Here is a 144179-nt window from a genome sequence, read left to right as displayed (position 1 = left end):
CGGATACGGAGAGAGGTTAGTGAAGGTAAAGAGAAGTTTGAACTGGAAATGGTGGAAAACTGGTGGAGTTGCTGAAGGATGGGCTTGATATGGTGATATGAGAGGGTTGTAGAGCTCTGAATCAGTTGAAGCTGATGGAGGGACTTTGGAGCCAAAGAAGGGGAAATTTCTGTCATCGAAACAGGAAGTAAAAAGACTGAACGAGGAGAAAGGCAGGTTGCTGGGTGAGGGAAGGATGCAATGGTTTGATGTTGGAGAAAATTAGAATTAGAAGCGTGTTAGGATTCATTTAGGAACGAAATAGATTGATTACGATGTAATGGGGGGCCTGTACCCCTGTGGAGTCGTATTCCTCACTACGTCCCTGCTTAAGTACAAACAGAACTTGGGGAAAAATACATTTTCTTACAGTTATACTTGGAACAAATGACAACAGAACCTGAAGCTGTGCAACAAAAGCTTTTTAAGATATTCTAAGGACAATGCAGAACGCAACACTGGATGGCTGTTCCTCTTATTGTTTTGCCACTGTATTGTTTTGGTATGTATGCTGTCTATTAAAGTGTGATATGTAAAAAATACTTTAGTTTATTATTTGGCTCCTGGTGTCCAACTAGGGGACAAGTGTCTGATTGTGAACAACAGGGTTTGGAACAAAGTTTCTACCATAAAGTGATGTTAAAGGTCTCAGGACACAATACAGATGGCATTTTAGGGTTAAAATGAGACTTCATGTCTGAAATGAAGTCATTTCTCAGCTGTCTCATCTTTCTAAAGAATGAGGAAATGAATAATAATAATAAAAACATAATACAGCTTATTCTCTGCCATCTTGCAGTGACACAAATGGTGCATTTATGTAGGAACAGTTTAGGTGCAACATTTCCTGTTTCGTCCGAAGGCAATCATAGCTTTTGGTAAAGTACTGGATGAATAACTCTGAGTTACTTTGAACTAAGTAAAATAAAAAGGCAGATGCATTATTCATTGCAGCCACTCTCAGTCCCGTCTCCTGGAAGAGTCCAACCACCTCGTCCTGCAGCAGAATGAAATCAGCCCCAGCTGAGCAGTCAGTGCAACATTCCTGCTTCTATATCCAGCTCCAGCACAGAGCCCACCTTCTTCATCAGTTCATCCTGTTTCTTTCAGACTCTGACTCTGATTTTAATGCTCCGACTGGCTGAAGGAAATCTGCACTTTTCTCTCCAGGCTTTTGGTTCATGTTAAAATTAGCAGTCATCTCCTGTGTGAGAGGGTAGTTTAAGATATTTTACTGTGTAAGCATTACGTCACCGTTGGTTCTGATCATAGACTAAATGTTTTCTAACATGTTTTTATTGATAAAAGTTACTGTTGAAATTAATTTTTCTAAGCTTTCTGAACATCTCTTTGAAAATGTCTTAAAGATAAATTCTCTGTGGCTTTCTGGTTGCTTTCTTCACTCCAGTGTTGGAGCGATTATCTAATCACTTTCAGTGATCAAAGCCTTTTATGATTACTCCTTCAGGATGAGCGAAGAATTTTTCCATTTAATTTCAGATGTGATCCAGACCATAATTCTGTTTGCCTAAATGCTGGACAAGACACAAAAAAGAAAGAAAAAAATTTCCAATGTGTTGACATAATCTTTCGATATGAGGGTTTCCAGTTGAAGATGGCCAGAAAAAGGTTAATGAAGTGAAATATTTAATTTAATTTGTTTTACTTAAATTTTTTTTTATTCTTTGTTTTCATTTTATTTAATTTTTCATTGTTTTAATTTTTCATTTATTTATTATTTTAATTCATTTTTATTGTTATTTTTGTTCTATTTGATTTTTCTTTCTTTTTTATTTTGTTCAATTGTATTTTATTTTACAATATTTTTATTCTTCTTTTGTTCTATTTGATTCTTCATTTTGATTTTTTATTTTATTTGATTGTATTGTCTCCCATGATGTCAGCCCCTAAAACCAACCAAGAATTGGCTAAACTATTTTTTAATACTGTTATTGACTGAATAAGAAACCAACAATAGTCACATTTTCGTCCTGCAGTTAAAAAATGCTTCAAAAATGCTGGAGCTTTTAATTTTATGAAAACAATACATTATAAATAACTACGACCATTTCAGCCATCTGTTGGTGGATTTGAATTGTGTTGTCCTGAATTTTTCAATCCCACAATCCCGGTGGAATGCTCTGCACTGAAAGATGTTTTTGTTAGTACTTCACAGGTTTGCTCGGTCTATACAACAGTCTTTTTGAGACAAACGTATTGATCTGAACTGAGATTAAAGCTGGTGGGATGAATGATGGGCCTGATACCAACATGTATTTTTGAAAAATCTCCTTTTTTTAAGTCTTTTTTTTAAGCCTGTTTTTCTTTTTCAGGCAGGTCTTGCTAGTGAAACACATTTTAATCATCCAGGGGGGAAGAGTTGTTCAATAATATTTCCTTAAGTTGTTTTTTTTTCTAATTCCTTCTGAATATAAGTAGATTGGAAACAACAACAGAAGTTTTGAAAACTTAAAGATAAAGACAAGACTGTTCGTTTTTTGATGCTTAATTGTAAAATAAAAAGTCTTGTGCCGTGAGCTGATGTAAGTATTTAGCAATCTGTTACAAGAATCTGTTATTTTTTAAATTGTTTCTGGAAAGTAGTGTTTGGAGCTGACTGGAGGAAGTGTCTGCACCTCGCACATTTCTCCATGGAGCTCCAGCTCTTCTGCAGGCCGTATTTTTCAGTAGAAAATCACTGAACTGTTCAGAAAGCTGCGCAGGTCACAGAATTTGTCTGCCCAGTTAGGAGGAAAATGGCTTGAAGTGGTGCAGCCGTTTGTACCATGTTGAACTTAAGTGATCTGTTGACATAAATGAACAAAACAAGCTCAGAATAGTTGGTTTGTAGCAGCAGATGTCCCAGAAACCGAACGCTACTGCTGAGTGTTGTGTTTTTATTGCAGTATGGATGCAAGCTCGCTGCAATGAAACGTTTCAGCGCTCCTCAGCTTTTCTACCAGAAAAACAAAATATCGTCTCTACTTTGTCTCCCGTTGTGCTACGTAACCTGTCAGTATTCTTTGTAGAACTTTAACTGAGTTGTCAGAAATAACGTGAGATCAATCTGGTTGTCTTCTACGTTGCCCTGTTAGGTCAGTTCATCCACTAGTGGGCGGTGTTGAAACCAGTTGGTAGTTATAATGTATCAACCAAGCGGCAACCTATGGCGGTTAAAAGTTAAGGCTATACAGAAGTGCAAAAAACTGCAGTTCCCCCTTCATCCACTAGGGGCTGGCCCCAAAACAGAGCAAATCCCCATAGACTCCCATGTTAAAAAGGCCAACTTCACAGCAGAAATAAACATGTTTACAGCAGAAATAAACATGTTTACAGCCTGGTTTAAAAATCCATTTTTGGTTAATAGTTCAGGTTTACCTTCATGACAACTGTGGGGGGATTGAATTTTTTTCTAATAAAGCTCCATCTCTTTGCTCATATTTGTATTTTCTGGGCGAGACGACATGCATGACGCTGCCAAAATTGCCAAACTTCAATTCAGCTCTTCAGAAACCTATGGGTGACGTCACGGAGGCTCCGCCCATCTCTTAATATACAGTCTATGGTATCAACATTCGGTCGTTCGCAACCATTCAAAAACACCAGAAGAAGAAGAAAACCACAAGGTTTGTTTTTGTTTTTTTTTGTTTTTTGTTGCTTTCAATTTTTCTTTTTTTTTTCTTTATCGATCGAAGTCAAATACAAACAATATGGCAACACTTTTTTTTTTTTTTTTCCCCCCCAAGAAAACCATTTTTTGGAGCAACTGTGTACGGAACCAAATAAAAAGAAAATTTTTAGAGTATGCTGAACTAGTACTTATGGAAATACTTACATGTATAAATAATAATAATAATAATAATAATTTGTTAGGGTTCAAGTTGCAAATTATACATTGTAAATAACTTAACAAGTTGTATGGCATATTTACTTTTCAATAAATTCAAGGCTTTGATATGGGAAAGGAGCTCATTATGAAATATGTTAAATCTGGGTTTCACCTTAATAAATCTGCATTTGTGTACATAAAATTGAGCAAGAATTAGCACATTGTTTATTAAAAAGTCCCATTCCTTGTTGTCCATGACCAAACTGTAAGAAATGTCCGTTTGAGAGAACGGCTGGAGATGGATTTCAGTCTGCAGCCGGTCATGTATGTCAGTCCAAAGAGCCTCAGAGAAAATACAATGATAAAATAAATAAATGGTTGTTTCAGTGCCATCACAAAATACACATTTTATCGTTTCCAGGCCAATTCTTTGTCATAGAAATTCCCCCGATGGATACACTCCATTGAAGATGTTGGTTTCAACTTCTTCTGTCTTGCTTGGGTGTTTTTTATTGGTGGTTTCTGCGTTGTCTTCTTCCTGTTCCTCTCCTTCTTCTCCAGTTTGTCGCTGTGTGTTTCTTCTCTACAACTCAACACCGCCCCCATGATTTCTGGTGGTTTTTCTCCGTTTTCTGTGTCGAGTGACTGACTGCTAAGTTTCTTGATGACAACGGCAACGACGGATGAAACTGTCTGCGTATCCGCCTTCTGCATCGAGGATAAATGGGCTTTGAGTGCGATTCAGGGTGACGGGGATACTGGACTCTGTCTCAGCAGTTAGAAATGACATGAAAATGAAAAATACTTTATTAATCCCAAGAGGGAAATTCAATATTGTAGTAGATAATCATTAACTTGAGGAGGTCTTGTTCCGGAGGCTGATGGCTGCTGGCTGGACGGATCTTCTGTGTCTTTCAGTCTTACAGCGGCTCTGAAGAAGCCTCTCACTGAACAGGTGAGAAGCAGGATACACCTTGGCCACTAGTTATTTAACGCATTATGGCATGAACAAAAAAGTCTTTACTTATTATACAAATCAGAATTTGGCATATCTCAGTGAGATATGAAGCTGGCAGAAAACCACTTTATCCTCCTTGCTGATGAAGATTCTCAGACTTTTCATTGCATTTAGAGCGGTGGTCACCAGCTCCAGTCAACAAGATCAACCATTCAAGATTCCTTTATTTGTCCCACAGCGAGGAAGTTTACGGTGCAACAGCAGCATAAGAGAAAAAGGGCTAGGCATGGAATATAATAGACTTGATAATAAATATAGAATACAAAAAAATTAGATAAAGTCTAGATAATAGTTTCAGTTGTAAGTATACATGTACATAGTACAGAGAGGAGCTTACCTGAGAATATACATACCAGAAATATATAATATTCCAGGTATTAATAGTGCAGGACAGTGAATGACCTACAGAGAGTTATGATGTAATTCTGCAGGTTTTAGTGTTTATGATATAAAAGATGGCCGGTTTGATATATCACATACTTTTTTTTGATCTGTGGTTAAGTTACGAATCTGTTGTGATGGTTTAAGACTTCACCTTTAACTTCATAGTGAACATAACTGATTATGGTTATTAAGGGCGGCGTTTAATACTGCAATTGATTTTGAAATGAAGTAGTTGTAAAATTCACTATTTATGATTGGACAACCTGTAAGAATTCCTCATCAAGATTTAATTCCAGTTTTTCAGTTTTTCTTCAGCTGTTTTTAAAAGCATGAAGTCGGAGATGACTGACGTGAAGAGAGGCTGAAAAGATGCTGGTGGGCTGCAAAGCTGTCTTTGATATTTAATCAGATCATTTTGTTCACTTGTTTATTGCTGATTAAACATATGAATGCTGGGCCTGATACGGGAAATGCATAAAAGTGGAATAAGAATACAAGAAAAAGGAGACAGAAGTTAATAAAAAAAAACAAACTATAAAGTCAAACCCAAACAGAAGAACAGGGCAACCAGCTGCTAAATCTGTAAGAAAACACAGCAGACAATCATCAGGAGCACCTGTAGAAAGACACACTTTGTAAAACACAAACAACAATCACAACAAATAAGTATATTATTTGTACTGAGTCTGGTAAATACTGCAACGGAACTTTATTTATAATACACTTACAAAATATAAAATGAATAACTTGTTAATATCCATTTATACCCATTTATTTTAAAAGTAAAATACTGATAAATAAAATAATTAAAATCTAATTAACTTTGTTAATCAGATCAAAATATTGACCAGTTACTGTGTACAGAAGGCCGATTACAAAACCCGTTGAAAATATATAAAACCTAAGGTACAATATGATATCAACTGAAGAGAAAACAATTTAGATGATAAATGTCCCACAAAAACATTTTTAGTCTGATTAGATTCAGAGTTAAGCGATCAGTACGAGACAAGATCACATACTGATTCAGCACAACCACTTCCATTCATATCAAATCACAAAAAGCAGCTAAATATCATGTTATCTACTTTTTTCCAGAGGTTAATCAGACATTTAAAGACCAAATGATCTTTTATTGTCTAAGACTCTTCTGTATATTGAGCTTTAAAATTTCCCAATAAAAGAAAACAGAAAAAAGAAATCAATATTTGCAGACATTAAATGCAAACAGTGATCTTTGACATGTAGAGATAGGCTGATCTATATCGATACAAATGAAACCTCACACTGTTAGCATATTTCAGAACAAAAGGTTAAATTACCAGTGATTTTTGTTAAATCTCATTTAATAAGGAAAAAATTAAACAAGAGCTTTGAAAATAAGGCATCATGCACTAAAAATACCTCTTCATCAAACTCTTCTGTAGCTTTCAAGTCTTTGAGCAAGATGAGCCAAAATTAGCCAAGATCAATGACTGCTGATCGGGTGAAAGTCTTGATAGGTCGCAAATCATTTCAACGCTGAATTTGTGAAATGTTCAATCAAATATGTCACAGAAGCATTTTTAAAATGGTTTTATTCAGAAATGAAACATTAAAGTTGCACAAGCGCGAACTCAGGTCCATGTGAGAAGATTTGTTTAGTGTTGGACAGCGTCCTGCTGATGTGCACTGAACACAAAACCTCATGAGTAAGAAGGAGAAAGCCCGACTGGACAAAACATAACAAAAAGTAGTTTTACAGACTGAAAGCTGAAAGATAATATAAATATCATTTTAAAAATCCTCTTTATTGAAAAAGTTATGCGTTAGCCTTTAACAAAAAAAAAAAACTCCTGGAGTGAAAATTGGTCCCATTCCGGCCCTTGTTCTGCTGAATATCCAGCTAATATTTCAGTACGGAACCACTATACTGCAGATTCTTGACACCCATCTCGGGTGTAAATCATCATAATCCCCTCTGCAGTTGTGAGGGATTTACTGGCTTTAACTCGAGCCTGTAATCCAGCTTCAAGCTGAGGAGCGATGACATGCTTCCCCGTCTGAGTCGTTGCTCCATGAAGGTCTCATCACATACGGTGCGCTTTCCTACAGAGTCAGCATGGCCAGATTATTTCCTGAGCCCATGATGCCAAGTTCAGTCATTTTTGAGCTGTTTGATTTGCATTTGAGCTCATCCACCCCCAGATTTTACTCCCTCGCCTTTTCTCTCCGCTCATTATTCCATTCCCACACTCTTTCCTCCTCTTCCTCCCCAAGCTCAACTTCACTCTCTGAGAGGAAGAAAGAAATAAATAAGTAAAGGAATGTAGGGGGCAGGAGATCCGCTTTCGTCTCTCTTCATATACTGCAGAATCAATGAACCGTTACCATGGCAACAGGAAGGTTGGTACCAAAAATATATTCTGTACAACATCTATTATGTCTCCACTAACATTCATTTTGCAGACTGGTGCTTCTTTGCCGAAACAACGTTTACCAGGAGACAAAAACTCCGGAGATCGTAAAATCCTGGGCCAGATTTACTAAACGGAGAAATTCAGCATGAGGCCAGAGCTTCGCCATTAAACACACTCCTGCATGCATGTTTAGCATTACTGCTGTGAAAATGATTTATTATCGTAGTTATCCAGTGGTAAAAAAGCTCAAAGTGAACCTGTAGCAGAGGTTATGACATATTCTGGAGATACTTTGGTTTGTAAGGTTGGATGTAGGATAAACGTCCTGCTCCTGCAGATGCTGTTTAGCTAAAGCCGTCACTCGGGGCAGCAATATGGATAATTTGCTGCACCGCCTTTGCTGCAAAGTTGCTTTATAGTCAAAAAAATGTATAAAAGTAATTCTCCCAAATGAATTTAGACTTAAAAAACAGACTTCTTCAGAGACCTGCCAATAAGACGAGCTACGCTGTGAGGAGGGTAAAGCAGTGATGGATGTTCTAACTGAAGAGCTTAAAAAAAGAAGACTGAAAAAAATAAATTCCAAGATTTGTCAAGGTTTTCAGAACCAGAAGAACTGTAACATTAGACAAATTAGAGCAAAATGGGAGAAAGAACTGAATTAAATGTAAAAGGAGGGTTGATCAGCATGGAGTGCACACTGTTCATTGACAAACTTGAAGACTAGCTAACCGAGCTAACCCCAGGCTAATGGGAGCTAACCATCGAACTGCGATCGATATGCTAAAACTGCAGTTGTACTACCCTCTGCCTTCTTGCTGCTGGATATCAGATATCTGTCAATTAAATGGACACGCTGCTAATCACGCCAAATGAAATTATTCTAAATATCTAAATTGATGAATTAAAAAAAAAAAAAATCACTCTGCTTACAGTTGTCACGAACGTAAACCTGACCTATCAAACCTAAAATATATATTTTTTATTTTTGGTAGCAGTCTGTAAACATGTTTGTTTCTGCTGTGAATTTAGCCTGTTTAACATGGGAGTCTTAGTGGATAAATGGGGAACTTCATCCACTAGGGGACGATGGCTACTTAAAACAAAGGTTGCTGCTCCAGACAAGCTGGAGTCACCTGCACACGCTGTCAGCTTCACTCAGTGTAGATGTGAAAATATCTCCTAGTTTTGATTTAACTTTGATAGACCATGGAAAACCAGATTTATAACTCGCAGCTTAACCAGAGTTAAGTTTATTAACATCAGAAAATTCCCCAGCGCACCACTAGAGGGAGCACTTATGGCTAAACTGTGGCATGTTTTAGTCACCGTATGCAGTTAGCAGTAATTGATCAGAGATTCCTCTCTGATCTACACTTGCACACACACCAACACACTTCCTGTACCATGAAATCACCACATAATTCACAGTTTCATCTACATATGTTTGTGTGTACAGATCACGTACTGTGAGCAAGACTAATTAATTCCTGTGCTGACGGAGCTGAACTGTGCAGATCACTTGTAACTCACTTTGGATGAAAGCCCCCTGCTGAATCAGTGTTATGTAATAAACACACATACACAGCGACACACTTGTCTGTGTCGCTGCAACGCCACACATGCTGCACTGATAAACAGCTGATCTCAGTGAGGCTGTATGTATGAAATGGAAAACCAAGCAGCAGAAAGACATGCCCATTTGGACCATAGTGCACTTTATTGTGCCGTGTGACAGAAAAATCTCCATTTGTAAGCTTTTAAATTTTCCTTCTCTCTTTAGAAATGGGTTTTATACCACAGGTAAACCCTGGATCAGACTCCACCCCATATCAGATTAGCCCTGTTGTGGTCTTTGCAGGGCTAAGAGAGTCAAATAGCATCAATACATGTGTTATAAGAGGACAGAGGTTGACATCCCCGGTGGTAAGTTTTTCATATCTCCATGCGAGATACTGTTTCAAAGAACCACTGATATTTATTTAACAGTAGAATAACTTAAACATAAAAATAGGATCAAATGATTTTGTTAAGCAGCACTATGCTTAGCCTTGCATACATCCTGCTAACGCTCGGTGATGTCAGCTTGTTATCAGTATGGCAGGATTTTTAGAGAGCTGTTCTCCAAGAACCCTAAAGAACAACTCCCGTCTCTAAATCCTGACTAATCTGGTTCAGTCAGTGTTGAAAAGGGAGGGTTTTCAGACCAAATATGAACTTTAATGCTTTAATGCTTGAGTTCATTCATTCATTATCCTAACTGCTTGGTCCATTTAAGTGTCGTGGGGAAGCTGGAGCCTATCCCAGCAGTCTTTGGGTGAAAGGCAGGGTACACCCTGGACAGCTCGCCAGTCCATTGCAGGGCAGTTTACCAGCATCGTTTGTTATATCTTCATTTGTTTACATTTGTTTCAGTAAATCTTCAACCTTGTTTTCTGTTTTCCTGGTAATTTCTAGAGAAATCAGGGTTGGCTCAAGAGTTACAGGGTGAAAATATAAAGGCAGTTAAAAGAACAAATACATTGGGAAACATGAAAAATGGGAAACTGTCTGCAGTTTTCCATGGTGGTCTCACCTTTGTTTGCCCATTTTGCGGGTGATCCAACTTGGGACCCATTTAGCCAGTCCACATGGACTCCCCATGCCCCTTAGCTCACCTATATCCCTTATGTGGTTCATACAGCCCACATGTGACCCATGTAACCAAAAACACATGGGACCTGCAAAATTGGCCCAGTTCAAACCCATGTCTGTTCAGTGCCCACATAGCCCAAATCTAACCCTCACGGGCCATTTATGCTTCCTTATGTATGTAAAAGGTGAGGTCCATTTCAAACATCATACGTCGTCGATCTTCATACTTCCATGCATCTTTTATCTGTTCATCTGCTCGTGTGCCTGTAGAGGTAAATCCTAATAACCTGTTGTTGCATTCTTATGAGAAGCTTTTATTCTTGTTCTTTGTGCTTCAATTGGGTAAAATAGATCTAGGATTATATGTTTGATAATACTAGGAGTTCATAAGTAAGAGGAGCAGTGAGTGAAAAGCTGTTTGTAGGATGCAAGTTAATAAAACATCATGTGGTGTTTTGAAAGGTTTTGCTTTTCGGATTAAATAATGTCTCAATATTTCTTCAGCATTGCGTTGCGACGGTGTGTAATATTGCCTTTTTCATGATGGCATGTTTGCGCATGAACAGAAAAATAACATCCAACTTACTCATATACAGAAAGTTGATCATTTTCTGCACAGATGCTCTTTAAACCCACAAACACAAAGCTGTGAGGTGTAATCACTTCCACCTGTAGCCTTGGATGATCGACAATTTAAAACACTCCACTAAGTAGGCTTTGGTGACTCACTGCTGCAAAAGTTCAGAGGAATTAGTAGCTATGCAGCGGCTAATGTGTCATATTGCATGGTAAAGATGTACGTTTGCTGCCCTGAAACTGTGAGTCCTGCATTACAGGGTAAAAAAGTACAAAAACATGATGCTTAAAGGTAAATTCTGTGTTTTGATATGAACATTAGTTATATTCATTGTGCTGAATCTTTACTTTTATCTTCACACTGCACAGCTGCTAACAAGGATTCAGTTTATAAAAAGAAAAGCACAATTTGCAGATTAACAACCAGTGACGTGGAATGAAGCAAGAACTGCGATTTTTTTAAAGGTAAAACATGCACGAATTACAATGTTTGCAGCTGCGTTGGTGTCAGAGCTTTGCTGACTAAAAGAAACCCCCAAAAACTCACACATCATCAGGAACATGTAAGGACAAAGCTAACAGTGATAAATATTTAACTCTGAAGAGAAAAGAAATGCACAAGAACCTGATCTCCTAGGGAAGAGGAAGGACAGGGAGAGATGTCTGGTCAGGGAGATGGCACTTCGAGCTCCCAGGAGAACCGGTTTGGAACTGAACCAGTAAGCTGGTGAGTCCAGTGTAGACCAGTTTTAATGAACTGTCTGCATCTGGACCAAGCGGCAACCTCTGGCGGTTAAAAGTGAAGCCTATGTGGAAGTGACTAAAACTGCAGTCCCCCCTCTCATCCACTAGGGGCTCCAAAACAGAGCGAATCCCCATAGACTCCCATGCTAAAAAGACCAACTTTACAGTGTCACCGTGTAGCAGCTAGTTGTGGAGTGTTGTGTTCTTTCTGTTTGTGTAGCAGCTAATTGTGGAGTGTTGTGTTCTTTCTGTTTGTGTAGCAGCTAATTGTGGAGTGTTGTGTTCTTTATGTTTGTGTTGCAGCTAATTGTGGAGTGTTGTGGTATTTCTGTTTGTGTTGCAGCTAATTGTGGAATGTTGTGGCTAATTGTGTTGTGGCTAATTGTGCATTAGCTAATTGTGGAGTGTTGTGTTATATTTGTTTGTGTAGCGACTAAATGTGGAGTGTTGTGTTATTTCTGTTTGTGTTGCAGCTAATTGTGGAATGTTGTGGCTAGTTGTGTTGTGGCTAATTGTGTAGCAGCTAATTGTGGAGTGTTGTGTTATTTCTGTTTGTGTAGCGGCTAAATGTGGAATGTTGTGTTATTTCTGTTTCTGTAGTGGCTAAATGTGGAGTGTTGTATTATTTCTGTTTGTATAGCAGCTAATTGCAGGGTGTCGTGTTCTTTCTGTTTGTGTAGCAGCTAATTGCAGGGTGTCGTGTTCTTTCTGTTTGTGTTGCAGCTAATTGTGGAGTGTTGTGTTATTTCTGTTTGTGTAGCAGCTAAATGTGGAGTGTTGTGTTATTTCTGTTTGTGTTGCAACTAATTGTGGAATGTTGTGGCTAGTTGTGTTGTGGCTAATTGTGTAGCAGCTAATTGTGGAATGTTGCGTTATTTCTGTTTGTGTAGCAGCTAATTGTGGAGTGTTGTGTTATTTTTGTTTGTGTAGTGGCTAATTGTGGAATGTCGTGGCTAGTTGTGTTGTGGCTAATTGTGTAGCAGCTAATTGTGGAGTGTTGTGTTATTTCTGTTTGTGTAGCGGCTAAATGTGGAATGTTGTGTTATTTCTGTTTGTGTAGTGGCTAAATGTGGAGCGTTGTGTTATTTCTGTTTGTGTAGCGGCTAAATGTGGAATGTTGTGTTATTTCTGTTTGTGTAGTGGCTAAATGTGGAGTGTTGTGTTATTTCTGTTTGTTTAGCAGCTTATTGTGGAATGTTGTTGCTGGTTGTTGTGGCTAATTGTGTATTAGCTAATTGTGGAGTGTTGTGTTATATTTGTTTGTGTAGCAGCTAATTGTGGAGTGTTGTGTTATATTTGTTTGTGTAGCAGCTAATTGTGGAGTGTTGTGACTAATTGCAGAGTGTCGTGGCTAGTTGTGTTGTGGCTAATTGAAGAGTGTTGTGTTTTTTTGTCTTTGCGTTGTGGTTTTTGTTCAGCTGTAACACTTCAGGGCCACTGTACATCCTTACCACTAGATGTCAGTAAGGCCTGGATTATTTCTAGCGGCACCAATAATTTTATTAAATTTTTAAACCAATGATATTTTTCTTTTTTCATAAAGAAGACAAATAATCCAAGATACGCCTTGTGATTAATGGTTATAAATATGTTGCGCATAACAATCATGCTGGATTTATTGGCTCTATACTGGCATTAAATACAGTATGTACAGTATTGTCTGTGTTTTCAGGATATTTATTCTTCTTGCTGTGGGAGTCTGGCCAGTTGTACGTTAAAGCGTGTAGAAGCTGCCAGGTTCGTACTGTTAAGCTGACTGTGTCGCTTTGCATGAAATTGACTTATTTTACAGCCGTTTCTCATTAAAACAAACTCTGTGCAGGTTTTGCTGATGTAGAGCATCATGACCACCTGACTTCTTACCCACAATAACCCATCTCAGTTCCTGGTTGTCGTCAAACTTTCGTTCGCTGTTGTGTGTGTGTGTGTGTGCGTGTGTGTGTGTGTGTGTGTGTCACCCAGTGAGGTGTCCGTGCTGCAGAACCATCTGTCAAGCCTGTGGTTCCCACTTGGCTGGAAACCCCACAATGGGGCGGGGTGTGGGAGGTTTGCCGCAGTTGCCGATGCAGCGATGGGGAAACAATCCATGTCACAACACTGATAGTGTTTGCACAGACACACACACACACACACAGTCACAATGAGCAACTAGTCGGAGTTGTGCCAGAGAGCAGACAATAGTTTGATGTTGGCACTTTTCAGCTCAGGCGACATCGAGCTGAATCTTCACACATACTTTCATTTGCACTCATGCAGGAGGAAAAGGAAGAGAGCATGGAGGTAAGGAAGTATCTGTCTGGTTACAGTTTCCTGAATGTGTGAGCGACAGAGAGAGAAATGGTTGCGTGTGTGTCGGCATGGGCTTGTGTGTGTGTGTGTGTTTGCTGCCAGCTCCCTCTGCAATCTGCGCCGGTGAGGAAGTTGAAGTAAAACTGCAGCAAAGTCTCTTTCGGCGTTAGTTTCTTCATCTTTCTCGCAGACGATGCTGGAACAGAATAAGCTGAACTCCTCCTGCGTTGTGTATGTGTGGAAATATCATGGAAAATCCTCTTATCTGCTAGAATCTGCGTTAATTGCCCTAATTAATAAAAGGAATAAATAATTCTTTGGAGACACGTGATGTAAAACGGTTGGTGTTCAACTGCTGAAATAATTAGTTGTTTTGCTGAATTGTTAACTTATAACAGTCTCTTAAAGCAGAGATGATGTCCTGAATAGATTAAAATCATTGAGTATATTCCATTTCATCTCCAAATGGCAGGAAAATTAGCATTAATTTCTGCTTTTAGCCTGAGGGGACGTGTCAACCCATCACCTTGAATTAAACCCTTAAAACTTCAAGCCTTTAGGACAGCCTTCGCTGTTTTTTATGCTACTATTAACCTGCAATCCTCACAGAACCAATGCCGCTCTGCTGCTTTTAGGCGCCACTGTGCATGAAAACATCTTTTTTACTTTATTTCATCCATAGAGGATCATTATTTATCTTTTTTTTTTTTTCTTTTCCCAGAGACACAACTTTCTGATCACTTGTTGATCTTTGGCTGCTCCTGGTTGGACATTATCATCCATTTAAGCTCTCTGATTGGTGGAAAGTTTAACAGGAAGTGGCTTTATCATCATTTCCAGGTCAAAATAGAGGTTTTCAATCTTTTTGTAATGATAAAAATGCCATAAATAAATACATTTGTGATGGATCATTCATTGTGAATTTGCCATATTAGCTTTTTAATTTAAACACTATATTTTATCGCTGGATTATAAACCTCCTGAACTGTGTAAAGGGTCAGCTATCCATCGCAGTTCACCCTACAAAGTTCCTTAAAGATTGTTGTCAGCATAAGTGATATCAGTCGGGAACACCGGAGAGCTAGCAGCTTTAAGAGTTAACATTCGGTCCCTAAACATCCGTGATGCACTGCTGGCTCTGCTGGTGTCTTGCAAGGTCTGCTATAGTGACGCTTTCTAGCTCTTTGTCAAATCAATGCAGTGATTATTGTTCCGGCCAAAGTTCTGCACATTCTGCATTTCCAGGTCGAAGGTAGAACTGCTAGCTAGCTAGTTGCTAGTCCAAAGCAACAGAATGTTTATTATGTTGTAGCGTTCACAGTGGAGTTGCCTTACATCCTTGTTTCTCAATTCCAGTCCTCAGGTCCCCCCTGCCCTGCATGTTTTAGATATGATCCTTCTCCAAAGCGCCTGCGTTAGATTACTGAACTTCCTTATCAAGTTATTTGCAGCCTGTTACTGAGCCCTTTATCTTATTCAGGTGTGTTAAAGTAGGGTTGCCTTTAAAACGTGCAGGGGGGGCCTGAGGGTTGGCATTGACAAGCACTACCTTACATACACAATCCTCACAATTTAAATGAGTAGAACTTGTGTCCAAAATTACTGATCAACCAAATTAAAACAAGAAAACAACACATCTATGTGTAAAACTCAGACTTTTTGATCTTAAATTCTTTTTAATGTTCATTGGATTAAACTAAAAATATATAGAGGTACTAAAGTAATATTTACAGTGGAGTCTCATAAATAATCATGAAATATTTCCACAGTTTACCCAAAATCATCCTTTTCTGGACACATTGCAATACGATTTAAATGAGTAGAACTCGTTTAAATTGCGCAAGAAACTATATTTATTTGACTGGATTGTTTATCTGCAATAATAAAAAAAAATCCTTCATTCTCATCACCAATGAACATTAACGGTGTTTTCATGTTGCCTACACTGAAACTATCGCAAAAGGTGGATAAGAGGTCAGTCTGGTGACCTTTTCTTTTGTCTGTTTTGATGGAAACTGCTTTATGTGGTGAACGTCATCAAGGCTGATATAAGGTCTTTTTTTCCATTTATTCTTCTAAAGAATTTATCTCTCAACTTCTCATATTGGAAAAAAAACAACGGGAAAAAAATGACATGACGTGATAGTTTATCTCTACTTCTTTATCCTTAGAAACCAATTTCTGTCCTAAATTATTGATCAACCAAATTAAAACAAGAAAACAACACGTTTTTATGTAAAACTCTTTTGTTCTTAAATTCTTTTTAATGTTCATTGGATTAGACTATAGGGGTATTGAAGCATTATTTTCTACTCTTAAATAATGATTAAATATTCTGTTTTTGACTGTTTCTTTGGAGGAAACTATTAGGACTCAAATGACTACATTGGATTGGAAACACCACACAAATGTTTCATTAAATACCTAAATCATCCATTCCTGTACACATTGTGATGCTCACATCAGTGTCTCCTGACCTGATGGGGAGAAAAACATGACGTCTGTTTGGTGATTTAAAGGTATAACTCAAATATAAACCAAAATAAAGACAAATGGCAGCCGTTGACGCTGTTGCAGGTGCGGTTCGGTTAACAAAATTGACCACATCTTTCCGTTCCAATGTTTCACATATATTTTCATTTCAAGTATAAAATAAGGGACAACTGTTAATCCAGTTTCAGTCTGACACGGTTTCACCCTTTAAGCTAATCCTGTTTCTGCTGCTCCTGACCGAGTGCAGCCCTGCCTAACCTGAGCTTACTTTTAGCTACTTTGATGTTTTTTTCCCAAAGTGCCGTAAGAATGGATGTTAAGTTAAATATACTATTATCATATTAGCTATTTTTAATCAGCCTTTTTATGAACATGTTTATGTATATTATGCAGCATTACAGTTTTAGACAGGAAGGCCTGTAAGTCTAATTGTTTCCATTTGCACAGGGTAGGTTAATAGAGCAGAAAGTGGAAACCAGGAGGGGTTGTAATGTGATTAGAAACTTTAAATAAAACTGTTGTAGATACATTTGGTAATGAGTTTAAAGTAAATATTTTGTTCCACATATGCTGTATATTGATATTGATCCTATAATACAGTGATTTGAATTTTGTTTCCAGTGCAGAAGAAGCCCATATCATCATCCCTCCACCACTGTGCTTGACAGATGGTATGATGTGTTTGTGCCGATATGCTGTGATTGGGTTTCTGGATTCTTACATGTTCACTTTGGGCTGATCTGTCCAAAGGAAGTTGTTCCAGAAGTTTTTTGGTTTGTTCAGATGCAGCTTTGCGGACCTTAACTTCCCTTCCACACAAGTCGTTCTAGCTGGACTGTCGTGAAGTTCAACATTTAACGTTCAAACTGAGGCCTGGAGAGTGTGAGATTTAGTTTCTGTTTGCACTTTTAGATGGGATTAAAGCTTGTTACATACTCCATGTCTTGCTTCTCATGGAGTATGTAACAAGCTTAAGTGGTCTGACTTTGGACTGAGCGTCTCCACTCCCGGACACTGACAGCAGTGTTGAATGTTTTCCACTTTTTCAGAATTGCCTCCCCAAAACTCCGTTTCCACCAACGGGTATGCCAAACTAGTAAACCAAACCAGAATATCCAACTTTTTTGGGACTTATCCAGCCGATATGATGGCTACCAGGTAGCAGAACGGTTGGCTGTGGAACCACAACGGACATCAGGATTTACTGTCCCAAGCTGCGTCCCTTTGTGGTTTTTCATCATAGCTGATGTCTTTCCTTCTTGGCATTGTGTTTTAGACGCGTTCAGATTGCCGATGATCAGCTAATTAAGCTTATTTGATTGACATCACCTGGCTGCTTCTTCTTCTAACCCCTTACTACAAACAAGTGAGGGTGTGCTTACTTTTACACAGTGTTTCTGCATTTTGCTGTAGTTTATGTTGAATAAAGACATAAAGACTCTGTGTTAAGTCACATTCTGCCGTTCATCTCAAGTGTAAACTCTTAGTGTTGAAGAGAATTGCTGAAACTTGAGTCTTTTTGTAAATTTTAACTCTGTTTTTCTCCCAAGACCTTGTTTCCTTGATGAAATACTATAAAATGTAGGCGTGTCAGACATCAGCTGAATCAACAGAAGAGTTATGCTGTGAAGTTATCAAGAAACATCTTCAGTCATTCAGACTGAAAGAAAGTAAAAAGTTGGACAAGATAGAGGTCATTTATGTAATCCAACGTGGAGATTAAATACCATAAAAATACCACAGATATCCTATTCGATGTATTTCCCCAAAGCTACCGATCTCCCCCCCCCCCCCCCCCCCCCCCCTTCCCCAGGGAGATGAGGTATTAACCCAGCTCAGCTTTGCTGCAGTGGACGAGCCTTCCTAACTAGTGACAATGAGACATCCTGAGGAGAAAATCCAGGGTAACTGCTGCTCTTTTCTCCGTGCTGATCACAACAGGAGACTTGTGTCTCATGTTTCAGATACAAGGACACCTGAAACTAGAGCGTAATACTCCGGAATATGGAAAGGGGCTCAGCAAATAAAGACTGAGTCATTGTAAGAGAGTGGGTTAGGTTTGTCTGCATTTCCCACACAGCTTTCATTTGGCTGATTATTCAGTCTGTTGATGGAAAAACAGCAAACAAGGTTTGTGTGGATGGTGTTATGTACACAGAAGCCGATAAAGTAGTGACTCAGGCAGTCAGATTGTGTATAAATTCTACCAAATAGGTCCCAGTCTGTATTGTCAAGCACATCCCTCTGAGCTTTCCAGCGTTTTCATCCCAATCAGCTGAATGTTGTAGTTTTCCTGGCCAGACGGAGTTATTGTCTTCCCAGGAAATGTTATGATAACAAGTGAGAAGCGTGTTGACTCCACTTGTTTGTGTCCCACAGCCTCTTTTTGTCCGAGCCTATTCATGCTTTCTGTCTCTGGCTGCTTCCCCCTCTTCTCTCTTTCTTGCTCTGGCTCATCCTCTCATTTGCCAGAATGCAGTCATTGTTTGGAGGGAAAACCTTCCTCAATTATCCAGACTCGCTTTGCGGGATTTAACAGACAGAAAGAGAGAAAGCTAACAGAAGGGGACCATGAAGAGGGCATTACCCCAAACTTTTAGCTGCACGAGGTTGTTTATCTAGAGCTAAGAAACATAGAAAGTTTGCCTCTTTTATGTTACTTATTTGTGAATTAAATGTAGCCTATTTTATGCAACCCATAAGATTAAGAATATACATCTATATAGATGTATATTCTTGAACTAAGTATCAGGTATATGCTTGTTGTAGGAGGCATGTTTTAATCAAAAAGCCTGCTCTGTAGTTTAAAACTACCTTTAAATATGACTGAAGCTCATTAATAATTCCCACAGGGCTGTAAAATGTGTTATTTCTCCATCATATTTATGTTCCATCAGGATCAAACTAAGAAATTATGTGCATACCATAGATATATAGATATATAGAAAGATGTATGGAGCCTCTGTGGCGTCACTCGTAGGTTTCTGAAGAGCTGAATTGAAGCTTGGTGGGCGGTTCCTACCATCACCATCTTGGCAGGGTCATGCGTGTCGTCTCGCCCGGAAAATACAAATATGGGCAAAGAGGTGGAGCTGAGAGGGGGGCTGAGAGCGTCATGGTGGATAATTGACATCGACCATCGACATAACCAGCTAACGGAGGTAAGCGGGCTAAAGCTAAGTCACGCTGTTAACCAGCTAAAAACTGTGGTTGTTCTACAATCTTCTTACTTAAAGCGGGAGATCAGGTACCTGTCAATCAAAAGGACACGCCCCTAAATATGCCGAATTTCAAGATTAAATTACTTTTAAATGGGCTGGTTACAAAAAAAAATATTCACTCCCCCCACAGTTGTCATGAAGTTAAACCTGACCTATTAAACCTAAAATTGATTTTTGAACCAGGTTGTAAACATGTTTATTTCTGCTGTGAAGTTGGTCTTTTTAACATGGGAGTCTATGGAGATTTGCTCTGTTTTGCAGCCCCTAGTGGATAAAGGGAGAACTGCAGTTTAATGCACTTCCGCATGGGCTTCACTTTTAACGGCCGGAGGTTGCTGCTTGGCGCGTACATAGGAGGGTTAATCAGGACCTTATGTGGTCTTAAATAAGTACCAGATCTGGAATTTTACTGGATCTGCGACTGTGTTTGGGGTCATCATTCTGTTGCATGAACCAGTTTCAGCCAAGCTTGATGCTTGAGTTATCTGGTTTCCAGCTGAGTTCATGGTTCACTGAGAGACTGTCAGGCGTCCAGAGCCTGTGGCTGCAGAACCAGATCATGAGCCCTCCACCACCGTGCCTAACAGTTGGTACGAGTTGTTTGTGCTGATGTGCTGTGTTTGATTTTTATCTCGTTCTGGCCAGACGTGCATGCGGCTTTAACCTGTGCTGTGCTGCCATGTCATTGTGAGACAGAAGAAGCCTTCTCCTGCTGTCCTTCCTAACAAGCCACACTTGTCTTGCCTCTTTCTAACTTTTCTCTCTTGAACTTCAACATTTAACAAGCTAACGGAGGCCTGGCGAGTCTGAGATGTAGCTTTGTGTTTTCTTGACTATTGTGTTATTTTTATGGTCTAGTTGAACATCCTGTCACTGTGTCGTTCAGACATACTAAGCTTGATTTTATTTTTTTCTGCAGTTTGGATGTGAAGTGAAGAGACTAGATCATATCTTTCTGAAAAGATTTGATTGATCCCACATGGGGAAATTTACAGGCCACAGCAGCAAGAAAGAAGCAAGAACAGCAGCAGCAGCAATGAATATTTACATATTTCACCGTTATGTTCTCATATAGGATTATATAAAACTAATTTACAAGTATAGCACGAAACGTGGTGGGAAGTGATGGGGTGTGATGGGGAGAAAGCAACAGATTTGCACAAGAGGGTGTGATATTAATCAATCAATCAAAGTTTATTTTTATCACACTTCTCATACACAAATAGCACAAAGTGCTTTACACAATAAAGCAAATCTAAAACAAGGTTAAAAACACGCCTTCACATGCAAAAACATAATTTACTCGAAGTTGAACACAAACACTCACGTTTTCACACACATTCAGGTAAAACAGATAAAACACTCTCATCCAACCCGTCAGGCAAACATTAGACCCCATCACCAGGCTCAAAGGACTATGAGGAAGCGATATCTGAGGGATATGGAGATCTTACAGCAGATAATACCAGATAACAGCGTTTCTCCTGTTTCTTTACTGAAAGAGCTGCTGCTGCAGCTGGATGTATCAGATGGTCGGAGTAGTCTATGACGCTTGAATCCTTAATGTGCCGCCTCCTCGATGGAGTCCAGTGAGCCGCCCAGGCAGATCCAGCTCATACTGAGTGTAAGTCCTTCCTGTGTCTGTCGGTGTTGGTGGCATCGAAGACTTCAGAGGCAACTGCCGTGTCATAACATGTCCAGAGCAGAGCTACATGTATGGATGTGGCTCCTCCTGCACAGGAGTGTGTGTTTTCTGTGCAGTCCAGTATGGCATTGAGATGAACACCATATCTGAGCCCTGGAAGTTCACCTACAAGGTCTTACTGGTGCTTTGGTCGTAGCTTAGCAAAAGAAAGCCAGTTAAGAAAGAAAAAAGTAAGACTTCAAGCCTGGAAAAAAAGTAATATTCACCCTGTTGGTGGACCTTTCTTGCAGTATTTTTACCTCCGCCAAGGAGGTTACGTTTTTCGTCTTCGTGTTTGTTTGTCTGTTTGCAACATTACTCAAAACGTTATGGATGAATTTTGATGAAATCGTCGGGAAAGGTTGGAGGTATCTTGAGAAAAAAATGATGAAATTTTGGTGGAGATCCGGAAGAGTTCCTGGATTCTGGTTTTTAAATAAAGGGTACAAAGCAGATGCCATGCCACTGACGACCACGTCATCGTATGCAGTGGGCATGTGCGTAATGCGCGTAACTTTGGCTATGATCGGCCAATTGGTACAACCGACCCTTCTTACTAACTGTGTGATACGGTAAAATCACACTGATGTCATCATGTTTACTTAAATGTGACCAATCGCCACCAACAAAGCAGGAAATGTTTGTGACGCTGAATGACTGACACCTGTTGTCCAATCACACTGCTGTTACCGGGCAGAAAAGTGGGAAATTGTCCGCCTATCTGCTCCTGAAGCAGAGCGGGAAACGTAGTTGCTTTACTGAATGCAGTTTTATGTCGGTGGATTAAAGTTTCGGAGGCAAAACAGCAAAGGTAAGACAGAATATGTAATGATGTTGACTCTGGTTGAGTGAATCTTGGTCAAAGCGACATTAAACTGGTATGACTGGAATCTGTGGGATGTGTGCTTCCAGTAGAGGTGCTTTTTGTTCGTTTCCATGCCGCTGGGTGTTTTAATTACCTCCGCCAAGGAGGTAATGTTTTTGCCGGAGTTTTTTTGTTTGTTTGTTTGGTTGTCTGTTCGCAACATTACTCAAAAACGTATGGATGGATTTTGATTGAATTTTCAGGATATGTTGGGGGTCTCACAAGGAACAAATGATTACATTTTGGTGGAGATCTGGAGGAGATCCTGGATTCTGGATCACTTTGAAGTTATGTTGGGTGTTAATCACAATATGCTTGGCGGAGGTCTGCGTTCTCCGAGTGCTTTTCTAGTTATTAAAGTTTTTATCTTTATCCTGAAGAAAACTTGAGATACACAGTGAATTTGCACATTTTAATTTTATATTTCATTCGTGCACACCAGACAAATAAAAGACAAAGAATTGTACTTTTCCTAATCGAGATGACAACTCTAAAACTTGTTTGCTCTACAAGTCTGTTATTATGTTGTCATTTATAAACTAAATTATAAACGGCCTCTTTGCTGCATAAATGCTCCGATCTCAGATACACAAATAAATTAAAACAGTTGCTTTTATTTAGTTTTTTCCATCTATGACTTCTCATTTCCAAACATTTTTGTTTGTGAAAGAGTCAAAGGAGCAACGAACCAAATCCACTGAGACGGCAACTTATAGTAGTTTGATTATCCTGAACATTGGTCCATTTTCCCCTCATTTCCTGTGATTAGCATAATTTTGTAGCATGATTTGATTTATGTGAAAACTGTAAATAAGCACGCTGCTTTGTGTTGATATATCCTCCTGTTCACATTTTTTTGTTTAAATGAACATATTTGAGATTGGCTTATTATCCTGATGTGAGGGAGGAGTTTAGACTAAATATCCCATCAGAGGGACTTCAAGTCAGATTCCTTATGTTGTTCATCAGCTCAGAGGTTAAAAATAAGTAAAAGAGATGAAAATAGAAATAATGCAGGAACTCATCTCCTGTTACTTCAGCATTAGTATCTCTGTTAATTCCTTTTATCCTCAGTAAGGATTTATTAAAGTGAGCTAAAACCTGGCCTGTAATTACTTTTTTCTCTGTTTATCCTCAGTATTACAGTTCCATCTAGTGGTTCACTGTAATAATACTAAACTGTGCTGTTTGCTGACACAAACAACTATGTAAAAGTCCTTATTTTTTTCATTTTTGCTTCCAAGCAGCCGGACTTTCTTGTAATATTTCAAAGTTGCATTAATCAATTGTTCACCATGCTTTACAAAGGTGTTTTTTTCTTTGTTTTTGTTTTACCGGCTGCCTTTTCACTCATTTCCAGTCCAGCTTTAACAGACCGTCGTCAGATGATCAAAGTGCTGTAATGTACATCTATGAAGAACAAAATCATAAATAAAAATGACATTTAAAAAAAATAGCTCATTGAGCAGTTGTTCATAAAAACACAGCAATCACACCTCCACTGATCAACAGTAATATTATTTTTTATAACACCGCAGCCTCACAGCAAGAAGGCTGCTGGTTGACACAGACTACGAACAAAACTTTTATAAGGTTGATTTATATATCATGATTGAGTTGCATGCCAGGATTGATATGTTGATACTTACTGTTATGTAGCCCATATAATACATCACAAGCTTAATTTTTATCACGTTTTTTCGCAAAATAAAAGCAATATTGTAAGATTCGACAAACAACAATTGCTAATTGTATTTCCATTGAACAGTGTTTCGTGCATTAGCCTCCAGTCTTGTAAAATCTTGTGAGAGGAACTAGATTTTATGAATATTGTGGCTTATCCGAGGTGGGCTACGTAGTAGGGGTGGGAAAATTGAATTGAAAAAGCAAATATCTGGATTTTTTGCTTCACAATTTTAAAATAATTTTCTTTTGTTAAATCTTTTTTTCAAATAGATAAAAAAATAATTCTACTTTTTTTTTGTTTGTCATTTTTTATTGTTTTTATTGATCTTTTTACTTGTCCCCTTGGGCATTAAAGCAGCAGAATGATGGTCTGGCTACTGTGTTGTTTTTTTCTGAACTGAAATCCAGAAAAATGACAAGCAAAATAAAGTTTTGTACATTTTCTTTTGTTTTTAATCTACAAAAATCAGCAATATCAAAGAATTGTGAGAATCGCAATTTAAGTCAAATCGGCACCCAAAGAAATCACAATCAAATCGAATCAGGACAAAGGCCTTTCGTCACAGCCCTACGATGTAGCGTTATTTTGGGGTTTTCTTCTTGCTGTAGAGAATTTGCTTTTCGAAACTTTTCTCCCTCATTTTCTTTTTTCTAAAATTCGCCATCGTTTGTTCCACACAGCGGCATCTTTACCGGAAATTAACTGGTCACATGACCATGTCCAAGGACACGTTAAAAAGTATTTCCGTTACACTTTTTGTTTTTGTTTTTTACTAAAACATCTGGAAAATCCACCTCTTGAGAGCGCAAAAACTGTTTAGCGATACGTGAGACTTTTTTCTAAATGTGCTGTTTCCATTAGTGTTTTTTTTGTTTGTTTGTTTTTTTGCCATAAGGTGAAGAAGGAGCTGAGCCAGAAAGCTCGGCTCTCCATTTACCAGTCGATCTACGTTCCTACCCTCACCTATGGTCATGAGCTGTGGGTCGTGACTGAAAGAAGTTCCAGTGGAGGCAGCTTTGGATCTCATGCAGGGAGTCTGAACATGAAACACTAAACAGGAAACTGAATGTACTTCAGGAGTAACACATATGTGGCAACGCTGCAGCTTCGAATGAAGGTCAGCCTGGGGTTTATCAGCAGGCAAAGTGCACAAACGCTGATGCCTCTCAGCTGCGCGAGCTAACCACAGGACACGCCTCCTGTAGCCAAAGGGCAAAGAAAGCTCCATCCATGCCAGGGAAAGAGGAAGGAGGAGCACAAGGGGGAAAACATACACATCTACTATAAGTTACACATATATTAAACAAGCTTTTATAATTCGTTACTTAGAGAGATCTTTGTAGTGGTTGAAGACAGATTAAAAATAGGGTTGCAGTCGAACATCAGGAGTAAAAAAAAAAAAAAAAAAAAAAAAAAGACTTTCACTCAGCAAACTGCAAACATGACATATAAAACAGGAAGTGTGTGTATATGTGTGTGCAAAATGCAAATTGACACTAGTTGACAAGTGCTGTGGGGTTTTATTAGTAAGTTAATCCTCCTGCAGAATTAGATCTAGCACGAGGAGGGTGGTTAGGGCAATCAAGGCACACTTTAGAGAGAGAGAGCGAGCTCTTTCTGGCTGAGTGGTCGTGCTCTGCTGAAGCCTCTGCTCTTTGTGTTGATGCTTGGTGCTTCCTCAGCTGCTTCGACCAGTCTTTTCAACAGGAATGTCTCCAATAATCAAAAACCCAGAATGCACCCCGGTGCTGTGCCACTGCAAAGTTGCCTGCACCAACAGCTCACTGTCGTTGATGTTTGGATGCAAGGTAGGTCGCAGACCTGTTTCAGTTCCCTTTCAGCTCCTTGTCTGAAGCAGAAAAGGCTTTTCTAGCACTGGCTTTAAAGAACTAATCTGAAGGATTGTCGGTATTCTTGAAAAAAGGAAATCCTTGCATTGGACTGTTGCGTCCTTCTTGTAAGCTGACATCTAATGCAGCTGCTTCACTTTGCAGTCACAAAGCAGTGCCACCGTAGTTCTGTTTTTCCATCTGGAGCCCTCAAAGCTGTATTAATGCTCATTCAGGCTTAATGAGGGCATATTTTTAGCTTCTGTGATATTTCTGCATCACTGTACTGTCATTGTACGTTCATGAAAATGTCAGGTTCGAACTGCTTCTCTGCTTTTAATGCTCTATGATGCTACTTAAGTACTCGCGTTCTGTGGTTTTCTCCTTTTTTTTTTTTTTTTATTTGATGGATTTCGTCACCGTTGTTGCCTTTAACAATGCTGAAACCCTAAGATGTAATTCTGGAGCCAAGTCCAGGAGAAGGTGGTTTATTGGCCATAAACCTTATGTATTAAACACATCATCTTGTCAGATGTGTAAGTGATTACACACACAATCAGTGATTGCATGTAAGTGTGGAAGTACTTTAGGTCAGAGGTGATCCACCGGTATGGATAGATTTGTTGATTGTGTCACATGATTCTCGTCGAAACTACTTCGAAGTGTCAGACTTGATGAATCGCCTCTTTCTTTGTGGGTTTTTTTTGTTTTCCACCAGTTGACTTTTGAGTCACAGCTGATTAGACATCATACCCTGACTCATGGCGACATGGAAGTAAAGAACTGTTTGGTTCAACAGTGAGTCAGTGTGTATGTATACCAAAAAATCTGATCATTATCAGGAGTTACTATGGAAACCGCATCGCGGAGGTTATCTGATAAATCACATTATGTTGTCAACATGTCCTGATTTATCAGAATATGGAGTTTTGTTTTTTTTTTTATCAAAGAATAATAGTTTTACACACCTGGATTTATCTCCAAAGCTCGAACGTTTTCATTCACGTAGACCCTAAAGGAATGTTTTTAGTGGAAACAATATTTGAAATTCTTTAACTCTCCTTTACTCCCTTGATGGGTGACAGATGATGAAGGACAACATAAAAGGTATTAAAGTTGCAGATATAATATCAGTGTAACCCCCATCTGGCCATACCGTATGTAAAGCCACCAAGTTCTTTGTTCTTGGTCTGATATATTTTAGAGCATGTAAAGATGAAAAATACCTTCAGCTGAAGAATAAACCTTAAAAAAAAATTTTTTTAAAAAGCCCACCTTGTGTCATCTGCACTCACCTCAACACAAACTGAACCATAACAGCTGACCTTTATATCAGATTTATCCAGGTTCTTTTTTTAAAAAGAAAAAAAATAAATAAAAGACACAAAGCAAACCATCATAACACAAGCAGAATACAAGAAAAAGGAATGATGCAGGAGATTGGTTTGTTTCCTTCAGCATCGTGGACGGCAGCATTGTTTGTTGTGTACTGCCAGCACCACACAACCACTAGTTCTGCTTCTTTTTGTTGTTAAAAGATATTTTATCACAGTTTCTGCAGGTTTTTTGGGCAGAAACTTTGTCTCTGCCCGCTCTACAAGCACTAAAATGCATGGGCGTGTGCGAAGTCTGGCTGCACACTTGAAATAAGGCTCCCCAGAAAGTCCTGGTCAAGTTTAAACCCCGAAATGAAATATGTGCTGTCCATATGTGTTGTCTATTTTGCAACCACCAAAGCAGCTAACGCGAATATTGTGGCCACTGCCATGTTCAACAAAGACCCAACTATCTACATGCATACCCAGAAAAAAAAAAAAAAATTGATGAGAAAATGTTGGTCAGGGTCTTTAAACAACAGGTTATTAGAATTATATGATTACTCAGAGTTACTACATTTTGATGGGCATGTAAAGGGGGTCACTTCGCTGCATAAAGCATTTGTCAATAGCCAAGAAGACATTTCTACTGGCAATAGCAAAGGATTTCATTTGCTTGTTTATTGAGTGTACTCGTGTTTGCCATGGAACAAGTTCAGTGGGCTCAAGCGCTAGGAGATACTGGACAGCGGCTCTGAGTCAGCCTATGGCCATGCCACCCCACATTTCCATCTCATTGTGATTGTGCTGGTCAGGGCTTAACTGAACATCGAAGAGGAGCGATCCTTCCAGCGATGCATGAAAACCACACACGTGAGCATTTATATCTTGCACGCAGCTGAATTATACCGCAGCTACAGTACATTATAAGCCGTCATGTTGTGAGCCATCACATCTCCGGGGTGTGTGCAGTGATGATGCTCTGCTAACTCCCTCAAGTCAAGTTGGAAACAAAACATTAGGTTAGAAATGGTAACAACTGAACCAGTTGCTTCAGACTTCAGTTTGATACCCCGGCCTACCTGAGTTACATTTTATTTCATCAATCAGTTGAACCAAAATGAAAACAAATTAAAAATGAATGGGATAAAAGGAGTTATGAACGGTTCAGATTACGCAGCTAGTCATTCTGGTAATCTCTGTGATGTTTTTACCCCAGTGCCATTGTAGGTCTCTCACGCTGTACGTTGTAGGTCACTGGGCTTCTTTCAGCCTTGAGGCTAAATGAGCACAAGATAGTATAGCAACTCTCTTATAGAAGTTCCATTGTTATCACTGTGGTGTGTGTGGACTAATGACTCGAAAGACGACGCAAAAAACTCTGGGACTCCATGCAGCCTTCATTGTCTATACCAGTGGTTCCCAAACTGGTGGGCGGGCCCAGAGTTATCAGGGGGGGGGGGGGGGGGGGGGGTGCGCAGCAAGGCAAAATAAAACATGGAGTTTTGGCACCATAAACCATAAATTAAACGAGAGACTTCAAGTGTTTTAAAAAAGAGAAGAAAGTATGATGGAGCATAACTTACCCTGGGCTTGACCAGGTGGTCAAGTAATAGTAATCAATGGTAGGTAATGAAAAGAGACATCAAAATATTGTCAGATGTTTTGAAGCCAAACGAGTTACAACGCCACTTGGGGACTTTTCATCCGAACCACATGAAAAGCTTGTTGGTTACTTTAAAAATAAACCAGCATCATCTTAATGAAAACTCTGCTCACCTGAAGTAGTTGCAGAGATTCCTGGTTTAAAACGTTTCACACTGGACCAGAACAAAGGACAATAATATTGACACTGACACAACGTTAACTATAGTGAAGTACACTGTCATTAATAAACTAATGACACATTTCTTTGTATGTTTCTTCAGCTCATGTGACATGGGGATGGGGGGGCTTGACTTTATATTCTACAATAAAAACGGGGCCCTGGAGAAAAAGTTTGGGAACCACTGGTCTACACCCATCTGTTCCAAGTCCTGGAGTTGTAAAATTTTAATCAAAGCTGAGTAGATTTAATTAAACAGGTTTTTTTTGTTTGTTTTTTTATTCCCATGAGAACATAGAAAGCATAGAACAGTTTTATGAGACATTAGAGGCCTCTTTATTCTCTCCACTAAAGACAGATAAAGGTGTCTTTCCTTCTGTTGTCAATAAGTTCAAAAACATCCCATAATGCAGCAGAACAGACCAATACCACCAGAAACCATTAGCTGACATGCGACAAAGAAGAAGCTGAGATGTATTTACTGACGGCACAAACCGTCGTCTGATACACTGTTTTTATGTCTTTTTCTGAGAATGGGCTTTAATATTCATCTCCTACTCTGTCGACATGTTTGTATGGATCTGAAACTGATGTCTGAACCAAGCGGCAACCTCCGGCGGTTAAAAGTGAAGTCTGTGTGGAAGTGTGGAAAAATTGCAGTTCCTACCTCATACACTAGGGGCTGCACACACTCATGGTAAAGAGGCCAACTTCAAAGCAGAAATAAACATGTTTACCGCCTGGATAAATAACATTTTAGGTTGAAAACAAGAAGGAAAGCAGTATAGCGGTGTTTAGCCGGCTAACAGCGCGTCTGAGCTTTAGCCCTCCCACCTCAGCTAGCTTGGTTAGCTCTTAGCTAGAGGCAGCTCGGCGTTTGATAGATGTCAATTTTCCATTGTCACACTCGCAGCCCCCCTCTCAGCTCCATTTCTTTGTCCATTGTTGCATTGTCCGAGGGGGGTGACAACATATGTGACGAGCCAAGATTGCGACAGTGGGAACACCCCCACACCGAGATTCAGCTCAGCTCTTCAGAAACCGATGTTATTTCTGCCTGTAACTCATGGGTTCCTCTTTAAAGAGTACATTAGTTCAGCACAATACGGCAGCCAACATTCTGCTGTCAGGATGCTGGACAGGACAGGTTGTTTAAAAAAAAAAAAAAAAGAGAGAGACCTACAGGTGACATCACGGAGGCTCCGGCCATTTTTTATATACAGTCAGTGGTCAATACTCAGAGGTTAACTGAACTCTTCGCTGCCCTCTGGTGGATGAATTAGCTAACAACCATGACAACATAAAGAATGTATGATAGTTTAACAAACGTAACTGTTTAAGCATGTAAAAGAGGCATAATGGGCTTTTTCTCATCTTGTATTTGACTTGTTACAGGCCTCGGACAAGTTAGGACACGTCCATTTTGACCACTTTTAGCATCTCTTCTTCCTTTAACAACAGTCGGTAAACATCTGGGAAGTGCTGGGTAGACCAGCTGTTGCACCTCTGGAGAAGACATGTTGCTCCATTCGGTTCCAATAGTGGATTTTTAAGATGGATTATGTTGTGTATTTCTTATATTTTGTATTTCATGATGCTTAAAATGTATTCAGCTGGACTCTCCTCGCACAAAGTCACGCTGCAGTAATAGATCCAAAACATCTGTGTGGATTATTGTCTTGCTGATTTATGCAAAGCCTTTTAATGAAAAGATTTGCAGAGAGCTTTTTGCCTGTATGTGTGACCACTGCGAACTGTGGCTGCTTTAATGTGCTGTATAATCGTATGCCTGCGTCCTGGAAGAGAAGACGATGCATCTCATTAGGGCTGGGCGATATATCGAATATACTCTATATCGTGGCTAGTCCCCTGTGCGATATAGAAAATGCCTATATTCGTCATATTCGAGTATCCTGTTGTCACGCAGGTGTTTTTAGCTGTGGGCGGGGTTTTCTCACTCCTCCTTGACTCTGCACCGCTTTGCACAGAGAGTTAAACCAAGCGCACCTCGTTACGTACATAACGTGAGCTACGTGCTACGTCATGAGAGGCAGCATGTAGCCACTTTCTCGCTAAATCTGGCGACTTTTTTTGTGAAAAGCGACTAGCGACAAATCTAGCAACTTTTACAGGAGTTATTGGAGACTTTCCTGGTGTTTTGGCGACTGACTTTAAAGCACATATTGTAAAGTTATTGTCAGAAGGAGAGTCTCTCCCCGTCCTAAAGCACTCAGTCGCTCCGGCTGCAGCTGCAGCCAGTCAGAGGAGCAGAGAGGACACCTGCACGCCGCCACCTACAGTCACAATGAACAGCCAAATCCGCCACTGATCCCGCTCTGGATTACAGAGTGGGACGTAAATTACAAAGTTTTTCATGTCATGCAAAAAGAATTCATTCTATTTGATTACATTCACAGCCTCTGTCACTTACTCACCTCATCCACTGTGTGTGTGACACAAGCATATTTATCTAGCTCCTCATGTCTCTAGAAAGTACAGAAAGCAGTGGGAATCAAATCCTGAATTAAAAGCTGGCTGAAGCCGTTTATTGGAGACGATACGAGGTCATTCTGCCTGGATTATAAGACTGATTTCTACGCTAAACTCTGCGATTAAAAAAAATACACGACAACTCAGAAACGTATCCATAAAGCAAAGCCTTATAATAGTTCATCATTTGAAAAGTCCCCCCTAGAGCACCTATTTCCTACGTTGCATTTATTACATCATGCAAAGGCACTTTATTTTGTTTTAAAATGACATGTTTCTGCCGCTGCTTTAACTGTTCAATAAATGCGGTTTCGATCAGTTTGCTTCGTTACAATTTCATCCTTTTGGCATGAATGTTTAAAATCAGCATATCTTAATGCAGTATGAACAATTATGTTTTAATGTAGACACAAAATCATCTTACTAATGTGATTGTATGCACCAAAGCATTCATTCAAGGCTAAGGTAAATATCGAGATATATATCGTATATCGTGACAGGGCATGAAAATATTGGGATATTACTAAAAGGTCATATCGCCCAGCCCTACATCTCATACAGAACCAGATGTAATTTATTGATCCCATGCTGGGAAATTTCAGTTGTAGAATAACAGGCAGAAAAGAGTAAACATTAAACCAGGAGGTGCAAAATCTGCTTTTTAAAGAACACGCTAAACATATATCCAGGTAAAAGATACAGATGAGGGTTGCAAGAAATAAAAACACACTTTTTTAATATAATTTATTCACATATTGACAATTAACCTTTTTTTTTTTTTTTTGTTTCAATAATGTTTGTTCATCCAAGCTTTTGTGTTTTATGGCACAATTTTTTCATAAAACATGTTACTCCAGTGAAACTCAAGACAAGCTGCTGTTTTCCATTAAATAGTCTTTTTTCCTTCCATCACTAGACCTGCTTTTTTATGTCCTATCGTTCCCTTTTCTGTGGAGGGATAAGCACTCTGATCGGAGTTAATTCAGTTTTCCGTGATGCATCCGCAGCGAGTCGGAGTTCTTTAAAGGATCTTGAATCAGTTTGGGTACATCTGCTGAAAGATTTGCCTGATGTTTGATAACTTGCAGCATTAGTGGAGGGGTGGAAATAGTTTCAGGCTTCCTGTTAGCAGAAAACTCTTGCTTGTTTGCGCGGTGGCTGTTTGTTTGCTGGCTTGGCAGCAGTGGTTGGTTTTAAATGGCTCGTGTTGCTGTTGGTTTAGCTGGTTCTGATTTACATCACGTCAAAATGAAGTTTGTTCTACAAGGAGCTGAAACAAGAAGCAGCGGTCCTCCTCAGTCATGTCCTGTCATATCTATACATTACAGTTATTAATAAACTTTCATAAAAACAAAATAAACAATTAGGAATGCACCGATACCCCTAAATACGCTGAATTTCAAGAATAAATTACTTTTAAACAGGCGAGTTAGCAAAAAAATCACTCCCCCCACAGTTGTCATGAAGGTAAACCTGACCTATTAAACCTACATTAGATTTTTATACCAAGCTGTAAACATGTTTATACTGGTACTGATACTGGTATCGGTATCGACTCAATACCAAGCGTGTGTACTCGTACTTGGTATTAATAGAAGCGTACCGATACCACACTAGTCAAGCCAGCCATGTGTTTGATGACATGCTTCAGAAATGTTTTAAAAGAAATAAATGCCTTGAATGTTAAACTGTGACATCTTTTGTTCCACTAAAAGCGAGATCTTTGTTTCAAAACCACACATTTATCGTTGTATTTTGGTAAAATGTGGCAAATAAAACTAAAACCTGTTGCAATAGTTAGATCTGTAATGTTATTATATTTGTATTGGTGAGGTAACTTCAGAAAGTATGGGTCATTTATTACAACCTGATGAAATCTTACACAGTTATAACAGCAATAATAACCATAGTCACAATAATGTTCATATAAACAGATCTGGTATCGGCAAATATCGGTATAGCCGTATCGGATCGGAACTGCCAAAGAGTGGATCTGTGCATCCCAATAAAGAATAAAGGTTCCTGGAACGTATTGTTGACAATGCAGTCTCTCGTCTTGCATGATGCAGTCTTCTTGTCTTGCTTCGACATCGTCTCATGTTGGAAATGTCACCGCTGCTGCTGCTGCTGCTGCTTGCGACATAAAGTTGCATCTCTCAACACTTCTGTGTTTGTGTGTGTTCAGCCACATGTATGTCACGTTGCCTGGGAACGTCTTTTCATGTCTCTACAGCCTCAGTGCCGGTCTCCTGGCTGTGATTGACTGTTTATGATGCCTCTTTTCCACATACATGTGTTCGTATGTAGCCTGCCCATTCCGATGGGAATGTTGTCTTCTTTCCCCCTAGTGGGACTGCAAACTGGACCACAAATGACTAGATTAAGAGTCAAATTGATGGTTTGGACAAGTTGGAAAGGTCATAATTGTGTAAATGTGTTGTGTGCTTTAACAGACTTGTGGTTTCTTTATGTCAGTACTCCACCATCCGTCTGTTCTCGGGTAAAGTCCGTCTTTAGAAGAAATTTCTCAAACTGACAACAAACACATGTATGTGGAAACCAGGTCTAAGTTTGCTCCTGGTGGTCACATGACGTCCGGTTCCTCTCTCCAGAACAGGCCACCAGCTGTACAGGGGTCACCCCACAACGGCCAGCATCAACCCTGCATGAACCCCGCCTTGATGAGCCCGCCATGGGTGAGAGAGGGAGGAGGGGGCCACACAGTTAAATCCTTATTTACAGTCACAGCCACTGGTGCCGTCAGACGCAGGCGTTGACGGTGGGATTGTGACGTTAAAGAGCTAAATATTCACTGTGATTTCCTCTGAGCAGATAAAAAGAAAGCATTACTGGAGTTTTGTACAAGTTTTACTTCTTTTTTTTTTTTTTTTAATCCATTTTCCTTCTGTTGCTGCTGACTTTGACAAGCATCTCTGGGTTGGATGGTAGCTGTTTCACCAGCGGCTTCAGGCCGACTATGGCTACAGTCTCTGTCAAGTTGACAGGAGTGTGACGGGGCATGTAAATAAAATCAGATTTCCTGGGACGGAACCGGAACATATTCAGTTCCCATAGAAGAGAAACTTTAACTGTGGTTCCAAACCTTTTTCTGCAGAATTCCCTTTTCATCAACCACCCCCCCACCATCACATGACCCCTCTGATGCTTACAAAGAAACATGTGAAGAGATGCGCCATGGAAGAGACATTAGTAAACTGTAAAATCCTTTTCCATTCTTCTGCTATGGCGTGAAACTCTGTAGCAGAAAAATTCAAAGTTAAAATAGACAAACGACATGCTCAGGTTTGATTGAAAGCCAGTCCAAAAGAGTGGGATTTAAGAACCGCTTTAAAATTGGAGACAGATTGGGCAGCTCTAACATGGGTGGGAAGACATGGGTGAGAAAACTCTGTCACCCCTGGCAACTGGGACGTCAAGTAAGAGTTGTGAAGGAGTCCTGGCTGGTGTAGCAGCTCTGATAAATTCGAAGGATCCAAACTGTTTCAGGCTTTAAAAACAACTAATAAACTCTTGTTTAAAGCTAACTGAGAGCCAGAGTAAAGAAGCAAGCATGGGGGTGATGTGATCATGTCGTCGTGTTGCAGTAAGCAGCCGAGCCGCAGCGTTTTGGGCGAGCTGCAGCCGGTGAAAGGTCGACTGATCGATGCCGCAATAGAGAGAATTACATTAATCTATTAACATTAATATGATGAGCAGGTGGAAGACCTTCCTCCAGGGCAGGTTTGGGAAAATAAGACTTTAATTTGCTAATCAGCCCTAAATTAAAGAAAACACTTTTAACTCCAGGTTGTATTTCAGTGTTTTGGCTGAAATTAACAGTTTACTGGGTTCACTTGGACACTTTATGAATTTTGTCTGTAAAAACTGAACATTGACATTAAATATGTTGCAATGCTTTATGAATTTTTGACAAACTTTTGCAAATGATTTTTATTGATAGCTTTCAGTGTGTAAATGATGTGTAAACAGGATGCCATAATGTTGCTTTATTGCTTTGTCTTTTTTTATTTTATCTTTGTCAAAAAACAATTTTATTTTTCAAAATTATTAAACAGTTTCTTTTCAAAGTTTGAATGTTTAAGTACTTTCCAACATTTTTGCCAGATAAAAATGATGAAATGAGAATTTAATTTACATTGTTGATGTTAGAATTTACATTTTTTCCTCTTTTCTTGACGCCTTCTTCTCTTTTTTTTTTATTTTTTTTATTCTTTCTTCTTCAGCAATTCCACTACCAAGAAGACGACTCGCCGCCGCTGGACCAGGGATTCCCACGGCTCATCAGTGAGGTGCACGCTCCTGAGCTTGTGCACGTGTCGGAGAAGAACCTTTCTGAGATTGAGAATGTGCACGGCTTCGTGTCCCATTCCCACATTTCCCCTCTTAAGGTTAGTAAATATGTGAAAAATATAAGATTATTAAAAATGGAAACTGCACTTTTCTTAACTTTATTGTAACTCTGCACCATAAACTACATTTTAACAACTCCTTCATGTGTTTTATGCAGATACACACATCGTTTTTAGGAGAAAAAATAATAATATGCAGATACACACATCGTTTTTAGGAGAAAAAATAATAATATGCAGATACACACATCGTTTTTAGGAGAAAAAATAATAATATGCAGATACACACATCGTTTTTAGGAGAGAAAATAATAAAACTGCCTTTTTTACACCATCTTCCTGTATTTCCCTCTTAATTTATGGAGAGTGAATGTAGATTTAGAGTCCATCCTCTGAGTCGTCATGCGCTGTCTGACGTCCATTTCATCTGTGGTTAAAACGTCTTGACCAAGGAGCAAACCAGAGTCGATAGTTACATGTACAGCATGTGATTTTAGCTCCTCCATGTGGTGTTTTCATCCTCTGCCTGGCCCTCCGGCTCCCCCTGCTGCTCATGTAACAGTAATGTTCCAAGGAGCACGCCTTTCACACGCGTGTGCTGAGAATTGTGCAAAGTAAAGACTCCATCTGGGAGTCTTCTGCAGCGGCGAGTCTAAATTCAGCTACAACCCCCAAGATTACATGTTGGTGTTTGCAGCCCCCCCTTGCAAGATGGAGTTATTGAGGCATAAAATTTAATTAAACGTTATTTATAAGGCACTTTTCATGCAACCAGTAGCACAGTGTGTTACATAACAGTTTCCGCATATTAAAATAAAGCAAAGTATATAATATAGCAGTTTATATTAATCTCCTTCACACACACACACACACAATACAAAATTGAGATGCCAATTTCAAAGATTTATCTCTGCATTAATAGTCCTGTAAATAATAAAAATCCCAGATTAATTTGATAGATGTAGGCCATATTCAAATCAAATCAAACTTTATTTGTGTTGCACTACAAAAAAGCATATCAAAGTGATTAAAATTAAAAACGGTTTCACATTTAAAAACACACACGTTACCCACAAACGCACACAACCCAACCCTTCCCCTGACCATTGATGGCACCACCCCCCCCCCCCCAACACCTCCGTTAGCATTGATAAATGTTTCTTCCTTTAACCGTCGTTTTGCCTCTGATTGAACCTGTTTATGAAATATTCAGCCTGTAGTTGTTTCCTCAAATCAGAGTTGTGTTAAATCCCTGCAGCTGCTGTTTTCAAGCTGCTATTAAAACTTAATCATGTCTGTTGGCAAATTCAGTCGCGTTCAGCTGTTACATTATTTACCTCCAAAATTCAGTTGTTGCTTTTTATCTGAATGATTTTAAAGGATGAGGGATCTGATGTCACCTCAGATTTTCACCGTTATTTTGTTCAGCATGAAAAGGGATCACATCCGTAACCATGGCAATCCTCTGTAATAATGTTTTTGTTTTGGTTAAAACTTCATCTCTGATGATAAAGCGTTTAGTTTTGTAGTTTTATCTCCGAAACTAAGCTAAGCTAACGCTTCCATCCTAACAGGGATTTATGACTGTTATGCTGGGTGAGGCTGCGTAAAGGTGCCAGCATGAGGGGGAAATGGTTTAGTCAGCGTTATTCAGTTAGCAGGTCAAACCGGAAGGCAAGTCGGGGAATAAACGTTTACCCGTAAATAAAACCAGCGATCCGTTTCATATGTTTACAGTCTCCATGATTCTGCAGATCTGATCAGACCTTCACTGTTTACATTACTCATGTTCAGATGGACACAAGCCTGATTGGAAGATTCAGATCTGATCATCATCAATATGTCATTCTGAGCCAAAAGGGTGGCTTACGCCCATTGTTGTTCTGATCCTGGTGTATTTAAACACAAAGAAATTATCTTCACCTGCTGCGTCAGCATAATGGAACCCAACACTACCTTTCAGCTTGTATTGCATTGTTTGCTTCATACAGTAAGGTTTGTTTAAAAAAAAACAAAAGAAAGAATGATGTCGACTGGAAGACCAGGCAGCCCAAAGCAGAACTGGTCAGTATGTGATGCATGTTTATTGGTTTATATTTGTAAAAGAATTTAAAATAAGGATTTTGTGGATGTGCAACCCACATCCACCGCGGTGAGGTAGCAACTCAGAGAAGGTCTATCATCTTAAATTCTTCCATCCATCCATCCATTTTCTTCCGCTTATCCGGGGTCGGGTTGCGGGGGCAGCAGCCTGAGCAGGGAAGCCCAGACTTTCCTCTCTCCAGCCATATCTGCCAAATGTGGGGGGGGGGGATCCCGAGGCGTTCCCAGGCCAGCTGAGAGATATAATCCCTCCAGCGTGTCCTGGGTCTTCCCCGGGGTCTCCTCCCAGAGGGACGTGCCTGGAACACCTCACCAGGGAGGTCCAGGAGGCATCCTGACCAGATGCCCGAGCCACCTCAACTGGTTCCTCTCGATGCGGAGGAGCAGCGGCTCTACTCTGATCTCCTCCCGGATGACCGAGCTCCTGACCCTATCTCTAAGGGAGAGCCCGGCCACCCTGCGGAGGAAACCCATTTCAGCCGCCTGTATACGAGATCTCGTTCTTTCGGTCACGACCCACAGCTCATGACCATAGGTGAGGGTAGGAACGTAGATCGACTGATAAATCGAGAGCTTCGCCTTCTGGCTCAGCTCCTTCTTCACCACGACAGACCGGCGCAGAGTCCACATTACTGCAGACGCCGCACCGATCCGTCTGTCGATCTCACGCTCCATGATTCCCTCACTCGTAAACAAGACCCCGAGATATTTAAACTCCTCCACTTGAGGCAGGACCTGACTCCCGACCCGGAGAGGGCAATCCACCCTATTCCGGCTGAGGACCATGGTCTCAGATTTGGAGGTGCTGATTTTCATCTCAGCCGCTTCACACTCGGCTGTGAATCGCTCAAGCGAGAGCTGGAGATCACGACCAGATGAAGCCAACAGAACCACGTCATCTGCAAAAAGCAGAGACCCAATCCCGAGGCCACCAAGTCGGATTCCCTCAACACCTCGGCTGCGCCTAGAAATTCTGTCCATATAAGTTATGAACAGAATCGGTAATAAAGGGCAGCTTTTTTTTTTTTTAAAGTCTTTTTTAAATCTAAAAAAAAAAGTTTTTATATCAAATACTGACTAGTTCTGCTTTGGTCCGGCCGCATAAGATGTAACTCTTTGTTGTCATTTTTCATGATAAACTTTATGGAGGAAAACAAACAATCCATATGTCAACTTGGTCAAACATCATTCCCCATACATGTTTTATTCCGGCATCGTTGTCAGGAAATGAATTCACCAGAGAGCAGTTCCTAGTTCACCAAGTTCCATCGTCTGTTGCAGACATCAGCAAACATGGATGATGGACCAGATCGTGATCAGTCGTTCAGAAGTTGGCAGTGTGCAGCCATTAAATGCATCGTTATCTTGTTCCTTAGTTTTGTTCCTTTGTTGCACATGAGCTTTGCTGTGCAACACTGCCCCCACAGTTCATGATGGGTTCTGCTATGGTTGCTATGTTTGATTGTGCATTAGCATGCTCCATAGAAACGGACAGAAATACACACGCAAGACAGGCAGAAGGCGACGTACTTCCATGTGTTTATTTAGTGTAGAGCGTAAATAAGACTTCAAATGGTTTGTTTGTGTAGTCGCGTTCCAGCAGTGCAATGCTCAGCTTTAGTCCTTGAAAGCCGACTAATCACACGCAGATCCTGGCCTCCCAACATCCAACTGGATGGTGTTAATCTGGACAGTATTCTGGCTGGTTATATGCATCCAACCCCAGTGCAGATTCTGCCGTAGCTTCAGGCTCGTTCTCATCTTAGCAACATTCTCCAACAATGCAATTAATTGTTATACGTACGTGTGGAGCATCTGGTGCAGCTGTGTTAAAGGGAAAAACTAAGAGAAAGTACTTGTTTAATGGGACATATAGAGCAAAGTTGAACAAATAAAAACATAAAAATGGAAAGCGGTTGGTCTGTAGTGGGAAATATTGCGACCCGCCCTCCTCCATCCTCATTATGGTTTAACCCCTTCCGGAAGCTATAGTTTTCCTTCATGTGCTGTTGTTGCATGCTGCATCAGGTGTGTATCTTTCTCTGTTTGTACCAACTACTGCTTGATGATCTTATCTTTCATTTCTTACCTGCAGCCTGCACTGGTTTCCCCTTTTGATCTTGCATACCAGAGTGCGAGAGCAGCCAACCACATGGCAAGTTTTTATTTTATTTTGATTTCATGTTTGGACAGAGAATCCTCCTACTTCTTTCTCTTTACATATATCTGAGCAATCAGACGATTTAGATCCTCTGTGCTTTATGACATTTTAGTTTTTATCTTGAATTCCTCTCCTATAGACAGTCTATAGGACCAGTAACCAGTGTTGGTCACTACCCTATGATGATAATGATGATGATGATTATCATTACGCTTACTCTTTATTCTGTTAATCTTTGTCCCTCTGTGACCTCTGTGCTTCCCAACATGTTGTTGTGGTGTTTTGTGCTGTTGATCTGTTCCTGTTATGTGGGTTTGAAGGATTAAATGACATTTTTTAACATTGTAGGATTTTTAATGTAATTTCTTAACAGTGAACCAACACAAATGCCCAAAAGTCCAGTTGATATTCAGTAAAAGTTATTATTATTTAGCATTCTCTTTTTTTAGTGCATGAATTACATTTTTAAAGGATTTAATATGATTTGTGAACCTAAATGAGAGCTGTGATAAGATGGATTAGGTGTAGCTGAAAATGAATGCTAGCAGTATGTTACGAGCCACGAGGAATCAGGTTATTGTTATCGACCTATGAGGAACCTTAGCTGAACTTTAATGTTTCATGTTTATTAAATACAATTTTTGCGACCTATTGCATCACTTTATGGTAAAAACTGTGATCATAACCTTGTTGTGTACATTCAGATAGTTGTCTTCTGCCACCTGGTGGTTGTCTTTTAAACTACAGCATTTCTAACATAATGCACAGTAATAAACCGTGCATTTGTGCAAATTATTTTTCTGTTTTTTTCATTTTGTTAAAGGGACAAATCAAGACAAATTTAAAAAACAGACTCATTTTCAGCCTATTTTTCCATACATCTCACTTTAACTATTTAAAATACAACACATGAAAAAATGATATTGAAAAAAAAAAAAAGTAATTCTTTCAACATTTTCTTCTCTTTTTTTTTTTGTCTGTTTTGTCACAAAATGTAACAAAGTAATAAACTTTTATTTGGGTGGATATTTACCCTTTATTACCATGTGATATGGCCAAATTATTGTGTAATCTTCTGAGTTCTGGTATCCGTTAGGAAGCAGAAGACAAGTATCATCTTGAGTTCAACAGGATTTTGAGTGACGTTTTTACCCTAAAGTGAAATGTAAAATGTCTCAGAAACTGCATATATCACATATGTCACATTGGGCTCACATTTTCTATAACACTTTTGTGTCTCTTCTGTGCAACCCAAAAATTATTTATTTTCTAAATACATCTAATATATATCTAGAAGATTAGTCTATTAGAGGTTCTCAACCTGAAGTCACAAAACCCTCAAGGAGGTCCACAAAAACCACAAAGTCTGAGAGGTTTTGACAGTAAACATCAAGTGGGATTGATAACATTAGGTTAGAAATTAGGTTTATCCACTGAAGTTGATATGATTCAGATGTTTTCTTCACATAAAACCAATTTTTTGGAACCTAAAAACATGAACTGTTGAAATCAATAATGTATATATATATAGTTTAAAATTAAAACTAGTTTGTTAAAAGGTCGCACCTGGTGCATCCAGTTAGTTCAGTTAGAAACCTATTGCTAAAGTGTGATGGAAAGCCTTTTTTTTGCATGTACGTGTCCTCGGACTTGACATGGGGACTCATGACCAGTTCATTTCTGATGAAGATGTTGTGGTATGGAATAAACAGAGATTTTAAGAGTTTTAGAAAAGAGAAGCTTAGAAAAGCCGTAGCAAATTCTCTGCAGCAGAAAACCCCAAAATAAAGCAACATGGCTACCTTGCATTTACTGCAATTCTCTTAAGATCTCGCGAGACGGATGACATTTTATGAGAACTGAGCCTTATGCGCTAAACACTCTTCAATGGAAACATTTGCAAATCGTAATGATTTGTCAAAACTTAAAGTGGAACTACTATGTGCATTTCAGGCTAATTTATTTTTATTTCTGAGACCAGAAGGGCTGGGATTGATCGAGTTATTGTCACAAATGGCTTTATTTACTTCAGAGCAACCCTCTCCGTAGGCTGTCAGATCAGCCTGCGGGCAAAACGAGTGGATTGAGACGCTTCCGCATTAAGCCCCGCCTCCCGCCACTGCACTACATCGGGAGCGCGCACCGCACCTGCTTTCACCGTCATTGTAACATCTCATAAACAGAAGGATTAGGCTAATATGAACTCAATAAAAAAAACAAAATACAATGTCAACACATAGCATACAGCCCTACATGTTGGAACCTGAATCAGAGCCTGAAAACGAAGTGGAAAACAGCAACCCACAGCAACGAATGCAGCAGGATGTCTCTCTTTGGTAAACTCACCAGCCATCGTTGGAAATAACTTTATCCCACGTTTTCCACCCGCCTGATGTATTTGTACATGCCCTTGTTAACCAGTAGAATGTAACCAATCACCGAACCTTATCCCCCGGGACGTCACAAGGATTTCCAAGTAGAAAAAACTCTCTAAAACTACGCGTTTTCCATCGCCATGGAAACCGAATGGAGAGCGTGCAGGAACTCAAACTCAAACTCAAACATGCGTTTAGCTGATAAAAAACAGTGCCGTTCACATGTCTGATGAGGATTCAACACTGTAAGACTGTAGAAAGCTCAGAAAACTCAAAATACCAGAATAGCACCCCTTTAAAAATATAATTTTTTTTGCAAAAAAAAATGTAATAGAAATGAAGCAAGTGACAGAAAAACACCCTGGACGATGATGCTTAAATGCAGAAGACAGGGACAAGCTAACTCCAGGAGTAAATCGTCTGTGTCAGACAGGTTCTTTTGATTCCAGCCCATTTCTTTCTGCAAAAGAATAAAATGCCCGAGAAGTGTCAGAGGAATGGAGGTTCTTTTATTTAAAAATAAAAGAACCCCGCCCCCCCCCCTTAAAAAAACATTTCAACACAAGTTAAAGCTATAGTAGGTAATCTTGCTCAGAGATTACTCTAAACAGCAAAACAGCCGAGAAAGAGAAAATCGTTGGTGGAAAAAGCTGTGAATTAAAAAAGCTCTGGATCACGCAAGAAGCAGAACCAGAGGGGGAGGAGCCAAGACAGGGGGAGGAGCCTAGACAGGGGAAGGAGTCAAGACAGGACGCCACTTTCACAGCTTGCTAGCTCCCCAACTTTACCTACCCCAGCTTTAAAGGGTGGCGCCAGCCTTAGATACTCCAGCATTCAGTAGGGGAGAATCTGGGCGTACCCCCGTTGAATCGCCCCAGTACTTCTGCCGCCGTCTGCCTCTATCTCAAGCACAAAAAAGGGCTGAGAAACTCTTCACATGGAGGAGCCAGCCCACCCACATACACATACCAGCTAGATGTGCCAACTTTCCTTTAAACTAGGCTGTTAATTAGCATTGTGTCGTCTATCTACCAGTCCTTTCTTGAGTTTCCATCCAAGTAGCGTAGCTCAAGCTGCTTGCAACCCATTGCCAGTCCTATTCTCCTTCCCAGTCCTCGTTGTAATCCCACACCTGTTCCCTTTTAGACATCCCTCTGCCAATCTTATGGCAGGGAGAAGGAATGTAAGCTGTGGCTAGTTGTCAATCACTTACCTTGCCCACAGTCAGTTTCACGGCAAATAAGAAAAAAGACATGCATGCATAGAAATATAAAAACAATAATAGTAAAACACAGGGCAAGGCTAGCTGAACACCACAAGTCTGTTACTTTGACATGTGCTCCCCGCTTCGTCTCAATCTGCACTCAACGTATTCCCTTTCACTTTGTTGGCCTCCTCCATCCTGTCTTCCCACAACACTTAAACATGACTACCTGCTTAGATTTGATGGAGAACATTTGTAAATATCCAAATTTTTTCACCCCAAATTGATCATTTCTAGCCCCATTTCTGACTCTGTAAGAACCAGCTTGGTTTGCCAGAGCCACACCATTACGTCAGTTTACAGAGCATAGCCGGGAGTCAGCTATTCTAAATACATCAGTCTTTTCCCTGAGAAACAGTGACTTCATATCACTAATCTAGTTTATCAAAACGGTTTTAAACTGAAGCTGAAGTCGGTGAACACTTTGTAGTGTTGAGCAGTAATTATGAGGAAGATTTATGCACACTCTTTCAAATGGGACCGTTTATAACGCCCAGAGAACATAGCTGGAGATGTAATTTTCTAAATGGAGGTAAAAAGATTTTAAATATGTTGCTAAATTGGATTCTGGATCTGCTGCTTAGAGAAGTGGAAGCGGAGGCACCGTCCCGCCGACTGACTGATTATGTGTCTGATCTACTGGCTTCGATATAACTCAGAGTGTCGGGACAGACCTTGTTGTTGTAAATCCAAACGGCAGGAGGAGGATTTAAAAAGGTTTTCCTGTTCATATTGATGATGTACAGCATATCACGTCCATGTCATCAGAAAGTTGCCTCGTCATTTAACAAATAGCATCTGGTTTTTATCAGCCAAACTGCACCCTCCCCTCCAAACCTCCCTGTTCAAACTGGCGACAACCCCTTATCAGGTTTTAGTTGTTGCTGAAGATGCTGTTTCCTCACAGAAAGCAGCAGCCCCTCCTTTTTCCTCTTCTTTTTCTCCCTCTCCAGCTTTTATGGTTTATGGAGACCTGACTTTCCTGTTCAGACTCTCTCTCTCTCTCTCTCTCCCTCTCAGCATCCTCCCATCTCTTCTACCTCCCTTTCCTTTCTGCGCTCTCATCTGTGCGCTTTAGTCAGTTGATAAGGAGCACTCCATCCAGATGGACAGCAGCTAAAGCCGTTTGGCCCGTCAACACAGGCTGAATAATATAATTATTTGACCCACAGCGATGTTTGCTTCTATTTTGTATGCGAAAAAGCTCGGGAGACGACTTGTGCAAAACAGCCGGAAAGCAAAAATGCTGAAAGACGAGGTAGGTTTACTACAATATGCTGTAAGATGTTGCTGTATATATTGTCAAAATGCACGATTAAAACGGCTCTGCAGCATGAAATGTCACGTCAAGTCACCGGTTGGTTATTAAGATAGTTGACATGTGTATAAACAATCTGTCTCTGAGCTCCGAGTCTCTTCTGTAACATCTCTGAAGTCATGTAGCCTTCAGCAGAGGCAAGTTTACACACTGCAGAGTGACTGAGCTTTTCTCTGTTGCCTATGGTAACTCATTTTTCATGATGACGCCATGGAGCGTTTTCTTTAAAGAATGACATGTTTATTCCCCGCAGGCTACAAAAACTGAGGTGGCTGAAGAGGAAAAGAGAGAGAACATATAAGGAGAGGAAGCAGACAGAATGCTAAGAAATGAACTGTGATTAACGATGAACCGCATGCATACGGCGACCCAGTAATCCCCACAAAATCCCCCTTCAAGAAGTATTCACATTTAATCAAACTGAAGGAGCCCATCAGGTGCCTGAAAAGACAACATGTTTTTATTTCAGCTGCTCTCCTGTTGTCCTAAAAAGTAAAGCAAACAAACTAACAGAAAAACAGAGTTTCGCGGGGGCAGCAGCCTAAGCAGGGAAGCCCAGACTTCCCTCTCCCCAGCCACATTTGCCAACTCTGCGGGGGGGATCCCGAGGCGTTCCCAGGCCAGCCGAGAGATGTAATCCCTCCAGCGTGTCCTGGGTCTTCCCCGGGGTCTCCTCCCCGAGGGACGTGCCTGGAACACCTCACCAGGGAGGCGTCCAGGAGGCATCCTGACCAGATGCCCAAGCCACCTCAACTGGTTCCTCTCGATGCGAAGGAGCAGCGGCTCTACTCTGAGCCCCTCCTGGATGACTGAGCTCCTCACCCTATCTCTAAGGGAGAGCCCGGCCACCCTGCGGAGGAAACTCATTTCAGCCGCCTGTATACGAGATCTCCTTCTTTCGGTCACGACCCACAGCTCATGACCATAGGTGAGGGTAGGAACGTAGATCGACTGATAAATCGAGAGCTTCGCCTTCTGGCTCAGCTCCTTCTTCACCACGACAGACCGGCGCAGAGCCCGCATTACTGCAGACGCCGCACCGATCCGTCTGTCGATCTCACGCTCCATCCTTCCCTCACTCGTGAACAAGACCCCGAGATATTTAAACTCCTCCACTTGAGGCAGGACCTGACTCCCGACCCGGAGAGGGCAAACCACCCTATTCCGGCTGAGGACCATGGTCTCAGATTTGGAGGTGCTGATTCTCATCCCAGCTGCTTCACACTCGGCCACGAATCACTCAAGCGAGAGCTGGAGATCACGACCAGATGAAGCCAACAGGACCACGTCATCCGCAAAAAGCAGGGACCCAATCCTGAGGCCACCAAGTCGGATCCCCTCAACCCCTCGGCTGCGCCTAGAAATTCTGTCCATATAAGTTATGAACAGAATCGGTGATAAAGGGCAGCCTTGGCGGAGTCCAACCCTCACCGGAAACGAATCCGATTTACTACCGGCAATGCGGACCAAGCTCTGACACCTGTCGTACAGGGACCGGACAGCTCGTACAAGGGGGTCCGGTACCCCATACTCCCGGAGTACCCCCCACAGGAGTCCCCGGGGGACACGGTCGAATGCCTTCTCCAGGTCCACAAAGCACATGTAGACTGGTTGGGCAAACTCCCATGCCCCCTCCAGGACCCCAGAGAGGGTATAGAGCTGGTCCACTGTTCCGCGACCAGGACGAAAACCACACTGCTCCTCCTCAATCCGGGATTCGACTATCCGGCGGACCCTCCTCTCCAGGACCCCTGAATAGACCTTACCAGGGAGGCTGAGGAGTGTGATTCCCCTGTAATTGGAACACACCCTCCGGTCCCCCTTCTTAAAAAGGGGGACCACCACCCCAGTCTGCCAATCCAGCAGTACTGCCCCCGATGTCCATGCGATGCCGTAGAGGCGTGTCAGCCAGGACAGCCCCATAGCATCCAGAGCCTTAAGGAACTCCGGGCGGATCTCATCTACCCCCGGGGCCTTGCCGCCAAGGAGCTTTTTGACCACCTCAGCGACTTCAGCCCCAGAGATAGGAGAGTCCACCCCTGAGTCCACCAGCTCTGCTCCCTCATGGGAAGCCGTGTTGGTAGGATTGAGGAGGTCTTCGAAGTAGTCCCTCCACCGACCCACAACGTCCCGAGTTGAGGTCAGCAGCTCCCCATCTCCACTGTACACAGTATTGATGGAGCACTGCTTCCCCCCCCTGAGCCGCCGGATGGTGGACCAGAATCTCCTCGAAGCCGTCCGGAAGTCTTTCTCCATGGCCTCGCCGAACTCCTCCCATGCCCGAGTTTTTGCCTCGGCAACGGCCGAAGCCGCATGCCGCTTAGCCCGTCGGTACCCATCAGCTGCCTCCAGAGTCCCACAGGCCAAGAAGGCCCGATAGGACTCCTTCTTCAGCTTGACGGCATCCCTCACTGCTGGTGTCCACCAACGAGTCCTGGGATTACCGCCACGACAGGCACCAACGACCTTACGGCCACAGCTCCAGCTGGCCGCCTCAGAAACAGAGGCAAGGAACACAGCCCATTTGGACTCAATGTCCCCCGCCTCACCCGGGACATGTTCGAAGCTCTGCTGAAGGTGGGAGTTGAAGCTCGCTCTGACAGGGGACTCAGCCAGACGTTCCCAGCAGACCCTCACAACACGTTTGGGCCTGCCAGATCTGACCGGCTTCCTCCCCCACCATCTGAGCCAACTCACCACCAGGTGGTGATCAGTTGACAGCTCCGCCCCCCTCTTCACCCGAGTGTCCAAGGCATGTGGCCGCAGGTCCGACGATACGACTACAAAGTCGATCATTGAACTGCGGCCCAGGGAATCCTGATGCCAGGTGTACATATGGACACTCTTATGCTGGAACATGGTGTTCGTTATAGACAATCCATGACGAGCACAGAAGTCCAATAACAAAACACCATTTGGGTTCAGAGGGGGGGGCCATGCCTCCCAATCACTCCCCTCCAGGTCTCACTGTCATTGCCCACGTGAGCATTGAAGTCCCCCAGCAGAACAATGGAGTCCCCAGAAGGAGCACCCTCCAGCACTCCCTCCAAGGACTCCAGAAAGGGTGGGTACTCTGAACTGCTGTTCGGTGCATAAGCACAGACAACAGTCAGGACCCGTCCCCCCACCCGGAGGCGGAGGGAAACTACCCTTTCATCCACCGGGGTAAACCCCAACGTGCAGGCACCAAGCTGGGGGCTGATGAGAATGCCCACACCTGCTTGGCGCCTCTCACCATGAGCAACTCCAGAGTGGAAGAAGGTCCAGCCCCTCTCGAGGGTACTGGTTCCAGAGCCCAAGCCATGCGTCGAGGTGAGTCCAACTATATCTAGTCGGAACCGCTCAACCTCACGCACAAGCTCAGGCTCCTTCCCCACCAGAGAGGTGACGTTCCACGTCCCTAGAGCCAGCTTCTGCAGCCGGGGATCGGACCGCCAGGGTCCCCGCCCCTTGCTGCCGCCCAGCTCACATTGCACCCGACCCCTACGGCTCCTCCCGCAGATGGTGAGCCCACGGGAGGTGGGGCCCATGTAACCCTTTCGGGCTGAGCCCGACCGGGCCCCATGGGCGAAGGCCCGGCCACCAGACGCTCGCTCTCGTACCCCGCCTCCAGGCCTGGCTCCAGAGGGGGGTCCCGGTAACCCGCGTCCGGGCAAGGGAACATTCATGCCCAGGTTGGTCGTCATCATAGGGGTCTATGAGCCGTGCTTGGTCTGGTCCCTCCCCTAGACACCTGTTTGCCATGGGTGACTCTGCCAGGGGCATAAAGCCCCCGACAACATAGCTGCTAGGATCTTCGGGACGCACAAACCCCTCCACCACGATAAGGTGACAGCTCAGGGAGAGGAACAGAAGGCAACATTAAAACATTATCAAAATATATTGAATTTTATTCCATTTTATTTACATATTTTATCATTTTATTCTAATTTTCATTGTTTAACAAAGAAAAATCTGATGTTTGTTTGGTAACATGTAATGTGCCAGCCATTACTGTCATTCTGTCTTACTTAGTCATAATTTCCTCACATTTTCCTCCATTTACAGACGTAATTCAGCCACATTCTCTGAGGGCAGAATATTATAGAAAGACCTGCTTCGTGGAGCTCAGAAGCATTAAGCAGCAATATCAGCAAGTCACATTAAGTTGGAGCAATAACGATAAAACTCTGGAACTACACTCCAGTTTATAGTTTAGTAGATGTTTTATATCTTTGTTTTGACACATAGTTTGTGTCATATTGGTTTAATGATATTTAGACTCTTCAGGAGATACATTAGAATAAATTTAACGTTTGTCCATTAACGCCTTTTGGCAACAGGAAGACATAAAACCACCTAAAAGACCTTTTATTTAAAAATTCAATGTGTTATGACTTGTTGAAACCATAGAATATTTTATTTTATATACGTTCCGTCAAATAAGTATTGATCAAATAAAAATATTTTTTAACATATTCACCATTATACCACAATGTCGTCATTTATCAAGAAAACCTGCAAAACATGTTTATCTGTTGAATTTTAAGACATAAAAACACTCCAAACAAGTTTTTTGACTGGTTTCATAAAGCACGCAATAGAAGAAAATTTGTTTTGTTTTTACTTTTATTCCTGTGTAATATCAGAATTATTGTAGTGTGTATGGTGTCCACCAGGGGGCAGAAGATAAGTGTCAGATTTATGCAGCATTTTTCAAGCAAATTTTTCACCATAAAGTGATGAAATAGGTCTGAAAAACTGTTTATATCTAATATGTAAGCAGAAGAACGACACAAAGGCTAAAATCAGAAATAAGAACAACAAATTTTTTAACAAACAAGTATTATAGACAAAACAAAGGTCATATAAATACAGGATATCAGAGTGATCTCAATACCTCAAGTAGAGACTATAACAATTTTTATTCTTTATTTCAGACTCAGTCTATAAAAAGACAAACAAACAAAACAAATACAAATAATATTCTTTTAACAGTCCATATAAGTAAGATCTCAGGTGCCTCCATAGCTCAGAGCTATACGTGATGCTACTCTGCTCGGGTCTTACAAGGACAAAAATGAATTTCATTCATTTAATTTAATTTTGAAATAATTTATAACAAATGAGCAAAGAGAGACTGTAGGAACAAGGTTTCATGCTGAATAGTTTGATGAGAGACCGGTGTGCTCTAAACCGTTAGGTGCTGCTAGCAAAGACATAGTAGAGCAGAGAACAGGCAGTGCAGGAGAGGCCAGAGAGACAGAGCATAAAGGCGTCAGTTGTCAGTTTATTCACGTTACAATGTCAAATCGCTTTTATGGATAGTGATACAATGTTTGCTGATATCACAAATTCAGTCACAGTCCAATTTTTATTTGGTTTGATTTGGGATCCAACTGATATGAAATGATATCAGATGTAATAGAATAAAGTTTTTTTTTTTTTATTTGTGAACTCAGCTTTTTAAATAGATTCTTTAAATAAAAAGAATTGTTCTTCTAACAAAGACATTAAACTTAAAACATGCCAGGGGAACTCACAATACAACCTTTTTAAAAAAAATACTGCATTATCTGGGTATTGTATGGATTTTCATTGAGCACATGATTGATATATTGGTTTAGATCAATGTACTGTTATACCTATAATGATGCATTTTTAGTCACACAAGTTTCTTAAAGCAACAGTTTTCTATCAGCATTATCTCTTCCAGCTATGAAAAAAGTTCCGTTTTCCTCTCAACACCTTTCAATCAGCTTTTACATTAATTGATAGATTTTTTTCCAAATTAACCAAATGCTTGAACTGCCTCACCTCATCTTACATCGCCAACAACCTCCCGAACCTCTTTTCTTTTCTCGCAACCAACCTTGTTCTTTCAGCCGTCAATGATTCAATTAAAATTTCGCTCCTCAGTCAGCTGCATTTTGTTCAGGCTGTTATATACTAATATATATGTTTTTATGAACCTTTATTTTACAAGATAAAAGCACTTCTGTGATCTTGCCAGGAGGTCAACAGCACACGCCACAATAAATTATACATATGGAAAGAAATAGTGTTCATGGAGATGTAAACATAGAACCGCAAAGTGACCCCTTCGTCACTCAACAAACTTGACAGTAAGATTTAACCTAACTCATCTTAATCTGCATTTAGTAGGTTGGTAGGTGGTATTTCACACCCCTGAAAGCCAATTTCCAAAGACGTAGTGTTTTACTACAATAAAGTAACACGAAACTTCCTTGATGTGATAAAGTACTAAAAATATTTGCTGTGAGTCTAAATAGGACAGAAGTCTGCATGGTGTTTTAATGTTTGCAGATTGAAATTTTTTTTTTCTTTTGCACAACGTGAATGTTTTGGAGGTGAACATTAAGTATAAGGTACAGTCTGTTTTTGTTAAAGAAACAAAAAACTGATAAAATTAGATTAAAATGTCTGTTTCGGCTCAGGAAAAATATGGCAGGCTTCAGAATTAGTGATATCGGCAAACATTTGCTGCTTTTCCATTCCACTTTTTTGCTAAACAAAAGTAACATTTTTATGTCATGATTTTCAGATGTTTCCGTTGAACGGTGTTTAGTGCATAATTGTACGAGATTTTAGAAGAAAAGGGGCTTATGCTAGGTACACAGGTAGCCTTGCTTCAGGGTTTTTCACCCACGATAGAATTTTTTTTTTTTTTTTAACTTTTTGAAGCCTTTCTCTCTGTTCTCTCTCGAATTCCTTGTAAAACTCTATATTTTGCTGTTGTTTGATATTGGGTTGAAATTTTTCTCTTTAATTACCTCCTCCATAGAGGTTAGGTTTTACCTAAAGTTTATCTGGTTGTCTGTTTTTTTGTGTTCAAATAACTCAAAAAGTTATGGAAAGATTTTCATGAAATCTTCAGTTGTTGGAAATGTGAAAAGGAAGAACTGATTTAACTTTGGTGGTGATCCGTATCACCATTTGGATCCAAGAACTTATTAAAGGCCTTGGCAGAGTTTTGGGCTGTCCGAAAAAAAAAAAAAAAAGATTTTTATCTATACAAACTGAACCATATTTAGTTGAAATGACCGGTCATGTGACTCACTGCGCCACGTTTAGTGGTATGTAAATGTGAAAAAGTGTTTCATTATGCTTTTGTGATATTCTTCTATGTCGACACGCCTTAAAAAGTGTGAAACCTTGTTTTTATTTCCAGGTTTTTGCGATATTTAAGTTTTGCGCAGTTCTAGCGTGACTGAATCATTATTTTCTTGCGTCAGTGTTCAACCCTGTTCAGCAGTCTGTTCTCTTCCATCATTCCTGCACATGTACAATATAGAGTTCTCTCCATCTTTTTATAATAGCCAGACCTTTGGCTGCAGAGCTACAGTCTGTAATTATTAGCATACCTCCGTCTTTGTTAGTACGCTCTTCATCTGTCATTGCTGAGCATCATTGAAGGAAGTTTTCTTTCACAGCTGTTGTTTGTTCCCTTTTAAGTTAATGAAACATGTTCAGAGGGCACAATCCTTGTTGTGACATTTCCACCATCTGGAGGCCTTTGGCTCCTTCCTTTGGTCTTTTGTCACAGTTGAACACACCCCCTCCTTGCTTTTGTTCCTGAGGTCTGGCTCACCAGTAATTACAGCATCAATCCTGCTGATTATATTGTGGCCATGTACAGAACTGTGCTGAAGTCTGAAGACATCCTTCATTTTATATATCCCCAGGAAAATGGGAAACGGATTCAGTGATTTAGTGAAACGTCCAAATATCACAAATAAATACAGTAAATGCAGCAAAAAAAAAAACGATTTTTTAAAAAAAAAACAAATCTTTGTCCAATGAAAAATGTTTAAAGGCCTTCAGAGAGGCTGTGGAACAATGACTCAGGAACATTTTAAAGCATAACAGCAAAGTCTGCTTGGAGCAAAGTGGAAGAAAGGAGGCCTTGGTGAAGGTTTTTTATTATTGTAGCAGTGCTGCATGTAATCTATTAACCTTGTGGTGTTTGACTTGGTCAGATCCTTATGAACAAAATGCAATATGAGCCTTCTCAGCTGATGGTTGTGGGCGTAGCATGTTTCTGTTTGTGAAGGACAGCTTCTGTTGCAGTTAAAATCCAAGCAGGTCTGAGGATGAACAAGTCAGCAAGCCAGAAATCCTTGCATTTCACATCGTTATGCTTTTCCATTGCGTTATCCTGACGTGTTTTGTATTTTTTATTTAAATGTGTTTTATTTAATATGTATATTGCTGTTTTTATGCTGAGTGCCAAAAAAAAGTTTGTTTCCGTGGTGATGCAATGACAATTAACTTCCTTTTTAACACACCTAACCTCATGAATGGACCAAGCTAACTTTAGCCTTGAGTTAGCAGTCCATTTGTACCTGAAGTCATGAGGAAAACTTTAAGCCTCCTGTTAGATTTTTCTCAGGCCGATTGTCGTGTTACATTGTGTGTACACGATATGCTTACAGGACTTGTTTAAGTTACCTGGATATCAGTGTGGTGATTGATGAACGACACTTTTTTCCACCTTGTTTGTGTCTCCATCACCCTCTACAATGCGTCTATCTCATGGTTTATATTGAAAGCATGTCCACGGATCATTTTTTCATTTCTGACCACATAGCTCCTTTGTTTACGTTGCTGCCACGGTTCATCAATGAACTGATGAACAGGTGTGTTTAGCAGACTGTGCAGGTGGTGGACGGGATCAAACAAGGACAGGATGCTGCAGCGTTGCTTTTGGCGATTACATGCACAATATTGCAATTCACTTTATTTATCCGTTAGGAACTTCATTTGCAAAGTAGACAGTGCATTAAAACATTAAAATGTGCATACATAACACGTCCATTTATACTGTTTGTCACAATAAAAAACAATAAATAATTTAAGTAAAATTAAGAGTCACACCATCCAAATCAGCTATTTAACAAGCAGATAGATGTTGGGACGAAACCAGAGGATGATCTCTTTCTCCTCAGTGAAAGCTACCTTTACCTGCGTCCCGAAGGTAACAGTATGTAGTAATAAGCACAAATGTCCTGCATTTTGAACCTCAGAAAGACCACCAACAAACATTTCTGTCCAATCTAGTCTCGTCACGGAAAACTTACAAACATCTGATTGTGTCTTAGTCATCAAAGAGGGACGTCAACAAAACAATTATGCAATTGTTGACAAAAACAACACTGCTCTGCAGATGAATAAAGTATTCTTAACTTCATTTTCCTTCCGCCCACATGAGTAACAACTAATAACAGGATTCTGCAGAATTAAATCATAGTTTTGCATTCTGAGTGAATGCAGCCGCAAAGACTCATGAGAGTTCATGTTGTTGATTTAATTGTCAGAAATCCAAAAGGTGTTTGCTAAATGACAGTATTCACTGTTTATGTTGTATTATTAGGTTCTGGTTTATGTCCCTATGACTCTTTGGGGACGTGCAGCGGATGAGATTTCTTCCTACTAGTGACATCACCCTTAAGAAAATAAAGGTATTCTTGCAGAGCTTGTATGCTATGTGCCGTCCAGTACTTAATACTTTCAGGAAATAACAGTTGTACCTCAAAATGTAAAAACAATGTAAATGTAAAAACAGAAAATACTTGAAGACAGCAGTAGATTAATCTAATGTGCAATAAAGGACAAATTATTCACCTTTGTGTGTTTACTGAAACGAGGATAAGTTCGGCCATAAAAACCAGGGAATCCTATTTGAATCTTTCTTCTGTTTCCTGAAACAGCCCTCGGGACCCAAACTTTACCAAAGCTGAAACAAAACAAAATACAAGAATGAAGCAGCAGCATTTTTCTTTTTCTTTTTTTTTTTTTAAATTAATAATTTAATATGAATAAAACTGATTCCACCTAGTTAGAACAATACACTCTATTCAAGATCGAGATGAACTATGTGTCTATTGAAGGAAATTTGTCTTGGACATGAATGGTGACTCTTCTGCATGTATTGACACATGCACATAATGTACATTAGATACACAACCCAACAAACAAAAAACTTGGAAATATAGGTTCAACAAACAATAACAATTCCATAGAAGTTTAGAAATCAAGCTTGTGTCTTGAAACAAAAAGAACAACATCTTAAAACAACAATTAAGAAGTACACCCATAAATAAATAAGTTTGATTGCAAAGGGATCAGACAAATACAGAGTACCATGAAGTCTGCATGTGTCCTGCAGTACTCGGGTCAGTCAGTATTTAAGTCCTTCAGGTTAAGTAATGTCAGTTTAGTGGAGGATTTTATCACATCCATTAGCCTGGAGCTGTAAAACACAAGTTGTAAACACCCTTCCTGGAAGGCACTCTCTTTACACATCAACACAGCTAAACACGCATAATCAATTGATCATGCGGGTAAAAAATAGATTAAGAGAATTGAATGCGTTTGAATAACCAATTTTCTCCAACGCAACACAGTCACTTACTGAGACTGTAGTCACTCAAACTATATCTTACAATGCAGTTACTTCTGAAGTTTTAGAAATATTACGTAACATCCTGAAGGCAGGTCGAGTGGAAGAGAAAGTCACAGAACTTTAGATGATGCCAATGAGGACACAGTTTTCAATTCAAGCATGTGTCCGTTAAACCACAGAAAGCTTCTTGGAGAGCCAAGGCCAACATAACAAATGCAACACATAAAAGGGACGACTTGTCCAACCACACAAGGACACCAAATTCTGTTCTACTCTACAGTCATTTAGCAGAAGCTTTTATTCAAAGCTTCTTACATACACACTCATACCACGGCAGGCACATTGGGGAGCAACTTAGGGTTCAGTGTCTTGCCCAAGAACACTTCGGCACATACTCAGGGGAAGCCTGGAAGGAAACACCCAACTTCCCAGTTGCAAGCCGACTGCTCTTCCTCCTGAGCTACAGCCGCCCAAATGGCAGCTCTCTCCCTACAAGGTCAATCTGGAAAAGAAAAGGTAATAAACTTTTTTGATTAGGGTTAACCCAACAAAACGCTAACCAACAGACTCAACCAAAAACATTGCTAACACAAAACAAACATGGTGAGAGAGCAAAAGTGGCCAAAAGGTCCAGATGTGCTGATCCAGAGTTCTTTTACCACAACCGGCCACTTATTGACTGGAATAGGCCACAACTTTAAGTTAATCAGAATAGATTACTAACCACACACAACCACATTCCCATGTAGGATCCATGAAGGAGTACTAGTAGTAGTAGTAGTACTAGATAACTATCTGATCTTAAATATATGTCTGTCTGACTTGTTTCGATGGATCGTCATCCTTTACGTACGTTTCTGGAGCGATTCTTATCCAGAGAAACTGCTTTTCACAACTTGTATCTCATTATACACCAGCAACTGGTGATAGTTACCAGCCAATCAGAAATACCACCAGCCAAGTGTTCATCATGGTGTAATAATCTATATAATAAAAGCCACTGAATAGATTAAAACAGACATGTTGGATTTAATTTACATCCTTCTTGAAACGCTAAACAACAACAATCTGAATATTCTTTTTTCCACTCCTCACGGTACAGTCATGATCTTTTTTTATTTCGGAAATAATCATTTGGAATTAAATAATTACAAATAACAGTTTTCCCCTGCGGGTTTACATGCAAATTATAATTCTTAATGAAGGTTTCCATGGAAACGCGTCTGTACTTAATTTCGCTTTAGATCGGTGGGTTGGGATGGGTTCTGATTGGACAGTGGGAAGACTGGATGTACTGACGTCTGCCAAAAATAAACAAAGTTGACTTCCTGTTTCTTGGAAAACTACATGATAAGTGCCGGTTTCACCGTTATTTTGTTTATCATTTTGAAGCACCACCTCGACACGAGCATACTACTTTACGTTTTTTTCAACAGTTTTGAGAACGAGATTGAAGATAAACTACCAAAGATGGAATATGTGCGTCATCAGGATGAGTTGGGGTAACAAGAACGTAGCATGGCGACAGAAATGACCTTTGAGCAGAATTAACATTTCCATGGCAGAGGAATTAAAGCTGGGGTAGCTAATGTTGGGGAGCAAGATGTGAAAGTGGCGCCCTGTCTTGGCTCCTCCCCTCTCTGGTTTTGCTCCATGCTAACCAAGGCTTTTTTTTTTTTTTATAAAATATGAACAACTCCATTTGGGTCGGAACGTTTGGATTGATCAGAGTTTTTACAGATTTACAGTAAACTGAGGGGTCTAACTACATTTCTTATTGTTCATGATTACAGATGTATAGACTACTATCAGGAGGAGGAACCACTTCACCCAGATGACCTTCCCCACCTTTAATCAGTTAGGATTCAAAACACAAATAAACCAGCGACTTTTTAATTTGGAATTGGGCGTTTACATGGACTTTTTTGTCAATTTAAAGCAGATTTAACTTTTATTAGCAATAAAAGAGGGATTAAAACTGTCGTGTAATTGTGACTGCTGATTCATCACAGAAGCACGAGAGAACGAGTAGAAAAGAAAACGATAAACAATAAAGGGACAGTGCTGAGTATTGGGTTTTAAGCAGGAGGCTGAAATGATGCTGCGGCTTGTGTGAACTGCCAGCTCTTGTCTTTGGAAAGGAACCTGAACCAGAGGTTAACTCAATTTATCCAGTGTATTCACTTACTGTCCTTGAAATAAAACCGTACAAAACACAATAAAACCCATGTGGGCGGGATGCAGCCTTCTCTCTTCATTGAAAGCTGAGTCAACACAGTCTGCCCAGCGACATAAAGTTGTAACGTATTTTATAAGTTTCAGCTTTGAAAAGTGTTACTCTATGATTCCCGTCTTCAGCTGATCCTGGACACAGCCTCATAATCTCCAAGTTTCTATGTTTGTTTACATTGAACTTATTCCATAATTGAGGTTTCCTTGTTCCAGAATAAAAACCTCAACCTGCTTGTGATGGAGACAGCTGTGCAGAAACAATTTTATATTTTTAAGAGGTGTAATAAGTAATGGTTGTTTGTTCATCTATGGCTCAGCATGAACAAGGCTCTCCTCTCATTTCAGCGGTTCTTATCCACTCTGACCCTTTAGGTCAGCCAGCCAGAGATGACCCGTGTAAGTCTGCATAAGCTGGAAGTCAGATTATGCTGCATCATTAGCTGAGTGAAGAGAAAGGAGAGCGAGCACAACAGAAAGCTACTTTATCCAGTCCCTCAAACAGGATGTTTGTTCAGTAAGAGAGCTAAAATAAAAAAAAAAAGAACCTTATGGTTCGATGCACAATACTGGCCGATATCCAGGATGCCGATACTTAAATGACATCGATATTTCCACCCACATTTATTTGTAAGGCCACAAAGCAAGTTGAGTCAACATGATTTTTTTTTCTTCAAGCTGTCTTGTCCAGCATCACAACATACCGTACAGCAATCTGTGTGCCATATTTTTGCCAGACAGATTTGCTCTCTCAAGGGAGACATGTCATGTTTGTGGCTGTCCTTGATATTCTGAATATTTGTATTATTATTTTACTGGAATTATCATCTGGCTTGAAATGGCAGCGCTGGACCTGACAGGGGAAAAGAAAAAGAGAAAATGAAAAGAAAATGAGAGAAAAGAAAAACACTACGACAGTGTTACAGTACAACAAGATATTCATTCATTCATTCATTTTCTGAATCGCTTAATTCAATTCAGGGTCGTGGGGGAGCTGGAGCCTATCCCAGCTGGCTTTGGGCGACATGTAGGGTACACCCTGGACAGCACGCCAGTCCATCGCAGTACAACAAGATATATGAAGTGGAATAATAACAATATGCAAAAGAATCGGCATGGTTTTTATCTTGCTCAGACTGTTTGGTGTTGTTGGTTTGCAGGTGATAAAATACTGTAGGAATACTGGAGCTGTGTTTCTCAGCGACAGGTTTTCCACATATCCTGCACATTGCACTCTTTTCACTGCAGTCCATCTTGTCAAAACCAAACCAGTCAGGAGGTGAAGTATTTTCCTCGAGCTGGAATGACCTCACATAGCTAACCTATGTTGCTGGGAGGCTTGTAAGAAATTGTGTGATCATTTAGCCCCATTACAGCTCATTTAAACACTCAATAATGTCAGTTTGCTCATCATTCAAACAACAGTGACAGTCAATCTTAATGTTCATTGAACCTGATTCACACAAACAGATTGTAAATACCATGTAGTTACAAATGCTTCATATTTGCAGCTTTTTCTTGGTTTTAATGGATTTTTTTTTTTGTTTTTTTTTGTTTTTTTGTATTTGCCAGAAGCTAAAAGCTTTCCATTCTCTCTCCCTTCTGTAGTATTTTCTGTGCTCTTTTGTCTACCTCCTTCTTTCTATTCATGTTGTGCTTCTCTTTGATTATTGCTTTTCTGATGCCCCGATGGAAAAGCAGCCATTTGGTGTGTGGGAAACATCATTTTCATAATGGACCATGCACTATAGCGGCCAAGTGGGTTTTTAAGAGCGACCCTGCCAAGCTTGTGGTGTGTGTGTGTGTGTGTGTGTGCACCAGGGTTTTCTGTTTGACTCTTGACTTTTGTTTTCAAGTCTTTCAGCGTGTCTCTTCAGAGCTATGTGCAATTTTCATGTGCTACCGACCCTCATTGGTGTGTATCAGACTGGTAATCAGGGTCATCCAGCAGGTTCTAATCCCGACAATCAGAAAGCTGAAACAATGTGAGAGGTGGTGCAAACCAAGATGAACAAGCAAATGAGAAGAAATGATAAAACACTGGTACATGATGAAGAATAGGGAGCTCTTGAAATTTCTGTATGTGGTCTGGAGCCCAGATAAATGCAGGGGTTGTGTCTGCCAACAAATCCATTTGAATACGGCTTCCATGACAGGTTGGGTGATGGGAGCAGGTGTTTCGCTGTGAGAAAGGGAAAAAGCTGAAAGGGAAGGAGAAAGAGGAGGAGGAGTGTTTGTGTATGTGGCGTTCCACAAGGTTCTGGTCTCGGACCAATTCTGTTTTTATTTACATGCTTCCTTTAGGTAACGTCATCTAAAAAATGTAAATTTCCAGTGTTATGCTGATCATACCCAGCTTCATTTGTCAATCAAACCTGAGGAAAGTAATCACTTGCCTGAACCACAGACTTCTCTCTGTGACATTAATACCGAGGTGAGCTCATCATTTCGTTGGACAGCATCATGTTTGACGACAACAGTTAGAAATGTTGAGGTTATCTTTTTTTTTCCCCCTCATGTTGAACAACTTTTTATCATTGAATGAATCATGACAAGATCTGTAATATTTTATCCCGAAGTTATGCTGAAAACTTCAATGATTAATATAGCCATTGCCATTTTAGCCGATTTTCCCAAAACTTCCTGAAATTTCAGTCACCTGATCCAGATTCCAGCAGCCAAAGTGAAAGTGTTGTAAAGGCCAGCCATGTTTGATCATATATATATATATATATATATATATATATATATATATATATATATATATATATATATATATATATATCCTACATATATATATATATATATCCTATACATATATATATATATATATATCCTATACATATATATCCTCTATATATATATATATATATATATATATCCTATACATATATATATATATATATATATATATCCTCTATATATATATATATATATATATATCGTATACAGGCGGCTGAAATGGGTTTCTTCCGCAGGGTGGCCGGGCTCACATGTACAAACATAAACGGGCTCACCCTTAGAGATAGGGTGAGGAGCATCCGGGAGGGGCTCAGAGTAGAGCCGCTGCTCCTCCGCATCGAGAGGAACCAGTTGAGGTGGCTCGGGCATCTGGTCAGGATGCCTCCTGGACCTCCCTGGTGAGGTGTTCCAGGCACGTCCCTCTGGGAGGAGACCCCGGGGAAGACCCAGGACACGCTGGAGGGATTATATCTCTCGGCTGGCCTGGGAACGCCTTGGGATCCCCCCGCAGAGTTGGCAAATGTGGCTGGGGAGAGGGAAGTCTGGGCTTCCCTGCTTAGGCTGCTGCCCCCGTGACCCGACCCCGGATAAGTGGCAGAAGATGGGTGGATGGATGGATGGATGGATGGATATATCCTCTCCTCACTGGCCTCCTATAACATTTAGAGTTGAATACGAAATCCTGCTCATTACCAACTATGCCTTTAACAGTTTAGTTACCATCAGCGACAATAAAATCTTTGTTTCCCAGAGTTTTGGGAGATTCCAGAAATTTCATGTACCAGAATGGAGGTCATAACCTTTAGTTTGCAGGTTTATAAAATGAAACTGCCACCAGAAAAATATGTTAAAACCAAAAACTGATCTATTTGAAACTTTTCTGTTTATTCTTATTTGTAGTCCAGTTTTCATATATATATATATATATATTTACGATTTACTTTTTTGTTCATTCTAAATTCATCATTTTAACTGTTCCCATCCTAAGCAGGCACTGATGGGTGGATGATGATTTAAAAAAGGAATAACTCCCCTTTTAACAGGAAGTAAAACCACCAGCCGAACCAGAACTAAGTAGGACTGTCAGCTGGCTCAAGCAGTTTAGATACCTGCTGAGAAAGAACAAGAGATCACATACAACAGCATGTACGCTGTTGTTGTCATGAATATGTATTTCATGGAGAAACATGGAAATTAAAGAGTGAAGAGAGGAAAAAATGAGGGGGGTGCATCATGGGATTTTCCCAAGCAGCTTGGGCCTATGTCAATATAACGAAAGGTTAAAGGTCAGCAAGTCAGACATGACTAAACTGTGAACTTTAATCATAAGGGTAAAGAGGATGCCTGCTTTCAGAACCCAGACTGGAAGCTGGTACCGCCGCCGCCTTCTACTTTTTTCATTCATTTGTTGCTTGTAATTGTTTCGGTTCTTTCCTCTTTTTTCAAATCCTGTCTTCTGTTCTTTTTTTTATCTCTGTAAAACACTTTGACTTGATCTTTTGTGCATGATAATGAGATGTATTTAAATAAAGTATACTTAAGATGAAGCAAGTTCATCTCGACTGGGCTCTACTGAGATTACAGGTCAGAGGGACCTTAATGGAAGAACTTTGAGTTGATCATCTTGTAGTTTCTGGATTTTATGCTCATTCATGTTTGTTATTGACACTTGAAACTCTTTCTCTTTTCCTGACGTGATCCATTGATTTGTCTCTAATCTAGTTTTGGCTGTCTGACAGCAACATCTCCCCCCGGGCATTAATTACATCCCCATGTGATTTATATCGGAGGGCTTCGACACCCAGCACTCTCCCCTGCCTAATCCAATCAGATTAGGCAGGCCAGTTTGTGGCCAGCTACTGCAGCTCTCACCCAATCAGATATATTGAGCATGCTTACAAGAGTTTCTCCTTTTAACCCCCCTTCCCCTGGAGCAAAATCACCCATCTGTCCTCCACAGCCCTGCTACATACATTGTTTTAAAGTTCTCCTGTTTGCTGGAAGAATGGACCAAAACGTAGCCGTAAAGAGGGCTAAAACACCCGGCGCAGAGCTTCAAATCACTCCAAACTCCTGCTCATGGATAAGGGGTTGATTTTTAAAAGAACATAAGCTGATAAAGCTGATGGAAGGATTATTTTACTACAGCAAATGTAGGAATTTACTGAACTGTTTTTTTAGTGGGGCGTCTTTACTGTCGCAGGAAGCCTGATTGTTAGAAGAGCCGTTGGGCATGGTTGGTGAACTCTAAACCAGTTTTATCATGAGCTTTATAAGAAGGCAGCGATGGGAAAGTATGATGAACAAGTCGTTCTTGAGTTGTCGTCTTCTTGGAGGAAGTGCACCAAACCTTCTGTCCCCTTCATGCTCTGATGGATTTTTGTCCCTCAAGAAGGGACTATCCATGGACATCCTGCAGAGTTTTTCCGTGGATCTGGTGAGCATAAGGACGGGGCATTTAAGCCCGATGAAATGGCCCTCACCAGCTACTGTCTGCAAGTGGAAACAGACTCTGATGGGGAAACTGAAGAAGAGAAACTTTGGTACTCAGGATCAGTCACAGGTTGGAAAGCTTGCATGGGGTGAAGGACTGGAAATTTCAGTTCCTTCCATTTTAATGTTTTTATAGTGCTTTTCTTTCCTGCTCATTAGACATATAAAACTACAGACTGTCCTAAGATGGATTTTCCTTTCTTTTTTTAATTTTAAACCATTGAGACCAGCTAAATGCAGAAATGATTAAAACAAATACTGCAGGCTCCTTGCTCACATAGAATCCATTACTTAGCAGATATTTCTCATTAGAGTTTCCATGTTAAGTTAATGGAGTTGGTGACTGGTGATTTTTCACTTTTAGTGTTTACTAATAGTTTATATCTTGGACTTTGACATGAAAAGAATTTAAATGGATCACTATCTGACTGTTTATGTTTCTACTACAGCCAAACCTGTACAGTCCTATAAATACCTAGATGTGGTGATCGAGCAGCGTTTTTTTCTGGAAAGAATACATTAAAATCATCTACAAAAGACATAACAAAACATATATTCTTCCAATGCTTTCTTCCAAGTCCTTCTGCTATTTTATTCATCTGTTGTCATGTCTGTTACAGTACTGCAATATTACTACTGCACTGCAAAAGTGCTTGTAGTTCTGTAAGATTATACCTCTTACCACCTGGACAAAGATTCAGGCTTCAATTATCACTGGCACCACTGTCACATTCATTTACAACATCTTAATAATTACTTCCTTGGTATATTTCAGGCTTCTTGTTGCATGGATTGCTTCATTTATCACTGCTGCCTTCTTCGGTTCCTTAATGGCCACCTTAATGTCCAGTTGGTCCGCCATCACTAGTTTATTAGTCTTGAAATAGATGTCTCACAGGATCTTATCACCATAGTTCCTCCTTAGATAACATCTCCCATCTTGATGTAAATGGTAAAACCCTGAAGTCAACGTAATTTAGGTGTTCCTGTACATTTACTCAGGATACGCTGCTGTTATGGTGGTTTTAGACCTCACTGCAATCACAGATACAGTTGACCACCAGACATTTTGGTGAGTTTTGAGGAGTATGTTGGCATCAGAAGCATTGTTTTTGGATTGGTTTTTCTCCAGCATGTGTGATGTGGGGTTTTTTTTTGTGTGTTCATCCAGTAGGACGCCCACTTCTCATGCCATTGATTGATCTTTAAAAAGCATGACCTTTCCTACAGATTTGTGTACCTTTAAAACTCCATTAATCCATTTTCTGCCGCTTATCTGGGGTCGGGTCACGGGGCCAGGAGTCCAAGAAGGGAAGCCCAGACTTTCCTCTCCCCAGCCACATTTCCCAACTCTGTTGGGGGGATCCCGAGGCGTTCCCAGGCCAGCCGAGAGATATAATCCTGGGTCTTCACTTGGGTCTCCTCCCAGAGGGACGTGCCCAGAACACCTCACCAGGGAGATGTCCAGGGGGCATCCTGACCAGATGCCCCATCCACCTCAACTGGTTCCTCTTGATGCAGAGCCCCACCCGGATGACCGAGTTCCTCACCCTATCTCTAAGGGAGAGCCCGGCCACCCTGCGGAGGAAACTCATTTCAGCTGCCTGTGTACGAGATCTCGTTCTTTCGGTCTTGACCAACAGCTCATGACCATAGGTGAGGGTAGGAACGTAGATCGACTGGTAAATTGAGAGTTCAGCCCGAAAGGGTTTAATGGGCCCCACCTCCCGTGGGCTCATCATCTGCAGGAGGAGCCGTAGGGGTCGGGTGCAATGTGAGCTGGGCAGCAGCAAGAGGCAGAGACCCTGACGGTCTGATTCTCGGCTGCAGAAACCGGCTCTAGGGACGTGGAATGTCACCTTTAAAACTAAACAGCCATTTCCGATGTTGCCTGTATTATTGTGACCCTTTTTAATTTCAGACTTTAGTATGTTTAGTAAATTCAAGCAGTTAGCATAGTACTATTCGCATGTTTTTTTTCTGCTGATCTTTTACAGTCAACTTCACAATAAATAAATAACCTGATGTGATTATTGGTAATACCAGAACCTCGTGAACGCTTCGTAGTGACAGAAGTGAGTTTGGGTTTGGAGGGCTCGGGTTCAAGACCCTAAAGTGAACCACTCTGGGCCCTTTAGGAAGATTGTTCACACTCAAACTGCAGGGTGCTAAAACATTACAGAGGCAAACGGCAAACAAATGGGTAAAATGAAGAGCATAATTTCCCAATTTGGATTAATAAAGTAAAAATGTAAAATAATTTTTTTAATTTAAACATGAGCTAGAGAAAAGTCAAGCCTACCTTCCAAGTAAAAATTTAAAGCCCATTTATGCTCCCTTACGTACGTAACCAAGAACGTTTGTTTCATATGTCACTGCACTCATACGTTCATGCATCTATTACGTTGCCATAGTTTTTAAGTCATCTCGTCCACTATTGGGCAGTGCTGAGCCTAGCGTTCACTTCCACACCGGTTAGTAGCAGTGGTGCACTGCTATAAAGTTATGTACAACTATCCAAAAACACCAGAAAAAGAAGTTGAGGAGAACTGGTAAAATTCTTCTGTGTCTTCTTTTGGTTCTTTTTTTATTTGGCAGTATCTGCATTGTTTTTCCTGTTCCTCTTCTTCTCTGGTTCGGTGCTTTCACTGGTTTTATTCCAGCTATACAACTCTAAACTGCCCCCGCCATTTCTGGTGGAATTACTTCTTTTTTTGCGTTAAGGGAGGGATAGCTAAACCCCTTGAGAACGAGCCAAATTACCTGCAAACTGTCCATCCGGCTGCGTATTCATCTCCTGCATCGAGTATCAATGAACCTTTATAAATAGTCGTCCATTCGCTCGTTATGTCCTCGCCAGATAATTGTCAGTCACTAAGCCAGGGTTCAGACCAGCCACGTCTTTGTCGCTTACAGCATAGCACAGCTGCTGTCTTATTGACGACACGGTCATATCAGCACTATGCTTCTGTTCACGACTTCCTGATGGTTTGAGGATTCATCAGTTGAAGCTTTTACTTGTTGTGTTGCTGTAAAAGCTTAGTCATACTTGTTAAACCAACATGATCCAGTTAGCTGTGAGGTGTTCAGCCCAGCTCCTCTTACACTTCCTATATTTCAGACTGAAATCTTGCAGTGACTCTTTGGTGGCTGCTTCTACACTGGAACATGTGTCCAGACATCCCAATGTAAAACTCCCTTTTTGAACTGATTTGTTAATGCAGTTAAGCTTGAAGCAGGACAATGAATCCTAAAGCACGAAATGTGAACATTTCTGTTCTGTCTCTTACAGGCCAGCCCCGCTCCAATCATTGTCAACACAGAAACTTTGGAGTCACTTCCTTTTGTAAGTCTATTTCTTATATTTTTTTTAATTACAGGCTTAAAACTTTCAGTTTTAGTAGTAGCTACATTTTGTAAGTTGTTATAGTCATTAATCCTCTTTGTTATTGAAACAAGTGTAGATTTTTCATACTTGTTGTTATAAATGTACTTTTTATGCTTGATTCAAACTTCATGTTACAGTAATTATCTCCGCTAAGGAGGTTATGTTTTACCTGCCGTTTATCTGTTTGTCTGTTTGTGTTCAAGATAACTCAAAATGTTATGTACAGATTTTCATGAAATTTTCAGGAGTTGTTGTAAATAAGAAAAGGAAGAACTTATTTAATTTGGATGGTGATCCGGATCACCGTTTGAATCCAGGAACTTTTTTAAGGCCTTGGCGGAGGTTTGCACTTTCTGAGTGCCATCCTAAAACCTAACCTAATACTAGAAAACACTTGGAGAGAGCAAAGCTCTGCCAATGGCCAATGGCCCTACCTCACAATGTTTAGGAATCTTTAAAAAAAAATTCCCATATTCTTCCTTTTCACATTTCCAACAACTCCTGAAAATTTCATGAAAATCCGCCCGTAACTTTTTGAGTTATTTAAAGGATCCCTTAACATTGTGGGCGGAGGTTTGTGCTCTCCAAGTGCTTTTCTAGTATTTACTGATGTTGCCACTCTCTTTAAATGTCTTCCTTCAGTTGAGGCTTTTCACTTGTCTTTAGTGTAGAGCCCCCATTTGCATCCATCATACATGAACATAAGTTATCAGTATTACCGGAATTCCTTCTTATTTTTGCTAAATTAAATTTTTTTAAAAAATGATCAGCTTAATTTTTTTTTTTTCTCAAAGGTCAATGGCACAGAAATCGAATATGAGTTTGAGGAAATCACTCTTGAACGGGTGAGTATCTCCGGTCGCACAGCTGTCTTTAATCTTCGAAAAATGTAAAGGAGCCAATGAAAAAAGATATTGATACGTAATATTTTAAGTGTTTATCTGATCAGACTGCGTACAGTTCATCTGCTACCATCTAAATTTGACCTTTTTTTGTATTTTTACCATCTAGAACAGCATTATTATTTATGTTGGCTGCCCCCTAGTGACAAAATTCAAGATTATACACTGGTGTTGATTTTATCAAGAAACCGTTTGCATTCAGCTTAAGTTACAACGGCAGCCACCATGTTTGTTGATCTTTAAGAGGAACTACAGCCCCTTCTCACATCTGATTTCTGGTGTTTTTCACTGTTTTTGGCCACAGGGGAACTCTGGTTTGGGCTTTAGTATCGCTGGAGGGACCGATAACCCACACATCGGTGATGACCCCGGCATCTTCATCACCAAGATAATCCCTGGAGGAGCCGCGGCAGAAGATGGGCGCCTGAGGTCAGTCATTCATCCTTCATTTGCTTATTTCGTGACTATAACTGTATTCCCCATGACGTACCGCTCAGCTGTTTGTTTTGTTGTGTTTGTCTCCTGGTAGTTCACCATTAGGATGAAACATGTACAAACATAAACGGAAATTTAGCATGAAAACAGTTAAAAGTCAGGATGTAATTTTAGCAGCTTCATTCTTCAGCTCAGCCTGGATGTTGAGTTGAAAACCTTTTCATGCCTGAATCTGTGAATAGGTCAGCGTAAAGTGGGTTAAGAAGTCAACGTCCAAAGAAGCGCTGTCAGAAAGCCTGGAAAGGTCGGTTTAGAAAGCTACAAGTCCAGCTACTTGGAAGCAGAATCTGTAGAAATGAGGAAAATGCTCACAGCTGGATATTTGGCCTTTAGCAGCTTTCATGTTTTCATTTTCTTCATTTTTTTTCTCCATCCTGCAGATTTGTGTCTTTTTTTTATAAGCGCAGTCAACAACTACATTAGATTATCTTTATCAGAAACAATGAAGCACACAGTAGTCAGCATCACTATTTCCCTCAACATTACTCTCAATGAGGCGTTTATAAAGACAAAGAATGAGAGATAATCTTTGTCCTGAGCCAAAATCATGTTCAGAAAATATGACTTTCATCTTTCTGATAATGTTGCCACTCGTGGCTGTTTTTATAGCATTAGCTAGGTCAGGATTTTCTGGAAAGTGCTGCTTTCTGTGGTAGTTTGTCCCAAAAAGCGACGCACATCTCAGCCCGTCTCCTCAGAAGTGGAAAATCATAGATTTAGTGCATTCAGGCCTGAGGCTTTGTTTTAAAAAGCCTTCTGAAAAGCAGAAGGGGTTTTTTTTTTTTTTGGGAGGAAAACCGTCCATTAAAACATTTTCTAGCAGCCTCCAAATAAACTCGAAGTTTCAAAGTAAACCTATTTAAGAGGTTAAATCTTCATCTTCAGTTGTAAATTATTGGCTTTGCCCTCATAGTCATGATTTATTTATTAATCCTTTAATCATTTGTGATGATCAGGGTTAAAAAGTAAAAGCACTGACAGTGGATGTGTCGCCCCGGGTCAGCGTGGGTTAAGGTCACCATCTCTCTCCAGCACATTGATTCCTTTATGATGTTGTCAGGCAACTCAAAAGGTTGCCTTTCCAGTCAATGCTTTCACATGGACTGGTGGTGTGAGTGTGTTTCATACTGTTAGCTGAAATTTTTCATTATAAAATTCTGAACTGAGCAGAAAATTCAGATAGCAGGAAAACCCACTTTTCCAGTCTCACAGGCCACAACTTCAGTTTGGTTTCACGTCCTTTTAGAAGAGTTTCTGCGTCAGTCCTCTGTTTTTCACTCAGTTTATTTCATAAATAATAACTCTGTAATAAAAAAAATGTTTATCATACAATAGAAAACAGAAATGACTCATTTCTTTGTTATCTTCGTGTCAAACATCACCAAACAGGACATGAAGTGCAACAGGGTCAAACAAAGAAAGTAGAACAGATGACATCATCTGCTGTTTCCATAATTATTTGTTTGAGAAAATAGATTTAAATTAATAAAACCAAACATATCATATTTTATACGTCAGATTTCTGAGACCTTTTGAATCATTTTATGGTAGAAACTGTGTTGTACACTATTTGATACTTGTATCCTGCTGTCTAATGGAAACCAGGAAGCAGAAGCTTACATTGTTTTAAAGATTTTTTGGTAAAAAAAAAAAAAAAAAAAAGTTAATTTATTTTCACAAATTTTGTCAAATAAAGACTTCTGATTTGTTTTAAAAATGTGGATTTTTTTAGCTCAGATAAAGCTTAAATAAAAGCTGAGAATGACGTTTAACAACCCCTTTTAACCCTTTGATCCCGGTGCCTTTTTTCAGGCTCTGAAAGTTTCATACTTTCACACACCAGTTTTAAAATCTTTACACCAGCTTCCAGTCAATTACAGGATATATTTCAAAACCCTGCTGATTGTTGACAAATCCCACAATGGTTTAGGATGAGAACACATCTGTGATATGTTCAGAGAATATAAACCAAGCAGAGCTCTTTGATCCAAAGACTCCGGTCAACTAGTCCGGACCAGAGTCCAGACTAAACATGGAGAAGCAGCATTTAGCTGTTACGCTGCAAACAAGTGGAATACTCTGCTAGTGGAGATTAAACTTTCACCAAATGTAGAAACTTTTAAATCCAGGTTAAAAACATTTCTTTTCTCAAGCGCTTCTATGCATGACATCTGCACAGTAACTTTTACTTAATTCTGCTTTTAATTATTTTAATATAATTTATGATTTTATTTGTATTTTCTTTTATGCTTTTTTTCTGTAATGCTTTTAATGTTTCATGTCAAGCACTTTGAATTGTCTTGTACATGAAAGGTGCTGTATAAATAAACTTGCCTTGCCTACTCACACTGACACATTACAATGTGAATCTCTGCAACCACAAAGGTCCATTTAAATACTTTTGGTCATAGTAAAGGAAACACTTGTGAGATTTGTTAAGATGAGAAAATATCAGTAAATGTGTGATGAGTTAAGGAGAAATGGATATGGTACGTTGCATGAATTAAAAACAGTTTGACATGCAAAAAAAAACAAAAAACACTTTCAGGATTAACATGAACATCTCAGGAACGATGCAGCTGGAGCGCTAAACCTTTATTAGGTTGTTGTACGAAATGCAAACATCATCTCTGCAAATGTTAACCGACACAGTGAAGCAGAAAATTAGGATTTCTTTTGTCCAAAAAGTGCAGGAGAGGTTTCAGATACTGCCATTGTGGCTTAATTTAATTTAATTTAATTTAATTTAATTTAATTTAATTTAATTTAATTTAATTTAATTTAATTTAATTTAATTTAATTTAATTTAAAATTTGTATTTATTTATTTATTTATTTATGTATTTATTTATTTTATTTTGATTGTTTATTCGTCATGGACCATAAACAGTAAAAACATAAGACTCAGACTGAGTGGTGATGCGTTGCATCACATTACAGCTTCCTAGCCAGTTTCCATCTGCAGCCCCTGTGGCAGAAAAAAAAAGAGATTTAAAAGGATTAAAACAAAAAAAGATACAAAAATAACAACATAAGAATGAAAAAGGAGATAAAGTGGATTAGAAATTGATAAATTAAATACATGAAAAACATATGTTCGGCTCCATAGAAGCGACAGCGCAAAAATGTAAATTGACGGTCTATTTTAATATTTTGTGCATTTTCCACCATCTGTGTGCAAAGTCGTCCAATTGGTAGACTAAACATTGTTAAAGGTTAACATAAAACTCGTTTGGATCTTTCTTTTGTCTTTCAGATATTAGCAGCAGAAAAACAAAAAACAAGTTTAAACAAAAAAAATGTGGAAAAATGCTGATTTGGAAGCGGACTTGAAGCGAGTTGGGACTGAAAGCACGCAATCTGCATCCTTACATCCTTTCTTTATGAGCCTCAAACTGTTTTAGTTTACAGGCTAAAAGAGTGTCAGCTAAAAAACAATGCAGAATCACAGGATTCCCTAAATGCTGGAGGTTTTCATTTGGTCTCAAATGACCGCTCCACGTCTGTTTTAAAATGTTCCCCTCACATGTTGTAAACATACAGTTTGATCATTCATTAACCCTTAAAACTCCAGCAGATCGCCAGTAAATTGTCAATAATTTCTCAAGAGTGGTAGTGTGTAACTTTGTGGGGTAAATTGTGATCAATAGCTTACCCTTGGGTGATGTAGAGAACTTTTCCAGGCATTTATGTCCCATCCAGAAGGTTTACAATCCGTAAAATGTTGTGTTCATTTAGAAACTGTGCACCAAAACCACAATGACCCATTATAACACCATTATTTATCACATTTTCATCATATAAAAGATCAATATAACTACTATGTTGCAAACAGACCCCTGTTTCAACCTGGACGTTATGAAGAAGATACTTCCTGTCAAACTTTTCCCAAATTTAGAGACTTATAAATTGACTGTGATGTTCAATCAGGTGCAGAAAAGAAGAAAACTAAAGATCCTCTGTGGCTGGAATAAAACCAGGACGACGGAGTGGCGTCAAAAAGCAGCTGAGATTATGTTGGTTTAGTCCGGATAGTTGGTAAAAAGAAGCATAAATAAGTTGAAATGAGGAAAAAGTGTAAACATGTAAACAGTTTCTGTTGTGTGTTTGTGTCAGACTTGACAGAATGAAAAGACGTTGCTCTTTCAACAAACATTCAGTTTTCTTGTTTTAGTTGGCCTTTATGCTGCTATATCTATTTATACATTCATTAACTCCGCACAAGGAGTTACTGTCATTTATCTGTTTGTTTGTGTTCAAAATAACTCAAAGTTATGGAAATATTTTCATCAAATTTGCAGGAGTTGTTGGAAATGTGAAAGGGAAGAACTGATTTAGTTTTGGTGCTGGTCCGGATCACCATTTGGATCCAGGAATTTTTTAAAGGCCTGGAAGAGAACAAATGAAGCTATAATCACTCAACAAACACCATCATATAGCCCAAACACTGTGGAATCTGTAGTGTGTCAATGGATTTGTTGTATCTTTTTAAAAGCTACAAAGCTGAAACCAGAAGAAGACCACCATTACAGGAAATGCGATTGTCTTGAAGAACTACAGAACAATTTATCCAATGAATGTGAATCCACTTGCCAGTCATATGTTCTTAGGAATCTTTGAAATTGTCATCATAGGAAGACAACAAACGAAGCTACAAATCACGCAACAAACTCCATTACTGTGGAATCAGTGTTGTGCTAACGAGTTTGCTGGATCTTCAAATGCTATGGGCGTGAAGTAAAAAAGGGAACGGGATAAAAAAATGACTGGCAACAAAAGATAGTGAAAAATGCAAATGTAGATACAATAAATGTAGGGCCAACATATGTTATGCATATTACAATATGTGGCCCTTGGTGGAGGTTTGTGCTCTCCAAGTGCTTTTCTAGTTTTTACAATATTTTAGCCTCGTAATCTGTTAACTGAGGTTCCCTTGAAAAATAATGTTTGCATGCTGACTCGGTTTAAAAGGGTTGGGCTTTAATAAAAAACAAAAACAAAGCATCAAAACCAGAACCAAGTTGACTGAAAATAGAATGAAAAAGGCCTGGAGTTGTAAAGATTTTCTCTCAGGACAACGAGTCACTTGGACCACTGCTTCTCTTCCAGGGTGAACGATTGCATCCTGAGGGTGAACGACACCAACGTGTCTGAAGTGTCCCACAGTAAGGCTGTGGAGGCTCTGAAGGTCGCAGGTTCTATTGTTCGTCTGTATGTGCGGCGTCGCCGACCAATGCTGGAAACCATCACTGAGATCAAACTTGTCAAAGGACCAAAAGGTGGGTTCAGATGCACATCGAACATGACTTCTCCATGATATTTAAAATAAACATTTTATCGGGACTGGTTTTGATATATAAACTCTCATCTGTGTCATTTAAAGTGCTAAAGTAAACAAAATGACAAAATTTGCATCCATGTACAGAACTCTGAAAATCACCAGTTTCTTTCATGCACACAAACACACACACACAGGCCTTGGATTCAGTATCGCTGGTGGAGTTGGAAACCAGCACATCCCCGGAGACAACAGCATCTATGTCACCAAAATCATCGATGGAGGAGCAGCACAGAAAGATGGCCGACTACAAGTTGGAGACAGGCTGTTAATGGTAATTCAGCATGATGGATACTGTCACGTTCAATAATAATAATGCATTTTATTTAAAAGCACCTTTTAAGTCACTCAAGGACACTGTACAATAAAAGCAGGCATTAAAACAATCAGAAACAATAAAAACAACATAGAACTGTGGGACAGGGTGATTACAGGGAGTATGCTTTCTTGAACAGGTGTGTTTTGAAGATGGATTTGAACAGATGTAAACAGTATGATCAAAGCATCATTACTGAAGTTGTTGGGTTTGGTATGAGCTGTGTTGTTGTTTGAAGGTTAGAGTTGGGAGTGAAGTGAAAATGATTTTGCTTAAGTGCCTTTCTTATCTAAACTACTAGAGCGTGCAGTCTTCAGCCAAATCTCGCAGTTCCTCCATGATGAAAACCTTTTTGATCCATATCAGTCTGGCTTTAGGCAAGGCCATTCCACTGAAACTGCTCTCCTGTCTGTTACCGATTCCCTCCGGCTTGCCAGATCCACTGGTCAATCCTCATTCCTGGTCTTGCTGGACCTGTCTGCTGCTTTTGACACAGTGAACCATCAGATTCTCCTCTCCACACTCTCTGGGCTTGGCATCTCTGGATCTGTCCTCTCCTGGTTCTTGTCCTACCTCTCAGGAAGATCATTCAGGGTATCCTAGCGAGGAGAAGTGTCCAAGACAGACAGAATATACGACTCAGCTGTTGGCTGATAAAAGCGTCTGCTAAATGACTGTAGAATAGAATAGAAGAGTGTGTTTTGAATGGAAGCAGTTAATTCACATGTTGCATGTGTCTTTGCAAGGTAAATAAATGTGTAAATAACCGCTATTATAAAAAAAAACAACAAAGAAAGTGGCAGCATTCTCACATATTAGTGACTGCCTTTGATATGTTGTGTAAAAAAATGACAAAATTACATTGTGGGATTATTTATTTGAACAAAAACTGAGACAAAAAAAAAAACACAATTGCACATAGGCCTGGGCAATAAACCCAGTTTGACCACATCAGTAATTTCGGTGTGCAGAAAATAAAAAGCTGTTTCTTTCTTTTTGGTCCTGTGTTGGTAGGTTCTGCTCCTGTCCCTTTAAGATGGAGTACTTCATGTACATCCAGCCTCCAGCAGTTAAAAGTGAACCATATGCAGAAGTGCACAAAACTGCAGTTCCTTCTTCATCCACTAGGGGCTGCAAAACAGAGTGAATCCCCATAGACTCCCATTAAAAAGACCAACTTCACAGCAGAAATAAACATGTTTACAGCCTGGTTCAAAAATCCATTTTATGTTTAATAGGTCAGGTTTACCTTCATGACAACTGTAGAGGGAGTGAATTTTTTTCTAACTCGCCCGTTTAAAAGTAATTTAATCTTGAAATTTGGCAGATTTAGAGGCGTGTCCTTTTGATTGACAGGTACACGATCTCCCGCTTCAATTAAGAAGAACGTAGAACAACCGCGGTTTTTAGCCGGTTAACAACATGACTTAGCTTAAGCCCGCTTACCTCTGTTAGCTGGTTAGCTCCAGTTATCTCCGGTTTAGCTCGGTTAGCTCTTAGCTACAGAAAGCTCGGAGTTCGCTCAATGTCAACCTGACCTGAAAGCAATCACAATGTATTTACCCACAATGCAATGCTACACCAAATGCAAAAAGTGAATTTTTTTGTATCCCGCTTCTTATATTTGGTTTCCTTGAAATGGACCAAGACCTGCGTTTGTAGGCGCACTGTTGTTACATTCACATCAGGATAGTCCGCTACACTCAGTCCGATTGGGGACTCGGCTCAGTTGTAGGGGGGTGTATCCATTCAGACCGAGATCGCATTCACGCTGCACTTTGGTCAAACCAGCCAAACCATTAGAATAATATATCCCCATTCCCACCAAAAGTGGTGCTGCACTAGTATTAAGCAAAAGAGAAGACAAGACCCAAAAACTCCATTGCGAATTTAACATGGAGACGCCACTATGGCTGTTTTGGGTTTTTATTATGTCTTGTGCAAGTATACTGCAGAAATCCACTGCAACAATGGACGCAGTATGAACACCAGATGAGGCAGAGGACTCTTAACGCCAGCGCTATGGATTTACCCACAATGCAATGCTACACCAAATGCAGGAATTGACTTCCTAGACCTGCATTTGTAGGTGGACTGAGTCCGCTTCTTTGATCCAAATCAGAAATCATTTGGCGCGTTCACATTTCCCCAAACGAAGCGGACTTTCCAAGTGAACGGACTCTGATTCGAATCAGAAAAGGCTTATGTGAATGTGTCACATGAATTCTGCAAACCACAATGAGTTGGACCAAAATTTCTCCACAAACACATTATACAGAAACTTCAACTTACTGTTGGATGGATAGGTAGGTAGGTAGGTAGGTAGGTAGGTAAGTGGATGGATAGATGGGTAGATAGGAGGCTAGGTAGGTAGGTAGGTGGATAGATGGATAGATAGGTAGGTGGGTGGGTGGGTGGATAGATGGATAGATAGGTAGGTGGGTGGGTGGGTGGATAGCTAGATAGGTAGGTAGGTAGGTGGGTGGATAGATGGATAGATGGGTGGGTTGGTAGGTAGGTAGGTAGGTGGATAGATGGATAGATAGGTAGGTTGGTGGGTAGGTAGGTAGGTAGGTAGATAGATAGATAGATACTTTATTCATTCCCAGGGGGGAAATTCCAGGTGTTCCAACAGTTCCTTAAAAAAAAAAAGATTGATAAATAGATAAAATTAAATATTAATATGAAACAGTCTAATTGCTGCTGGAATGAAGGTCCTTCTGAACCTCTCAGTCCTGCATGGAAGAGAGATCAGTCTCACACTGGAGGGGATGTTTTTGGTTATCCAAAATACCCTGAAGTTTTCTACTCATCCTCTGCTCCACCACAGCTCTGACAGGGTCCAGACTTCTGCCGAGGATAGAACTAGCCTTTCTGACCAGTTTGTCCAGACGTTTGCAGTCCTTGTTTGTAATTCTGCTCCCCCAGCAGACACCAACGTAAAACATCACACTTGTGATGACTGTGTGATAGAAAGTGTGTTATTTAGCTCCTTCAAGCTGCTGGATCATGATTTGGACTCACTTTACCCACACTGCTTCAGTAATAATATAAACATAACACCCCCCAAAAAAAAAAAATCTTTTGGTCCAATAAAGAATTAACATATATTTCTGTGCAGGTGAGCAACTGCAGTCTGGAGGAGGTTTCCCATGAAGAAGCTGTGGTTATTCTGAAGAACACATCAGATGTGGTCTACCTAAAGGTGGGGAAACCCACCAGTGTATACCTGTCAGACTCATATGGGCCTCCTGATGTTACACATTGTAAGTACCTCCATTCTGTATTGACCATTTAGTCAAAGAGAGCAAGGATTTATTAAATATGCTTTTATTTTCTCTGCAGGTTTTTCTCCTGCCATGGAAAATCATATCTCTTCCCCCATCAACAGTGGTACTCTTGAATACAAGTCCGGGCTGCTCTCCATCTCCCCCGGGAGTTACTCCCCTCTGCCTAAGCACATACTCGGGGAGGAGGATATAAACAGGTTGGATGGTTTTTCATTCTTACGGTAATTACCTCCCTTCCTACTGCAACTGCAAGTAGTCGCCTTGTCCACCCCTCCCTCCTGTTTCCTCCTTGTCCTGACTTATCCGTGTTTTTTCTGGAAACTCAAAAGCCATCAAGACCTCATTAGGAGAAGACGATCAATAGATATTTTGTTTTGTTTTCTAAATAGTGCTGTTTAACAGCACATTAACCTCGATACTCCATCAATTCTCTGATTATGTGTAATTAATATTGTTTATAAAATAGATGGAGGTTGTAGCTGCTGAAGTTCTCATTTTATAATGTTAAGTATTTCTGAAACAATGAAGCAAAACAAAAAACTACCAAAAAGAATTAAATCAAATTATAGAAATTGATGACAATTTGAAATCATCTGTGTTGAAAAACTTTTTATCGTTTCATAAACGTTGGTTTTATGTGCAAATAAATGTGTAGCTAAGACATTTAGGTAGTTATGTCTGCATAAAGGAAAAACATTTATGAAAAAGGTTTCTTTGCATTTTGTTTAATGATTAATAATTTGTTTTAACGACCTCTGAAATATCTGCAGTACATGTTCAGGAGCAGCAATCCTGGTATGTAGCATGGAGATAAATGCAGCTAAAAGACTTTACTAAGCATTGGCATCCAAACCCCAAGCAATTATCAGGGAACATAAGAAAAACATGAGAACATCGATGTTTTATGATTAAACTGGAAGAACTATGAAATATAGAACCATTGTAGAAAGTCTATTTTCCTCCGAAGACATAATACGATGATCAAACTCTAAGTTTGTCGTCTTATTTAAAAGGGTGACCCTGCTGTTGGAAACTTTATTCTAATCCAGGATCAGTGTGGTCAGATAGAAGCTGCTCACAATGATTCCTGTTGGTGCCAATAGTGGAACATGGTGCAGGTCACATGACCTCTTAGCAAAGCGCCGCTGCCATGTTCTGACCTTCATGCCCAGAAATAAGCTGAACTTATCTCTGTGCTGCAGAATTCCTTTAATTTGCAAATGGAATATAACAATATAATCCTCACTAAAATGGTAACATATATATATATATATATATATATATATATATGTGTGTGTGTGTGTGTGTGTGTGTGTGTACATTGTGCTATTTATGTTGCTGATGTTTCCTGTTGAATTCATGAAATATTCATGAAATATTTTGACATATTTATAAAATATGAACGGAAAAACATCATAAATGCAAGTTGCTTGTAAGTGTTAAAACACTTTCTCTTTGTGTTAAAGTCTCCTCCAGTCCTCGTTTCTTTTTTTCTTGTCGAAGCAGCCAGACTTTCCTCTGATATTTAAGCATCACAACCAAACTTTGGCAGATATTCACACTCCAGCGCCCCCTAATGAGAACTAACACACCATTTATCTTCGTCATGTCTCTTCTCTGAGCTCTTTCCAGCAAGCAAAAGTCAGCCAGGTGTTGTCTTCTGTCTTATCTCTTGCTCTCTTACTCTCATCCTTCTTTTCCTTGCATCTGATAATGCCGAATCAAAAATCCCAAAATTGTCATTGTGTTGATCTCCAGTTAAAATCTACACAGTTACCTGGATGATGGTCTGTCAGCCTTCAAACCCATCGGGACAGGTTGTAGTATTTCCCTCCTGTGATACACCTGACCCAAATCAGTGGCTCAATGACAGGCGGATGCAGAAGATTGCTGGAGAACCTTTTCTTTGGAATAAAGTGTGTTTTTGGCAGGGAAACAGTAAAACCTGCAGGTTGGTCGCTCACCAGGACCGGAGTTGGAGACCCCAGCTTCAGGGCGACGACAGCTCCAGGAACGTTCATAATAAATGTCAGTGTGCTGTAGAAAGCAGGCCGGAAGTTCAGTTTTAGTGTCAGAAAGTATAGCATTGCTTTTTAGGCTGTCTTGAACAATAGTTTCCAGCTTTCAGGAGGTCTTTGAAGTGAACATTATCTCCTTAAGCCATTAACTCTGACCTACGAGTCTTGAAAACATAAAAAAAAAGTTCCTAACTCAAGGGATGAACCAGTTTAGCAGCGACACACAACAGTTTAACTGGGCAGCTTAGCAAAGAACCATTTTTAAATGGAATATTTAGGCTCATGGTTGCTTGAAGCCTGTCATAAGGACACATTATTTGTTCCTTTCTCTCTGAATACAATGACGATGTTGATAACTGAACTCCTACGTGGAATATGGCTTTTTCTGGTGTCTCCCTTTGTGCTGTGGTACCTCCAACTGTCTCTGATCAGTGTGTGTAAACCAAACACAGTACGTTTAAATAATCATATTATTACAGAATTTAATAATAGTAATGATGTTTTGTCATCGGCATGTATCTTTCCATTCTGTTAGAAATCCTTTGCTAGATGAAAGAGAGGGGACCAAGTTTGATTACAACCACTTTGAACTGAGGTGAGATATTTAATATGTGTAATCGCCTTCTGCATGCAGCTGCATGTCCATCTCCATGTTTTTGTCTTTTTAAGCATCTTTTCATTCTGATTTTAACATCTGATGAAATACTGAGAAGAAATGCAGAGGTACTGTTGAATATCTGGTTTATATTCTCCTGTTAACTTTAAGCATGCTCACATGTCTGATATGAAATTTAGTTCCCTTTTTTCGTCCTGAATTGGGCTTCAGTCCTGTTGAATGTGGAGCTTCAGTACTATTTATTTGAGCTTGTTCACTAAAAGTAATTGGCTAAGTAAACTTTTTTATGTTGCACTTATAAAGAAAAAAAAGTGTCAAGTGCCTCACAAAGATAAAAATAAATAAATAAATAAAATAGTGAAAACACTGAAGATTAAAACAAATGGGTTTTTAGATATAGATCATGAACATAAAAGTTAAGCAAGTTAAATGAGATCAGTCCTTGTCAGATTTTGTACCTTCTGGTGACTTTGTGGCCAAAAATCTCAATAAATGTCATAAAATCTCAAACATCAAAATCTTTTACTGCTTTAACAGTTTTCAACCTGTTAAAAACTACTAAACATTGAATAACTTTTAGGATTTTAACTCTTAAAATACCATATTGAATATTTAAATCACTGCCTTCTTAACACACTTCTTAATTATGAAAAAAAACAAAAAACATGCAAAACGTGAATTATTTTTTATTGTTATAAATCTTGAGGGCTTTGCTGCCGGTTGGAGTCTTGAATAATGTTTTTCCTGTAGTTCCTTTTGGAACCTTCATGAGCAAAAATGTCCCATTGTCTTCCATTAAAACTACATATTTTATTTTGCAATCATCACAGTCAGCAACCATTTATTCTCCATGTCCGTATTTCATTCGGAAAAAACATCTTTATTTGACAGTTTTACTAAATTCCACCAGATCAAATTATTTTCCATGCTAATTTCTTATATTCTTCCTGGTTATATAATGAAGTGACCAAGGTTTGCCAATAGTCCACTGCTTGTGTGATTATTGGAAAAATCATTTCACACAGACTAAAACAGAAAACATATTGATGCCCTCTAGTGGTCCCAATAAGGACAAAATGCTTGAACAAATCTTTTGAGTGGCTACTTAAAGGTGTTTACAGATCTTTGGTCTGATGGAAGAGACTTCCAACGAACAACTACCAGGAACCTCATCAGTGGATCTCAGAGTCCTTCTGTAGCTGCAGGGCTTCCAAAAATCTATTAGATGCAAACCATTCAATGCAATAACTAGGTCCTAAACCTGAGTTTAGTTCTGTGTTCATCACCAGCCTGGCAGATACATCCTGAGTCATTCTGCAGGGATGAATTGCTCTTTCAAGTACAAAGGGAATAACGGTAATTGAGATAAGTTGATGCGGAAATGTAGACAATAAAAAAGAAAGTATGTCTCTTCTGACTGGAAAAAATTGCAAAAAAATGTACACTGATCAGGAGCTGTGATCCTTTACAACAGGGCTACTCTATTACATATTCATGTGGGCCACATTTTCAAATAAATACATTTTCAGAGCCAGTAAATTAAGTACAGGAAAGTAAATCAGTAAAAATACATTTTAAAAAGACACATTTACATTTTGAAAAATAAGTAGTTTATTAATTTTTCTATTTTAAATGCAGTCCCACATGACAAGGACGAATGCCCAAAATAAAATAATGAAAATTCCAATCGGAGCCTTTTTTTCCCCTAACTTTTAACATAAAGTCATATCAAACTAAACTTCTCGATGTGGTGCCTCCTCACGTCATAATCTTTAAACACCACAACACACTCATTGCATATTAAACACATCGGTTTGGTGCCTGGCGGGGTTAAATCTGCGGTTTTCGTTGTCAGTTTAGCGTTTTGGGACAGAGAACAACATGCTAGCTAGCGCTACTCTTACTACTTCAAAACATAACAACACGCTGGGTTTAATGTTGCTAGGCAACCAAGTGTTGCATTCGTGGTCTGCACAAGTGTATGATTGTAGGCTACTTAACCAGTGTAGGAATGACTGAAGGTTCTTGATTAATATCTTTATTCTTTTTCATAAGCTGGGCCACATAGAAGTTGGTTCTGGGCCGCATGTGGTCCACGGGCCGCCATTTGAAGAGGCCTGCTTTACAACATGGACAATGAACATAGGTTTGGTGCCAGGATGTTGGCTCTGGGACTTTGTGATGTTTCTGTGGATGTAGATCTGCTTTCTACATATCGCATCAGTCAGAATTTCTTTGTTGTAACAAAGAACCATAACAGTAGTAGTTAGATAAAAGCTCTGATTGGTGCTTTGAAGAAAAGGCTGAATTAAATCAAAAGTAGATAAATAATACGACACGTACGTTTTTCCAGTAGAAGTAGCGTGTTGAACAGCATTTTGTGTTACAACAGATCTTTGGAGGCCCATCCGATTGGTAATTGAGGAGTTTGGAGGCTGGATGAAGACCTCAGACTCTTCTTCTTGTTATTTTATTTTGTGAATCTTAGGATGTACAACTTGGTCTTCACAGGACAACACCGCTGTGTCACTGTACTTCAGTCCTTGCTGACTAATCCCATCATCAGAACCTGGTCTTTAGACAGAAACTGGTGGTCGGTAATGATGCCCCGACTCCTGCCAGGGGTTTTAATGTAATGACTGGTTGTTTCTTACAACTACCAAAGCGTAAAACAGAAGAATTTCATGAAAAGCTACAATTTCACCAGACTTAAAACTGCTTCTCAGTTTTTAATCAGCACGAACTGAAATAGTTTGTTAATCTGTTAAACAGATAATAAAAGAAGAAAATTCATTTGTCCTGTGCAAATCCAGCTCTGGCACGTTAAAGACTTTGGAATATTAGTTGTAATTTTCCAGTAGAGGAAGTCTGATGAAGTTATTTTTACTACCAACTAACTTTTTTTTTACTACTCTCTGTATCCCAGCACTTTTTCCTTTCTCTGCAATGCCTTATTCTACTTTATTTCTATTCTTCTGTTATCTTTCACCTGTGTGCGTCATCATTGCCATCGTTTATCCCATTTCCATCATTCCCACATCTGTTTCTAGACTCTAACCTCTCTGCTCTTGTTTCCCACTCTACTGTAGGCCTCCAGAGCCCGTTTACAGCACTGTGAACAAACTTTGTGACAAAGCGCCCTTTACCCGACTCTATTCCCCACTAGAGTGCAACAAAAGCCTCCTGCACTCCGCCCCCCTCCCTAACTCTCACTTAAGCCTGTTCCCTGACTTGGATGTCACCAGGTACTTCATACACCCATAATCACACCGTTTCCACCATTGTGTCCCATCCCACTTTGTGTTTCCTGCATAACCATTATGTTGTTCTGGCAAATTCCTGTTCCCGGTTGTTCTAAATGATCACTGGCTCCAAAATTTAATTCAGATTCCAGTTATTATGCTACAAATTAAAAATCAGGCTGGTAAATTGAAAAAGTGTTTAGACAGCGAGCAGCGACCGTACTGGAAACTTTGGGAATGCTTCCAACACATTGGCTGTTTCCCAGTTCAGGACAATTGTCTTAAAGCAGCACAACATAGGCAGATTTTTCTGAATGTGGTCAACATGCCCTTTTATTGGGCTCAGAAGATCACGTTGTGCCTGGAATTTCTCAATATCCCTTCTGCAGCAGTTTTTTGGAGTCATGTTTCCAGATAAAAATTTGTTATACTGGGTATGAATGCAAATTTTGTAAGAGGAACTTTAAAGTTTATTCCTCCATCTGCCTTTTCACCCATCTTTAAAGGGGTCCTATTATGGTATTTCAAGTTTTCAAAAGAACCTGTCTGACACAGACGATTTACTCCTGGAGTTAGCTTGTCCCTGTCTTCTGCATCTAAGCATCATCGTCCAGGGTGTTTTTCTGTCACTTGCTGCATTTCTATTACTTTTTTTTTTTTTTTTTTTTAATTTATATTTTTAAAGGGGTGCTATTATGGTATTTGGAGTTTTCTCAGCTTTCTACAGTGTTACAGTGTTGAATCCTCATCAGACATGTGAACGACACTGTTTTTTATCACCTAAACGCATGTTTGAGTTTGAGTTTGAGTTCCTGCACGCTCTCCATTCGGTTTCCATGGCGATGGAAAACGCGTCGTTTTAGAGAGTTTTTTCTACTTGGAAATCCTTGTGACGTCCCGGGGGATAAGGTTCGGTGATTGGTTACCTTCTACTGGTTAACAAGGGCATGTACAAATACATCAGGCGGGTGGAAAACGTGGGATAAAGTTATTTCCAACGATGGCTGGTGAGTTTACCAAAGAGAGACATCCTGCTGCATTCGTTGCTGTGGGTTGCTGTTTTCCACTTCGTTTTCAGGCTCTGATTCAGGTTCCAACATGTAGGGCTGTATGCTATGTGTTGACATTGTATTTTGTTTTTTTTATTGAGTTCATATCAGCCTAATCCTTCTGTTTATGAGATGTTACAATGACGGTGAAAGCAGGTGCGGTGCGCGCTCCCGATGTAGTGCAGTGGCGGGAGGCGGGGCTTAATGCGGAAGAGTCTCAATCCACTTGTTTTGCCCGCAGGCTGATCTGACAGCCTACGGAGAGGGTCGGTCTGAAGTAAATGAAGCGATTTATGACAATAACTCGATCAATCCCAGTCCTTCTGGGCTCAGAAATAGAAATAAATTAGCCTGAAATGCATATAATAGTTCCACTTTAAATTTTTAAGTTAACCTCAGTTCAGAGATGGATCGGTGCAGCATCAGCAGTGATGCGGACTCTACATCAGTCTGTTATGTTGGAAAAGGAGCCAAGGTGAAAGCATAGACTGTATGTAAAAAGATGGGCAGAACCTCTATGACGTCCCCCATAGGTTTCTGAAGAGCTGAATTGAAGCTCGGTGGGCAGTTCCTGTCATCGCCATCTTGGAAGGGGCATGCGTGTTGTGTCGCCCGGAAAATACAAATATGGGCAAAGAGGTCAGGGTGGATGATTGACATCTAGCAAACTTTGAGCTACCTGTAGCTAAGAGCTAACCGAGCTAACCCGGAGATAACTGGAGCTAACCAGCTAACGGAGGTAAGCGGCCCAAAGCTAAGTCACGTTGTTAACCGGCTAAAAACCGCGGTTGTTCTACGTTCTTCTTACTTGAAGCGGGAGATTGTGTACCTGTCAATCAAAAGGACACGCCCCTAAATGTGCAAAACTTCGAGATTAAATTACTTTTAAATGGGCGAGCTAGAAAAAAAGTCACTCCCCCCACAGTTGTTACGAAGGTAAATTTGTCCTATTAAACCTAAAATGGATTTTTGTACCAGGCTGTAAACATGTTTATTTCTACTGTGAAGTTGGTCTTTTTAACATGGGAGTCTATGGGGATTCACTCTGTTTTGCAGCCCCTAGTGGATGAAGGTGGAACTGCAGTTTTATGCACTTCCGCATAGTCTACCCTTTTTACCGCCAGAGGTTGCCGCTTGTGCGAAAGGCTAAACTCTTGATTTCCTGTTTAGTCTATGTTCCCACCTGTGGTCAGGAGCTGTGGGGAATTACTGAAACAACAATATTGCAAATGCAAGCAGCTAAAAAGAGGTTCCTTTGCAGGTAGCTGGGCTCTCCCTTAGAGACATGAGCCTTTAAATACCTATTTCAGCCATTCTTTGGAGAGTTTACTGGGATAATTGTCCTCCTAAATGAGCCAAAGTGAAAAACATCAGCATATTTGATGGGTCCAGTGATTGGAGGCATTGACTGGAATTTTAGAGACATGCTAGCATCACAGTGGCTTCTTTTCCCTGAAGGTCCATAGTTGTTTTAGAAAGATTATGAAATTAGACTGAAATCTTAGGCCCAGTTTGATGTGTTTCCATTTTAAAACCATGTGATACAACAGAACCAAATTGCACCAGTTCTGGGTCCCATTCCATTCAGTTGTGGGTCCATAGAAAAAGGTACAATACATTTATGGACGAGCTAATGGCGTTCATTGATGCAGTTCATTGATTGGCGGACAGAAAATAATAATAATATTGGGCAATAATAATAATAATAAGGGCAATCACCATAGCAACAATAATGGTCACCTGAATTGGCTGGACCTTTCTAAAACGTCTGAACCATACTGGTCCAAACCAAACCCCAGAGTGGAAACGGGACTTTGGATCAAAGACAATCGACACAGATTCTTCCAGAAAACTTCAACAATCACTGTCTTCAGTTTCATTACAAAGCTCCGTTTAAAGGAAACTGATGAGACTTGGCGGATAATTTCAGATCTTTTCAGTTTTAAATGTATGTATATTTTCCAAATAGAACGCTGTTGGCTGGTGAAAATCATTTTTATCACATTTTATAAAATATTTCAGCTTTATTGGGAATGGTATTTTTAATGTTTTTTTTAATTATTATTTTTTTATTAGCATATATTTTTTTTGTCTGTAAACATCAGTTTTTCTTGAAATATACTGAAGAAAAGTGATGTATTTCTCTTGCTGACCAGCAGGTGGCAGCATGCTGCTTACACAACAGATTACATTGTCTTCCTGTGATAAACCGATGTTTCTTTTTAAAACCCATCATTTAATAATAAAAACACAGACAAGATAAAACTAAAATAGCAAAATATTTTTAAGATAATTGTTTAGTAGAAGTTAGACTGCTCTGATTATCCATATTTTCTATGATTTAGAAACACAAAGTTAATGTGACTATCGTTTCTTCCTGGGTTGGAAATCTGCAGCATAGCATGTATTGATTTATATGATTAAAAATGCAGCACCCCATTCCGAAGCGTGTGCTTGTTCGCATCCCATGCATCCTGTTTTGTGTGCATGCGAGAGAGACGAACGGAGAGAAAGGAAGTGTGTGTGTGTGTGAAAAGGTTCCTTTCACGTCAGACCTGAATTTGGGACAAATGATCCTAAGTAGAGCACCGTCCCCCTGTGGAGCCGTGGCAGTCTTTGACTTCCTTTGCCTGAGAAAAGCTGTCCTTAAGCTTTCAGCGTCCTGTGATCTTTAATCCACCTTTTTCTGTCCTCCACCACCAGAGGTGAAGATGCTGAGACCCACCGACACCCCAGAGCTGATGTATTATCTGAATGCTTTGTACAGGGAGCCCAGGAAGGTCGTGCTTCACAAAGGCTCCACAGGCCTGGGCTTCAACATTGTTGGAGGTGAAGATGGCGAGGGAATCTTTGTGTCCTTCATCTTAGCAGGAGGGCCGGCTGACCTGAGCGGAGAGCTGAGGCGAGGCGACCAGATCCTGTCTGTAAGTGCCCCAGAAAACCTGCAGACTTCCCCAGGTTTACATGGGGAGTTAGCGTCACTTCAACTACTGTTAGCATTGTTTACATCTGCCAGATTTGTGTTTTAAAGCTAATCAAAATAATTATGCAGCTTAATTGGTTTATATTCATTTTAAATGTCAAAGAGCTTTGTTTTGGAGGGTTACAGAGAGATGTGGGATTTATTTCAGCATGGCTGGATTTAGTTTGGATGTGTGTACAGATCTGTGAAATGGAAAGTATAAGGACACATTCATGTTGGGTCTGGTCTGACTGGGTCATGTAAACAACTGCTGTAGATCTGTTGGTATGTTTGGGATTATTGTCATGACGTTATTTTGTTCTTGCGGCCTCAAAAACATGAAAGAAGTTCTCACTCCTCGTAGAGTATGTTAAAGGCTAAATATTAGGGCTGTGACGATATGCTTTTGTCCCGCTTAATTCCAATTTTTTGGGTGCCGATTTGATTTAAACTGCGATTCTCACAATTCTTTGATTTTGCTGATTTTTGTCGACTAAAAACAAACTCGTCATTTTTCTTAATTTCAATGAGGAAAAAGCAGCCAGACCATCATTCTGCTGCTATAATGCCCAAGAACACAAGTTAAAAGATCACTAAAAACAATAAAAATGACCAAAAAAAAATTATAATAATGGATTATTTGTATTTATTTTGGAAAAGAAATTTGGCAAAAAAAAAAAATCTATTTTAAAACTGTGAAGCCAAAAATCCTGATATTTTTTTCTATTCGATTTCCCACTCCGACTAAATATGTTTGTAAAAATGCAGCTGAGTGCTCTTATGGTTTGTTGTCCACCAAAAACAAACTCAAGACACAAATATTTTTCTGCTAAAAGTTCGTAAGTAGGACGTATGAGGCTGGCTGTGGTGGTAGGAGAAAATGGCAGAAGCTCAGCTCTTCAACTTCGTCTTGTCTTCATTAATCACAAAATAAAAACCCATGAGTCAGTCGTGCACCAGCTAGCAGTTGGACAACAACACGCTCTCTCCCGCCTGAAGCTTCTCCTCCAGCTTTATACTGGAGGCCCCTTCTACAAGACAAACCAACATTAATTGACATTCATTTCACAATTAATACAATGCCCAGACACAAAATTTACTACGTACGTCAACCTGCCAGTAAAATTTAGCTAAGGCTATAAACATACCAACATAGCTCAATATGTGTATATATATATATATATATATATATATATATATATATATATATATATATATATATATAGAGATAGATAGATAGATAGATAGATAGCTTAATCAAAAGTGATCTGTTACATTAACATTGACAGGAAATACCCCTTCATGGTATCTACACATGGTACATGCCATTTCACCTGCTCTATAAAGGTATTTGGACACTCACCATTTTGGTTCACCGACTCACTACTAGGCATGGTCTACACCAGGGGTGCCCAAGTCCAGTCCTGGAGATCGACCATCCTGCAACCTTTAGATGCAACCCCTGTCCAGCACAGCTGAGTCAAATAACTGAATTCCTCTTCTGCATGTCATTCAGCTCTGCAGAGGCCTGTTAACGAGCCACTTATTTGATTCAGGTGTGTTGGAGAAGGGTTACACCTAAAAACAGCAGGATAGTAGATCTCCAGGACCGGACTTGGGCACCCCTGGTCTACACCATGGCAGGACCTAAGAATTAATTTGTTCGTAAGAGCGGTTTGTGAACGTTGTAGAAGTTTGATGGTTTGTTCAGAAGCAGCTTTGAAAGCCTAAGCTGACACTTTCTCCTCAATCCCTTCCAAACCAGTCTCATATTTTTTCCTCCGCCAAGGAGGTTATGTTTTTACCTGCTTTATCTGTTTCTGTTTGTGTTCAAGATAACTCAAAAAGTTATGGACGGATTTTCATGACGTTTTCAGGAGGAGTTGGAAATGTGAAAAGGAAGATCTGATTTAATTTTGGTGTTGATGCGGATCACCGTTAGGATGAACTTTAATGATTAACACGCTAACTTAGCGCTGGAGAGTCGGAGATGTCGCTCTTGGGCCTTTTGCATGGTCTGAACTTTACGTCCACTTCTGGGACTTTTTTTTCCCACTTGTAAATAAAGTGTTTTCCTGTGGAATTATGGACATAAAGACATTTTAACTCTTCCCAGAGTGACGCGCAGCAACAGTTGCTTCCCAACAAAAAAGACTGGTCTTTTATTGAAGAGTTCAACCTACTAGATTCATTTAATTCATTGATTAGCATCACCTGGCTGCTGCTGACCCTTTTCATTCCTCTAAAAACATTTATTTTTACATTGCTCCTGCATTTTGGATGTCATTTTCTGTAATAATGTCATGCGCTGTTACCCATTTTAGGTTGTTTGCCACATTTTTAGACAAATCTTTTTCTTTTTCCAGTCCAAACTGCTGATAAACCTCGCAATATTTTTATTTTCATGTGATCATTAACTGCAAGACTGCTGTCTGTTTTTTTAATTAGTCAAGAGGATCTTCTTATGAAGGACCAAAAACCATCATCAGAAATAATAAATAAAAAATATATTTAGAAAAATACAATTCAGAATGGAAATTAATTAGCAAATCCATAAATTCATTTATGTATATATTAAATTTTTCTTACATTTGTTTTTAAATTATCTCTAAATTTATCTAATTTTCATTTATTTTTATACACTTATTTGTTTCCACATTAGTTCATTTATTTATATATATTGTATTGTTGCCTTTGTGTGTTTTCCCTGCATGTTAATAAGTCGGGTGCCTCGCCATCGTCTTGTTCTACCCAGATGAAAGCAGGTGGTTAATGTTCCAGCAGTGGCCTCAATTTGTAGTCTAACAATAACTCCTCTGGTCTGTCCTCACCTACCAAGCTCTACACACTCGCTCCTCATATTTATATCTGCTTCTTTTTTCACTTGTAGCCCTGATAAGCTCTTCCTCCTGATGTGAATATAACCCACCATTATTTATTAAACTGAATCATGGATGTGTGTTTTTCCCCATCGACATTATGGTGAGTTTGATTTGGTTTTGGCAGCAATTTGATAAAAAACAAAAAGCAAATGGTCATGTGATTAATGTTTTATCCACCTGTTAGATCAGTTTTTTTCATCAAAATCTCCCGTTCCACCACATCACCATGAGAATCTCCCGTTCCACCTCATCACCATGAGAATCTCCCGTTCCACCTCATTACCATGAGAATCTCCCGTTCCATCTCATCACCATGAGAATCTCCCGTTCCATCTCATCACCATGAGAATCTCCCGTTCCACCTCATCACCATGAGAATCTCCCGTTCCACCTCATCACCATGAGAATCTCCCGTTCCACCTCATCACCATGAGAATCTCCCGTTCCACCTCATCACCATGAGAATCTCCCGTTCCACCTCATCACCATGAGAATCTCCCGTTCCACCTCATCATGAGAAGAATCTCCCGTTCCACCTCATCATGAGAAGAATCTCCCGTTCCACCTCATCATGAGAAGAATCTCCCGTTCCACCTCATCATGAGAAGAATCTCCCGTTCCACCTCATCACCATGAGAATCTCCCGTTCCACCTCATCATGATGAGAATCTCCCGTTCCACCTCATCACCATGAGAATCTCTCGTCCCACCTCATCACCATGAGAATCTCCCGTTCCACCTCATCACCATGAGAATCTCCCGTTCCACCTCATCACCATGAGAATCTCCCGTTCCACCTCATCACCATGAGAATCTCCCGTTCCACCTCATCACCATGAGAATCTCCCGTTCCACCTCATCACCATGAGAATCTCCCGTTCCACCTCATCACCATGAGAATCTCCCGTTCCACCTCATCACCATGAGAATCTCCCGTTCCACCTCATCACCATGAGAATCTCCCGTTCCACCTCATCATGATGAGAATCTCCCGTTCCACCTCATTACCATGAGAATCTCCCGTTCCACCTCATCACCATAAGAATCTCCCGTTCCACCTCATCCCCATGAGAACCTCCCGTTCCACCTCATCACCATAAGAATCTCCCGTTCCACCTCATCACCATGAGAATCTCCCGTTCCACCTCATTACCATGAGAATCTCCCGTTCCACCTCATCACCATAAGAATCTCCCGTTCCACCTCATCACCATGAGAATCTCCCATTCCACCACATCACGATGAGAATCTCCCGTTCCACCTCATCACCATGAGAATCTCCCGTTCCACCTCATCACCATGAGAATCTCCCGTTCCACCACATCATGATGAGAATCTCCCGTTCCACCTCATCATGATGAGAATCTCCCGCACATGTCAATAGAGGTGACCTGTTGACTGTAACCACCCTGATCAGGGCAGGCCAGAGTATCCCAACAAAGGCAATCACCATAGCAACAACAGTCCCCAGACCAAGCAGGCAAAGCTCCCGGTGCGAAGGATACCCCCAAGAGAAATACCAGAGAAAATGTTAAACAGATGAAAGCAGTGATAATACATTTTTTAAAAAATGCTAAAATAATGTGCTCAAAAGTCATAAAATAGAATGAACTAAAATATAATTGAAGATCAAATAAATTCAGTTAAAAGCTAATTGTAGCCTCAGTGTCCTGTTCTTACTGACAGGAGGGAACCCAGTGTGGTCTTCTGCTGCTTCCAGGCTGGACGTGTTGTCTGTTCAGACATGATGTTCTGCATATCTAGGCTGGACCCAGTTTTTATTACCTTTATATTATCTCCACAAAAAAAATTGTAGAAATAATAAACCTGCAAATGTCCTCTCTCCACAAACAGGTTAACGGTGTTGATCTACGAGGAGCCACACATGAACAAGCAGCGGCAGCCCTGAAAGGAGCGGGACAGGTGGTCACCATCATCGCTCAGTACAGACCTGAGGGTGAGTCCGCTCAAACCAGGTGTGGTCGTCGTTCAAACTGGTTTCCAGTAGAGCAGAAAGTAAACAGGAACATTTTGTTCCTGCATCCAGAGGGTTTCATGTCTTCAACATGAGAGTCTGTAATAATATAAGAGTCGGTAATAATTGTAATAATTCCTGTCATATCTGTCTCCAACATACTGTGGATTTCAGGATGGGCTTGTGAAGAATCTCAAAAGCTTTTTCCACACAAATTCTGTTGTTTCCACACATTTCATGCTGTTTAGGTTTGTTGTTCTTAGACAAATAAAGCATCCAGATTTTAAATCTACTTCAATCCTATTTTACATAATTTTAGGATATATATTACACTTATTGTGTTCAAAATTGTTAAAGTCACCCCTTTGTTGTCTAGTTCAGTGTTTTTCAACCTTTTTTTTTCACCTAAAAGTCACAAGGCACATCAAAAACCAAAATGGTTTTTTTTTTGTTTTTTGTTTTTTTTTTTAAAAAGTCTATATTATTATAATTATAAAGTCCATCTTGTCAAAGCCTCTTGAATAGAAATCAGAAAAACACAGGAAGAATGAATTTTCTTATCCTTCACTGGGGCTGGTTTGGATGAACACAGAGCTGCTTTTTAGACCAGTTAGGTGATAATGGGTAATTTCTCAGGACACACTTGATAATCTCTCCCAGTAGTTGAAAAACATTGGTCTAGTTTGTCACGTCGGTGTTATTAAATGTTGTAGCTGGCAACCTGTATTACAGTATTAGAATAAAACTATTCCAATACATGTTGATCTACATATTTGCATATTGAACATGAATGTTTGTGTTGTCCTTCACTCATTCTCATCTTGTCTTGCAGAGTACGGACGTTTTGAAGCCAAAATCCACGATCTCCGGGAGCAGATGATGAACCACAGTATGAGCTCTGGGTCTGGGTCTCTGCGCACCAATCAGAAGAGATCCCTCTATGTCAGGTCTGTTGTGGATTTAACCTTGTTTTTGTTGTCCAACCAGTCTGCACCAGTTTCCATCTGATTTCTTCAGGATAAACAGAAAAGTGATTAAAAGATCTGTGTTTGCGTCTCATCAGAGTTGGCGTAAATCATGTTTCTTTACTGTACATGTAAGTGGACCTAATTAATGTCATGATGAACATGTACACGTGTTCATATCAAGTTTAATCATTTCTAATTTTAGCAGCCCTCCCCATGGACTCATTAGTCTCCCTGACCTGCTAAATCTTCAGCAGAGTTAGTCCGTATAGAAACGGTAACGATTGTGCTTCCAATATCAAACCAGATAATCCTGTCGTCTTCTCAGGGCGCTGTTTGACTATGACAAGTCAAGAGACAGCGGCCTCCCCAGCCAAGGGCTCAGCTTCAAGTACGGGGACATCCTCCACGTCATCAACGCCTCAGACGACGAGTGGTGGCAGGCCCGTCGCGTCACCCCACACGGAGACAGTGAGGAAATGGGCGTCATCCCCAGCAAGAGACGGTACGCACCTGTAAGAACGCAGCTTATTACAGTCCAGCCGACGTCTCCCGTTATTAACGAGCAACGTGGTTGTTCACAGGGTGGAGAGGAAAGAACGGGCTCGTCTAAAAACTGTGAAATTTAATGCCAAACCAGGATCGTTTGACTCAAAGGCGGTAAGTGTGAAGAGACTTCAACATGGGTGAAGACGAGTCAATGTGACCGAGCTGTTGCAGTAGTCTGACCGCGATAAGTCAGTGTAATGTGGCTTAACAAACAAACTCCTCTATTGACAACAGATGTATGAAAGACTGGACTGAAAATGAGTGGAAAAAGCAGAAATTATCCAAAGAAAAACTAAAAGACCTTCAGAAAATCTGGAGAACTGTTGCTAGACCACAAATCTGGCTGTTGGAAAGTACATTTAAAGAAGTGAGGAGTGTATCGAGACATCTGCACAGTTCTGTGGCTCGTTGTTTTTTCTACTAGAGAAGTTTAGAAGACTTTGAGAATTTGTGGATTCTTGTGTGCTTACATTTAAATGCATCATAATTCCCATGATTAGATGTTAAGTTGTTTTTCTATGAAGAGAAAATCAACTCAGTATCATTTTGTGTGTGTGTGTGTGTGTAATACATGATTGTACAACTTTAGGTACTTGCAAATGTATGTTCAAATGCACACACAAATACCTAGAGACTATAAAAATTCACAAACATAAATATTTTCACACAAATTTGTTACATTTAGCCTCACAAATCTAATCTAGTTTTGTGTCCAAAAAGTCTCTGACACACAAAAAACTGTTCGACTTCATAATAGATAGATAGATGGATATCCTTCTATCCTTCATCCATCCTTCCATCCATTCATTCATCCATCCATCCGTCCATCCATGCATCAATCTATCCATCCTTCCATCCGTCCATCCATCCATCAATCTATCCATCCTTCCATCCATCAGTCTATCCATCCAACCATCCATCCGTCCATCCATCCATCCATCATCTTGAAGGTCAAACCAGTAATGAACACCGTCTTCTTTTACACACTGATCTGTGTGTAATTGCAGTTTTTTCTGTGCATACAGGCCGGTTTGTGAACACATATGTAGCAATTTGTCTGCATAGGAGCCTTTTTAAACACAAAACTATTAGATCTGTGAGATTAAAGTTGAAAAATATGTTTAAAAATGTTAATGTTTGTGCATATTTTTATTTGTTAATGTACAATTTGAATGTATTTGTGTGTACATTTGATCTTACATTGCCAACTACTAATGCAAAGTTATGTTTTACACGCACACAATGACTTAATTTGTTCTCATATTTTCATCATTACATTCAGATTTATTTCATTTGGGGGGAAACATCAGCCGGTTTCACTGTGTAAATTTGGTTTACTCTTTAGGGAAAAGACTGATTGATTGGGCGTCAAATCATAAAAAAAGATGATCTAAATCTTGATTGAAGCCTGGGTGTTCCATGTTGTTCTGTCCATCCATTCATCTGTTGGTCTATGAAACAGATTAGATCATTTTATTAAACATCTTTAAACAACAAACATGAACGTAAAGAGATTTAAAATGAGATTCGGCATGGAGTGTCTTCTTTCCACGCTACATCCTTGCTTTAACCTCTGCATGAGTTTTCTGTTTATTTACCATGTTTTCTGTTCTGCTCCCTGATGTAAGTTACTTTCTCACAGCATGACCTGGATCACACATCTGTCTCCTTGTTTTTATTTTTCATGGCTCTGAAACAACGGAGCGACAGAAGTGGCACAGAGAAGAATAAATCTATGGGATTTTATTTATTTCCATTAAATATGGAAAGATTTAAGTTTTTATTTTTTATTTTTATTTGTTCCTCTTTTGGCCCTTCTGCCTCTCCATGTTCTCCAACTGTGGTATGTCAAGAAGTTTTTTTACATACAAAAATTATTTAGATCAATTCATTTATTTTGAAAGCTGCGAGATTCACAACAGATTGGCATAAAAATGACATGAAGTTAATGTTTTGGATCTTTACAAGGTGAGGACAGGTGAGGGGAAATAAAAAAAATTCTTCTTCACAAACTAAATATTAGTCTTTGTTTTAAAGTGTGAAGTTGTGATCTGATGATGCCAGCTTAGTTTACATCAGGATGATCCACTAGACTCGGTCCGATGAGGCACTCTGTCGGTAAGAGGGGTGCAGCCTGATTACAGATTCACACTGTTCACACTGTACCTCTCAAATAAATCGTGTCACTCTCCACCAGAGGCATCAACACGCATCTGCATCGGATCCTGGTGGTCTCGTTGATCTGATTTCAACCAAATTCTTCCACGTGTGACTGCGAGATGTTTCTCCTGTCCAGAGTCGTTTATCCTCCCGCATGCGCAGGTTTTGGTTGCGTTTACTCCTGATGCGCTGAACCCACATGCACTTTGTTTTTTCAGTCTGCTTAATGTATTTGGTCCACTTGAAACAAACCAAGACCTGCGTATGTAGGTAGACTGAATCTTCTTCTTGGATCCGAATCACAACTCGTTTGCGGATTCACATTTCCCCAAACGAAGCGGACTTTCCCCGCAAACGGACTAGAATTCGGATTAAAACGGCTGATGTGAACGTGCCCAGTCACACACCGGGTCCAGTGAAGTCCAGCTGAAATGCAACAGTCAGGTCCACTCCTGCTTTTAGCGCCAAAAGTAAAACCCAAAAACCTCTGACTTTTTTGAGAAGTGCAGATTAGAGTTGGTTATGAATATCTCACTGATCACTGTTAGAGCTATTAGCTTCAGATTCAGAAACTTTATTAATCACAAAGGGCAGTTCATATGCAGTTAGACTCCTTCAATAGAATGAAGAAATAGAAACATAGAAAGCACAATAAAATGCATCCAGACAGCAGTCGTCCAGCTTCCCTCTACCAATAACACAGTGTCCAAATTATTCCACAACACACTAATCTTAGCTAAACTTCCATCATAATAAAATAAAATAGAAGTAAAATAGAAGCAAGCTGATCAACATTTAGCAGCTTGGTGTCTGATGGACAATCTGCGTGTCTGTTTGTTCTTAGAGCGGCAGGATAGGAGAAAATTCCCTTTGACAGTGTGTGGTCAGACTGGCTGATAATGTTCCCAGCTGCTCAGATCTTCCTGCCTTGCTTCAATGGTCTGAAAGGAGGGCTGAACAGAACCGTGCAGAAAGAGACAAGCCTTCAAACCAGCCTAAAACATTGTTATGTCTTTATTAGGAGAGGCCACAAAACCCCGACAGAGCTGCTCTTCTGGAACTAAACCAGTGTGAAAAAGAGGAAAGGTTTTTTGCATTGAGCTCAACAGTCCAAAGTTACCACACCTTCATCTGGCTCTTACTTTTCCAGCTACTGTCCAGTAAAATAAGAACCACAAAATGTTTTGGGGGAGACATAAACAGCAGGTTTAGACTGCGTGGATCCACTTGATATGAGGGTAAAGATGATAAAACCAAGAAGGGTTAATAGGAAGTGGGATCCACAAAGCTCTTTACTAACCATAAATATTCGCTGCAGGGTTACTTCATGCAAAGCTTAGCCTCAGACCAAGCAGGGTGCTTGTTAGTAAACAAAACAAATTCTCCACAATCCAACACAAAGCTTGGAAAACTTGTTGACATCCCAGTTGTGGCGAGCCGTTGCTTTGTTTGCATGACGTTGACAGCCCGTCTGGCCCATGCTTTCTCTCCCTTCACAGCCATTCACTGACAAGCATAGAAAGAATTTCATCTTTACACGAAAGTTCCCGTTCTACAAGAACAAAGATGAGCTGGATGGCGGTGATGCTAACCGTAAGTAAGCTCGCAGACACACCTGCAGGGAAACATCACCGCTTCCTTCTGTGATCTGCTGTCTTATTTGTGTTGCATCACTGCATCTGATTGGTCAGCAGTAGAGAAGCTCATTTCAGAGTGATTTTTCTCCTTGTGGTGGTTTTTTTGTGACCCAGTTTCCTTTTGGATGACATTTAGGTCCAGTCCCACAGGTCCCGTCTGTTCTCTTGTAGTATTTGGCTCCCTCTGCTGGCTGCGTATTGTCGGGACCAAATCTGTGGCTCGGCTCCTCCATCGGCATTTTGCTTATGATTCGTTTGTCCCCTTCTTTTTTTCTCTTCTATTCTGGCTGTCTTTGGATGGTTAATAGGACTTCCTGGGAATAAGTGATGATGGGTATGGGACAAAGACCTTCAGTAAGTTGGTTCAGGAATGTCAACGCCATTTGGCGTTGCTCGTGTCTTCGTGTTTGTCCTGCCTGCATCTCTGCATGCTGCCACAGTCAGCCTGGTTTGCTTTGTGGTTTACAGCATCTGTCCACAGGAGGATCTCTGAACTGGGAGTGCATGAAGACTTTCTTTTCCTTCAGTCATTCAGAGATCCTTTTTTTTTTTTTTTTTTTTTTTTTAACTAAAAATTTGATCTGTCAGTTTAGTTTCTCCAGGATTTTACTGGTTTATTTTGTGGCATGAAATTATTTAGGATAAGGCAGCAAAGGTGTCATAAAAGTCCTGCTTTTAGGATCATGAGACTGGAAAGCTGCTAAACTGCCTGCTTATTTTGTTATTTGTATTTTCATGTAGATGATATGCCTGTTGGAGAGTTCTGCAGCTGGTGTCATGAGCTGCTAACTCAGATTTTAACTCCAGTGAGACATTTTCAGCATCCATGTTGGACATCTCCCATTTAAACCCACGAAGAGCTTTCTGCTCTGACACACAGAGGAGTTAAAATCCCTTTAGAGTTTGTTGGTTAAATACTTTCTGAAGTAGTTTTTAAATGTTTGTTATATCAGAATTGCTAAGTAAAGATCAACAAAGCTGACAACAAACATTCAGCTCCTCCAGAAGCGATCTACTGTAACAGTAAAGTTTGTTCGTTGGTGCAACGTCCGGCTCAGCTGGTTTCACTCAAATAAATACTGTAGCTGTTTATCTGTGAATCGGTCGTGATTGGTTGATAATTCAGCACTGAGGCTGGATTTATATTGGGATATGCTATGCTAGGCCAGGAGGTGAGAAAGTTTGGTTCAAGAGAACGGCAGTCCTGCAGGATTTAGATGTTTCCCTGCTCAAAAATAATAGATTCAATTTGACTGGATACAACTTATCAAGTTTGACAACATGACGTCTCAGGGGTATCATACACATCATTAATTAATTCAAGCTAATTTATTGTCATCCAGTCAGTATTCACCGCTGGTGCAATCACATTGAATTCTGACCTTGATCCAATCCCCTATCGGGTGACAGTGGAAAGGGGGAAAAATAAAAAACCTTTACATGAAGGAAAAACTTCCAGCAGAACCCGTCGACATCAGGGTTCATTCATTTGAATAAAGTGTGTTGAAATAGGGAAACATTTAAAACTTTGAGCTCTGCTGTTGAAAAGGACCGGTCCTGCCTTCCACTGGGTGAAGAAGTTTAGGGTTATTATTAGTGGATATCTGGCTAAGATGCCTCCTGGACGTCTCTCTGGTGAGGCATTCCTGGCACGTCATATAGGGAGGAGACGCCGGGGAACACGTCGGGATCGCCTTGGACTCTGGATAAGTGATGGAAACCGCAGTGATTTATTCTGCGTGTGAGGTGGCGCAGACGGAAACAGGAGTATTTACAGATCATTCCCTCTTTTCTGTTGAATCAGCCTCTGACAGAGAATCACCTGTAGGATGTGTATATATATATATATATATATATATATATATATATATATATATATATATATATATATATATATATATCAGAGCGAGTCTTTTGTGTCGGAGCTTGACTTTCACCGGCATGCTAACTCCACTTCATACTGTTAGTATAGTTATTATTAGCCTGTGTTGGCGGCTGTCGTTAGACGTGGCCATGTGCATGTTTGCATGATGCTGGTGTAAACATCTAAAGGCTTTCTTTGCTTGTGAGCATGTTAGAGTGATGTTTACTGTCTGAAAATATTGCATTTATATTCATATTAATGTCACTTTGTGCAGGTTTAAAACCTAAGTTGAATTTAGTTTAATTTGTTTTGAACTGTGTTGTATTTAAAATCTGCAAAACAAACAAACAGGAGCGTCCGCCCTCTTTCAGCTCTACAGGCCATCATAGAAAGTAAAATAACATCAAATTCTTGGTTTTCATGTGATGAATTTAACACGCTAACTGCAGTGTTCAGGGTCTCTCAGCATGTTTTACTCATCAATAAACTTCCTCATGTGGATCAATGGAGTCCAGTTAGATTGAAAATAACCTTAAACTAGTCCTGGGTAACGATTAATCATTTTATTGCAATTTATCGAATCTTTACTGTTGGTGGATATTGATCAATTGTCATTAATATCAATTCTATTATCAATTCTGCTTATCAGTCCGTTTTTTTTTTATTGATTTCTTTGTGAATTCATGATCTGGTTTCATATGAGGAAACATGTATAGAAAACAATTAAACATCTTGGAAAAGATTGAATTTAGAGTTTAATGTAAAAAAAAAAAAAAAAAAAAATTCAGATCAATAATATCATCAAACTAAAATGCCAAAACTGCAGATGTGGTCTTAAAAAAGGAAAATAACACATAAATTCATATAAAGAATTGTAGATGTTTACATTAAAGCTGGGGTAGGTAATGTTGCTCAGAGACATGTTACTCTGGGTGAAGTGGTTCCTCGTCCTGATAGTAGTCTATACATTCTGTAATCATGAGCAATAAGAAATATAGTTAGACCCCTCAGTTTACTGTAAATCTGTAAAAACTCTGATCAATCCAAACGTTCCGACCCAAATGGAGTTGTTAATTTCTTATATTTTGTAAGCTGCTTCTCCCGGCTCCCCTACTCCCCCTCCAGCAGCGCATACCTGATAGCCACACCCTGCATATAAACAGCGTGTTAGGATGAAAATACAAAGTAGTGAAGAAGAAACTCGGAAGGCAAACATGGCTGAGAAAATGCAGGAAGGATTTCCCGACCCGACTCGGTTTATTTGTCTCCTCCTGCTAAACAGCAGAGAAAGAGAAAATCGTTGGTGGAAAAAGCTGCGAATAAAAAAGCCTCGGATCACGCAAGGAGCAGAACCAGAGGGGGAGGAGCCAAGCCAAGGAGAGTGGCCAAGACAGGGGGAGGAGCCAAGACAGGGCGCCACTTTCACATATTGCTCGCTCCCCAACATTACCTACCCCAGCTTTAAGACAACAAAGAATGCTCTACAATAAAAACTGACTGCAGTGATGTTTATTAACGTAGTGTTGCCACTTTCACTGCAAACTAATTCATCATGTGAAAGATAAGCAACTCTGATATCTGGCCTCTGCACGCATGAAGCAGTTTCCTTTAACGGCTTCAGAGTCCCACACCTGTCCCGCCATTACCCACCTTCCAAAGACACAAATCCACCAATATTTACAGGCTAATCACAAATATTTACAAGCTAATCATACATATTTACAAGCTAATCAAAAATATTTACAAGCTAATCATACATATTTACAAGCAAATTCTAAATATTTACAAGCTAATCATAAATATTTGCAAGCTACTCATGAATATTTAAAAGCTAATTATAAATATTTAAAAGCTAATGGTAAATACTTACAAGCTAATGGTAAATACTTACAAGCTATTCGTAAATAATTACAAGCTAATTGTAAATATTTAAGAGCTAATCATAAATATTTACAAGCTAACTATAAATATATACAAGCTAATTACACATATATACAAGCTAATCGTGAATATCTGCGAGCTAATCATAAATATCTACAAGCTAATCATAAATATTTACAAGCTAATCGTAGAAAGCAAACTAATCTAAATACGTACATTCATTCTCAGCTGTAAATCAACCAAACCAGGTAATCAGGGAAACCATGGAAACCCTAAAAACACCAGAGAGAATGTTGTTAGTGTCCAACATAAAAGTTTAAACTTCCAGTGTAAACAATAAGGTCTCGGTGTTTGGATATTTACCAGCATAGCAAGGGGAGTTTTATTATCCCTGATTTATACATAATTGGTGGTGAAACAGAGTTTACTTTCTCTGTCACATGACTCACCTTCTGATCTGGAAAAGTTGTTTTTCACTCCACCTAACATCAACATTTCTGATGGAAAGTTTAGATAAAACATCACTTTTGTCATTTAGAAGCTCAGATTTCTTTACAATAATCCGAATTGCTTTCTTTTGTTTAATTTAGGTGCATAGATGTAGAAGTAGACGATGCTAAAGTCAGAGGTCCACTTTGTAAGAGGAAGTGACGTCATGTAATTAGTAAATGAGTGCGTCATATTTCTAGTTATATTTTTGTCTTGCATGTGACACACCGGAGCAAAACTCTTCAGTTTAAAATAAAAGGTTTTATCATATAGGATTTATTTAGTTTGTTTATTAAGTAATCTGAGACTGATTTTATGTTTTTCTTTGTGCATCTCACCAGGAAGTCAGGAGGATGTGATTCTCTCATATGAACCTGTGCTGCGGCAAGAAAGTGAGTTGACTTTCTTCTGTCTTGTCTTTCTCTTTTTTTTTTTTAATGTACATCTAATATTCAGCTACCATATGTTTGGGATTACAGCAGCCACAGTGTCATTTACATCTCCACTATCTATATTTAAACACCACGTATCCTGAACACGGGGAATGACAGTAGAAATGTAGGACAGGACCATAAAATGGGACAAGACTGCGGGTCCCGTCGTCCCCTCCCCTACTTATGATGCCCTTTCCTACTTCCTCCTCCTGAGGCAGATGCAACTATTTTATGGCTTAAATCTAATTTTCATCTCAACTGTCAACCTGTGAAGTTTTAAACTGTACTTCTGGTACTTTCTGTCGGTCCGAGGTAAAAGCGAATTATGCAGTCGCTCAGTGCCCCCATCACAGGGGTGCTTAAATGTCAGGATATCTAGATTTTAAAATAAAAAGTAAGAAAAATCACAAAATGTCCTTTAAGAATTTAAATAAATACAGATAAAAAGTGTGATTTATTCCAAATATGATCACAGTAAGAGGTCTGGTCAGCTGCGCTTTCAAGCTGTTTTGTTGTGGAACATTTAAAAAACACGAGTAATTAAACTAGTTTACTTGTTTTTTCTAAATCTATCTGCTGATGTGTCCTGTAACACACCCACACATGCCGTGCCTACCCCATTAAGGTTACAAACCACAGCCCAGCGACACCAGTATGACGGTGAGTTTGGACCAGTCGGTTTCAACACATTTCCATCTGCTGCAAATCTAATTTTAAGATCTTTTATTCAGTCTTTTCCTGCCTGTTTATAACATTTGCTTTATTCCATGGTCCTTCCAGAGCACTCAGACCTTATTTTAGGTCAAAATAAAAACATGCTGATGTTTTCTTTTATCATCTTGGAAAGTTTTCCTGAAGGCATGAGGACGGCAGAGGCCTTCTGTCAGTTCAGCTCTGAAATGAAGGATTTCACCTGAGATTTTGCCTTCAAATGAAAGAGAAAAAGAAATTCTTAACTTAAAGGTGGGATTAAAGCTTTACTAAACCTGACTGTTTTTTCTTTTTTCACCAGTAAATTATGCCAGACCAGTAATAATCCTCGGACCAATGAAGGACAGAATCAATGACGATCTGATATCCGAATTCCCAGACAAGTTTGGCTCCTGCGTTCCACGTAAGTTCCAGCAGACGCAGCAGGAAACGTGTTAATGTTGTTGTCTGCATCGTGTCCAAATGGAAACAAATTTCACCGTCTGTTTGCTGTCGAAACCTTTTTTTAATCTCATTTAACACATATCAGCTGAACGGTTTGCTGCAGAAATTCACTTTTATTTAAAGTGTGTGTGTTTGTGTGTGTGTGTATAGATAAGTGAAGACATGTCATGTGTTTCTCATTTAATGTTTGATTTTCATCTGCTTTTGCATTTTAGTGCTGCAACAGATTTGAAAACAATTCAAATGAGGAAATTTCGGGCTAATCTTAAGATTAAAAATGTAATTTTAAACGAGTGATTTTCATCCTAACTGGTTATTTGGTTCCTGATTCGGTAGGAAAAAGACTGAAGCGGTTCAGATTTCCTCTTGTTCTGCTGCACAGAGGACCCGCTGCTGGCTTGAGCCTGCAGCTGATGCTTCATTTCACATCTGAATGCAGCGGAGCGTTATCAGGATCCAGATACTCCACCAAGTGTCACACAAACAGAACATCAGCAGGACACATAAACACCAAATCTCAGGCGCTGAAGCACAAGTTTGCTGTTTCTGTGAACGTCAATATTTTAAGTTTATTCTGCATCAGCAGAGACAAACAAGGACTGCAGTGTAAATTATCCATGAAACATAAACATGTAGAAACACAACTTCCACCAATGCAGATCAGGTGCTAAGACGAAGGCATGACATCTATCTCTACTGTCTCTACTGTTTGCATTAAACTTCTTAAACTTTAAATATTTTACACAATATTTTCACTAATAATCTTTGAAAAACCTGCCTCCTGCAACGAGTTTGTCGACTATTTTGATAGGAAGAAGATTTGACATTCGCCGCATGGTGGACTGAACAGGTGGACGTTTTTTTTCGTCATTCTTTATTTTTATTAAAGTCATTATATATTTCACAAAAAAAGAAAAAGGAAATTATACAGAAAGAACATAAATAAACCAACTGAGGTTTAGACGGGTACTTAAATCAAATAAAAAACATTTACAAATGTTACAATTTAAAGAGGCTATCCCCAATTTTACAACAAAACACTCAAGCCTGAAAAACCGTCATCTCTGGTTCATCCACAAAAATCCACCCAAATTCTGAAATTCTGCTTTAAACCAAAGAAAAAACACATTCTCCCCCATTAGGAGAGGGGAATAAGAGAAAGAAAGAGAGAAGGTATAATAATTAATTTCAGTATTTCCCCTGTCTCTTAGATATATGTTCAATTTTTCCCAAAAGGTATCATCCTTTCCTTTTTGGAGTCTCAAGTTAAAAGACAAGCGTTCCATATTATAAATATTATTGACCATGACCGTAAACTGTTTTATAGTGGGTGGATCCTTGCTAAGCCAATGCTTAGTTAAAGCTTTTTTGCACGCTGTCTTAAAGATTTTTAAAAGGTACTTATCAGCTGTGGACAACTTTTGATCTATATTTACTAAATAAAAAGATACACACATAAATTTAATGTCAAAACAAAGAAGATTTTTTAATCATCTGATGGACACCTTCCCAAAAAGACTGAAGAACAGGAGGACAGTTTTGACGCCGCTGGATCTGTGAGGATCATAAATGAACAACTTATCTCCAGTTTGTCAACAAAATTGTCCAAAAAAATAATTGAAGTGTTAAAAAAAAACATCCTGAAGAGAGGAGTGGAAGGAATTCACACGTTTCTGCCGAACGTCCGGAAACAAAGGAAACAATCTGGAGGAAGTGAGCGATGAGTCGATCCAGACCTGTTCTTCTTCAGAAGCTGATAAAACTACATTCATTCAGCTCTATAATATATATATATATAATATAGTTACTGTGCAGCATGTTAACTTTGTCGTTGACTTCTCTGGACTCGGAGGCATCTAGGAGCACACATCACAGTCAGATCGATCAGTTTTCTTGAGATTCGTAGGAGAAAATAGGCAACAAACGACCTGAAACTCTTCATCTCTTGTTGTCCTCAGTACCAGAAGTGCATTAAATGTTCATGAAGGAATAGCAGAACGAACATCTTCACTGTCTCCACGTCAAATTGGACATTTTTGCAGACCTGAAGTGCAAAAACAGAGATACTGTAAACGTTAAAAACATCAGTGTTACATGTTTTTATTCATGTTTCTGACGTGTTTTTACTGTTTGTGTTTGTTAAATGTCCTCGTCTCTGAACTCCTCCGAACTGATCCGCTCGCTCGTCTGTTTCTTGTTTTGACTCATTTCTCATCAGACAAATCTGTTTTTATTTTGCATGCTTTTAATTGTTCCATCTCTTTTATTTCATTTTACCTTTTAAACCATAAAAAGCTGCTAACAATTCAGAGTTTGAAGGTAAGTGACGTCCCCATTTCTCCCCATGAATAACTGTTTGATAAAGTTTTGCTGCGTCAGCGTGTGTAGATTAGCTCGGTGATGTTAGTCAAAGGACTGTTTTATTCTGAGGTGATGACTGCAGCTTTTAGAAGCATCATCAGACTGCTTACTTCTTACATTTAGTGACATTAATGTGTGAATTTACACACCGTCCTGTCGTGTTATCCCCAGTGCTATGGGGGATAAAATGTAGTCAGAAAGCATCATCTCCAAGCCTGTAAATGCAGCCTTTTAACAACGGACACCCTGCAACATCCGTCTGGCTTCAGAGTGCCAAAGTGTTCAGTTTGCAGCCAAATGAGCCGAAAAGCCGAACATCCTGGTTCACAGTTTAACCTGAGGATGTAGGGGCTGCAGAAGTGGGAACAGCTCACCTTTTGGTGCTCTGAAACTGTCAGCAACATAAAAACAAGTACACCAGTAACAGCAAACACAGCGCTCCAGATTATTCTGCATTACGGTTTTAAAACGTTAAATAGTTTGTAAAGAACCAAAAATGTTCTCATTTTGTATTTTTTTTGTCATTAAACTGGAGATTATTTTATTAAAAAGCCGTTTAAAACAGAATCGGGTGGTATTTCTGCAGAATGAGCCGGGGTGTCCAGCTCCGGTCCTCGAGGGCCACTATCCTGCAGGTTTTCCATGTTTTCCAACACACCGGATTCTAATGAATCAGTCACTGTGCAGAACTTCATTGACTGTTGGATCTGATTATTGTGAGCCAGGTGTGTTGGAGCAGGGATACATGGAAAACCTGCAGGACAGCGGCCCTCGAGGACCGACTTTGGACACCCCTGCTGTAGAAGGAACCCACCAAGAAATGTTCAGGTGGAAACTCCATCCTGAGGTACCCCTGAGGGGCCCTACCATCTCACTCCCCATTATTCCAGCCCAAAGTATAACCACCACCTTGCTGAAATGGCAGCCTTGTTGGGACATATTGGTCATCCAGAACTCCATCCATCCATCCAGACCAACCGTGACCGTGCAGCGTGACATTCATCACGAGTCTTCACACATTTCTGAGCCCATTGTAAATGTTCCTGTATGTAAACATTGATGCAGGGAGGCGAGAAGCTTCACTGGGGGCTTCAAATCCCTGCTTGCAGCTCATAAATGGTTTTTTAACAGCTCTTTTCATGACCATTTCCTTGATCTGCCTTCATCATGAACAAACCTGGTTGTTCTGTGATTCACACACAGGTTTTGTAATCCTGCTGAATTTCAGTGTTTTTATTCCTTCCAGACGGCATTTCACTGTTTCACACTAGCGATGCACCGGTATCGGCTAAATACCAAGCGTGTGTACTCGTACTTGGTATTAATAAAAGTGTACCGATACCACAACCGATACCACACTAGTCAAGCCAGCGCAGATGTGTTTGATGACATGCTTCAGACATGTTTTAAAAGAAATAAATGCCTTGAATGTTAAAATGTGACATTTTTGTTACACTAAAAGCGAGATCTTTGTTTCCAAACCACACATGTATAGCTGTATTTAGGTAAAATGTGCCAAATCAAAATAAAACTTGTTGAAATCGTTAGATCTGTAATGTTATTATATTTGGATTGGTGAGGTAACTTCAGAAAGGATGGGTCATTTATTACAACCTAATGAAATCTGACACAGTTATAACAGCAATAATAACCATAGTCACAATAATGTTCATATAAACAGATCTGGTATCGGCAAATATTGGTATCAGCAGATATTCAAATTTCAGATATCGGTATTAGATCAGAACTTCCAAAAAGTGGATCAGTGGATCCCCTATTTCACACTTCATTCAGAGGTAGACAAATAATGTAGCTTCCCTTCAGCTTCGCTAATTACCAAACCTGTCTGAGATTTTTGTCGAAACAACACAACCTGAATCTAAGGGAAGAACTAAAACCCAACGTTTCGCTTCTAATATGCACATAAAGGGATGAACTATTGGATATCCTGCCAACTGTCTCGCGTTTCGCTTCTTGTGGCGATTTTTTCAGTTCTTTGTCTGATTTTGTGACTTTACAGTTGAGAAATGTGTTTCTGTATGTAATAAATGAGCTGTTCCCACTCGTGCAGCCCTGAGTGCAGCGCATTGATGGAAAATGAGCAGGTGCAGCCAGATGTTGTGAGTTGGAGCCAATCAAACGTTCCAACTGCTGTACAGTCATGTAACACGGGACCGCACGAAGGTCAGCCATTTCCCGTTGTGTTAAAAAGCCAAATGTCACAGATGTTGGTGGGTGTTTGATCAGTATATGAAACAAAGAAGGACGTGGTAGCGTTTAGCTTTGCTAGCCTTTTAGTAGCTAGTCGCACCAACAATGCAGCCCTTCAGTAGTCTTTGTTTTGTCCCTTTTACTGCACCATACATCACTATTATTGCCTACATTTCTAATAGTTTTTGGGTTTTCTTCAGGATTGAAAGTCAAAACAGAATTTATCTCCTACTTCTTGTTATGAAACATTTAGACTTTATTCTCTTCTTTGAACCAAAGATACCACAAGGCAGAGGCGGACATATGAGGTCGATGGGCGAGACTACCATTTTGTGATGTCCAGAGAGCAGATGGAGAAGGACATCCAAGAGCACAAGTTCATTGAGGCGGGACAGTACAACGATAATCTGTATGGAACAAGCGTCCAGTCTGTGAAATACGTTGCAGAGAGGGTGAGAATTTCAAACAACGTGTTAAAACTGCCTGCAATCTGCACTTTGGAGGCCTTAAATTCAGCCGAGGTGGCATCTGAAGCTTCTGCGATTCCCTCACTGAAGAAATGAAATTGTCTTTATTTGTTATTGCACGACGCATCTCTAAATACCTGCCTATGTCTCAGGGTAAACACTGCATCCTGGACGTGTCTGGGAATGCCATCAAACGGCTACAAGTAGCACAACTCTATCCGATCGCCATCCTAATAAAGCCCAAGTCTGTTGATTTACTCATGTGAGTATCTTTAGTTGTCACTTTTTATTACTTTCTCAAGCCAATGACACACTAGGACCCCTGCTGTAGATGGGTTGAAGAGGCCACATACAACCTAGGGAGCACAAACAGCACAGTCTTATCAATAAAACAACTGATTAATAACCTGTAAACAATAAAAACTTCATATTTTCCATTTTGTTTCAATGCAAAAGATCAAAATGTGACATTTATTAACTATCCTTTAGGAAAACAGTCAACAACCCAAAATATGTGCAGTTTTAACTTTATCTTGCCTCAAATTCACATTTACATGTTTTATTTGCATATTTTTATATATTTTTTACTTGTATTTATTTATGTTAATTATTTTTTCTTCATATATTAGTTTAGTTGCTAAGCATGTCATAAAAAATGTTTTAAAGTGGCCTCATTCAGCAAATGCTTGTCGACACATCATCACACACTGAAGTCAAACATAAAAGTATGATAAAATCCTCAAGTCACATTTTAATGCTTTGCTTCATTGTGTCCGTTTCCATCCTGATTTAATCCTGTTTGTGATGTTTTGTCCTCCGGTGCAGGGACATGAATAAAAGACTGACTGAGGAACAAGCAAAGAAGACTTTTGACAGGGCGATGAAACTGGAGCAGGAGTTTGGTGAATACTTCACAGGTATGATATAAATAGAAACACAAATGGAGAAGCAGATGTGTGTTTTCAGCTTGTCTCATTCAGAGTTCAGAGTCGATTTCTCCATGACTGACCTCTGGACATGACAGTCCTGCTGTTATAAAGCAACATAGTCCCATTTCAGCCTTTTTATATTCCTTTTAATCCTTTGAGCCCGTTGACTATTTTTAGATCTCTGCTCAAAATGTACTGATAAATGGAGTTCAAGATGTGTAGAAATAAGAAAAATTATCGTAAAATCTCGCAATTCTCGTAAAATCTAGTCCGGCTGACAAGTTTTTACGAGAATTGTGGCTTCTGCGAGGTAGCCGTGTAGCGTTATTTTGAGGTTTTCCACTCGCTGCAGAGAATTTGCTACGACTTTTTGAAGCTTTTCTGACTCATTTTTTTTCTAAAACTCTGAAACTCACTTTACTGGAAATGAACTGGTCACGACCCCCAAATCACGTCCGAGGACATGTAAATGCAGAAAAAGTGTTTCCATGACACTTTTGCGATATATTTCTATGTCAAAACGTCTGAAACCACTTCATGAGAGAGTAAAAGCTTTTTAGCTAAATTTGAGACTTTTGTCCTAAACGTAGGTGTTTCCTTTAACGCGTTTTTTAACGCGATATTTGGTTGCAAAATTCTCAGCGTAATGGAAACACAGCTTCTGATCCAGTGAAGTGACACAATATGAGAGACGTTTTGGTTGAGACAGTTCAGGAGCAGTCTCAAAGGGCTGGCCTGGGATTTACTTACTGTTAGCAACATGTCTGTGTACGCATCACAGCTGCCTCACGTAACTAGCGTTCGTTTGTCATGTAGGCCACACGTGCTTATTGCAGTATTGACTTAACAAGATGCACTCATGCAACACGGTGTCTCAGGTAAAAGCAATGGTGCCTCTCAGACCTTGCTGGCAACTTCCAGCGTTTTTATAAATGTTTCTCCTTGTTGCACAAACGTCTGTGCCTTAAAAGTTAGCAACAGATTGCACGCATTATGGGGGTTCATGTGGAAAAATGCCCAAGAAATACGATTTCAGAGTTCTTAGCACTGTGTGCTGCCCAAGCAGCAACCTCCGGTGGTTCAAAGTGCAGCCTTTGTGGAAGTGCATAAAACTGCAGTTCCCCCTTCATCCGCTAGGGGCTGCAAAACAGAGCAAATCCCCATAGACTCCCATGTTAAAAAGACCAACTTCACAGCAGGAATAAACATGTTTACAGCCTGGTTCAGAAATCCATTTTAGGTTTAATAGGTCAGGTTTACCTTCATGACAACTGTGGGGGGAGTGAATTTTTTTCTAACTTCTTTGTTTAAAAGTAATCTAATCCTAAAATTTGGCATATTGTGGGGCGTGTTCTTTTGATTGACAGGTACCCGATCTCCCGCTTCAAGTAAGAAGAACGTAAAACAACTGCAGTTTTTAGCCTGTTAATAAACGTGACTTAGCTTTAGCCCGCTTACCTCCGTTAGCTGTTTAGCTCCGGTTAGCTCCGGTTAGCTCGGTTAGCTCTTAGCTACAGTCTGCTCAGAGTTTGCTCCATGTCAATCATCCACCATGACGCTCACAGCCCCCCTCTCAGCTCCACCTCTTTGCCCATATTTGTATTTTTCGGGCGAGACGACACGCATGCCCCTGCCAAGATGGCGATGGTAGGAACCGCCCACCGAGCTTCAATTCAGCTCTTCAGAAACCTACGGGTGACGTCATGGAGGCGCCATCCATCTCTTTTTACTCAGTCAGTGGTGCTGCCCCCTAGCGGTGACCTCCAGTATTGAGCGTTTGGGCTGCATCAGACTGCAGCAAATATAGACGCTGCAGAATATCGACGTCCATGTTTGCAAACGCAGATTGTATTTTCCAGCCCTGAAATTGCGATTTTATCATAATTTGGCACCATCTCCTCTCAGGTTTTAAGAAGTTTATTTGTGTGGTTCTGAAGGACTTGCGTTCAGTTTTCTATCTTGAGATGATTTGAACTCCAGGAGATCTAAAGACATTCAGCTGAAACGTGGAGGCGGAGCCTTTAAAAAAGTCGGCTCCATGGTTCGTATAATTTTAAGGTTCCTGATGCTTTTTTTTTTTTAAAAAGAGCATGAATTTGTCGGCGTTATCTTTTTTCATTTATACATTAAATAGATTAATTAAAATTTGAAAGCAATGCAGGTGATCAGCTCCTCTTTTTTCAGCAGCAGCAGTGTTTGTTCTGTGCTTTGAGCTGAACAAGAACTGATCATGTAATTTGCTGCTTTTTGTGGTTGTTAACAGAACTTTCCGTCCCTATGTAAGATGTTTCTAACTGGACCGACTGCACAGCTCCTGGTAGTAGCAGGATGCTTTTGGCAGTAACCTTGTTTTGACAATCCTGGAGTGCAATATAAACGCATGTGGCTTGTGAAGATGCGGCGCACGCCTAAAAGCCTCAGTGTAATTCATTCCCTGCTTGAGATACACAACGTATCATAACCTCAAACTTTTATTGTGAAAGTCTGCATTGGGATCAGTTTGACGCCATGAACATTATGCAGCTGAAAAGGTTTGCAAATAATTTTAGTTTATATTTGTCAAATGAGTTTTGTCATCCTGCAAAAAAGATTTTCTGCCTCAAAAATAAAGTTTGTAAATGTGCAGAAAACGATTTTCCTGGTTGTTAAAGAGGTTTGCATGTGTGGAAAGCAAATAGAAGTTTTTTTGCAAACATCCTCCTGCATCGAGATGTATTTTGTCCCAGTCTTCAGCCTTTGTCTGATTGGATGGTGACTAATGAAACTGTCCAACCAGAGAGCAGATAGCTCCCTGACGGAGAGTGGGTGGAGGCCAACTGGAGGAAATCGGGCCGAGTGACCTCAAATGATGACCGGGTGGAGGCGAAAGAGATGAGAGAGAATCCGCTGGACCTGCTGTTCGAGTCTCGGACTCGGTTATTTACCTTCATCACTCTGTTTCAACTTTATCTGCCTTTTAAACAAATTTACTCCCCTTTAAAAGCCCGCAGCGGTGCTGAAGGACAGCCGTCTTCTCTCTGATTGGACAGCTGGACATTTCTAATGAGGCCTTAGCTAGAAGGAACTAGATCAGCTGAAGGTCCAGATGCATCTCTCAGGTCCTGACAGGTTTTTAGTCCTGAAACTTCTTGTTTTTTTTGCCTCTTGTCCAGTTTCTGCTCGCCATGCTGACATACGCCAAGGCTGGACATCTTAACTGGGCGTGTTAGAAAATACGGAAACGTGGCTTTTAAAGACACGGACCCCGTTGAGCGCACAATCCCGCCCTGCCGCACACAAAGTTTCTCGTGGAGAAATGATGCAAAACAAACGTTTTTCTTGTTCTTGCAGCTTCGAGAACAAGAAGAGTTCTCGCTTCTCGTTGAGTTTGTAACAAGCTACGTTCACACCAGGATGGTCCGCTGGACTCTGATAGGTGGAGGGAAACTTTCTTCTAGATCGAGACTTTTAAATTACGTTGTTCGAGACGCACAACGAACGACTTCTGTTTCCACCGTCTGAACAAAACACGGATCAGATCCTCGCAGCCGTTGGGTTGAGAAAGAATTTTCTATAAAAGTTCTTCCAGGTCCGACTCATTTCTCCCGTACAGAGCCGCCTATCGTCCAGCACGTACACCTGTTGTGTTGTGGATAGAGTCCACTTTATTGATCCGTGTCAGAGTTCGTTTGCGCTTTCGCCCCAAAGGAAGCGGTCTTTACGAACAAACGGACTTGGATTCGGATCAGAAAGGCTGCTGTGAACGAACCCGTGTTTTACTGTCGTAAATAAACATCAGTGCTGCGGAAAAGTCTTCGCCGTGTCTTTTGGTTTAATGTATGACCCAGTGGTTGGTTTCAGTCAACGCTCTGATCCCCGGTTTGTGGACGAACCCGATCCGCCGTTCTGCCTCTCAGGTTTGGCATCGGCGCTCTGGACAGACGGTTTCATCTCTCAGACAACCAGTTTCCAGTATAACCTCCGGTTTCTTTTTGCCTTTCAGCTCTGGTCCAAGGAGACACCTTAGAGGATATTTATGAACACTGCAAACAGGTGATAGAGGAACATTCAGGACCTTATATCTGGATCCCGTCGAAGGAGAAACTATAACGACTCATCAGCCCGGAAGGGAGTTGAACTGCAATGAACAAATATGAAGCTGTAACATATGAGACGTGAGTGGCAGTGGATAGGTTTTTATTTATATTTACTGATTCTTTTTTTTATTTTCCTTTATTATCTCTGTTGTTTGGTTATTGCGCTGTTTTTCACTCAAAGCGAATGCTCCTGAATGTAAAGTCTTGGCAAGATTTAAGTTTTCAACTTGAACTCTTTGTACATTTATTTCCTTTTCAAACTGTTAAAAGGTAAAGAGATGTGATGAAGCGTGAATGGATTTGGGGGGGGCATGTATCCACTTTGGGAGTTTGTGGCGTATCGTACGGGGAGCCGGAGGTGACATACAGCGCGGATGTGGGAAAGGAGGTGCTCCACCTGTAACAGCCGCTCTCTCCTTTCACACTGCAACTAGCAAATAAACACATGGAGTCCAACATTTTGTCTCCTTTTGCTTCCGTTCAGAAGTCGCTGCTTTTATTTCTATCTCCTTCTTTTTTTTTTCTATATTTGTCACGAAAGCATTTTATTCTCTATAATTTTCCTTTCAAAGGCGATTCTCGTTCAGCCGTTGGACTGAAAACGGTAAGTAAAGACAGAAGAAACCATATGAACCAGAAACTGATGACAGGATTCAGTTACTGTTTGCTCACATGCAGATAAAATGTTTCCGTCTGAAGTGAAGGAACGATGACCTGGAATTTTTGGTTTTATCTCCATGCAGACGGTCAGAGCTCCTTTTTATACAGACTTCTAGGTCATTTCTTACAGAATAAGGACAGTAGATTAAGTCTTCTTCCACTGGAAACTCTGAAGGGGGAGAATTTTTCTTCTTAAATATCATTTAATCTTTGATTTTCTTTTTTTTTTTTTTTACTTCTTAGTTTTCAGTCTGTCCTCCAAGTCCATCCACGTTACGCACCACTGGGAAGCAAAGGTCAGTCCAGGTTACAATCATGGCTGTGGATTCATTAAACTCTTACTTCAGACCCGTCGCAGATGCAGTTTGTCTTTGAAGCCATGCTGTTCTCCACTAACATCAGCAAGGGTCCAGTAAAGGTAGACCAGTGAAACAGACCAGTCTTTAATCTATCAGGGGTGTCCAAAGTTTGTCCTCGAGATTTGTAGTCCTGCAGGTTTTTTATGTATTCCTGCTTCAGCACACCTGACTTGAATTAAATTAATCTAACAGCCTGTAAACTTCATTCATTTCAGTCAGGTGTGTTGGAGCAGGGATACATGGAAAACCTGTGGGACCGTGGCCCTCGAGGACCGGAGCTGGACACCCCTGATGTAGAAGAACCTGTTTTTTCCTCAGATTTCAGGATTTTTAGGGGTTAAACACACAAACAGCATAAAAAACAGCATAATGACGTGAAAAAGCATCTTCTGAAACAATGAAATGCTCATTTACACTCGATACAAAAATATGCTGAAGTCAGGGCAGTGGTTCTCAAACTGGGAGTCAGGATCCCCATGGGGGTCGCAAAACTAAAACATAAACACATCCTACATTTAATAAATGTGGGATTTTTACCGGGATTGTTAAATAAATGCAGAGAGAAATCTGAAATTTTCACCCGAGTTTTTTAATATTTAAGGATATTTTTACACGTCATCCAAAACATTGAGTTTGATGTGATCTGCGTGGGAGAAGTTAATTTGGGGCATGAAGGTTCTTTGTCACCAAATCCACTCAGAACAACTATATCCTCCTTATTCATGAATATTCTGACAGTTTTCCAGCCTGAAGCTTTGAGCAGTGTTGGGGAAACTGGGCCCTCGTCCTGAAAGTTTCCATGTCACCCTGTTCCAACACACCAGCTTCAAATGGATGAATCACTGAGCAGATCTTGGTAAGATGTTGGATCCATTTGATTGGAATCAGGTGTGCTGGACCAGGTATCCATGGAAAACCTGCAGGATTCCGGCCCTGGAGGACCAGGGTTCCCCACCCCTGATTTAGAGGATACTGCAGGCCGACCCAGCTATCACACAATAAATCTCAGCCATCATGTTGAAGTTGCCAACACCAACTTCTGTTTCTTCGGGGGTCACGGGTAAAAAAAAGTTTGAGAGCAGTTGAGTTAGAGGACGGAACGTAAGGAAAACGCTGATTCTCCTCGTAAGAATGGACGAGATATTCACGCCAACGTGGGACAGGAAAGGCTTCCATGTTCAGTAGAACTCGTGACTTTTAGACTCTTTAGCTTTTATTGTGAGTAGAATGACCCCTTCCTCTGGGACGGGACTTTTGGTGGGGGGAAAATGGGATTCTTCCTAATAAAACGTCTTTGATGGAACTCTCCTGCATCTTCATTTGGCCAATCACGAGGAATGCATTGCTTTTGCCCACCATGGTGGCGGTAACGTTGACCTGCTACGTTTTGTTAACGATCCGGTTCTCTCAGGTCACCTTTTCCAGCACGTTTAACGTCACAATGGAAAGTTTCGTCTGTTCGCACATCTGCTAGCATTCTCCATGGTGGATCCGTCCCTACATCGGACCTGTCGCCACAGATTTTCAGTCCAGTTCTTGTGTCTCGTGACATATCAACCTTCTTTTCACTAAGAATGCCCTCTTGACAGCCACGTTTCCATGGAGACCATTTCCAATAAGGCTTTGGCCAACAGTAGATGTATCGACTGAGGGTCCAGATGCATTTCTCAGGTCCTTCTTTGAATTTCAGATCATCTACATCGGTTCTACCTGGTCTACGTACTGAATAAAGACGGACTGAACACCATGCTGACATGTGCCAAGTCTTCAGCTGACAGCTCTTTGGAAATCACCTTGTTGATTTTAAAATAACATTTTCTGTTGTTTATTTTCGCTGCTTTCACAGATGCAGCTTTTTATCTGTCGACAATAACACTGGTTCATCCCTTGAGTTTGGAGCCTGTAAATTATTCATCGGTTGCTGTGTAGAGGTTTAAATAAAAAAAACACTTGACTTTGAAAATGGTCGCATTAAAGACTGGACTGAATATAAGAAAGAAAAAAAAATCCACTGTTTAAAGAAAAAAAGGTAAAAAACCTTCAGAAAGCCAGGAAAAGTTTTACTCAAGAGCCCTTCAAAAGATAACAAAAACATCTGCATCGTTTTAGACAATGTATAAAGAAGGAAACGATGGATTAAGATTCTTAATTCAGTTTACAAAAACAGATTTAACTCTAATGTGCATGTCGTGTTTATACCTTGTACTGATGTATCTGAATATAAATACTGTGTACTTTTACTTAAACATAATAATTGGCAACAAGCAAAGGTTCTTGTTCAAACTTTCTAAAGTCATAATGGATTTTATTAAAAATAAAATTGTATCAACCCCTTGATTTTATTCTAATTGTGCAAAAGATGTCTGATAAATGCACGTTGCAGCTGTATCCTCCTCCTTCTTGATGTACGATATTCAGCTCAGCTGGAGCCTCGACGTACCTGCTGGATGTTGGGTCGTGATCGGCCTCTAAATGTCAATCATTTAGTCAGATCATTCAAGTAAGTCCAGTCAAATAAACCCAGGAGGATATCACCGGAGGAGAAGAGAGAGAAGTCAGCATCTGACTGACTTCTACCTCTCGGACAGATCTCAGAGAAGAGACAGGATGAAAACGGCTGATGTATTAGCCATTGTTAGAGGCTGTCATGTGAGAAAAATCAGAAACTTAGTTCTCATATTATAATGCTGCAGGATTTTGGTTTTAATACAAATTTATGGTGACTGATATCCTGAACAGCCCAAAAAAAAATGCAGATTCTGGCAACAGTAGATGGATAAACAGGTGAGTTTAAGCCGCCTCATTAACGTTGGGTTAAAACCTAATCTGGAACATAAGAAAATTAAAGAAATAATTAAGCTGCCTTGTTTGTTTCTTGGTACAATCCATCTGATAGTCAGTCATGGAGCAGGTTTCTCCAGTGTTGACTGATGCAAATTCAGTCACTGTCAGGCAACCTGTCCTGTTTAGCAGCATTATTTACCAGATATGCCGGTTGTATCATCAATAAACAATGGCAGCTTCGCCTATATTTAATGTAAGAATTCAAAAGACGATTTTCTGTCATTTTGAAACCGACCCAAGTCTGTTTTCTGACCACAAACTTTGAGGACTGCAACTTCCGACCCTTAGATTGCAAGGTGTCCTCTGATAGGTGGAGAGGAACAGTCAGTCAGAATGAAAAACCAATCAGATGCAGCGTTCCATGAATAGGGCGGGTTTTCTCAATGTGTACAGTACGCTGCTTAACTGTTAAAAAATTCAGTCCTACAGGATATAAACATCTATCATCCTTTGTCCTGTGTGTACAGGTAGGTAAGTGCTGTCAACCCGCCGGTGGAAATGTCGGTAACATGTTTGTTTTAAATCAGTTTTCATTCGCTGAACACCCAGGAAGCATTTAACGACTAATCACTCAGCTGACTGCAACAGCGGCTCGTCGTTTGCAGACTTTTCTGCTGTTTCCCGCAACGTTTCGGTGTCTTTTCACAGCGAAACTACGTGGAAAAATCAAGTTAAGTCAGGGATGGAGTTGGGAAGGAAAAGCAGTCTGGGTGAGAGCACTTTGCAAACCGGGGGAGGGGAGAACCGAGATGAGAATTTACTCCCACCTCCAGGAAAACGAAAGTAATTTCTGTTACATTGTGTGACTGAACAAGTCTGTTTTTTGGTGAGAATGAACTCGTAAGGGTGTTACTTTGGGGGGTTGAGGTCGTTTGATGTGTCGTCTTCGCCGACAATAACATTCATCATCCCCAGAAGCTGCGTTTCCGTCCCAGTGTCAAGTCACCAACAATGACCAAAACCACTTCCGGTTTGCAGGTTTAAATAAAAGTATTGAGTTGGGACCATTTAGTTTTACTTTATGGTTTGGTGTAAAAGTATCAATACACCTGTCATAACTTCATATTTTACTTACAGTCAGTCAGACTGTAATTGCTAGCCTTAAAAAACTGGAGACTCCTCATCCCACAAATGCACTTTTGGTCCAAATGTGGCCATATATAAAAGAGGAATAAACAACCTTATTAAGTGTTTAAGTTTTATTCCCAAAAAAAAACATTACAGTCCCAAATACATAACCAATTAATTACAATTTTTCTTACTTTAAGGGTTGAATTTTGTGTAGGAGACATAGATGAGGAGGAGGTGCATTAGTGCGTGTGGGCAAGGCCGGATTATCCAATGGGCATTATGGGCACAGGGGCCCATGCCCACCTGGAGCCCATGTGGGGCCCACGTAAGGAAAACACCAGCAGTTTGGACATAAAACGAAATTTACATAAAAGGCAGGTCGTTACACCACAGTGTCCAGTGTGTTGCCAGTGGTACCACTGGCTGAGAGACGTTAGAAATGTTGTTTCAAAGTGTATCATTCACAATTTTCACAATGTTGGAGTTGGGGAAGGGGGACCCTGGAAAACTCTGGAAAAAACCTGAGGACCCGACCCATACTCTCAGCGGCAAAGGTGGTTTGGAAGCTGCAATATTTTACTTCCTGATATTTTAAATTGGTCTTTAGCAATAATTTTCCAGGCGTTTTTTAAGTTTTGTGGGCTGATTTTTCATTTATTTTCAGTCCTTTTCTTGTTCCCAATCATTGTCAGGTGGATGTGTGATTTTATGCAATGCTCATTTTAAACAAAAATATTAAATTATTATGCAAACATTTTTGCCACGGCCTTTAAAGATATGGACTGGTTTCTACAACAAAAGTCTCCACCATATTTTACTTCCAAACGTTCAAACTTGTAATCTTTTAAAGTGGTTTTGATCAATAGTTCTCCAGACTTTTTCCGTGGACATTGGCAGCTTTAGCACTCATTTTCAGTCCAGTTCCTGTATGTGACCAAGAACTCCAAACCCTTTGGACAAATCTGTCTTAAAACATAAACATACATAAATAATTTAGCAAAAGTTGCCAAAATATTACACCGTTTGATAGAAAATAATTATTTTTGCACAAACAAGGTGATTCAAATTGAGATGTTAGCTAAAAACTTGGCACATCTCAGCATCGTGTGCAGAAACTAGACAAGTGGAGTACTGAGTTTCTGGAGAGTCCGGACTGAAAAACTGAACAGAATCTGAAAGATGCACCTGGACATTCAGTTGATCCGTCTACTGTTGGCTGGAACCTCATCAGAAACAGGAAGAACAGGCTGAAGCATGGCACATAAACTGGACTGAAAATCAGTCGCAACAGGTCAGTGGAACAGGAAGGATGAAACCTCTACATAACCTCAACATTACTGAATCAGTGTGGAATCATCAGGGCACAGAACGAAATAAAAGGTTATGACACCAAAAGAAAACATTGGACAGTCCTTCGAGAAATCTGGAGTCAAGAAGTTTATTAATGTTTGCATGTTTTGTTTTATTTTTAAACAAAGCTGCTTTCTTTTTTTGTTTTTATTGGCTATCGAAGTATAAAATTATTTTTACCACGGTCAATGATTATTCTAATGACAACTGGCTGCATTAATATTGTATATACACATGTAAGTCGGCGAGTTAAATCACTGTAATGTCCTTCTGTTATGAGCGTCACCATTATAATTGATTCAGATCAGCTGATTTTAACAGGTGAATGAGAGAAACGCTCTGTAGCCTGAGAGTTGTTGTTTGGTGTAAAACGTAAATCAAGGCCAACATGAAATATTTCCCATACTTTAGCATATTTAGCAAGTGTTGTAAAAAAGAAATAAACATTTGTTGTAAAATGTTTACTGTGTGGGACCATGGTATAAGCAGATTAAACAACTCGGATCTGTGCATTAAACAGTTATAATGCACGACCAGCAGCGGAGTCTAATGCACGGCTCCTCCTTGTTTCATCCTTACATAAACATATGTTTCTTGTATATCATCTCCAGTCAATTAACACAAATTTTAAAATATTCTGCTTTTTTATTATGTCTGGATGAACCTAAAATGGACAAAAACCTTTACAGATAAACTTAATTAAACTTTCCCAAAGAATTTAAATACTCATGTACAATTGTTCAGCATTTAAGTACTTATTGTGTAAAATGCACATTTCTAACAAGCTAATTCAAAGCATTTTAAAAGAGAAGAAGAGCTGAGGGACTGCACAGTGGTTAGCACTATGGCCTCCCAGCAAGAAAGTCGCTGGTTCAATAGCTGGGGCAAGGTTTGGACAGTGGCCTTTCTGTGTGGAGTTTACATGTTCTCCTCACATGGGTTTTTCTCTGGGTTCTCCGGTTTCCTCCTACCGTCCAAAGACATGCATGTTACGTTAATTGGCTAAATTAGCCCTGGGAGGCAGTCTCTACCTCCCTGCGATGGACTGACAACCTGTCCAGGGTGTACCCTGCCTTTCGCCCAAAGACTGCTGGGATAGGCTCCAGCTTCCCCGCGACCCTTCATCGTACTAAGGCTCAACCCTTTTGCAACTGTGTTGCAAAAGGGTTTTTGCCATGTACCCCCTAACCACTGCAAAGTATTTTTGGTTAAAGCATGAAAAAGCACGAAATACAGCACTTTGTCATTTGTGTTTGATTCATCAAACTTTAACCATGCAAAACATCCCGACTATGCTTCAACCAGCAGTCCGTTGCGTTGTCAAGGCGACAGTGACTGACGGATATGATTTGTCTTGTAATAGTGGGGTTCAATTCACGTCGGAGTGTGGAAATTTGGGGGGAATGAAATGGTGTCAATCCAAATGTAAATTCAGTTTATGAATGTTCACTCACATTTATTGAAATATATTAAATATTTATATAATATTTTATGTAAGGATGTTTGAAAGAAAACATAAAAAGATATGTTTAAAAAAAAAAAAAAAAAAAAAATTTCACGTACCCCCTGGAATGTCTTGAAGTACCCCCAGGGTTACGTGTACCCCCATTTGAGAAACAGTGGACTAAGCGGTTAGGAAAATGAATGAAGAAGAGCTGAGGTTAATGTCTCCTAAATATCCAGAGCAGCTCTTATTTTGAAAAAAGAAAATCCTCCGTACTTCCAGGTAGTTTCGGTCTAAGTGTCTGGCTCTTGACGAGCTGATCTCAGAACAGCAAGTGCTGAACTGTTATCATGTGTTAATAAGTTTAAAAAAAAAAAAAAAAAAAGGTGGACGACCAATGATGAGAGGCCCCCTTTGGTTCTTGAGGAGAACACCAGAGGTATGTTCATGCGTGAAGGGAACATTGATGACAGAAAATTTGCGCTTTAATCGACCTTTCTTTAGAACCCGGTCGCTATTTTTCCAGCCTTGCAGCCGCTGAAATGTGTTTTTATCGCCGCTGTGGACATGATGTCCGCCTCCTGGCTCTCCCTTCTCTGTTAGTTTCCCATCCACACCGCGTTGATAACAGGGGTCGGCTCCTCGCTCTTTATCACCGCTTCTTTGCTGAAACTGTCAAATAAAATGTCAAAGCAACTGAGGTGGTTTGACTTGTCTCCCCCCTCTCTCCCTCTCTGCCTCCCCCTCTCTTCCCTTTTCTATCCGCATCATAAGCTCAGACCCGCATGCAAACAACCCAAACCGAGGATTCCTCTCCCAGTTTAACCAGTGACTTTTTCTCATGAATTGGCCATGAAGCTTTACGCTCTTTCGGAAGCGGTTGCATCTTTTTTTATTTTAAAGAAGAAGAACTAAAAACCGTGACACGTCCAGTTAGCAGGAGGCAGAGCTAGCAGGCTAACTAGCTACTTTATTCCCAGTAACACTGCTCGGAAATGGAGCTGCTGCCCTGCAAACCAGTCTCCACACATGCATGTGGCAGGCCAGAGGACCCCCAGTGGAATTAGGCACCGTGGGTGTTGTTGTCCTCTGCGTGGGAACACGGATTGTCACCGCAGAGTTTGACAGGAGTGAAATTCCCACTTTGGGTTTTTCTCCTCCAAACCAAAGCAAGATGGACTCTCATCTGTCTCGTCAGAGCTTAGATCGACATTTCGCTGAGAGATAGAAGAGAAATGTGTGCTTAGAGGTAGGAACGGGTGGGCGACCGGGTCTTTTTAGCGGCACATCTGTCACGTTTTGTCCCGTTATTGAGGCTCGACGTCGCGGCACGAGACGAGCAGTCCGATCGGTCAGCAGTTTTACCTGAGATCACATCTAAACCTCTGCGCAGCTAAAACGCTTCAGCTGTTTGCGTGATGAGGCTCCTTTCACGCAGGATGAAACGCATACAGTTGGTTTTTATTGATTTATTTTTAATGACATTTCTTTGGCCTACGTGTTTTAGCTTTTGGCCACAAGGGCGGATCGGATCTGCATGATAAGTCTGACAAAATGTCACACGCTTACTTTCCTGAGGTGTTTTGTACTGATCTGTGTCCAGTTGCATGCTTTCTAGCCCAGTTGTTGCAGAGATAACAGTGTGAACATGACTGAGAGCAGTGTCTTGTATTTTTATAGGTCATCGTCATTGTATGACAGAGGCTGTGGCAGATTCATCTTCATCATTCATACAGCATTTCCTTAGTTTTTCTTCAGTAAGTATCCCTGTTTTTCCACTCATACATGCAAACACTCACATCTGCTCAATCATTAGATCATTCATCCATTCATTGATTGATCATTTTGGCACAGAATGAGTCCAAAAAGGGGGGATGGGGACTGTCAGAGTGAAATATCCCACATAATTATGATTATTTTTTTTCATTAAAGAAGAGTTGTTTCTTCTTTTTTCAAGTGGGTTTGTGTGAGGTCCTGAAAAGTGGGGGAAAATTATGTGAGAGAATCCTGCCGATGTCTTTGATCGTGGCTGAAATCAGACATCCGGCACTCGACAGCGAGGGAGCTTCAAAGACCGGCTTTGTAAAGGTTTTCCCACCAGAAATGTCAAAATTTAGGATATAAATGTGTAACTTTCAGGGAGTTACGTGCAGAAGCAGTTTAGAAACCTCAACTACAGCGAGGAGGTCGTAGGGTAAGAAGAAAACAGTAGAAAAATCCTAATTTATCTTTTTTTTTCTTACTAGTCTGATGGAAATTAAAGCGTTGCTTCCAAACATAACGTAATCGGTCAGCTGGAAGAAGCTAAAACTAATGAGATAAAAGTGTTCATATCTGCGTCTATCATCACAGCATCCAACATGATTCAGTCCATAATCCAACCTCCTCCTGTGTGCAGATATACCAGGACGAGGACAGTGCTCCATTAAAACACAGCAGAACGACTTTGTCAGTTCTACTTTCAGTACAGAAAATAACAAAAGCAAAACTGCTTGTTTGTTGTAAACATGAATATATTTAATTACCTTAAAAATAAACTAAAAGCATAAACAGTTTGTAGTAAATTCTTGAACGAAACAGTCCTGAATGACAAAAATAATGATATATCTGCATTTACATCTCATAAGGCAGGGGGGATGTTTCAATTTCCATAACTGATATCAGCCAATAACAATAATTTTGAAGCGAGTTGTGCCAAACAAACAATAAAATCTGGAAAACTATTTATGGCATCTCATATTTTTTGTTACATTGAGTTTGAGAAGACGTCGCTGAAGAGTTTGAAAACACGTACATAATGTATAAAAGTTGTCATTAAAAAAGTGAAAACCGATACAGATTATTTCCAGTATCGCATTTTGATACCGATATCAGTCAATAATCATGGATGGCTCTAGTAATACATTTAGTTAAATGAAAGTTTGTATCAAAAGTAAAAAACTTCAACTATTCTATTGTATTCTATTCTATTCTATTCTATTTCGCAGTAATTTTGCAGATGCTTTCATCCAAAGCGACTAACGTGTGATAAGTCGGCAGTTAACTGAACATGCTGTTGTATCCGGAGAGAACCCACATGTACACGGGGAGAAGATGCAAACTCTACGCAGAAAGGTCACTGTTCAAACCCCCAGCCCAGCTGAGGCTCGAACCAGCAACCTTCTTGCTGTCCCGTGCTAACCACTATGCCACCATGCGGTTTTATGTGATTTTTAAGTTATAAATATAAGAGAGGTTTTTTATTTTTTTTATTTTTGTTTGTTTTTAATGGATATTTAAAATGCTGAAACAATTTAAACTCCGCGGGAATTGAATTCAGTCGAGTTTTCAGTGAGAGCATGCTGTCCATCCTCACATAAAATGGGCGGAGCAACAGGAAACAAGGCCAAAAGGGGGCAGGGTTACATGGCAGAACGGGTCTCAAACACAAGACCGGCAGACTGCTTTCGCCTTACCTGCTTCTCTTTGTCCATTTACATGCATCACTGGGAAGCCGAAATGTTCCCAAAACAGGCGGTTTAATGACAGGAAAAAGTCTTAAAGCTCCAGTTTCACCTTGAAACTGTCGCTAACCGTAACATTGCCAACCAGAGGTTGTTGTTCATGGAGGAAGCATGTGCAAAGCGGTTACTCCTCCATGTGGAAGGATACATGTCCTATTTTGCTGTCATATATAGACATATAAATACAGATGTGTGTGTTTAATGTAATAACCACATCTTTGCTGTGCTTCCAAACAAGCTCAGTAACTGTTGTTGAGTATTTCTCACAACCCCTCTGAGAAAAACATGGGAATGCCCTTTAATCTTTGCCTGGTACGGAGTATAACTACAATTTAATTCGGGACAAAACGAAGTGCTCATTTCACAAAGTAACGTTGTTGTCGCTGTTGTTGCTACTTGTTCCTTTGAGACTCTCTGAGTTGGAGTTTGTACATGTCGAAGGCAGGAAAGAAGCTCATGCAGTGTTTTACTGACACCGGTGGAAAATAAAACTTCTGCTCAGTTTCATTCACGTTTTTCTGCAGCCATGTCGCTTCAATAGCCTGAAATCTCATAGTGGAGGTTGTCTTATTATCACATTGTAGCCGCAGCGTTCTTGATGGGACGCCGCTGTTCGATTCCAGCTAGAGTCTGTTGAATTGGTGCGACATTAAAACTGACAACGGTGAAGATTCGCAGCAAAAGTTTCACTTTACATCGATCAGGATGGAAACCTCCAGCTCCATGTGCACAGTTACAGAACTATCTTACTTAGAACTGTCATGAAACTTTAATTCTCATTTCTAAAAAACACTCACTGTCCACTTCTTTATGTCCACTAGGGGTGGGAAATCGAATTTTAAAAAATCAAATAACGGGATTTTATGCTTCACAATTTTAAAATAGATTATTTTTTTTTTGGTAAAAAGTATAAAAAATATATATATATATTAAAAAAATAAATTCAAACAATCCATTGTAAAATTTTTGTCATTTTTATTGTTTTTTTATTGATCCTTTTTACTTGTGTTTTGGGCATTATAGCAGCAGAATGATGGTCTGGCTGCTGTGTTTGTTTTTCCGAACTGAAATCATGAATAATGACGAGCAAAAAAAGTTTTGTACTTTTTTTTGGTTTTGTTTTTAGTCGACAAAAATCTGTAATATCGAAGAATCGTGAGAATCACAATTGATATTGAATCGGCACCCAAAAAATTGCAATTCAATCGGGACAAAAGCATATTGTCACAGCCGTAATGTTGACCGTTTTTTCCTTGTTAACATAAATATCCGGACTGTGATGATATGCTTTTGTCCCGATTCGATTTAAGTTGTGATTCTCACAACGCTTTGATATTGCTGATTTTTGTAGATTTAAAAAAAATATATAAATAAAAATTGAAACTTTTTTTTTTTGCTCTTCATTTTTTTTTATTTCAATGAGAAAAAAACAACCCAGTAGCCAGACCATCATTCTTCTAGTATAACGCCCAAGAAGACAAGTAAAAAGATCAATAAAAACAATAAAAATGACAAATTTTTATCATAGATTTTTTTGTTTATTTGAAAAAAAAAAGGATTTTTTTAACAAAAAAAAAAATCGATTTTAAAATTGTGAAGCAAAAAATCCCGATTTTTGATTTTTCAATTTGATTTTCCCACCCCGAAAAAATGTCTAATGAGCCAATCACATGGCTGCAACTCTACATATCATGTAGATGTAATGAAGAAGTAATCGGAAAGGGGGGGGCGGTCCTCCAAGGCAGCTGAGCATAAATTAGCATAATAAATTGAGGCCAAATGAAGTGATGGTCATTGGGGGGGATTTGGCTGCTCTGTTCCTCATGTTAATCCAGAAATAGATGGAAGCTGCTATTCAGACCTTTGAAACGATTTGAGCCTCAACATGGAGCCAGATTTAATTTTCCTCTCACTCATTTCGGTATTCAGAAATTCTTTAAACAGCAAAAGAAGGTGTGGTTTATCTTGTTTTTCTTTGTTTCCAATAAAATATTCCTGCAATATTCCATTGTAGCTGCGGCTGCGCAGGATGGATAACCCGCCCTCGTTGCAGAGTTGATGAGGAACAGGAATTAAAGCACCTGTATCTGGATTATTTGCATATTTGATCACCTTTTTACCTGAAAGTGTAAAATATGCACCTTGGACCCGTCTGGAGCAACGGATGCGGTTTTGACCGGACATCTTGTGCTTGTGTGACGTTCTGCATCAGAAGCGGTGAAGCTTTCTGCATGTGTGTGGCGATGGAGCGTTGCTGGACTTTACAGGAATATATCGTCCGCTGGCACCGAAATAGCTCAAAGGAAGTTTCTGCAGCTGCTGGTAGAGAAACGGCAACGTGTACACGGCCGTTTTCCCCATGAAGAAGCTCTAGATGTCACATGAGCCTCACGGTATATGAGTAAATAATACCTCGTAGTAAATTTTGACGAAGCCCATTATGTGGTTTGGATTGTATTATTAAAGGAAGTTTGAGTGATTGTCTCATGGGGCTGCTTTAGCAACCTTCGTTCAGTTGGCAACAGTCTGCTGCTCACCGTGGTGCTGTTTACCACAGATATGGCAAGTTTTCATTTATCTGCACATTTGCATCTTTATTTTAATCCCAAAGGTGGAGATATGTTCACAAATAGCCTACAAGATGTGTTTTTTTTTGTGTGTGTGTGTGTTGGGGCGTTTCATGGATTTGTGAGTAAAATCCTGCGTTTTAAGTACTCGGACCCGTCACTGGGTCTGGTAAAAGCGCGTTTAGTGGGATATCCGCCTGGATCCGTCTCAGGAAGCTCGACCCACCTTTTCTTCTGAAGTTTCTGCTCTTCTCCGTCCGCCACCAGCCAGGCGGTATGACACGCGTCTCACCTCTCTGGAGATGGACATTTCTCTGCAGGACTTGGAAAAGTTTTTTCCAAAGCGAATCTTGCAGAAATCGCTGCAAGTCGGAATTGAATATTTTAACTTTTCTTCCATCAGATGTGATGAAGATTTCGCATCTCCTCATCTGAAAGGCAGGTTTTCTCTGCACGCTTTCTGCAGGATGTTTGTCCAGCACCATGCTGAGAAAACGTGACATCCTTTATTCTTCTTCTTTAAAGTTCTCCCCCATGAAGAAACTCTAAGATGTCTTGCATCCGGTTTGCCAGATCTGTGTGAACTTTTGTTGATTACAAACTTCCGTTTCAGCGCTTTTGGACATTTAAAAGTGCCGCTGAAATATTTTTTTCCCTTCTCCCGTGCGCTGCAATCCTGTCTCACAGGTTTACAAACTCTTCTTTAAGCCTCTCAGCTTGGTTTTTAACTCTCCACTTCGTCCAACAACCTCTCCAATGCAGCTGACTTTAAACCACAGTTAGGCATTTATCTGCAAGTGCTTTGGTCCAAAGGTTGAGGTGGATGCAGGTAGTTTCTCTTTTGGTCCATTAGAGAGTGCTCTTGTATCAGCATGACCTTGTGAAACCCCCCCCCACCAGTCACCTCCGAGTAAAATAAATTAATCTGCTGGCTAAGCTGCATTAAAAATGGAGGAAATCGGTGAGCTAAGTTGCTTTAAAGCAAACCAAACACCTTATAAACTGAAATGAGGTGTGTTTGGGGATATTTTAGACTTTAATGCCACATTCTAGTTTTATTTGGTGTTTAACATCATCTGCCTGCAGTTCTGTCATAAAAATCGCCAAGCAGATGGCAAGATTTACACGTCGACCTATCAGAGAAGTTAAATGTGAAAAAGAAATAACAGGTTGCACCCCAACCTCTTCATGAACGGTTCGGCTTCAGGTTGAGAAGCTTACTGATGTAACAGAGCAGCTCGCTGATGGAAAATGAACTTATGTCTTCTGAACGGCTGTCCACGTTGCAGGAAGCATCAGCAGGTGTGTTTAACATGTGTTTCTGTTCCTCACGCGCAGCGGCATCATTGGGAGAGTTGTGTATTTGTGTAAAATCTGCTCAGACTGAACTGTGAGGCGAAGTGGACTGGTTTGTCGAAGCATCTGAAGGAGTTCAAACAGGATCGTCCATGCTCACTTTCACGGATCTTTCAGCCGACAAATTCTGGAAAGAAAAAGTTCAAAATAGTTGGCACAAAATGTAAATAAAAACAGAAAGCGGTGATTTATTAATGAATAAAACCATATTTTATCCCCAAAAGAACATAGGCAACATATTACATGCTGAAATTTACACATTCTACTTTATTACAAGGAAAATATTTGCTCATTTTGAATCTGGTTGCAGCAACACATCTGTTGTGGGAGGCTGGTGTTTTCCACTGTGTAACAATCGTATCCTGCATTGATGGTTTTGTTTTAGGTGCGGTAGTACCATGAAGAGTGGGGGAAGGGGGAAGGAGCCACTTGTTGCAGGGGAGGTCACCGGCAAACGCCCCAAACGCAAATGCCTGCAGTGGCATCCTCTTCTCTCCAAAAAGGCTCTGGATTTCTCAGAGGAGGAGGAAGAAGAAGATGAGGAGGAGCTGGAGAAGGTTGGTGTCTTAACTGGTTCCACAGATTGTGTTTTAATCATAAGACCAAGGGGCAGTGTTGTAGTTTCTGACTTTATTTCTCATCAGCAGCCGGTGCTGTGCACTCAGGACCGGGACCCACAGGTGCAGAGTGGAAGCACAACGGAGGAAGTCGAGGAGGACTCGAATGAACAGCGAGCCCGCCGGCCAATGAATGCCTTCCTCCTCTTCTGCAAGCGTCATCGTTCCCTGGTGCGGCAGGAACACCCTCGCCTCGACAACCGTGGGGCAACCAAAATCCTGGCCGACTGGTGGGCTGTACTGGAGCCCAAAGAGAAGCAGAAATACACTGACATGGCCAAGGAGGTGGGGCAAAATTGGAAACTCAAGAAGCGCAGATTTTCCCTAAATTAATTTTTATTTCATAACTGTGTTCATACAACTTAAATACAAGGAAACTCTGAAAAACACAAACTAGATAACACTTAATTCACATCTGTTTGTTGTCTAACTGTGGAGGTGTGCAGAGAGAAACATTTAAAGTCATATTTAACCCAGATGAAAGCTGATCATTTCACAAAGCCTTTCGTATGTTTGGTCAAAACATACACCGTAACTTTCCACCTCTTCACATGGAAAGAACATGAGGTGGCTCTCTCACTACACATCTGGTTCTCACACTGTTTGAGCCTCGACTTCCAAGAAAACACACATTAGTGTTTGCAACATCCTCCTCTGCATGTCAGTCGCTCTCTTCAGCAGCAGAAGAGATAAAATCAAGAGTATTGAGTGCATATCAGTGGCAATATTCAGTACTTTTAGATGCCTTGTTGCATCTTTCACATTACCGTAGTTGTTCAGTCCGTTCATCCACTAGAGGGCAGTGTTGAATTTGGAGTTCACTTCTGCTTTTTGACACCAGTTGGTAGAAGTAATGCACTGCTTTAAAGCTGTTTACATCTGTCCAATAACACCAGAAGAAGTAGAATAAAGCCACACAGTTTCTTAACGCTCTCAGCCTTCTTCAGCGTCTTCTTCAGGTGCTTTTTATCCAGCAGTTTCTGCATCTTTTCTTTTGTCCTTTTGATGGTTGTGTGTCAGCTGTACAACTCAACACTTCCCCTGTGATTTTCACTGGTATTCTTCCGTTTTCTGCAGCAAGTGATTGATCTAATTGGTTCAAATGGCTCAGCTATCAGATTAGATTAAATTAGATTCAACTTTATTGTCATTACACATGTACAAGTACAATGCAACGAAACGCAGTTGGCATCTAATCAGAGTGCAATAAGCAACAAGTGCAAAGTATATATTATCTGCATTATGTACAAGTATTTTATAGCTGTGGCATGAAGTGATTGCAAGAGACAGACACAATTGTCCCTCCATCTCTGTATCCATCAAGCTTAAATGGGCTTTACGTTAACAATGCATGGCGCCATCGTACTAATAAATAGAAGAGAAGAAAAGTGGTTAATCCAAATAGTTTTTGCATGCTCGGCACCAAAGCAGTAGACGATTTAATGGGTTCTCCGGTTCAGTATGATGATTTGCAGCATCACTGTGCAAATGGCTAGTTTACCATGCTAATGGTAAGTCAGTGCAGGATCTTATCCAAAGGGTCACCCCGGTTGCAATGCTAGTTGTTAGCCTCTCCAGTGCTCTCCCCGCTAACACTGAAGGGTTTAATCCAGTGAGCCAATTGCACACATATTAGAGTTCTTAGCCCACACACCCAAGTTAAAAGAGTATCAAGTGAGTATTTACCATTGATAAAGAAATAACCAGCCAGGTAGAATAAGTAGCCACCTTCTCATTTGCCAAAACCCCTAGCTTAGTTACCAGTGTAGGCTTTTCCATTGGTCAGTAGGTCAATGACTGGGTTCAGAAAGGTTATAGACTCCTGCTGAAAATAACTAGCCAATAGCATTGCTCACAGGTCATCAAATCAGCTGTTATTATGCGGTATCTTTCAAGTTCAGTAGTACTCCGTAATCCTTGCAGCACATTACAACATGTTACTGTACATTAAATAATATGTGAGTTCATAGTAGTCATGCTCAGCAAACCTGGTCAGACTAGCACACACCAGGGTGTTGGAGAAGACTTTGCTGCTGGTTTTATCCTCAAATATTTACATTGGAGTAGTAAACCAATAATACTCGTGCTTGATCTCCTGTTTTCCAACGTTTTTAACCCAAAATATTTGCATGATTAATTTACTAAAGATTTTAAGTGAAGCTTTGGCAGTTAAAGTACATAAGGAAGTCCATTTAAAGTTTGGGTACTTTTAAAGTTAAATGCTTTTAGTTGTGAAAAATTTCATGTAACCAGATCAACTTTGTCTGGTTTTTTTTCAGTACAAGGATGCCTTTATGAAGGCAAACCCAGGCTACAAGTGGTGTCCCACCACCAGCAAACCCGTGAAAAGCCCTTCCTGTCAGCCGGTCAGCAATCCCCGCAAAAAAGTTTGGTCCTTCTCTTGCAACTCACCCAAGGACGCCACTGCCAAAAAAGTGCCCAAAACCGACAGCTTGCCACAGTTAAACTTTGCCATGGCAGGTATGTGTGTGGTAAAAGATTTTCTTTCGCAGCGACGTGATGACGAGTTGAGTTGTTTTCGTAACTTTTGACAACTTTTTATTTTTAAGATCCTACAAAGATGGGAGGCCTTAGCATGCTGCTGTTAGCTGGTGAACATGCCCTCACTAACAGAGAGGTGTGTTCCTGTTAATGTCCAATCTCCCCCATCATGAGTCTCTGATGCTCAAATATGCAAAATAACCTTGGTAATGTTTACTTGTTTAGGTTCCTCCAAGCACTAAACCTAGTTTACCCGACATAGCTGATGAAGGAAACTCATTTCCACAAGATAAGGATGGGGTATGTCCTGACTTTATTTTTGTTTTTCACATATTTCCATATGTAACAGATCAAATTTTCTGCAAAACTGTTTCCCCGAAGTGTTCACTTTGACATTGAAGACTAGAAATACCAATTTATATTGAATATATTCCACAAATACTACTGCATGTGTTTATGTAGATGATGTCGGAGAGTCATTGAAAGCCTTCTGCAATGTTAAAATGGTGCTTGCTTGTTAATTTTGCACATAAATGGACCATTCAGTTGGTGGTTTAAAGGATTTATTTTAATGTGTTGTGCACCGTGAGCTCTTTTGTCTTTGGTGCTTTTGATCATTTTAAATGAAAGTTCAAAGAGTTTCCATTTGATAAATGGTTGGTGTTGGTGATTGGCTGGATCCATTTCATGCAGGACTGACTCCCACACTCTTGACTTGTGCAGATTTTGTCTCGGACGACACCAAACAGAGTGCCTGACATAACTGAAAGCAGGGTCAAGTCTGCGCTTTCCCCGGTGGCAGAGGTAGGAAATTATTCTTTGGTTCTTACTGCAAGATGTTGCAGGTAAAGGCAGGTAACATTGAAGGAGTCAGACTTAGCTGAAAGTACTTCATGCTAGAAACCTTTCCTCTTTCCTACGAGAACTTTGAAGCTGCATGCTAATCATAATGTTGTGGTGCGTTCAGTCATCGCCGTCAGCGGGCGCTGAAGGAAAACCGTGCAGACAGTCTGCTCTCTTCCAGCTGGCTGAGGTAAGAAAGATTTTCACTAAATATAAAACGAATCAAATTTAAAACAGAAGATGGAAAAATTCTCGACTTGAATTGTCATAATTATAAAATCATGAAAAAAATCACGCTGATTATAACCCTTTCAAATCTGCTGATCATCAGCGTTATCACCTTGATAAATGCTTTTGTTTCGGTTCGATTCAATTAAAATTTTTTGGGTGCCGATTTGATTTAAATTGCAATTTTTACATATTGCTGATTTTTGTAGAATAAAAAAAAAAAAATTAAAAAAGTACAATAATTTATTTGTGGGTCATTTCTCTTGATTTCAATTTGGAAAAAACAACCTGGTAGGCAAAACCATCATTCTGCTGCTATGATACCCAGGAAGACAAGTAAAAGGATCAATAAAAATGACTACAATTTTGCAATGGATTATTTACTGGGAAAAAAACTATATTTTTAACAAAAAAATCGGTTTTAAAATTGTGAAGCAAAAAATTCCGATATTCGATTTTTTTCGATTTGATTTCCCACCCCTAGTTAACGCCTATGTTGTCAACAATTTCCCAGGAATGATAGTGTGTAACACCTGGGGCTGAATTGTGATGGATTTTGGGAAGTTATTTACATCCCATCTGCCAAATTTACAATCCAGTGTAAAATGTTGTGTTTATTTAGAGACTATTTATGGTAAATTCACTATAAAGATCTCTCTTATGTCACCAAGTAAAGTCCTCTACTTTGACCAAGAAATTAAGATTTAAGACACTTTCTGTCAAACTTTCCACCAATCAGATAACTTAACAGTCATGTCCCACCAGGAGCAACCAAAGATACAAGTGAAGTTATATGTGTGTCTGAAAAGAACGAAAGTAAAGGTTCTCTATCACTGGAATAAAACCAAAAAGACTTGCTGTGGCAGGAAAACCAAGTTCAGTTCAAGTTGTTTTGCTGAGGACGGTCGGTAAATACCATAAATAACAGCTGGATCAAAAAGATAATGATATGCTGATGAGATAGTATAAAACATAAAACGGAAGCCAAAAAGAGTAAAAATGGCTTTGGGTTTTACAGGTAAATTATTTACTTGTCTGTTTAAGGCTGATTGATAGGTTTGTTTAAAATACTTGAGAATGTCATTGTTTGTCTACTTGTGCAAGTTGGGCTTTCCAGTTCTAGGAAGCATGTATGTCCTTGTAGGACCTGGCAATATGACAATATATACCCTTTGGACAATAGAAAATGTCCATCGTTTTATATGATGCTCTATCGTTTACGCCACTATAAGCTGCTTTACTGCAGTTTTTTATGTCAAGATGCGCTTTACGTCTTGCACACTGCAATTTATAAACAATCATGGAGGGAGACGGTAGCAGACGCGTTTCAGGGCAAGGTTATTTACTAAAAAGATGACCAGCCAACCAAACCTGATGAGCTTGTTCATAAAAGAGGGGAAATTTCTGTCGCATGGATGCGGTTTGGATATAAAAAGACCGACGTGGAACCGACAACAGACTAGCTCACAGTCTCCAACACAACTAACTCATTTTATCACCTGCGCAGGGATCAGGATAAAGAATACAGAATAAAGAATAGACTCGAGTGGAGCCGAAAGCTCATAATAAACTCCAGACGCAAATGCTGCAACAGGTATTTACCTGTGAAACATCATACGGCCAGAGTTCCCCCAGATTGAAGGAGATCATTGCTGCTGTTGCCAAGCACATCTAACACATAACTGATGACTGACAAAAAATTACACAAAGAGTTTTATGTTGTGATGTATGTTATGGGGATATACAATAAGCTGTATTGTGATCTTAAATTTTGGTCATATCGCCCAGCCCAATTTACTGGTTGTTCATACATGGTGGTCTGCATATTTGGTTCCAAACCAAACCAAAGACTTGTGAGATTTCAACATCAGTGTCAGAACCAAAATACGTTCTACTGTGTTCACCTGCAATACGATAGAAAATGGGTTTATCTACATGGAAAAAACACATTAAGATAGTACAACTTCAGTTCAGTTAAGAGATCTTTGATCTCTTATTCAGAAGTAGATGCCAAAATTGTGCAGTTTTAATGTTGTTGTTGTGGAGATGGTAGCTTGCAGACTGGGTGGTACTGTTGATGACGCTCAGACTCTTGACCTAAGGAGATGACTGAACAGTGGAGTTAACAATGCAGCAGGAAAGACAGACCAATTCAAGGATTGGTGATTTGGAGCCACTAGGGAGTTCAGTTTTATTTCTGTTGAGTTGGAAATAATAGTGAGAAAACTTAATTTAAATTTCTAGGAATGTGTCAAGGAGGGTTTGGGGAGGAAATGTGGAGGCAGATTTCATGGGGCTGGGTGTCACCTGCATGACAATGTAAAATTATGAGGCTTCTCGAAGATACTGCCAAAAGGGAGTAGGGCAGACGATGAAAAGGAGGGGCTCCAGGACAGAACCCTGGGGCACACCACTGTTTACAGGGAATGGTTGAGATTGAATATATAACATCTAGCATTGCTTCCAGTTTTCCAGTTCAATCAGTAACAGTAAATATCTATAAAAGATACCAAATAAGGATTTTCACAAAGTTTCTTCAGGAAGGAGATCTCATTTTTACTCCAAATGTAAAAGGCTCCGTCTGACATAGATGTTAAGAATTGGAGCAAAGAGAGACTGTTGTGCCGACTGAATTTAGCATTACACAATAAGATTGGTAGTGGAGCATGGAATGGACTTATATTAAACATTTAACATTTTCATTTTTGGTGTTTGTTTAGATGTGTTTAGCATCTGAAGCTGGAAAAATGGATGCAGTTGTATCTCAGCCAGAGGACAGCTCCTCTACAGCCTCTCTCCAGCAGACTACCATCAAGCCAGAGATCAAAGAGGAGAAATCCGACACTGACTACAGTCCTCCTACTGCTCACGCATCAGCCCTCTTTCCTTCTCTTCCCTCTCTTACTTCTACCTCCACTGATGCCATTCCCCAACAACAGAGCAGCCAAAGTGCACGTGTCAAAAAGAAGAACAAGAAGAAAGAGGCAACAGAGCTGAATGATTGCGATGAGGTCCCGTGCTCAGCAAAGAGGGTCAACAAGAAGTGTAATCATTCAGAATCAAACGTTGATAGTGTCTTTACTACAATTGAGGCAGTGGCCAGAGGGACTTGGATGGACACAGAGGACAAGCCCAAGAAGAAAATACCCACCAGTCTGACTGGTGGAAACACTGGTTCGCCGAAAAAGAAAAGTAAGACCAAAGCTAAGACGCTAGTCCAAGAGAAAGAAGAGGAGGTGGAGGACAACAGTGGGCAGTGTGGCACCTCTGATGTGGAGCTGAAGGAATGGATGACTGACATTGACACCAAGACAAAAGCTGAAGAAGCAAATGTAGAAAGCACAGAGCTCCAGGGCGACACACCAGATCCCCCAGACTCACACTGCGACTCTTCACCCACAAAGCTCAAAGAAGAAGACAAGGGGAAGGAGAGGGCGGCTGACATGGCCTGCGAGTTCAACACGGAGAACCGAGGCTCCAGGAAATCAGAGCGCAGTTGTAAGGGCGCCTTGTATAAAACTCTAGTGTCTGAGGGAATGCTGACTTCTCTCAGAGCCAACATTGACAGAGGTATCCTTTTTGACTCCAGACTACAGTGATTTATACCTGTAGGTGATAAATACAGATGGTTTACCTTGTTTGTCTGACATGTTAACAGGTAAAAGAGGCGCTTTCCGTGGTTTTGATGATGCTACCTGGAGTCATGACAGCTGGACGGTCTCACAGATTGGACCTAATCCCAAGAAGCTAAAAAAATCCAAGTCCAAAGATGAGTCTTCACAGGGGTTAGTCCTGTTTCTTCTTGTTATGCTAACAGAGTACAAACCACAAGAACAAGCTCAGACTACCCCACACAGTCAAACAAGCTCAGATTACCCTACACAGTCAGACAAGCTCACACTACCCCACACAAACACGCTCTCACCACCCCACACAGTCAAACAAGCTAAGGCTACTCCACACAGTCAAACACGCTCAGACTACCCCACACAGTCAAACAAGCTAAGACTACTCCACACAGTCAAACAAGCTCAGACTACCTCACACAGTCAAACACGCTCACACTACCTCACATAGTCAAACACGCTCACACTACCTCACACAGTCAAACAAGCTAAGACTACTCCACACAGTCAAACAAGCTCAGACTACCTCACACAGTCAAACACGCTCACACTACCTCACACAGTCAAACACGCTCACACTACCTCACATAGTCAAACACGCTCACACTACCTCACACAGTCAAACACGCTCACACTACCTCACACAGTCAAACACGCTCAGACTACCTCACACAGTCAAACACGCTCAGACGCTGAATGACCACGAACCAAAATGCCAGTGTTGTTTCTTTTTTCAACCTCATAAAACCAAATATGTAAACAGACATTATTTGGCTCACATGTGGGTTTGGTATAACTTTGGCCTCTCTATAACACGATCACTTGCTTTTCAGCCTAGGGAAACTGGAGGAAGAGTTTGAAAAGAAGTTCAACAGCCTGCCCCAGTACAGCCCAGTGACCTTCGACAAGAAGGGCTCAGCTGTCACCAGGAAAAAGAAGAACGACGGCTCCACCACCCAGGAGGATGCCTCTAAAGCTGGAAAAGGTGAGAACAGCTTCTAACAACAGGGAACTCTGTGTAAAATGAGGGACTGAATATCGTCTCAGGTCATCTGTAATCCATCTGTTCCACAAACACATTAGCATAATGTTTATTTTCCTTCTTTTTGCATCAAAACATAAAACAGCAGTGTAAGATTTCTGCTGGTTTTCTAACTCAAAATCTTCAGCATGAAATACTGACTTTCATAAAACACTTTCCAACTCTTAACATTCATCACTTTCCTTCTGTCTCCGACTCAGCTACTTGTACTATAAAAGAAGTTATTTATTAAGGATGTGATGGTTTGTTGTACCGTGCTGCATGCTGGGATAGGAAACAGTCATCTTTGTCTGCTTAGTTTAAATTTCTTTGGCTAAAAACAGTAGAAAACAGATCTTACTGGTGAATTGTACTAAATGCACAATCTGCTAATTAACAAGCCAAAATTATGTAAAAATTTGCTGTTTTTTTATAATGACTACAAATAAAGATTTCACTGTTTAAAACTACTTTAAATGTATTTTCTTGACCTTGCTTTGAGCAGGTGTGTCTAACATTTGATTATAAAGACAAGAAGTGATCTGAAATTTACTTTTAGAGGCCGATTCAACATTTTGAGTTGGAAAAATATTGTTCTGAAGTCAAGACACAGCTGCAGAGGAAACTTTAAACACTGATTACAGACACACTTCCAAACTTATTGTGAAGAGGACTGACGTGGTTTTGTGTCCATTCCTGAGCAGTCGTAAATTTTTTTTTCTTTCCTGCAGTGGCTCAGAGTGACTCCACTACACTGGATTCAGCTTCAAAAGCCAAATCTTGTGCCCCCCTTGCCATAACGTTCCCAGATGTCCAGGGCACCACGAGTATGGAGATGCTGGTCGGCAGCCAGAAGAGAAAGGCTAGAAAGACCAAGATCACACACTTGGTGCGCACAGCTGATGGCAGCGTGTCTCCGGCTGAAGGTGAGTCCAAAATGGGTGCAAAAGTCTTCAGCGATACCTTGTTTCTTTAGTTTCTAGTCAGGAATCTGGGGGAAAAGGACAGAAACAGAATATGGAATATCTGGATTTGTTTGTTGGTTTTCTGGCTGTTCTTGTTATTGTTGGTATTTTTCATAGATGCAACTAAAATGGAGCAAATGTTGTGTGTGTGTGTGTGTGTGTGTGTGTGTGGTAACAAAGAGCCTGAACGTCCCATTTGATAAGAGCTCTTTGCTAAGTTTTGCTAAGTTTCCTCGCATCTGGAGCCTTGTTATGTTTGAATGATTTGTAGGTCAGTGCGACTCTGAAAGGCTGCAGTACAAGGTCATGACAGAGACTCTGGTTTAAAAAAAACAAAAACAAGAAGAGACCAAAGGCGAACTGAGAGACCTTCAGAAAGTCTGGAAAACTGACCAAGAACTGGTTTCCAGAGAAGGTTTATTGTTTGGAAGAAATGGATCATAATAAAGCGAAAGCAGCTGAATCCCAGAAGTCACAGCGTTTCTGTTGTACAATCATGTTATTTATCAGTAGATGGCGAGTGAAGAGCTTTCTGTTTGGAGACCAGTGAATAACGCACAGTGATCTATACATTAGAAGTACAAGTACATTAGTACATTATCAAGATGTTTGCATTTAATTAACAATACTTTGATAAAACTTATATAAAACAGGACCCACAAGCATCAAGGCTGGATTATCCAATGGGCAATATGGACACAGCCCCAGGGGCCCACGCCCACTTGGGGCCCACATAGGGAAAACCCCAGCAGTTTGGACATGAAACAAAATGTACATAAAAGTTAGATAGTTACACCACAGTGTCTAGTGTGTTGCTACTGGTACCATGGGGTGAGAGACGTTAGAAATGTTGTTTCACAGTGTATCATTCACAGTTTTCACAATGTTGCGGTGGGGAAGGGGTCCCCTCTGGAACACTCTGGACCCAGGGACCTGTGCACTTATAATCCGGCCCTGACAAGCATCTATTAGTTCCATACATGTAGCTTAGAAACAGGCTTAATGAAGAATGTTAGTCATTCATGAACTCTCCAGCTGTAACAGCGAGCCTGCACGTTGCAGCATTTAGTGGAAATATGTAAATAATAACAAAATAGCCATGTTTGACCCTGTAAAGCCTGACGAGACTGATGATGCAAACAACTCCTGAGACGTTTGGCATTATTTTATGGTAAAACTTTGTTCTGAATCTCGTTTTATATTAATCTTTCACCCCATAATACATACCAGGAAGCATAAGATTACATAATAATCAGTTTTAATGTCACGCTAGCTTTGTGCTACGCTTGGGCTGAGAGACGTCTACTAATATCAGTTTCACAATTAATTGAACAGATTAGCAGTTATTTTTATTTTTAGCCTCATAGGGAATTGAAATTTTTGTCACGAGTGAAATTAAAGGGAAATCATGTAAGTTTTGACCACTAGGGGCGCAAAACCTGAAACTTCCCACAAGCTGCACAACACTGTGGCAAAATGAAATGGTACAAATCGTCGTAAACCAGTAAACTAACCAGTTGTTAGTTGTTTCTTTTCTGTTGGAGTAAAACAACGCATGTTCTCGGCATGCGTCGAGACACGTCGGTCCAGACGTTTTACTGGTGTGAAAACCAGATTACCTCTTCATGTGGAAATACGTAGACGAGAAATCTTTCCATTTACAAAAAACACACCAATAAAAAGGAAACTGAACGAATATTAATGTTGGATGGACTTTTGGGTGGTTCACCGTGTTTCCATGTTGATTCATGGCGTAGCAGCTTTCACCACATCCAGTCAGTTTGAAGTCAGTTCAGAATAAATAAATATGTCTGAATGTTTACTGTTGGCTCCAGGCGTGCATGTGGATGCATCTGATGATGATCAGTTCAAAGGACATTGTCTTTTCTTGCTTTTAGCTACCGAGGACAAACCTAGGGACCTGAACCAGGAACAGGATAAGAAGCCATTACCCCAACAGAACTTATGCAATGAAAAACGGTGCTATAGCAGTCCCAGAGCGGAGGAGGCAGAGAGGAGCACCGTACCACAAGAGCTACCTGCTTTCTTCAGCTTGGCCGCCCTCGCTGAGGTTGCCGCCATGGAAAACGTTCACAGGTAAACACGTGACCGGCAGGGTGAATATTTATGTTGACATTTTTATGGTTGTTCAGCGGGAAATGAGGAGATTGGCTGGTTTTACCACAGACTGTATAAGAAAGATGGACGGAGTCTCCGGTGGTTAAAAGTGAAGCCTGTGTGGAACTACATAAAACTGCAGTTCCCCCTTCATCCACTAGGGGCTGCAAAACAGAGCAAATCTCCATAGACTCCCATGTTAAAAAGACCAACTTCACAGCAGAAATAAACATGTTTACAGCAGGAATAAACATGTTTACAGCAGGAATAAACATGTTTACAGCCTGGTACAAAACATTTTAGGTTTAATAGGTCAGGTTTACCTCCATGACAACTGTGGGGGGAGTGAACGTTTTTCTAACTCGCCTGTTTAAAAGTAATTTAATCTCAAAATTTGGCAGATTTAGAGGCGTGTCCTTTTGATTTACAGGTTCCTGATCTCCCGCTTCAAGTCAGAAGAACGTAGAACAACCGCGGTTTTTAGCTGGTTCACAACGTGACTTAGCTTTAGCCTGCTTACCTCCGTTAGCTGGTTAGCTCCTGTTATCTCTTGGTTAGCTTGGTTAGCTCTTAGCTACAGAAAGCTCGGAGTTCGCTCGATGTCAATCATCCACCATGACGCTCACAGGCCCCCTCTCAGCTCCACGTCTTTGACCATATTTGTATTTTCCGGGTGAGACGACGCGCATGCCCCTGCCAAGATGGCGATGGTAGGAACCGCCCACCGAGCTTCAATTCAGGTCTTCAGAAACCTACTGGTGACGTCACGGAGGCTCCGCCCATCTTTTTATATACAGTCTATGGTTTCTACTTTAGCACCTGAACGCCTCGCTGGGATTAAAAACTAAACCAGACACCAGCAACGCTACTGCTGCAGGTTGTATACGCTCATCAACCACTTTATCAGATCCGCCTTGCTGGAACTGGGTCAGACCCCCCTCTCTTCTCCAGAACTGCCTTTATTCTTGGTGTGATGGGTCCAACAAGGTGTTGGAAATGTTCCTCCATCTTGACATGAAGCATCACACAGATCTGGTGACTGTGGAGCCGTTGGAGGACAGTGAACTCATCGTCATGGTGGAGATGATGTGAGCTTTGTGACATGGTGCATCATCCTGCTGGAAGTTTCCATCAGAAGATGCTACACTGTGATCAGAAAGGGATGGACATTCAGACATGATGTTCTGGTTGGAACCAGTTCTTACTGGACTTCCAGTTGCCTGTCTATCATCTCCAACCAGTCTGTCCAGTCTCCCCTGACCTCAGCAACTGGATATTTTTCCTTCAGACCTTCTCTGGAAACCCTGGAGATGTAAAAACTCAGCCCAACAACCTTAAATCTCTGTTCTTCTTCAGTTTGAACTTCCCATCGACTCGTCTTCATCACGTCTACATGATGCGTAGAGTTGCTGCCGTGTGATTGGCCGGCATGATATTTGCGTAAACAGACAGGTGACCTGATAAAGTGGCTGGTGGTGTAGATTAGTTGTGGACTTAGAGAACATGTACAACCCTCTGACACACACACACACACACACACACACACACAGCTGACGTCCAGACAGACCCTCCAACCGTGGCCCTTTTTGACCCGATCGGCTGTAAAACCGTCTGTCCTGTCCCGTTTCAGAGGCCACTTGTCTCAGAGCCAGAAGAAGGAGCTGGCTCAGACTCCGGTTCTCATCTCCTGCGCCGACCAGTGAGCATCTGCTGCTGCGATGAGAAGACGGCGTGAACGGCGGAGCTTTACTTTCCTCAGTACTCACTTGAACGGGAGGACTTGGACGGACTCCGGCTTCCCCCCCTCCTCCCTCTTGGAGAGAATTTGGTTTGAGTCAGGATCAGTGGGGGAAAGAAACCCTCTCCTTCTCTCCTCCTCCTCCTCCTCCTCCCTGCTTGTTGCTGTCTGTCCTGAAGCCCTCCTTCTGCTCCGAGGGAAGATGCCTTTCTGCAGGGACGGATGAGTTTCCTCCAAGCGGACTTCGGCCGGACCCTCTTCTTAGAGAAGCAGCAGTAAAACTCACTTTCTAGAAGCTACAAAGTCATTTCTTTCAACAAGCAACAGGTTTCATCGACAGAAACGATCATTTAGGAGAGCCGCTCCAGTGTTTTTATGTTTTTATGTTTTCACCGACTTTCTGCTTTCAAGGCGACGCCGTAACTTCGTCGTATCTCCACCTCAGCTACGTCTATGCACTTAAACCCATCCGCAGCAGTGCATCACCTCCTTTCTGTGCTCGCTTCTCTAAAGAGGGCTTCAGCTGGGGTTGACCGTCAACGAGAGCTTCATACAATGCGAAGAAATCCCTGTACGCCCCCGCTGACGCCCCATCGGGACACATGGAAGCTGCTCCTCCCGATGCACGGCTCCCGTTACAGAGAAGGTCGATGATTCACGATCCACTCTTATGTCCAACAGAGGCCATTTTTAAGGCCAAGCCTTGCAGGTGAAGGAAATATTGTAGGTAAGGAGGGGGGGGGACACAAATAGTGCTTTTTATGTAGACAAACCGTCGGTTTTTCCTTTACCTCACACACACACACACACACACACACACCTGCTCAGAGTTCCCTCCACCTGTGTGTTTGAGTAGCTCCTGTCACTTGCACCCCTCCAGCTTTGACGCAAATGACTGAAACCAGGGTAAACCGTGATGGCGAGGCTTCCACAAGCAGCGGGTCGGGTCTGCTACTCCCATACATCGCACTCAGACATGGAGGCGTTTTGTTTTTTCTGTGTGTTTAAAGATGCTTCTGTAGTCTGACTGTGTGGCGACAACCACCCCTCCTCTGCATCTGGACTAAAACTTTCTGTTTCTCCTGTTTGTATGTTCGCAGCGTCAGTAAATCTGCTTAAAAACCGCTTTTAGTCGCGGCGAGCTGGAGTGAAAGTGATACAGATATAGCCTTAACCCCCCCCCCCCGTTTGCTAGCACGAACCGGCTTCTCGCTCGGCGTCATCTCAGTCGGTGTGAACCTTTCTAAGTCCAGGAATGCTTTTTGTGACGTTCCTTGATCCCCGTCGCCGTTTGCGTCGCTTTTTTTGTTTTTATCGTTTATTCCACGAAGACTGCACTGATCTGTAGCGGACGTGTGACCTGCCGGGTGAAGAAATGCCTCGTTGGTCGCGGCGTTTTATTACAAAGTTTTGATTCATTCGCAGCTGATTTGTGATTCTTGTCTCATAAAATGAGCAGATTGTTAAAAACAATCCGGTGTTTCTGAGCTGTGCAGAAGTCTTCCTCAGGTTTCGCTTCCAAGCAGACTTTTCTAAATGTCTGAGTTCTCCAGACTTTCTGCATTTCTCCTCGTTTCCTGATGAATGTTTTTGGTATTTAGACCTTTTAACAGACAGAAAAAGGCTCAGAACTGAAGGGATTATCCAGTGTTTGTGGGAAAAAAAACATTTTTTCTTTTGTTTATTCCCCTTTTGTTGTTGTTGTCTCCATGAACGTCCCTTTGTTTCGTCAGGTTTTATTTCCAAGCAGCCTCTGTCGTTTCTGAGCGACATTTCTTCAGGCTTCCTTTTTCATTTTTTCTCATTTTGAGTCCAAAGATTGAAACATTTCCACATGAATGTGTTTTTAAGCCTTAAAATTCAGAAATTCAAGTACAATTAAACAATAATAATTAGGGGTGTGGCGATATGCTTTTGTCCCGATTCGATTCAAATTTTTTTGGGTGCCGTTTGGATTTAAATTGCGATTCTCACAATTCTTTGATATTGCTGATTTTTGTAAACTAAGACCAAAAAAAAAAAAAAGTACAAAACTTTTTTTTGCTCGTCATTTTTCTTCATTTCAATGAGGAAAAAAACAATCCAGTCGCCAGATCATCATTCTGCTGCTGCTACGCCCAAGAAGACAAGTAAAAAGATCAATAAAAATGACAAAAATTTTATCGTGCATTCATTTTATCTATTTGAATTTTTAAAAAAAAAGTTTTGTTTTTTTTTCAAAAGAATCTATTTTAAAAATATTGAAGAATAAAAATCCCAATTTCCGATTTTTCTATTCGATTTTCCCACCCCTAACAATAGTAATAATGATCATTTGAATAATTAAATTTTCCTTTGGCATTAAAATGTTTTTAATATAAATTCATGTCATAAAAAGGACGAACTAACACGCATCTGGAAACTTTAACATCCAGAAAAAACAGCAAAGTTCAGACAGAAAAGAGGATTTCAGCAGCAACCAGATGTTTCCCAAACAGCTGAAAACTTGGTTCATCTGATGCTGTGCAGGTCTAAAAGACCGTCTGCAGGATCAGAAGTCCAGGAAAGACCCGGTACAGGACCTGAAAGATGCATCTGGACCTTCAGACCGTCCATCTGCTGCTGGCTGAAGCCTCACCAGGAATGGTCTCCATGGCGACCAGAAAGCCATTTTAAGCCTTAAAAACCTGATCCAAGACATCATGGGCAGAAAATTCTGATTTCTTTCATCTAAAGTAAATAATTTAATAATTTTTATGCAGACCTTGTGATGGAGTGGGGTCCTGTCCAGGTGTACCTGCCTCTCACCCAGTAACTGCTGGGAAAGACTCGTTTCCTGAAACCCTGAATGGAAACAAGCAGTTCAGAAAATGGATGGATTTTTTAAATTATTATTATGTTTATAAGCAACATTTAAGACCATGTGATGGTTTAAGGTGTCCATCAGGGGACAGAA

The 144179-nt window shown here is 40.3% G+C and overlaps 2 protein-coding genes across 3 annotated transcripts; both read left to right on the top strand.

Annotated features, from left to right (window-relative positions):
• Positions 1-25571: 25571 nt before the first annotated feature.
• On the top strand, positions 25572-112445 carry dlg2 (discs, large homolog 2; the record flags this gene model as incomplete). 2 transcript variants are annotated; one of them, XM_079247105.1, is made up of 22 exons in its annotated part: positions 25572-25670; positions 35570-35731; positions 66075-66128; positions 66965-67015; positions 67377-67501; positions 72676-72845; positions 73042-73178; positions 76342-76486; positions 76566-76707; positions 79064-79123; positions 86203-86359; positions 91134-91236; positions 92087-92201; positions 92548-92724; positions 92804-92879; positions 96428-96521; positions 101141-101191; positions 102246-102375; positions 107244-107412; positions 107580-107689; positions 108253-108344; positions 112339-112445. In XM_079247105.1, 22 exons carry the CDS (start codon positions 25572-25574, stop codon positions 112443-112445), a joined length of 2526 nt encoding a protein of 841 aa, XP_079103231.1. The 2 variants fall into 2 exon arrangements, with proteins under 2 accessions (XP_079103231.1, XP_079103232.1); XM_079247106.1 differs by lacking the exons at positions 25572-25670; positions 35570-35731; positions 66075-66128; ... (9 more) ...; positions 92548-92724; positions 96428-96521 and adding an exon at positions 96874-96919 and having other exon boundaries at positions 92131-92201; positions 102246-102347; positions 107240-107412.
• An 8101-nt stretch (positions 112446-120546) lies between these two features.
• bbx (BBX high mobility group box domain containing) lies at positions 120547-141595 on the top strand. Its single transcript, XM_079247717.1, has 15 exons — positions 120547-120599; positions 121841-121917; positions 127972-128143; positions 128231-128488; positions 130483-130684; positions 130774-130841; positions 130931-131005; positions 131429-131509; positions 131673-131738; positions 134497-135346; positions 135435-135561; positions 136236-136387; positions 137155-137349; positions 139287-139485; positions 141137-141595. Exons 3-15 carry the CDS (start codon positions 127985-127987, stop codon positions 141207-141209), a joined length of 2505 nt encoding a protein of 834 aa, XP_079103843.1. The 5' UTR covers positions 120547-120599; positions 121841-121917; positions 127972-127984; the 3' UTR covers positions 141210-141595.
• Positions 141596-144179: the final 2584 nt, after the last annotated feature.

Source organism: Telmatherina bonti, assembly GCF_933228915.1.
Source record: "Telmatherina bonti genome assembly, chromosome: 10".
Taxonomy (NCBI): Eukaryota; Metazoa; Chordata; class Actinopteri; order Atheriniformes; family Telmatherinidae; genus Telmatherina; species Telmatherina bonti.
Note: the sequence above shows the minus strand (reverse complement) of the source record. Positions and strands in the feature narration are given on the sequence as shown.

What these genes read in the sequence shown, in the direction of transcription:
- bbx (XM_079247717.1), top strand. Translation starts at nt 127,985, where the DNA reads ATGAAGAGTGGGGGAAGGGGGAAGGAGCCACTTGTTGCAGGGGAGGTC. An exon ending in GTTAAACTTTGCCATGGCAG is followed by an intron (nt 130,685 to 130,773) that starts GTATGTGTGTGG and finishes TTTATTTTTAAG; the next exon opens with ATCCTACAAAGATGGGAGGC. An exon ending in CGCTTTCCCCGGTGGCAGAG is followed by an intron (nt 131,510 to 131,672) that starts GTAGGAAATTAT and finishes TGGTGCGTTCAG; the next exon opens with TCATCGCCGTCAGCGGGCGC.